Source organism: Colias eurytheme, chromosome 4, assembly GCF_061535395.1.
Source record: "Colias eurytheme isolate Ceu_HAF_F1 chromosome 4, ilColEury1 Martin Lab GWU primary, whole genome shotgun sequence".
Taxonomy (NCBI): domain Eukaryota; kingdom Metazoa; phylum Arthropoda; class Insecta; order Lepidoptera; family Pieridae; genus Colias; species Colias eurytheme.
The window spans coordinates 7,866,391-8,010,569 of NC_142983.1; the positions used below are offsets into that span (position 1 = coordinate 7,866,391).

The 144,179-nt window shown below is 32.5% G+C and overlaps 6 protein-coding genes across 7 annotated transcripts; 3 read left to right on the plus strand and 3 right to left on the minus strand.

Annotated features, from left to right (window-relative positions):
* The first annotated feature begins 25,460 nt into the window (after nt 1-25,460).
* LOC149909093 (uncharacterized) lies at nt 25,461-26,852 on the plus strand. Its single transcript, XM_090101521.1, has one exon. The coding sequence runs from the start codon at nt 25,461-25,463 to the stop codon at nt 26,850-26,852; it is 1,392 nt and encodes a 463-aa protein (XP_089957647.1).
* A 16,362-nt stretch (nt 26,853-43,214) lies between these two features.
* Ask1 (apoptotic signal-regulating kinase 1) lies at nt 43,215-67,504 on the minus strand. 2 transcript variants are annotated; one of them, XM_090120695.1, is made up of 25 exons: nt 67,333-67,504; nt 67,046-67,251; nt 66,575-66,769; nt 58,674-58,843; nt 56,786-57,064; nt 56,444-56,614; nt 56,107-56,219; nt 55,514-55,715; nt 55,146-55,257; nt 54,540-54,709; nt 54,065-54,245; nt 53,455-53,655; nt 52,723-52,873; nt 52,237-52,451; nt 51,792-51,887; nt 51,426-51,565; nt 50,723-50,872; nt 49,532-49,627; nt 48,654-48,747; nt 48,036-48,218; nt 47,454-47,718; nt 46,825-46,960; nt 46,290-46,406; nt 45,835-46,011; nt 43,215-45,083 (listed from the first exon to the last, which is right to left on the minus strand). In XM_090120695.1, the coding sequence occupies exons 1-25, from the start codon at nt 67,376-67,378 to the stop codon at nt 44,822-44,824; spliced, it is 4,128 nt and encodes a 1,375-aa protein (XP_089976821.1). In that variant the 5' UTR covers nt 67,379-67,504; the 3' UTR covers nt 43,215-44,821. The 2 variants fall into 2 exon arrangements, with proteins under 2 accessions (XP_089976821.1, XP_089976822.1); XM_090120696.1 differs by lacking the exon at nt 49,532-49,627.
* Nucleotides 67,505-70,833: 3,329 nt separating this feature from the next.
* LOC149909095 (muscle-specific protein 20-like) lies at nt 70,834-85,776 on the minus strand. Its single transcript, XM_090120698.1, has 4 exons — nt 85,642-85,776; nt 72,229-72,440; nt 71,826-71,946; nt 70,834-71,477 (listed from the first exon to the last, which is right to left on the minus strand). Exons 1-4 carry the CDS (start codon nt 85,663-85,665, stop codon nt 71,286-71,288), a joined length of 549 nt encoding a protein of 182 aa, XP_089976824.1. The 5' UTR covers nt 85,666-85,776; the 3' UTR covers nt 70,834-71,285.
* On the plus strand, nt 74,544-76,141 carry LOC149909096 (myophilin). Its single transcript, XM_090120226.1, has 4 exons — nt 74,544-74,697; nt 75,171-75,370; nt 75,449-75,569; nt 75,650-76,141. Exons 1-4 carry the CDS (start codon nt 74,692-74,694, stop codon nt 75,830-75,832), a joined length of 510 nt encoding a protein of 169 aa, XP_089976352.1. The 5' UTR covers nt 74,544-74,691; the 3' UTR covers nt 75,833-76,141.
* Nucleotides 82,138-85,339, plus strand: LOC149909097 (protein takeout-like). Its single transcript, XM_090120697.1, has 6 exons — nt 82,138-82,298; nt 82,628-82,720; nt 83,659-83,806; nt 84,095-84,228; nt 84,322-84,471; nt 84,831-85,339. Exons 1-6 carry the CDS (start codon nt 82,232-82,234, stop codon nt 85,022-85,024), a joined length of 786 nt encoding a protein of 261 aa, XP_089976823.1. The 5' UTR covers nt 82,138-82,231; the 3' UTR covers nt 85,025-85,339.
* Nucleotides 85,777-93,397: 7,621 nt separating the features above from the next.
* LOC149909098 (uncharacterized) lies at nt 93,398-94,533 on the minus strand. The gene has a single exon (XM_090120228.1). It carries the CDS (start codon nt 94,531-94,533, stop codon nt 93,427-93,429), a length of 1,107 nt encoding a protein of 368 aa, XP_089976354.1. The 3' UTR covers nt 93,398-93,426.
* Between the last annotated feature and the right edge of the window lie 49,646 nt (nt 94,534-144,179).

Below are 144,179 nucleotides of genomic sequence, written 5' to 3' on the forward strand. Positions count from 1 at the left end.
TTACTTCCGAATTGTATAGAACCCGTGGGCGCACTTATTTGCAGGTACCTACCTAAAACTAATTGAAGCTTGCAATAGAGATTAGAAATCAAATTGGTATTAGTTCCTGGTGATTGCAAAGGTTAAAAACAGTTACAAGCTGAAATTATGTTTTGACTTTTGTTAAGTATCTTTTAGTTTTATGTCTGTCAGCTTTCATAGCTTGATATCGTCTTCTGCACTAAAAGAAAATCTATCAAGTTTGATCATCGATGACTACTAGGAATTAGGATTGAGATTTCTCAGAAATTATAAGTCTAATACACCAACAAACTTTCCATGTAAAACTGCTAAATGAATAAGCCATTCACGGGGTACACGGAAATAATTTAGTTGTAACATAACACCAGCGGCGCACAGAATCGTGTTAGTCAACTAGAGATCACATTACACTAATAAATTAATAATGTTACCGAAGCGTGCTCCGATCTGATATCGAGAGACATGATGACCACCAAGCAAATAAGTACAAATTAATTCATCACTTTAGTAAACTTTTTTTTTGTTAGACCGTATAGGCTACGGATACAAGTATTTAATTTATTTAATGTAAGGCCTGCAAAAGTACAAGGTAAAATTTTTACTCCTATTATCTAACTAGCTGCGCTCCGCGGTTTCACCCGCGTGGCTCCCCTCCTGTTGGTCTTAGCGGTATAGCCTAAAGCCTTCCTCGATAAATGGGCATTCTAACACCGAAATATTTTTTTAAATCGGACCAGTAGTTCCTGAGATTAGCGCGTTCAAACAAACAAACTCTTCAGCTTTATAATATTAGTATAGATTATAATATGTATCTATGTATTTATTTACCTGTTTATTTAGCTTATTTGATAAGTCATTAAATAGTCTATTAGTGACTTCATCTAACAGCAAGTACTGAAACTGGATTTTCTGAATCTGTCGTTCTTTATAAGTTAAAAACAAAATAAAATTAAAATATGTTATCTTTTTATAATACTTATAAGCATGAATATAGATAAAATCTGTTTAATATTCATTCTCCTTTCCTCACTTCAATAACCTTAATTTTTTATCGATACTCTGTAACTATTATTTTATGCAGATGAATGAATAGTGAAAAGTTTGAATAACTTTGTATACAATATTAGCGATGCTAATTAATGCGATTCGAGTCAATAGATCGAAAATAAATTAGCTATAAACAAAGTTAATCATGTGTAAAAATGGTTGATAGCTCTATCGGCGGCCGATCGGACCCTAATATCAAATATCTCTAGAAAAACGTTACATAATGATTGATTATCTCAAACAACAATTTAAGACATCGTAAATATTTAAGGTTAAATTGCTAGTTCGCTATACGCACATCGAAACCTCATGATTATGTTTTTACTATTTCATATTTGTTCATGCAAAAACAATGTTATTGAGAAGCGTTCGTGATGTTATTATGTTTTTCATAGCCCATATGTCAGTCGTCAAGAAATAAGAATAGAAAATTAGTTTAGCTTAATTATAGGTTTGTTAACGAGAATAAGCTAATGATAGGGTTAGCCGTGCTATACATTGTTCAAGGAACTATGACGGGTTCAAGGTTAGCCGGTTACAATCGATGCTAGTAAATATCATATTTGTAGCACATTAAACTAGTCAGATATATTTTTTAATTATAGGTGCTAATTGCGCTTTTTTCACAATACTTTGCTTCGCAATGGCTCATTCTTAATTTTCATCTAATTTCGATTCCAAAATATTTATTTTGGAATAACTTAAAATAAAACTTAAAATACCTACATAAAATATATTTTATTTTATGTAGGTATTTTAATAGAATAAGGTACAACTTAAAACTTATATAAAACGTTGAATTCGAATTTACAGTTTTATAATTTAACAATGAATGAAGCGTGACAAAATAACCAAGTATTTGTATACAAAATCTGCAAAAGGATTAAAGGAGACTCTACCCATTATGATAGAAGCTGATACTTGTATTCATTGGAACTTAAAGGGAACTAACTGCACTTGAAATTGTACTAGTAGATAGTCTTGTGGCGTCACTATAGTAACTCGAATTAAAAATAACAAACATTGTTTTAACAATAATTCGTACGAACTATCCTAACTATAGAATATACCTACATGAGACATTTTTGTAGATAGGTTGTCAATATTGTTTTCGAACAGCACATCCATACCTACAAAATTGATAGAAGTATTAAAATTGATATAAATAAAATTAAATGTTATTATTTTTACACTCTACGTAGTAAAGAAAGAAGCTTCTCGTTGTGTATATTATCTTAATGTTTTTAAATGACCCGTTGCTTTACCTATAGATAGTGTTATTTAAGAGCAAATTGTAGGTGTATCTACTACATATTTCATCTACCTATATCTATATGTATTTTTTTATTGTATTACAATATTTTTAAACAAAATACATTCAGTACAAAACCGGTAGTTCCCACATGCAATTCGTCTAGATGTCCTCAACCATATTAATATATATAGTTTGCGTCTTTCTAGTTTTCGACTCACTCTCTTGACTACAATCGAGATTCCATAGTTATAAAATAAAGCGAATACGAATTCGCTGTAATTAAATTGTAGGAATTGTTGTTGTGGCGATTATCTAGCGCTGCAGCGCTTAACTGTCGTCTTATTGCATGTTCAGTGCATTCCTATAGCCGCTAGAGGACACCCCAACACGAAATTCTGTTAATAGCTATTTCACTACCAACAAAAGTTATAGTTACCGATAAAAGCGGTTTTATTCGTTTTTTTAGTACAGCGCTTTCCGTATAATTATTGTACAGAGCATTAATAGTACCTTTGGGATCTTTTTATACGTTTATGTTTGTTTAATTTGACAGTAGACGTAACAATTTGTATGTAATGAAAAAGGAACTTTTCAAAAATTATTTCGTTTTGGTAACTCAAATGTTAAAACTATGTTTTCAGTAAAAAATATTGTTTAAAATTATACACAACATTAAACTATAATAAACTTATAATATAATTTATGATGGAGACATTTTAAGCACCAAATAATTTCAAGGAAAATTACCTGATTTTTCTTTCATTTTTATGACTCAAATAAAAGTCGATCCCTAACGAAAACGTGATCAATCAATCGGTAAAACGAGACGGTTTGGTCTAACCTAAGTATAATTAAGTTTAAGGTATATTGAACAAAGCTTTTATACTTAATGACATACTTTGTGATGAACCAGACGTGCAAGCTATAACTTGAAGTGAAAATTGTAAAAATTATCGTATAAGAAATACATATAAGTATTTATCATTAGTTATAAAATTAATTCAAAATTTAATATATTTTGAACAACATAAAAAGCGTGTCTTCAAGCAGTACTCAGAGGAAGACCACCAATCTATTCCAAAAATAAAAATTGATAAGAGAAAGATGCGAAATGCATCTATATATAGATACCCTAATATACCTATTACCTACCCTTTATTTTATCGAATATCAATTGTTTTAATTAATATTTCAATTGTTTTAGTTAATTCTTGTAACATAATATTATTCTGTTTTAAATTAAATAATGTGTTAAAATAGCAACCTAGAGGTAGAGAACTAAGCCATTTAATTTGACAAAGGCTGAAGGGGTAAACCGAAATGAGAGATAGGAACTTATTTAGCTTCCTGAACTAAATATTTATTTAGCTTAGGTTGAGTCCCTATTTGTCTGGACTATTTGGCAACCACCGAAGTTACTCAGCAAGTACAGTCAGCAGCAAAAGTTATACACCAACCAAAGCAATTTATTACAATTGTTAATTCGAAATATTAGCATAGATATATACAAGTAAAGGTTTTCTATATTATTTTACTCAGCTTATGATAAAAAAGAATAATCATCGAGTAATGATGATTTCGGTTGTTCAATGTGCTGAGCTATTTCCATGAAATAGACGGCGGGTAATGTAGAGACTAAATTGTAATCCGTTAGAACTATTATTTCTAAAGTAAAATGAATTATGGCGTAAAACGAAAATAAAGTTGATTCAAAAAGCCAACATTTAAAATCCCTCAAATTCTGAACCAACCTCCGTTGCTGACTCTACAGTGATTATTAAACGCTACGCAAACCTAAAACAATAATCCTTAATGCGAAGTTATCACATAATAAAGCAGTTCACTTAACGATTTATGCCCGTGTGTGACGCTGTTTGCAAAGGTGTTTAAACTGCAGTCTAGACTAGACTTTACGGACATTTTAATGCCGTAACTTGTGACGTAGACTTCATACGGCACTGGGCGTGACTTTATAGAGGGGCTGCAATTTATGAGATGATAATGTAAGCTTAATATAACTGCTCGAAGAAAACTCCCACGTTATAAGAGCTTTAGTGATAGCTTTCCTAGGAAAGTTTTATCCAATACGATGATCTACATCTATTTCAATAGTTCATACGATGAGTACATAAAATAAATATTATTTGAAAGTAATTTTAGTAGATTGACTAAAAAATTAGTGAAAAATAATTGTCAGTAGGTAGGTGAATTGAAATAAAAATTAAACTCATCTAGATTCTAATTCAGGGTGAAAAGATGCAAACACAATATAATAAAAAAAACTATGTAGAGAAATACGCTATTCTGTACTTTCAATTTCAAACACGAAACACCAATAATATATTTATGTGAATTAAATAAAGTAAAATGTAAATTTTAGCTTTAATTTAATTTAAATAATGCCAGTTATTAATAAAAACAGAAACTATCTTGAAAGGTTGCGGCTCACGTCTGAGGGTAGGTCGTAAAAATAATTTAATGCAACGCGGCGTCATTAGCGTCGCGCCATCTGCCGAGCTCGCACGTAATGAAGTTAAGGGAAACATTGTATTTTCTTTATTTTATAATGAACTTTCAAGTCGCTTATGATTTTTGATCCCCGGTTATTATAATTATGAAAATTGTGATTATGAAGTGTCTGGTCTATGAAAGGGGTTTTGTTAATGATTGTTCTTATTCTTAATTCATCCTCTCTACCTATATAATATGTATTGTATGTGATTGTATGCATAACTATAATACTTCCTAAAAGAGTTTTTTCTACGATAACAATCGTAATGTCGTTGCATCCTTCTCATCATTTTCAAGAAAATATAATGAAATTACACAAACTTAACTTCACATGTTTTAAGTCATATGAATTAAAAAAAAAAAGAATTTATCTGTAAAAAATTCAGTCAAAAAATCTAGAAATTAAGAAAGAAAATTACCTTACAAATAATATCTGTGAAAGAACAAACGAACGACACTGTTAATATCAAAGAATCACAGCAAAACTAGTACAATACTCATAAGCTAGCGAAATAGTCTCATTCAAGACAGAGAGTGGTCACGAAGGTGTCATTAATATCAACAGTGACCATTAATGTACAGAAGGTTGAAATCCTTATTGCGAATTTCGCTAACTCCGGGATAAGGGCGATCGCTTATCACCCTTAAGCGTTATATTTATCTAAGAACACCTGAATTAAGCTCACTGTTATACATAAATAAGGCGTAATCTGCTTTAGTACTTAATTTAGGCACCTTATTTCATCTCTTGGATTGAAAAAGTATATATCTCTTGGATTGAAATAGATAGTGTAATAAAATAAATATAGATAACTATATTAAAATGTGTAATACTGTGAAAAAAATCTTTATTTCGATGATTTGTATGAGTAACTTCACGCAAAATATAGTGCATATATTAATAAAAAAGACATATTTATTTTCTTTTGGCTATAACTTTTAATGAAAATTTGCTTAAACATTATAAACACACAATGAAAACAATTAAACAAATCAATCTAAATAAAGTATTCGACTAAATGAAAAAGCTCGTGAAGTACGAGAACTTTGCAATTCTGCGGTTGTATCTTATGAAACTGTTGGTTTGGTTTGTGTCCATTGTCTCACCTGGCTGTTCTTTATTATTATTATTAAATACAATTGACGCTTAAAAATATAGTTTGATAATACAGCGTTTTATAAGGGTATTTTTGTTTTGTTTTACATAGCTCTATCTTTTATCATTTTAATATTTTTATACACCTCGTTTTATTTTAAAAGAAAATTATTTGGGCGATTGGCGGTGCCTGAGGATCCAGATCATTTTTGCATTTATTGTAGATTGTATTGATATGTATCTACTTACGATATAAGGTATGTAGCGCTCACTTGTTTATATGCAACTAAAAAAAATGTTTACAAAAGTATTTATCAGTACGCAAACAACATTGTCATTGTTATTGTGCAAAGGAAACACGCACAAAGGCTCTTCTCCGTTAATAACACAGTTTACGACAAAGTGACGTCCGCTATTAGTTTTATACTGTACGTTTAAGGTTTATTAGTGGTATACAGCTCCCCAGGTTATTTCACACATGGCCAAGTCTAGACGCTAGAATATGTCTTTGCATTAAGAAAATTCGCTTCACGTTAATACCTCCCTTTATTACACACACAAAATGCACAACCCGTTTCAATTTTACCAAAACAATTCCCTAAAAAATGGAGATTAGCCAGTAAATACCACTTTTATTATCGAAGTACCTGATCTCAAATTGCTAACAAGGATGTAATAAAAGAAGTTTATACTTACGAACAATAACCAATTTGTGCGGAAAAACACCGCTTCAGGATATAGCCATTGACATAAATAAATCATTATTTTTTCTTAGGGAGGCTTAACGTAACATCAAATTTCAAAATGAATTTTCATTGTAATGCGCCACAAAAGAAAAACGCGAGTCTATTTACGGTGCTTTGTTAAAAATTAATTTGATACTTTTATCTCGGATTTCTTAAAACATTCTTATTATGTAGGTACTGGTAAAATAGCCACTCAAATTTCTTCATTATGTATTGATATTTTTTGCTTGTTTAAAACACTCGTCCAACCATAGACAAATGTTGAAGGGAGAGTTAAGTGGAAAATTATCGATCAATTTATTCAATACGTATCGCTAATTGGACACGTCATTGTTAGTTACAATTTTAATTACTTAAAACAGATGAGGGTAATAGCAGGCGCTCCTATGAATGTAAATTAAGTTGAATCAATTCCAAAAAAAGAACATAACTTTTTAAGAAGCGAGAGAGTTTTAAGCTTGTAAAATTGCGTAACGAATATCACACATAATAAACCTGTAACATTTTAAGATTTTAAAACCTGATAGGCAAACATTATAAACCCCAAAACCTCTAGCCTCAAGCGTGAAAGTTAATAAAATCTACAAGCTTCACGTTCAATTATCGACTGAACAAATTCGAACATCGATTAATTCGTATAAAATCTCTCATAGATGGTACGATAAGCAGATAATTACTCTGATATCGACTTATAACCGTATAAATGGTTATTTCACGTGACTCCATCTCACGAGTCTTATAAGTAATGTTATTTGAGAACATTGTTACAGCGAGTTCAATTTGAAGCTTATCAAAGGAATTATCCGCCGCTGATTAAATCGATTATTTACCTATTTCATACGAAGCGGATACACTATTATGTTAATGCTGAGATTTACACAGTTAATAAAATCGTTTTATTCGTCATTTAGTGACATATCACACTAGCGGATTGCGAGCGGTTTCAAAGCGGAGCGGGTGCGCAACGAATACGTTGCGGTTGCGCAGCGAATTCGTTGCGGACGCGTGGCAGATGCGCAACGTTTACGTCGCAGTCATGTACACTCATTAACAAAATGGAATCCGTGCTGGTTGTTACTTATAACTTGTGATAGTATAATAATTATGAGATCATTATTTTTTACGAGTTTCATAACATGTTAATGTTTAGGGTATTGTTTTATCTATTAAATCTTGGTCGAAATGCAATCAGATAACTTAATTGCTCATTAAGAAAGTTCATTAGTGAAATAAATGTTAAAGCTCCTTAACTAAAACAGGGCTATCTTATTATTAGATAAATAGCAGTGAATAGAAAATTTTATCAAGCAACCAGCAACTCACTATCACTTTGCTCATAATTAGGTTCACAAAATCTCTTTATAACATACGTTGCTATGGGAGAGATTATACTGGTCAGTCGTTACATACTTTTGGAATGTATGGTACATTCTAAAAGTCCTAGTAATTCAATTTTATAGCACCTTTTTTTAACAACACTCCAGTTGTTATTACATCTTTAGTTAACTGTTAAGTAAGTGCATTTCCACAGTACGGTTAAAAAATTGAGTGCTACAGAAACGATGGAAATATTGAATGGAAGTTAGGCAAGGCGGAAGGGCTGGCTTTTGTGCGAGAGTATACAAAATGACGCGTCCGCAACGAATTCGCTGCGCAACCGCGGCGTGTTCGTTGCGCGCCCGCAACGTATTCGTTGCGCACCCGCTCCGCTTTGAAACCGCTCGCAATCCGCTAGTGTGATATGTCACTAAGATGTTAATGTTATTAAAAAAGCTGATATTTTTCAGCTAATTGAATGCTACGGGCATTCAAGTTTTACAGTTAAACTATTTTAATATATGTTGACTGTTGTTCTTTTGCGCATACCTAATAGGCGTTCTTTATCGTTAAAGAATTGGAGATTATATTGGGGGAATTCCCTCTTCAGTTTAATTTTTTTGCAATCGTAATAATAACTCTATTTTTTTTTTTTGGTATACATACGTATACGTGCTTAGTTAAAGTCACAAGCCTATTTTTGAATAATATCATCAAGTTTTATCCTTTTATGAATAATTATTTAAACAGACCACTTGTTTTTAAGATACATTGAGATGACCGTCTTTACAAATGCATATTTGATATTTTTGATATTTTTCTTAAATAACCTGTAACCAACTGCTATAACCAAATTGTAAAATAAAACGTGTTCACAATTGAGATACTGCATCCCTGACTTAGAGCATTATTCACGAACCCTTGCAGGCTCAGGTGGAGCTGGCAGCTGTCCGGAAACGGAAAACCTTAACTAATTATTTTTTTCAATACACCACCCGACGCTGCGCCATCTTGACGGAAATACGATGCATCTATTTAGTCTTATTTTAAAGGTTATTAAATTATTGCAATGAGAGTAAATAGGCAAGTAACAATATATTTATGGCGACTTATGACTTGGGCGGTATATTCGCCTTATTTTACTAGTTTTTTTTTAAACTGGAGATTGCATTGGTATTTAAATATACGTATGAAAATGGAATGATTGTTTAATTTATTATCCTGTTAACATTTTAAGAATCAATAACACAAAACAATTTAACAATCCCGTTGAAAGCTTCCTAAATCTTAACTCAAGACATTTTGGACTTTGATTTATTACATTTTAACAATAAGGCAGCAACAGAGAATCTTAAAATAGTCCAAATATAGACGAAAACATTCAAATAGAATCATAACACACAATAAATTAGTTGTCTTCATAATTCGTTCCCATTTCTATCTAAACTCGCATAAAGTACAACTTATAGTGTATAAAAATAACATGGCTTGTTATTTATGAATTCGTTAGAAAGCCATTTATGTTCAGCGAGGCACAGCAACACTGATAACACGTTATTTATACACTTTAAAAGCCCGAGGCTCCGGTGATAAGGAATTTATTTGTATCGTCTCCATAGTGAAGTAGAAATTGAAAACAGGGCAATTAATTGAACTTACACTTGTATAACATATTCTTTATCTTTAAAATTCTATTAGATTGTGTTACTACATGTATTGGTACATTTTCCGTATAATTACGAGACGCTTTTTTTTCAACGTAATCTTAATGTATGAACAATAGGTACTTGCTACGGCATTGACTAATAATATCATGTATAAACCTTGACCTATAAATCTATTTAAAAAAAAGTAAGAACTCCCTTGTTGTGCGAGTTTCATGGTAAATATTATGCAGACTTACTTGCCTTTATACAGTTTGGGTGTTTCGTATAAAACCAAATAACATATTTTAACACATGTCAAACTTATAAATTTATATCAAACTTATTATTACTCCCAGGAAATAATGAAATAAATAATGTTTCATTTATTTAAACAACTACTATTTTCTTTAATATTCTGATTGTTATCTTAACATGAGTGATATCAGATATCGAGCTAATAATAAACAATACGTAAAATTTAAACTTATTTGTGTATCACGCCAAACTTTTCACCTGTAACAGATTATAGATATACCAAGAGCCAAGGAACGTATTTCATATAGCCAGACGTTTAATACCTTAACTATTAAGCTAGTAACAGTTTGAGCGATATTACACCGGACAATGGTTAGTCGAGAGCAGAGCAAACACAATATCCCCTATGATACAGGGATTATACGGTTTGAGTAGACGCCTGTATTAGCTACGAACTTACGTACAATATTTGATACTTTAAATCCGTTTTGAAAATTGCGACGTTGTAAAGTTTTTGGTGACAGTTTAGCTGGAATTTTAGTTTTTGTACCCTCTGTTTGAATGTTAAATTAAATTTAACTACTTAATTGAAGTTGTATTTACAGAGTTTGCATGAACTTGAACATGAACTTTTATGTCTTCTTATAAAGTATAGGCACAGTATTAAAATATCTATAGGAAATAATATTGTAATACTGTGGTATAGGTATCTATCTTAATAATAAAATATCTCAATCATCTAAAGAGATAATTGACTGGATTTTATATTTCAATCGGAGTCATAATCTTCATATTAACATATTCTTATTAATTTGACTACATTTACAAATAATAATCATTCCATTTCAAACAATTAATATTCCCTTGATAACACGTTCAACTCAAAAACAACTTCAATCAAATGAAATTCAACAATATAAGCGTTCAAAATCTCCAGGCTGCTAGATAGTGGACGTCAGTTTTGGGTTTCATTGTTTCAAAGTTCCGACGGCTGCATCACAACACATCATATCGCTGCGTCACATGGGTATCAGCGCCGGCGCCGGTGCTCTATTACCACATCGTGCGATATATTGGCGTGCGATAGCATTCGAAATTTATAGCAAGTAATTTCGTAGAACAAGGCTTTTGGTTATCTGTCAATGAAGTAAGATTGATGTCTGCGTTATGGTTGAAGAACTGTAAATTGGTTTCGTAATAATATTCTACATGCTATTTTCTTAAAGCTCTGTTTCATATACCACTCCATAACATATATAATTGAGTGACAATACGGCCATTGTTAAACAAGCAAACTGAGATGGCCAACACCTGACTCATCACAAGAAATTCAACTATAGGAAATGTTAAAGTTAAACTTTCAAACCTACACCTGAAACTAACAAGAAGTTTCATCATATCGTACGACTTCGTCTTTCATAATACTCCACCGTTTTCCATGCGGAAATTGAGTGCGGTCGGCGTCTGTATTATTGTATATTTTATGTTATACATAGGCGTCATGTGCCGTCGGGTGACTGCCGCTAAATAAACTACTGCACTTGAAATGTATGTTTGGCTAAATTAAATTAGCGGGGTCTTAGGAAATTCGCCTTTTGGAAGTGGTTATTTGATTAAAGACTTCGTGTTGAATGATACATTATTAAAATTCTATTTGTTTCTATTTTCAGTGTTTTTCTTAACGTAGATTCTATACATTCTTTGCTATGGAAAAGGTAGTGTCAAATATGATATGAAGTTAGTCTCAAATTAACAAGAACAACAAAATAAGAAGTTTGCTTCATAATCCTTGAACATATCATAATATCTATGACAACTTGATGCGATTAATATAAGGAAGGATTTATGAATAGGCTGATTAGTTTCGGGTGTCTCAATTAGTGGTATGCGGAAATTAAAGATTATTGCAACTAATAATAATTCAATACCATTCTATTCTTACACACAATCAAGCGTTTCCCCACCGGACAGACATAGTGAAACAAATAATGAAAGTAACATTGAGTATGAAATTTTGATAATATCAGTAGGCAATAAGGAAAAGAATACATTGATCCCACAGTATTCCTTAAAGGTTACCTTAACGACCAAAAACAGATTAGTCGCACAGCTTTTAACCATACTCAATTAAATTAGACATTCCACAGATTACATCGTTAACGAGTTATTGCTTGTTAACTAATCCTTCAAAAAGCGGTCAATAACGATACAAAGTCACGTTAGATGTAATAGACTTAATAGATTAAGCACGGATATGACAAGGATACGACCACGGCTATAAAACTTTCCCTGCGTGAAAAGTGAGTTTGGTCACGAAGAGGTCATTAATTTCATATAACCTGGCCAATGTTTCTACGCTTGTAAACCGAAGATCGGGTGGACGCGAACGGGGTTCGTGATTGCTGTTCGAGCTTTCGATTTTGATAATAATAAACAACACATTGCGACTGTTTATAAAAATACTACATTAAATTATGTAACAGATAACAGTAGAACATGTTCTTTATACATTTTGTTGTGTCTATACATTTGATAGAAGTCTGTAGACAAAATCTCTTATGCCCTATTGCTGAACCACGTCTTAAACAATATACACCTAGTGCTATATCGGAATTCGCACCTATAACCAAATACAGCGGAAAGAGCAGACTGTGTTTTTTCATCAACAGTAACAAGTACCTACTCGTTTACTAGCCGGCACATACAAAATATTTTGCAAACAAACTAGAAAAGTACAATATTCTATTTGGAAATTTTGTGAAACAAAATTAAAATTCTGCGAGTCACATGCGAAACAAACATTTTCATTCATAAATATTGAACAAAGCATTTGTTATTCTCCACATCAGTGAAACGACAAAACAAAAAGCCAGGTTCTTCTATTGCATTAAAATATATTGCAGCCGCTAACGTCGTATAAAGAGCTAATACGTGAGCTAGGGCCTGTTTGGAAGCTGTGACAAGTTTTTGAGCGTTTATGAATAAATAAGCAGACCCCGTCTGCCGCATCAATACCGCTGTGGCTGGATGCCAAATTCTGTTCGTGACACTTAGCACTTTCGCCCTTTTTTCGTACACACGGTGAATATTTTGTGCGACTAATTTCCAAACCGAGTAAAGCGACTCTTTCATTCGACCTTTGCAACGTTTCAATTCAGAGCGCCATTTTTTCACCGCTGATGAAATTGCAATCTTCATTAGCTTGCAATTTATGTCCATTTTAGGTGGTTTTTGTGTCGTCCGTTATTTTGATGTCTCCATGCCGTTTCATTTACGCAAGTAGGTACATACAATTCTGGATTCAGTGAAAAGAAACTTCGAAGAAATATTTATAGAATTTCCACAACAATAAGTTCACACGTAGTACCGCGACAGCACAAAGCTCGCAAGGCACTTTGTAGTCAACGTTAAATCAGACGCAAAAAGCAGTTGACATTTGAAATTTCCAAAGCGACGGTGTTTGGGGAAGGTGAGGCCATTACCCGAACCGATACTGACTACACCCCGCTTGTCTGCAGTTCAACGTCATTAAGGTAATCTACATGCTCCGGCCGAAATGTACAAAGCATTTCGAAGACGGCTTACGAAACTCGAGACCTTCAACTATTTGTAAGAATTAGATACTTAATTATATTGTTTTGTAAAGGTAAAATATCCAGCTCAAATATCTGATATGTCTATTCTAATTATCCTCTATCTATGAATTATCCTTCCAGAAACATAGACGGAACTTAAAAATATCTCAATGTGAGCCAGCAGGTACTGTTTGTAGATGGGACATACAACACGTGTTTGCGTATTGCACGCCTCATAAGCGAAGCGTTGAGGTGGGTACTACTGTCACTTCGCGCAAAACATCTGATTTTTCAAACTTAAAATGTCTTTATGTATCATACATTGCACTTGTAAGATAATACATACACACACATATTAAGAAAAAACACTATTTTTAACATTCATGATATTTTTGATGTCATTTTTGTTATTTAAACTAGTTAAAAAACAGTTTAAAAAAGTTCTGTCTTGGACGTCCGTGTGTCTGTATGTGCGGATCCTTTTTCTTGTTAACACGATAGCGACCGAAATACTTTACTAATCGAGTCTTTTTTTTTCTCTTACGCTTGAGTATGCTCAGGAATAGAACCCTTTCATTTTTCAGGGTCTGATTCGATGTGGTTTAATTGTTATTAAATAAACAAAAATAATAATTTATAAATAATTATTAAAAAACACATTATGAGGCGTGCACTTTTGGATTTTCCAAACTATTTATACCTACGGTTACAGATACAAAAGATCATGTTAAACTGTATGTAGGTACGGTCTACCTTCTGCTGTTCATATGTTACTTCTCAAGTTAGTGTTTCACATTGAAGTTGAATCTAGGCATTATAAAATATAATGAAAAATGTTGATTTCGCAATAAAATCAAAAGAAAATTTATATATCGAATTCATAATAGACATTAAATAAATTACGCCGATCCGTAAATGCCAGTAACATAAAGGTTTATTCGTTTTAAACCCAATTATTCTGGGGATATCAATTGAGAATTGGATTCTGAATTAGAATTTGATTTCAATTTCGAGGCTTTAAACCATTGAGGTGGATAAAATAAAAGATTTTAGGTGTATGAAATATGCAGTACATTTATTGTGTTGATCGAGTAAGATTTAAATTTAGGAATATTAATAATTTGAAACTAGTTATCCTAGTTATCCTAGTTAGTCCTATTATCTAAAATTGGATTGATTCCATATTGCCTGAAATTGGGGGAATATCACGTATTAGATACCTACGTACTATTTACGCGGTAAGTTGTACGAATTGACTAACAACAGAAGTTAATAACTCCTCCAAAGTACAATGTCTATACAAAATAATTTATGACATACACAATTATAGAAGACCTAACAAACAAACTAAGGTAAATATATTACGAAGGAAATTTACCGTAAGGCAATGAACAGCATAAGTTAGCAAAGGTCAACATAAAACTGGACGTAAATAGCATCATACGCGCTGAAAGCAAATCGAAGTTTTCCCATTTTCAACAGCAGTTAGACGAGTTTAAATTAGGTTATTGCTTATTGTTCACTGGCTGAGATTTACGATCGACGACAGACAGCAAAACAAGCATTGTCCGACAAACAATGTATGAGATGTCACGACGCTCAGCAGTTTGTACCTTCATCGCTTAACATGTTAACAAAATTTATTTTCAGACAGAATAGTCTTCGTTTTAATGGATGAATTAGTTAATACTGACTAAACTGGCTGACTGATAGCTCTGAAAATTCATACACATTTAGGTGTGTGTTTGTACTTTTGCTATTTTTTAAGTTACAATATTTCGTTGTCTCATAGTTTTTAATTAGATATAAAATTGTATCCAAAACAGGCAAGGCTAAAAAGTAAAGTAAAATCTCACACAATATTTAATTTCAATAAAATGGGTCTTTGATAAACATCTTTTTCAATACGAATTTATTAAAGTGAGTAACTTAATTGGACTTATATTAATAAAACCATTGTTAACTTTCAAAATTATTTTTGCTTCTTCGAAATGAATAAAGTAAATAAATGAACAACAATACATTCTGCACGAGTAAAGTTAATTATAATTCAAAACCCATTAAAGAAATGTAAAGATATTATCGTAATAGCAACAAAAGGTTGGTATTACAAAAACTTTCAGGGATGGTTCTAATTATGGAGTCGGGCTCACGCTTTGTAGTACCTACCTACGTTATTACAAAGAAATACAGAATATAAATTTCTTTCACCGATTTATTTCTAAAGAATCACGTTCGTGACTGCAACGAACGAAAAGCATCAAATTAAAATAGCACAGCCAGTAATTCACCTTCAATTTCGTTATTTTTATGATCATGCCAGACTTTCGTGGAAACTCCTAGGTTATAAGTATTTTCTAGATTAGGACTGTGCCACGGTCACCAGCACACTTCGAAATCAGTTATCACGGAAATGCTTAATCTGTTTCCAGAATGTGTAATCTGTAATGAACAAAATTAGCGAGAAATTACGTGTTGATTGTGATAGCCCAAATTATTATATAAATAAATATTATAGGAAATTATTACACAAATATATTGCTCATAGAATGAAAAAAATGCTATATAGACAAGATTGTGTTTCAAAATTAGTCTGTTACTTTAAATATCGTGAAACAGGCATATTCCTAAAACAAATTTAGCTAAATTTTGCACAAGCTAAACAACTCGTTAACGTTCATCATTATGTCTTTTTCGTCAATTTCTACCCTCGAACTTTTCAGTCGGAGCACACTTTGCCGACGTTAAATGTTTTCTTTTTACCCAAACGTCTAAAGGGAGCCTAATAGAGGTCGTCAGTAGACGGAATTATGCACAGAATTAGGGGTTGCCTCTTGATGGAGTAGTACTCCAGTCTTGCTTTACGACTATTGGCATCGTTATGTTTGCACTGAATAGATGGAAATACGGTGGAAAATTTTATATTAATTCCTTTTGGCGCGGAACGGGCTTGACGTGATGGGAACTTTAATATTGAGTTTTGTTTTACTTGTAGCACTGGAGGGTACTGATAATTTAAATTTTAAGGTCTACCATTATTTTATCCATCGCTTTGTTAATGGGAAGATGCCGTGTTCATGTTTTACAAAAATCATCTAAAATTAATGAGCTTGTCCATTCATTTTACTTGTTTATTATTGTATTCACAATTGTTTTATGGTGCTTAAATCAACACAGTATGCAGTATATATTCAAAACGATCAATTAATTATTCTTATTGTCAACACCGTTTAACAACAATTGTATGCAAACTAATAAACAAATGAAGAACCATGCAAATAAAATAATTGATATTACCTACTTCAAATGATAAAATGTAATAAAGATTTGTTATTTTTCAATCTTCTTCCAAGTTATATGCGCAGCGTTCATAAAGTGTAATGAAAAACATCACATGTTATTTACAACAATACAAAACGTACTCTTTAATACCATAATGCTACTATTACAGAAAGAAAATATGGTAGCTCGGCGCGTAACTGCAGAGATATTTTTCACTTTTTCCATTTTTCTTTGTACACACACTTACATTAAGCGGGAGTTGTTGAGAACATGCTGTTATGTTACTGGTAAACATTTTTATAAAATACACAAGAAATTGTATGTTTCAAGTTATTTAAGTTGAATTCTTATGTGTGTTTAATTTAGAGCGCTGAGTAACTAGGAATTTAATATACAAAATTATTATTTCTTGTTTCCTTTCTAATGCCGATGTTTAAAAGTGCGAGCATTTCTTTGTTAAAATTTGCAAGACTAATTTTTAAATATGACATAATTTTTAAATATTTTTATTAGTTTTTTATCGAATATTTTTATTAGGTACCTACCTTTTATGCGGAATATACATTTTATTGTTTTGTTGTACCATACTTCGTTTATATGACAAGGTATATCTCAACTTTAATGGCAATTCTTAACAAAAATAAAATTGAATTGTTAAAAAATTTGTCGAACAACAGTCCAATTCTTTCACGAAAGACAAGCACTTATAGATCATTCCAACTTACAATATATTATAGATTTTGTATCATTTCAAACAATTGCCCTTTACGGTATTTCACAAAGCTGCTCAGTGAATCCCGTGTGATTTATCTACGTCCGGAATATTTATCGGAGCGATCGATCGGTATAATCTACCGGACCGCAGACGTGCTGAAGGAACGGTATGTCAAGCAGTTGGCCGAAGATTTCAGACGCATTGTTCCAGCTATTCCAAGCTCTTCGTGGTGAGCGTTGACGCGATTGAATGCTTTTCACAGTTTATGTACCTATAAATGGTATGGCTAGTTGAGGGTATTTTCTTATAAGCTCGTAATAAATTATACACTTAGGTGGGTTTTGGACCATAATTTCAAGTACTTAGAGAGCGTGGCGTGTTTTAGTTATATTCGATCGCAAATCAGAACAAACACTAAATGATACTGTATGACATTGACGAATAAATGATACGATACGAAAATACGATTAACGAATATAAGGATTTAATTTGTCCCTAGCTTATATAAAACCAAAAATAAATGGCAATTGGTATGTAGAATTCGATGTTTTCAGTATAATACTTTTTATATTATTATGCTCTTATGCAATGCGAAAATGCACGTTTTGAAACTCCACAACAAACATTTGCATCAAGGTTGCAGCCACAATAACATCGTTCTATTTCTAGACCTTTTAATAATATTATGACGAAACCCACACGCGACAAACCTACACACTGCAGCTTGGGTTAGGTCAGTTTTCTTTTCCCTTTTAATTACACATTTCCATATCTTTATTTTTGCATTACGGCGATGACTCAAGCCGTAACAGGCGACCTCGCTCGCGTGATTCACCGAATGAATCAGTCAACAAAGAAAGCGAAATTTCTATACTAATATACATTTAGTTACGACTTTATTACATTTGTTTTAGCGTCTGACGCTAATGTTTATTCTAGACCATATAGAAACGCGTGGGTGGCATTTTGAGTACTCGTTGCGATGTTGATATTTTTGTTGAGATAGAAACGCGATTTGCAATAAATAAAAGTTGTTAAACCCACAGAAAGCTCACTATCACTTCCGAGTTTTTGCAATCTGTGAAGTTACACATCCATTATATTACGAGCTTAGCTATAATCTTCTCTTCGATTAGTTACAACTTCAATACGGCTACTTATTTCATAATATCATAACCGACAAGAACAAGCGAGCAATTTCCTAACGTTATTTTGAACATGATTGTTATAATAATCATAATCGAAACCTTCTCTTTACACATTACAATGTAAATTCGTAAATGCTTGACTTTCTATTAAGCATTTGAATTTTGAATAGAATTTGTATAACATCTAAGATATATCATGCAATATTACGTCGTCCGCACATCAGCAAAGTTAATATCGCAAGAAGAAACGTTCTGGACCGCAATCATGTAGCTGTATTAACGTTATAAATTAGGACGTTACGCTGTCAGCCCACTCAAATAATCGTAAAGAAAAGATACTGGTCATTCCAAGCACTTGTGGCGCTCGTTTCGTCTGTTTCATTTCGGTGTGTGTAGGAAAAGTTCGAAATACGACCATTTCCAAATTTTGGCACGTACTTTGTGGGTACAAGTGTGCCCATTATTCTTTTGGTATTCATAATTGTACAAGTGTCAAGATGCGTTTTGTTTCAATTGATACAATTGGATTTTGAAAACAAATATCTATGCATTGATAAATATGATTCATCTTATATAATAAATTTCGTGTCACAATGTTTGTCCTCAATGGACTCCTAAACCACATAACCGATTATAATAAAATTCGCACACCATGTGCAGTTCGATCCAACGTGAGAGATAGGATAGTTTAAACATGTAGGTACCACGGGCGAAGCCGGGGCGGACCGCTAGTATTCATATAGTTATAGAGCTCTACCTTGATAGAGCACACCACTGACCACAAATCTATTAAAGCTACTAATTTAAGATTAATACATAATATTAAACTTACGAATTAAGTGCGAGGGTCTTATGTTATATGTATCTTTTGTTTATAAATATGTATACCTACATATTACAGAAAAATAACTACAAACCAAAATCTACAATAACACTCAACCAAAAACCTCCTCATACCGTTAAAATTTTCACAATTCGTACGTTGTGGTGCTGAAAACCCGCAGTAATGGTATTGAAGGCCAGACATCTCTAGACAGCATCACATCGACTTCCACGTGATGCATACGTATTGCTCGATTTTCCGCAACGTAGTTTCAATTGTACCAAGCCATTAGTGGTATTCGGTTGACTCTTTTCGATTGAACTTGATAGAAATCTCTAATGACCACTTTATATACAGGTATGGTTTGTAGGTATCGAGATTATATTTTAATATTAAATTTAGTGGGTGTAGTTTTTAAAGTAATTATAAATTATTTGAAATATAGGTACAGTTAAAGAGTTATGTAATAGAAAATGTTAATAACAATAATATTTCTGATGATGTTGTGAATATAAGTTTATTAATTAGTATGCAGCTATTATTATGTTTCTTTATTAAACTGAGATTTCGAAATATGTCATGAACAAAAGTACATCCAATTAGCCATACAAATAATACTTTAAACTCCAAAAAGGGAAATAAGAAGATATTCATCCAAGCATTTCAATGAAGCATTTTCCGCATCCGCTTTATAAAGGTATTTTATTACTAATTGACAGCAAAACAAGTGTTAACTCTAAACTGAATTAGACACGCAAATATTTATTTCAATTAACAAGCCCCTTCTAAAGAACCTGCGATTGACACGAAAGAAGAGCTGTGACATCTGAGAAAAAGGGTTCTTTCTTAAACGAAAAGGAATTTTGATTGAGAGCGTACTTAAGCCTTTTACAGCATACTAATTAACTGCGTAGTCGACTAATTGAGTATTTATACACGATATTAAAGAATGCTTTGTGAAATATATGTCACGATGAAATTTGGGGTGATGTTGCTTCTTATTTTGTATCAAACTTCACATTTTTAGATGTAGGTTTTTAAGTTATAATGAATTTAGAGCCTATGTCTTACAAATTTTCGAAGATTTTTTTAAAGCCACTAAGATATCATCATACGAAATCACTGACAATTTTTATAAGGATTATACCAGTATGACCAATTCCACATTAAGTTCAATATCATAAGTCTTAAGTTTCTACTGTAGAAGCCACTTGTATACAAAATAAATTGAAATCGTCCCTCGATTAATAACATGTACATTTATGTAAACATCGGTGATACAAAATTTACGATAGAAGAATGACGCCACAGAATAAGGGAGAAACGCAATAAAAGATAGGTAATACATTTTCTTTGTACATTTTTCGCTTGACCACACATGGAATATTTAAAAGTGGCTGGCTTCGGACCTTTCGATCGAATTGAATAACCATCCATGTGTATAAGGTTTCACTACATTTACATATCCCAAGTATTTCTTATTTATAAATATTATTCTTGCACAACATGTTTTATTTACAAATATACAGCTAGAGCTACAGACTAATCCTTCTATATACTCTTTTCCACCTCCGTTAACAAAACTGCAAGCCATTTGACGTTCCGCAAAGCCTGTTATATCCAGAAACGTCCATAAACAATACAAATAATTGTCCTCCATTAAGTTCATACGCAATTACAATCACGCGCACCAGATTGCATTACCTCCGACCAAATCCTTTACGACCTATACAAATGGCTGCCAATTTGATTAAAGTAGTCAACCGCATGCGAAGCGGCGTGGAGTCCTGCCAAAGCTTCACGGGTAACGTTTTAATACGCAGCGTCTAGTTTGTTTAAATTAGCAGTTAGGGAAAGGGTATTTTTCTTAATCCAGGAGGTGGTTCTTGAAGTAATTTCGTCTTGAGTGAGAGTAAACAGGCTGAAAACGAGAGGAGTGGCTCCCCGTTAATTAGACGGGGTTAAAGAGCGGACGGTATGGCCCCTTGAATCGTTAATCGCAACCCTTATTATGTCACAGTTTTTGTGAAACGAAGACCGTCAAGACGGTGTGACTAATTTGGAGCGAATGTTTGAACTTCATCCTGTCTTGGAACTCTTTACGAATACTTTTAAATTACGCTTTGAGTACTAAAAGGTAGTAAATTTATCGGGATTATTTTTGCGCACTAAATATTTGATGTTCTCAATAATTATTTAAGGGCACGAAAACTGAATTACGTGTTACAGTTACAGTGTTTTTTATCTGTGCGTATTATAGATAATTTTATATTATTATTATGACTGAATGTTTCCTATGAGATGTCCATGACAATATGTTAGGCATCTGGAAATTTGGCCAACAGTTAATTGATAAACGTATTACTTAAAATAAATGTAAAGCTAAGATAATTTTCGACGAAAAGCAGCCACGCTTATATACTTAGTTATTTTAACTTCGAATATAATCAAGACTTTTCAGGTATGCAATCTTATACCATTTTATAAATTTAAACTTTGAACCTTAAGCTTGCTTTTAAATTTCTATATAATTGACGCCTAAATATTTCACAACATTTATTAGTTTAGAGTGTAACAAACTTGCAATATTAAAAGTTTTAATTTACTACAAATTTTCGTTTTAACAACAACCGAATTAAAACCTGTTTAAGTCAAACGCCAAAAGGTATAACTTTTAACAGCCAGACCTCTTAAATTTTATGTAAAACGAAACGTTTGACAAAATTCATAGAATACTATAACGATACTATAAAGGGGTTTTAAATTCAATATCGGAGCAAATCCCTTTCGATATAGAAGTGTTTTTATTTAGCTTTTTATCGTGTGGATTGGAGCTTATTACCTCGGATTGGGGAACGAAGTCGCTCATAGACGATTATTGTTCAATTTCCGTGAGGGTGTAGTTGATGCGTTTTATGCGTTCACATATCAGTTATTTTATAAAAAAGATATTAATACTTCATTCTAACCGCACCTACGATTTAAATATTTTTATCTGGTTTAAATTTTAATAAGTAGGTATTCAAAGATACATATAGTTCACTAAACGGAAAAACCATTATTAATTTTGTTCTACTTGAGTAGTAAAGAGAATACAATAACAATCCACAAAACAAACGCAATTGCGTGATGCCCTTACAGAAACCTTACAGGTTTGTCAACCAACATATTATTCTATCACTTATCAAAGGTCATATTTCCTTAACAACTGATCACATACACAAATTCGGAAGGAATTTCATTTAACCCCTAACAAGGGAGGAGTGAACCAAACAAATGACCCTCGTTTCCGTGTAGACACAGCGGTCAAGGATTTGAACCGAGTCACTTATTCCTCGCTATCCTCAAGAATAATTGGTCCGTCTTGCCGTCTGCGGTTGGCGACCAAACTGATATTAATTAGTTTGCCTTGAATTATTTAATACCGCAGTTATACTTACGAGTCTCGTGAGGGATGGTTAATGAATTTAGTGTGCGTCTCGATATGGTCAGCATTTACGATTTATAAACGCTTCCATCTGAAGAACTAAATCTCAACCTAAAATAGAAGGTCAGCTGCGAAAATCAATGACAATCTATAATACTTATTATATATTACTACATAAAGCTCGCGCTTTCAGTCGCGAATAAAAAGCTCATATTATGTGATATACTACAAAGTTTAGCTTCTATCTCTTCTATCTAAGTACTAACTAACGATAATAGTATAATACCCATTCATTTAATCTAACATATTTAAAGCAAATCTTTTAAATAATGTATTATACAGCTTACACAAAGTCGCGAATCTTCTAATAAAATTAACAGTAATTTCAAATAAAACAAATCCATTAATTTCCCATACATTTACATAATCGCTGCAGGCTGATTAAATTTGTACAAAGTAACTGTAAAATCGCTTGCTCTACAAATTCTTGGCTATTATTTATTTAGTAAACAATTGGGAGAAATTACATTGAATCTCTCATTTACATTTACTTTTGCATACATTTAAATAAATTACAACGTTAAATAATCGGCTGTAAAGTCTATAAAGGAGTTTCTTGCAAATACAAAACACCAGTTTTATAATAATGTAAATGTAATGCTATTTCCCTTATAATGACCATTTAAAAAATTACACGCAACTAGCATGTAAGTATTTACTTCCCCAAAATTATTAATCTAACTTAGTGTATAATGTTATTATAAAAAAATTACAAACTTTTTTAATTTATTTAGACACTTATTATTTAAATCTCATAGATTAAGTAGTTCGAATATAAAAATCGCTTTGATTAAGTCGTAGACAACTTTAAAAAATCGATATAACCAATTTAATAAGTATTTGAATTTAAAGTGGTTTGAAGCAATCGACTATCGGACAAGTTTTTATTAGTTGCCCATAAAATAGACGTGCAACTTGTTACAAGGTAAGCTTTGGTCGCGAACCGTTCAACTTATTGAAAGTTTTCAGTCATAATAACCCCAGGAGAAACGGTTTTCTTTATAAGACGAAATCAAAACACGTCGGCGAAATAACATTCAGTGTACGTTAACAACAAATTTTTAACTGAATATTTTTGTTCGTCCACTTTATTTATGTAGTTACAAATTATACATACAAACTAATTTTAATTCTCAATATAATTAAGTCTCATAGAAAACGAGAGTTCCCTTCATATTCACATACAAAACTCTACGTAACGTAAACTTACGACTTTTTTGTAAATAATTTGTAATGATCGTAACACGAGCTTTAGTATACAGCAATAAGAGTCACATTTGAGCCTCATATTTTAACTATACAATTTTTAAATAAATATCTTATACATTGAAAAGCTCAAGTGTAAAATTGTCCAAGATTTGTATGGGAAGTGCATGGAAATGGCATTCATTTAAAGAGGCATGTTTGCTAATTCATTACGTCTAGGACGGGGGCGTGAAGGCGACATATTGAAGTTACGAAGGCTTAGAATTAAAGCCGGTTAATTAACAAATGCGTCCTCTTAGCCGATGTTTTGTTCCGTGAAAAGGCATTTGTGTCTCGCAAGATTCTGTTACAGAATGTGAAAGCTGAGCGATTTTAAAAACGTTGGGGATTTATTAGGAAGTCTCCGGCATGGTATTAAATTATAATATGCCTGATTTTATTGAATTATATTTCTGAGTAATTTCAATATACGAAGGTATTATTATTATATAGAAAAGTTAAACTACAATTATTGTCTGTCTGTCTACAATTATTGACATCATAAGTAATTAGTTTTTAAAAAGTAAATCGAGTACAAAATGTATTTAATATTATACACACAATGAATCACATTGTTAACAATCTGAGTGCACCACGACACATTACCATAAAAACTACAACTCAACTACCACTTGCAAGCCAGCAAAACGCGTTCAGTTCATAAATTAAGCAAGACGTGTCAAATACAACACATTATAGTGGTCAGTAAGGAGCAGCCCCGGGCAATGCGGTCTGGAGGCGCGTCATTTTGACGGACAGTTCAACAAATCCCCTGAGGTCCGAGCATTGTTGATTTCAAGTGGGAAGCTCTCATGAATATTTCGAGGGAGGTAACACCGTTTCAAACTTCAGTAAATTATATGGAGTAGTTATTGGTAATTAATTATTTAGGTATATAGATGTTGGATGATTAGAATGACTAGGTAAATTGTGGTAAGAAATAGTTACGATTGATCTTAGACCAAATGTTGAATTCACAGAACAGGTTGAATGGGGTACAATTCTTAAAGAGTTCCCACTGATAGGTGAAAATATATCCGGAATAAAATCTTTTTCAACATGCATAAAATAATGACACTGACAAGTTGAAACTTCCATATTTATTGTATAAATAATATACCTAAATGTTTTTGTAATTTGTGCATTCCTTATGTGAATTATTGAATTTTTATGACGGAGAATCACAATAGTTTAATAAGTATGAACTAAGCTTTAAAGACTTCAGCTACTACAATATCATTACCGTCATTACAATATGGGTGAATTAAAACTTTTTTTTTGTTTCAGTACTATGTCCAAACTATTAGGAAATAAGGAACTTAATAGAAGTAAGTTAGATAAAGGCAAGGATTCTGTAGGTGGATATATGAAAGAAAATAAGAAATTCAATATTATGGAGCCATCCTTACAAATAGATAGAAATCCATTTGATATACCCTGGCATAAGCGCGTGTTTACCAAATGCTCTAAAATGAAAAAAATGAAGCCCGAACCATTTATAATGGATGAACCTAAGTCTATATGTGATGTAGATAATGAATTTTATAAAATTATCGAAGGGCGTCCCATTAGATCATTTATAGATATAAAAGTATACATGAAGACTATAAGAGATATTCTTCTAACTCGAGCCAACATATGCTATCAAACATCAGACTTAATTATCCAAATGGATAATGCGACAACTGAAGAATTAGAAGAATACAATAAGGTTGCAAAACTATACGCTCACGTTAAAACTAGCTTCATATATTTCGCACAAGAAAGTTATGATACCGCTAAACAGTGCCAAAGACTAGCCCAGGAAAAAGCTAATTTAGTAGACATTGCTATAGAAAAACTGAATGATTACTGTTTTGTGGGCAATCGTTTAAGAAATGAAATCGAAAACTTAATTGCAATACTAAAAATGTTGTCTCAGTATGGTCAGTTTTTATACACCATAGCACCCGTTCCCTGGAAAGAATTGCATCACCGCAAATTTTTAAGGACCAGATCTGTATCGACGAAACTATTTGCAACTGATATGTCTACACCATCATTTGAACTTGACTATCAATTATTTATTCCGTTACTAAAAAATGACGAGCCTGAAATATATTTCAAAAAGCCAAAGGAAATTATTGACGTTTTTGATGAAATGAGTAAACAATGCCTTAATTACATGGAAATGGATGTCTTCACTTCAAATATACTACGTAAAGTGTGTAGTCGAAGAGAATATTTAAAAGCCATTGTTAAATATGAAACTGATGAAATGGAAGCGATTATAGAAATGAATAAAAAACAAATTCATTGGTTAGAGCTCAAAGCAGCAGAATACAAAGAAAAATTTTATCGTATTTTAATGAATGAGTTTCAGGATTTATTTGCATCATACAAAGTGACAAAACTATTTACGTGCTTACAATATGTTCATACACAGATATTTGCAACTCCAGAAGACCCAAAAGATAGTATTTCTACATTAGCTTATAACTTGGAAATTATTTATCTCAATCTTACTTCTAAACTGGATGATTTGGATCAAACAGTTGTCAAGGAAGCAAAGCGTGAGTTGTTCGCAGAAGACATAAAAATGATGAAACAAGCCCGGCTTGCTCAGAGAACTTTAAAGGAGTGTGATATTTTGACTAAGAATCTGTACACCAGTTTTGAACCATCAAGACGTAGGCGTAAATAAGTTACTAACTAGTATTTAAAATATTTAAGTATCACCCCTAAGAGAAGACTAATTACTTAATATTTCTTATGAATCTCTCAAGTTAAATATTCATATTTATTGTTATGCTGTTGTTTTGCCTAAGGCGGATTATTCTAGCAAATAATTACCATAAGTTAACTCTCACACAGACAATTCCGCGTTGCCTCGCAAGCATCTGCTTACATTTCACGCCCTCTGGGACAAAACATTTGCGTTCATGAATACCTTTCCATAATAGAAGCCAGAAACCAACACTATAAAAGCAACAATGTAAATTTTACCTTTATTTCATTTTAAGTAACGCGAATTTTTGTTTGTTATTTTTTTGTCCGCAGAAATTGAATTTGCATGTTCTGTCATATCTTTATTGATAACCGAGGAAGGTGTATTTTATTTAACGTTTAACGATTTATAACTAGATATTTTGTTGCAAATTGAATAATCTCGTTTTTGATTAAGCTTCGGAGCGGGGACAAAAAGTTCATATTGTGTCAATTTAACTTCTAATCACTTTTTAAATACGTTAGCAGCGAGACGCTCGTCCGATCAACGAATAAATTTGAATGTATTAACCAACTGATTCAGACTCCGCCCCGTTTGCTGACAACTCGAGGGGAACGTAATTGATTTTTTTTTATTTATTCCTTTCTTTGCACATCTTAGTTAAGTTGTAATTATGTCGCCATGTCAAATAAAACCACATTACTCTTGTGTTGTATAAATGAAATTCGCATTGGATATAAAGTAATAATATTATAACAAATAAAGGCTTTTTAATCCTCATTTTTGTGTGTAAGAATTAAATGAATTCCAACTTTTCACTGCTCATAGTAATCTAGACAATATATTAGGTTATATTGCCGAGCCAGCAATTATAAGTATGAAATATGAGTACTTTGCATCCCACACAGTTCAACGAATATGAAAAACTTGGAGCTATTAAGACAATGCAGACTATTCTATTTCTAATATGCGAGGCATTCAGTAGAGAGTAAAAATATTTAATACGCATTTAGGAGCCTGGTCTTTGATGATTCTCAGTTTATAGAAATCCAATTTATTATTTAAACAAAAGTACCGTGAAATGCCAGAGGTTTAATGCACGCATTCCTCTGTTATTAAACCGGCCCGCTAGATGGAACAAAGGAAGCAGTGGAGCGTCGATTGATAATTAATATTGTTTTATTATAAGCTTCGTATCTCGTAGGAACAACAGCGCTCGCAAATCCGTACTCAGCCATGCGTTATAATGCATTTATATTATGCTTAGGCAAATTGGTGGAAGATGTTTATAAAATTTGATCCTTGATTCTTCAATATTCAAAGAGAGAATTTTGATTAATATCTTTAGAATGTTGCTTTCAAACGTGTTTAGTTTCTGTCTGAAAAAAATTTAGCAATAAAAAACCAAAGGCTTTAGTAGAACTTAGAAGGTAAGTAAAAAGCTTTTACCGTTTGTTTACTAAAATGTAAAATAAACCGAAAGATGTTACTCTTCATGACATTATCGCAGCATTAGCATACCAGCGCATCAATCTTGGCATTTTCATTTTCGGCGGGCGAAATGAAAATGACAATTATATCCAAATATGCTAAATAAGTTCAACGGCTTGTCTTATAATGGAATAGTAATGGATATGCCATTTATGCATCGTCTAATCGACGCCAGACCTTCGTCAGACAGACGTGGTGGTGAGTCTAGATAAATTGAACTTTTATTTTTAGACCTTTATTGTTTAATTATGTAAGAGTTTGGAATAATAGATTCTTATCTATTAATGACGGGATGCTGTTTAATTGGTTGTGGATTAGAAGATGTCTCGCAGATTCTAGTTTTAAATCTTAGTTGGGTTTAATTGCGTTAAATACTATAGTTGTATATATACGTATAGTAGAGCTAGCTTATAATATGGAATCTAGAACATATGTATGTATGTATGTATGTATAGTTTGGTGTGAAAAAGCATTGCGTGATACTTACATCTTTCAATTATTGTAGTTATTGAACGATATCTCGTATTTCTTTTTGAAGTAAGTTATGATCACTTTTTGTTCAATTATTATATATCAGTAATTACAGCAGTTCTTGCAAGAAAGAAACAAGCAATGCAAAGCATCACGTAGATCATACTTTTTTGTTTCAATTTACAATTTCATTTTCCACTCAATAGATCTGCGTAATATTATTAGAAATCGAAATCCGATTACAACTTTAAACGATGTATTTACGAGTACCTTCGTATCCAATAACACGTAAGGTTAATTTAGTCACAACATTTACATACTTAAAAATTCAGCAGTGTGAATTTCGGCGCCAAGATTCATATATTATGCTTACCCAGCGTTCGGGTCGACCGAGTGTGATTGATCGCCGAGATCTCACCCCTGGAACTAACTAATTGGAATTTTAGCTCTAATTGCAGCCATAACTCCATAACAATGTGACTTGACCGTTTTAATCTTAACAATGACGCTTAAGCTGAAATTATGATGGTTTATTGTTTGACTATCTTATCTTTATCTAATTATAATAACACGGTAATATTATAATAGTAAATTAGCATGATGTTAATAATTATGATGTTAGACTTAAACGCCATTTATTTAATTTCGTCTCAAGAGCTTTTATATTTGCGGATACCATAAGCTGTGTCTAAGTGAACGTAAAATATATAGAGACACTAGCTGCTCCGCGCGGTTTCACCTCCGTGGCTCCACTCCTGTTGGTCGTAGCGTGATGATATACCTATAGCCTATATATAACCTTCCTCGATGAATGATATATCTAACACCGAAAGAATTTTTCAAATCGGACCAGTAGTTCCCGAGATTAGCGCGTTCAAACAAACAAACTCTTCAGCTTTATAATCTTATATGTATATAAAATTCTCGTGTCACAATGTTAGTCTGCATACTCCTCCGAAACGGGTGGACCGATTCTCATGAAATTTTCTGTGCATATCGGGTAAGTCTGAGAATCGGCCAACATCTATTTTTCATATGTACCACGGGCGAAGCCGGGGCGGACCGCTAGTATTAGTATAGATATTGAAATAATCTTTATAAAATTGGAAATCCAATGTCTACTAGAAGCTCGATTTTCACAACAGTCATGTTCCTTATGTTTCCATCTCTATTGACCCTTATTTGTGTTTGATTCTACCGGAAATTACAACGCATACTCCAATCATTGTACCAAAGAGGATTTTTTTAACGAATACGTTAAGCGACAAAAAGCGCGTCTTTGTATAACTACTTAATAATTTATAAACCCTATTGCATTCTGAACATAGCATACGCAATCAATTTAATACGTATAGTGATTTTAAATGAACATATATATACCGAATGATTGAAGGCACCATTGTATACAGCTTAAAAAGCACTAAACGATATCGAAATGAAGTTCGCGGGGCGCGATTCCAAACAAATTTGAAGCACGCATGTCTGATACTAACGACACAATGATGCATCTCGACCCTTTGACGTCATTTTTTGCAAGGGTTGAGTCTCCATTAATCTCGAGACCCAACACAATTAGGTAAAAAAATTGAATATTAAGCTATAGCCATTAGGCCACGCATGTTGCAAGATAAATGACTCAAGGTGCTGATATATGCAACACGGGTTTATTGAAAAAATGATTGATACAGTTAACCTGAGATTAATGCTTTGATAAGCGTATTTGAGACGAAGCCCTTTGCATAATGATGAATGTTCAGATCTCCTGTGATAAATACAAAAATTTGGCCCGAATAAATATTTTAAATCTAAAATTATATACTCTATATAATCTAATAATATATAATCTTCGTTTTAATAATGTTTTGAGTTGGTCGATGACGATGTGTCTCTTGGCTTCCGAATAATATCATTTTTATGGAACTATTAACGGCATTAACCTAATTTTTTTTCCAGTCAAGTTTTATGTCTGAAATCTCCTACTGTAAAAATCAGTTTTTTATAATTATTTCAACACATCTTTAGGGAGCCCTTCACAGTGCCTTTACTATCAAGTGAAGAGATTTCTCACTCAATCAGTCAGACACTTTTTCGTGAATCTCCAGCGGGTATCGAACTCAGAATGTCTCCATTGTAAGACTTGCTCATTAACTTCTGTACCAATGAGCAGCTCAAGAGAATTTGAGTGCTCTTAGCTCACCTAAATTTATTTAATGTTGTACTTGTAACCTCTACTGCTAAATTTTTGAACTGAAAATTAAACAATTCCTGAATGCATGAAAACTGCACGCGTTAAGATTTATAGTATTTAGTTTAAAATAAATAAATTTTGAAGAATACACGAAAACGCTCATCTTGCGAAATATAAAGCATTATCTCTATTGTTTTTATATTAGGGCAATAAGAAGGGCAAACCTAACAAATTACGTAAATATGGCCCTCGTATGTGATATTAATCTTTCGTACAATGATAAATTATCAGTGTATCCATTCATCAGGGCTAAGTATAAATTCGTGTCAATATTACGACTAATAAATATAAGAGAATTACATAGAAGAAATATTCAATTATCGAAATACCGAACAAGTAACACAAATAAAATAAACTACGAATATTACAATTTACAATAATACAAGTGTAGAATAGTGTAGAATCTAGCTGACCCGACAAACGCGGTTCGTGCAAATTGATAAACCCGTGAAGTTTAAATAGTCCTTACATTTTCGATTTTTTTTAGTTTTTAGGAGCATTTCTTGAAATTATCTTTCATAAGATCCTTCTGTTGACAATAACGAACACATCAAAATAAGAATTATCGAAATCCGCGGTCCATTCCTTTACGCATAATGCCGTCACCAAGTGAAATAGGGATTAATTATTAATTCCAATACATAGTTATAACATCGTTCTGTATTTGCTTGCATCTTATAAAATAATATGCTTAGAATAATCATATTTATAAGGCGATGAGAAGACAGGTGGCATTGCTCTTAAATTTGCTTACGCGAATTGTGATCTGGTTTAATTTACCCGTAATGGGTTTGCAACGAGCCGCGAGTGTTCGCACTGATTGCCAGACTCCCTCGAGGCGCTAGTTATACGTAATACATGGATTTAAAATACTTTATCATACTTAAGAGTGTTTCGGTTCGAGAATATATTTAGATTAAGCTAGAATTTATTTGTTTACAGATATAAACATGAGTTGTTTTATCGTTACATTGCATTAATTTTAAGTCAACCTTGTTGAGTTGTAATTATATTAGACGTTATAATATGATTTGTTGTATATTAATTTTTAGAGATTACTTTTAGTTTGATAAACCTAATATCAGAAATTATAAAAGTATTATCAAAACAATATTACTTTAATTGACCTATTTAAAACTTACTAAATCGAAATGTTTACCGACTAAAATTCATGTATTTATTTATCTACTGTCCACATTTACAGACAATTACAAAATAAATTAATCATTTAAATAAATTTATAAACAGACCGATATCAATATTCAATCCAATCAATGTTTTTAAGCCAACAATCATATCAATTTTCCACATGCAGTACGACTTACGAGCTGGACTGTTCAAACGCAAAAAACCACCACGAACATTTCCAATTTCCATCTTTTGTTCTATGAAATCCTTTGCAAAGCTCAAGTCTATTTTAAATCCAGCTATATAAGGCCCTATGGCTATAAAGAATAGACTATAGAACATTCTAGATTGTCTCGCGGAGATGTCTTTGGGAGATAGTAAAATGCAAATGCTCATGTATTTCCAATTAGCATCCATTCCGCTCGTCTGTCATGTAATAACTTAATCATAACGTCTCGAGAGTAAAACCATTAGCTCGTATCTAAAATGTATATAAGAAAACGCTACGCGAAATGTTATTTGTTCAAGTAAGTTATATTGAAGATGGATAGAATTTGGGGGTTTGTTTATCGCTGATTATATTTTATTGCCGAAATAATATTAGGAAAAAGGACATTTTTTTACATAATATCTTACATATCTACACGTACACACGTAGTGCTTAAACATTTTATAATCATGAAAAAATGATAAAGCCAACTATGGTCTAAAGTTTAGTAGCGTCTTTTATAGATAGGTATTCTATAAGTACTAATAGACCTACCTTTTATATTCATTCTTTTAAATGTTATTGACACAATAAATTCTCCAAATACAAAGAAATATATTCAAATACAAAAGCACAACTACGTATTTTTCATAAAATATTTTACTGAGGTAATGCTTCATTGCTGCTTGACACCCACTTGCGATCTTATAATTAAATTATCGCAAAATTATTCTTGACAGTGATATTGTATTTTCAGTAAACAAAGCTTATCTTATTCTGTTACATGAGATAGGAATTATTAAATTACAATTTACCTGTTTATTTTGAAATGAATAATTCTATTGTTACTTGTAAGGCATTGAGATAGCTGAATATTTCATGTTATTTTAAACTAGTCAACTGAATTCGTACAATGATCCTAATGTCTCACCCACTTTTCAGAGGTTATAGGTTCGACAGTTAATTTTAAGAAGTTTCTTAGAGTAGTAGGTAAAGTCAAACTTACAATTTAAAATATTTTAAACTCTACTTCTTATAAATACTTATGTAGCTAACTAAAATAACAACGTTCATATTATTTTGTGACACGTAAAAAATTGGCTAAGGTAGGTGTAGATACCCAAAAACGCAATCTAATCCCGAATTTGCTAGTTTTCCAATTCAGAAACAAATACTAATAAGCACTAAAGAGTACGAACAAGAGTCTCTAAATTTAATAGCAATTTTATAAAGTGCAATGCTATCGCCATAATATGGCAGTATCTATTACGGGCGCAATGCCTAAGAAGTAGCCTGTCGCAGGCATGTCTGCGAACGTCTAGCGTTTATAAATAAAACATTTTGATCCCGAGAGAAGCCTGAGACATCGTTGAAACCTAACACCTGGGCGGTTTTGAAAATTTTAATATCGCTTCGAGCTTTCAGATGTTTGCCAACTACAAAGAAACAGAATTTTAAGTACATTTCAAATATCTTTATTGCGAAAACAACCTTTTATTTTTCTGATATTTCAAAAGTGTTTTCTGCGCTATACGAAATAATTAAAACTGTAGAATATTAAAAGTAAATTAAAATGTTCGTTGAAGCATTATTTATAGAAGTAGATATGGCCATTTTCTGCGAAATAATTGAACATTAATTATTCCATTATTGATATTGATTTAACAAATAATAAGATAAACGTTCTCAGAGCTTCGTCCTTGCGGTATCTAATTAAAAATGTCAATGCCTCTAAGTTCTATTGTTCGTTTTGGAAAATTCAGTTGATGGCGATAGGACGAAAGAAATAATGTTTTATATTTTATTCAGCTTGTAATAGAGTACAACATATATATAAGATAATTATATTATAGTTCATAGTAATTTGTAAAATATACATTCTGAATTTTTCGTAACATATTGTTTATTGTTCGAGACAAATTAATTCCATGCAGTAATTTATTTTAAAACGTTGTTTCTTCCAACACCAACAACACAAATACGATTTATTTACTTAACTTTCTAATTTTCATATCTCAAGACTAACAGCAGTTTCGAATATTAATAAAAGCCATCTTTAATTTAATTTAAACCTAAAAGAACGAGTTAGCAATATCATTTTCATATAAAGCCCATATCTACTAATAAAAAATTTACATATCTTTCCATTCTCGTTTCAACCGTTTATATTAAACGTTAGCTACTTTAATGAAAACGTACGAATAAAAAGCACTTATGAAATATTAAGCAAAGAAAAAAGTGGTTTTCTTTTAGCAGTCTCTAGACAGTTCTACCTGTTGCTGCCCACTAAGTCGACGTCTAAGTTAAAGCCGAGAGGAAATATTTGTGAACACGCAAATCTTAAGCCTTAATAAACAACTTGCTGGGTTTATGATCCTTCTTATAAGAGAAGAGAGTATTTTCACGAAGATGCTTTATTTTTGAGGAGCTTTCACGTGTTAACGTCATAATATGTAAATTCTAAGCTTAATTATTTAATATTAGAGAAAAATAAGCCCCAGAAGGTCAAAAAATTGTTGTTTTTAAATGCAATTAATATTTGTTCGTATTAAATATGCTGCTCTACTATTTTAAAACCACCAGCATCTTTATAAAGTTAACAAGCTGAAAAGTAACGATAGAAGCCACAATATTTCGTAAAAACATATTTTTTCCGCAGTAAATCCTAGTAAATAAATATACTACGTTCATACTATTTCATGTAGGAATGCAGTGTGCACTCCTGAAATACCACGTACCTACCTATCTCCCAACGCCCATCCGAACTACAACGCTATTATTCCAGCAATTTCGCCATTTACTCCCTGAAATATAAATCTTGAATATATATTATGTGGACGCAGATATTCGGCGGACAAACACTTAACCTGATTGACCCTCGGATGGTATTTTTATTGCTTCTCAGTCGGTGTTTTGCCCCGTCGAGTACGCGCGCTCAGATCTTTGGGATAGCGGGAATTTTTCACGAAATAAACAACTTTTTATTTGATTCGATAGTGCTTTTGAATACACCTTTTGGATATACAAGTTAACTGCTTGTATTATGTTTGTCATTATTATTTTACGTAATTATATAAATAGGTTTACTGCAAAACACAGTATGGGAAATAAAATTTATACATAAAATTATTGAATCAATTTTACCGTCGCAATAAATCCGTTTCAACTTCGACTAACAATTGCAGCAAATCGCAAGAACAATAACTAACATCGAACACAATTTTCTATCAACGTCCACGCTTTCTAAATCAGGGTTCACTTCAATACCTCCACAACAAATTTTAAGTTCAGCTGGCTCACAAATTGAGACAATAAATTGAACAGAAACAGCATCATGTGGGCGACACCCGGCCCCATACAATCACGCCCCGGCACATTACGCCAAAATTAAGACAGCTTGTAGCTACCAATATGCAAATCCCGCCGTTTCAAACCTCGTATGAGATAAACAAATATTGTTTAATAACAGAGACACTTTGCCTTTCATAAATGACGCTCACTATAGGTACTGTGATGTGTGCATGCTAATATTTAGGGATTATAGACGCGGCGCAAACTAATTATTTTCATGTTCAAACGGTTGTTATTACAAAATATTATCGTGTTCTTTATTATAAGCGAGCCAGTTAACTGGCACTGCGACTGTTGCCATAAGAAGCTTTATATAATCACAGCTCTCCCGGCGTATTACCATAAACATAAATATACTTAGCATTTCACGTCGTATAGAATGAAGGCAACTATTTTGTTCCCTTTGTTGCCTTGAAGGAATATCCCTTTGAATTGCTTCGCTTGGTAAAATAAAAGCGGTTTGCATTTCCGCAACGCATTTGTTGTTCGTTTGTTCAAACAAACAGAAGAATCCCTAAGTTCCTTTCCATTCACGATAAAATATCACAAGGCAGTTGGAGCGCATTCTTACGATTCCACTAGTAGGGCCACCGGTATGGAAACATCTTTTATGTTATACTAATACATTTCTTCCTCTATATACAAGCCCTACAATAAATAACTCGTCGACAACATAAACTTACGAGCCGGATAAAAATTCATACGATCAAATGTCGATACAGTGTTGTAAACTTTTAATAAAACCGAGTCCCGCAAGATTTCTCGCAAACCCAGAGCGTGCCGTAGCAATTTTCCAATACAGCCATCAGAGGTCTGGAATATCCGAGAGGTAGTCATTTTACAAGCTGAATTGATACTTCAGACACGCCGTGAAGCGCTATTCTCTTGAAAGCTTTTATATTATATTATCTAAGACCTTTCAACACGCGGCAAAACCGTCTGTCGATGCGATCAATCGATTTCGATTCCCGTCTCTTGGGTACGAGTCGTAACGCCGCTACATGAACGAGATGCTTGTCACCTGATGAACTCGTAAAAGATCCATTTATTTTACTTGCAGAGTAAAATCAAATAAACTTTCCATTTCGTCCTTTTACTTTGAACAGATCTCATAATCTGAAAGCTAACACTGGTATAAAAATCGTGTCCATTTCAATAATAAAGGTAGCTGTTTATTTTTTTATTTTATTGAAATGTTATACAAATGTGTACAAATCACTAAAGACTTTCTTACTATAAATGAAACGTTGCGCTGCTATAAATAGACAAAGAATTTAATTGTAAGTAATTAATAGTCGGCTATATTTTGAAAATTTGCTATATGCCAACCTTTTTTGCTTTCGCTGTATATTTTTGGGATTAACTACCGTGCATGTAGGCACACAAAACAGAGAGAGCTAATACATTTAAACTGTGATTTAAACAATATTTTAATTCGAGATCTAAATCTATGATCACTCTAATTATCTAGCAGCTAGATAATTAATTAGAGTGATCATATATTTAGAGAGCTAGATTCTAGCTAATAGAGAGCTAGATTCTAGCTAATAGATTATTACCTAAATTATTTTTATTTAAAAATAATTCACAATAAACAAGCAACCACTACATAAATCGTAACGAACGACACGACATTTTTATGTGAAGACAACGAATCTCGCCCGTTATCAGGGACGTTGTTGCGCATCACTTGTGTGCAAATTGCTCAGGGCTCAGACTTTAAGGTTCCGCTTTAGTGATCTCGCGCTTGATATAAATCCACATTATGCAAGTAACAACGTTTTGGTTCACTGCCAGCAGACTCCTGTATACACATATGTATATGCCTTGACTAATTCTGCGGTTTGAAATTCATAACATACTGTCATTTGTGTAGCTATAACTTCAATTTTGGACCTTTCACGATTGGTATCAATGAATATAAATATTGAATATTGTGTAATTAATATAATGTATCGAATTTTTTCCATAAATAGGTACGTTTAAAGAAGATAGAGCTGTCTAAAATTCTCAAATTAAATTTTAATGATATAACTTTAGTTAACTTAAGTTCGTCTTTCAATAATATCAATAACGAATGAATCCATACGATTCAATTACTTATACTAATCATAATTTATTCGCAATCTAATATCGACCAAATTAAAATCCACACTAACGAGATAAAGCTCGATTTACATTAAAAAGCTCCGGCATGTAATAAAATTAACAATTCTTTCGTCTGACACCAGATTCGGTCCTCGATTGAAATTCAAATCCGATGTCTCAAGCATATCTAATATAATTAAGACGGTCAGTAATTGAGTAGACATTCACCCTCAGCTTTGGAAGTCGGCTCGGCTAACTTTTTGGTATTTTGTTGTATTGAATTGAAGAAATTCTAATTTATCTGATAAGTCGGGGCTAATTACTAGACTGAGATATTGAGATATTGCTTTCTGGAGGATAGGAGCGTTTTGTTAAAGTTTTGTTTCAAGCTGAAGTGTGCGTTAGCTAAATCAATTTTATTATGGAAATACAACATATATAACAAAATATAAGAGGTTTTGTAGAAACAATAATTATATGATCTACCTATATTATCAGGTAAAAATGCTATAAAATATTACTATATACTTTCGTGGTTCCTGTAGCCTTGGCTGATATCAAATTCTATATTGCATAGTTATTAGATTCCCCTAATAAAATTTAGTCCTCTAGCTCTACAATTTCAGTGTATGAACTGAAATTATACTTATTATAATTTATTTACTAATTTCACATAGCAAGGGAAAATTTCTTAAGAAATACAAACCTACTTATACTAGTCCATTGAATAAAAATTTCTAGAGTGCGTGAGTTAGTAACGAAAGATGTTTCTTCGGAAACATGTCAAAAGTCCCTAGGTAATAAACATACTAAAACCCCGGGACACTAGGAGGAGCCCCGGAAGGGGGGAAATGGGTCCATTTTTTCATTTTTCGCTTAAATCTCAAAAACGGTACATGTTAGAGAAAAACTTTCAAGGAAAAGTTGAAAGGTCATAAAATTATCTACAAGTTGTACCTAAATCATTTTTTCCTATATCCTACCGTTTCTGAGTTATACGCAGTAAAAAATGATTTTGGCTCAAACAATTTCCCCATACTACACATCAATCGATCAAAAAATATTTATTTCTTCCAAAAAACTCAAATGTGCAACTTGTAACCGGTACTGATAGATTGCTCTTAATTAGGTCTATAATTGGTAAAATAAACACATTCCTCCATGGAAGCCTTTAGGAGGAATCGATTGTCAAAATGTTATATTAGGGCAGTTTGAGTTACTGAACTTGATCTTTTTATTTTTTTCTTCCAAAAAAACTCAAAAGTACAACTTGTGACCGGTACAGATAGATTGTTCATAATGAGGTCTATCATTGATAAAAATACCAGTTTCCACCGCGGAGGCGTTTACGGGTAATTGAATTTTATTAGGGTAGTTACGATACTTGAACTTTTTATTTTTTTTCTTCCAAAAAACTCAAAAGTGCAACTTGTGACCGGTACTATTAGATTGCTCTTAATTAGGTCTATAATTGGTAAAATAAACACATTCCTCCATGGAAGCCTTTAGGAGGAATCGATTGTCAAAATATTATATTAGGGTAGTTTGAGTTACTGAACTTGATCTTTTTATTTTTTTCTTCCAAAAAACTCAAAAGTGCAACTTGTGACCGGTACTGATAGATTGCTCTTAATTAGGTCTATAATTGGTAAAATAAACACATTGCTCCATGGAAGCCTTTAGGAGGAATCGATTGTCAAATATTATATTAGGGTAGTTTGAGTTACTGAACTTGAACTTTTTATTTTTTTTCTTCCAAAAAACTCAAAAGTGCAACTTGTGACCGATACAGATAGATTGCTCATAATTAGGTCTATCATTGATAAAAATGCTAGATTCCACCACGGAGGCGTTTACGGGGAATTGAATTTTATTAGGACAGTTAGTTAAAAAGTTCAAGTATCGTAACTACCCTAATAAAATTCAATACCTCCTAAACGCCTCCATGGTGGAATCTGGTATTTTTATCAATGATAGACCTAATTATGAGCCTATCGGTACCGGTCACAAGTTGCACTTTTGAGTTTTTTGAAAGAAAAAAAATAAAAAGTTCAAGTATCGTAACTACCCTAATAAAATTCAATTCCCCGTAAACGCCTCCGTGGTGGAATCTAGTATTTTTATCAATGATAGACCTAATTATGAGCAATCTATCTGTACCGGTCACAAGTTGCACTTTTGAGTTTTTTGGAAGAAAAAAATAAAAAGATCAAGTTCAGTAACTCAAACTGCCCTCATATAATATTTTGACAATCGATTCCTCCTAAAGGCTTCCATGGAGGAATGTGTTTATTTTACCAATTATAGACCTAATTAAGAGCAATCTATCAGTACCGGTCACAAGTTGCACATTTGAGTTTTTTGGAAGAAATAAATATTTTTTGATCGATTGATGTGTAGTATGGGGAAATTGTTTGAGCCAAAATCATTTTTTACTGCCTATAACTCAGAAACGGTAGGATATAGGAAAAAAATATTTAGGTACAACTTGTAGATAACTTTATGGCCTTTCAACTTTTCCTTGAAAGTTTTTCTCTAACATGTACCGTTTTTGAGATTTAAGCGAAAAATGAAAAAATGGACTCATTTCCCCCCTCCCCCCACTCCGGGGCTCCTCCTAGTGTCCCGGGGTTTTAGTATGTTTATTACCTAGGGACTCGACTTGACATGTTTCCGAAGAAACATCTTACGTTACTAACTCACGCACTCTAGACCCCCCTTAGAGGGACTCATTCAATGGACTATACGTAGATACACTTCTTTCAAATTCAACCCTTTCTCCGTCGCACCTACTTCATAGGTACACAAAACACATGTATATGGTAATAAGAATGCTATTAGGGGTACCTAACGTAAGTTAATACATTTCACGGAATATGTAAATTAAGCAGACTTTATCCCGCAAACATTGGGTGAATTAATGTATTATACGTCTTGCCGGCGCCCCGAGGGAGTTGAGAACTTAAATTGTAACAATATCGAATCGTACCTACGCGTCTCGCTAATAACGTATTTAAATTACTTGTAAGACATACTCGTACATATTGACAAGAAATTCTACATCTAATTAAAGCGTTTCAGTTTCGAGCTTGTTATTTCGTTGTAATAGAATTGGTAATTCTTTAAAACGATTTTGTGTAAGACGAAATTATCAACGTGTATTATTGTATTAATTTAATATTATTTTGTTTTTCTAATGGTAGGTAGGTACCTATTTTTCGGATTTGATGTTTTCATTGCCAGCTTTATCTTAAGGTTTGGTTAATTATATTCAATGTAAGGTAACCTTCTGCTTTTCCTTTTCTAGATTTATTCAAAGGCATATTTGGAATAGTTATTTTAACTTGAATGCGTCGAAGTATCAAAACATTGTAGATTTTTAGGGAAATAATAAAAATACCATATAAATTATAAACTATGTTATGTATTTGTACTTCACAATATTATTGAGTATTAGAATAGTGCTATATTGCTACAATAAGTGTAATCTTATACAAAATAAGTCATTGTTACAAACAACAATATTAATCTATTATTATCTTTTAAAATATATAATTAACAAGCTTATAGATATGTTATTAAAGTAAATTTTAATCGCATGGAAGCCCTGCTTCTTTGTATTCAAAGGGCTATTTCCTTATTTTTTTAACGTTCGCGATGATTTGAGGTAATATTACAGTGGTTTTAGAAGCATTAAGTGATCTAATAATTTCTTTTGTATAACAAGAAAACTGTTTGAGAAATTCATATCAAAGTTATATGAATAATAAATTTAAACAAAACAAATAATAGTACAAAGTAATTCTCAAAACAAATAGTAATAAAATTTTTAGATAACTAAAGAGCAATCGATTTGATATCAAAAAACTTACTCGGCGAAATTCTTATGTGAACCACAGAATAAAAATGTCTACACTACGGTTGTCAATATAAGATATTTTAAAAGACTATAAAGTTTTAATAAACTACACTTGCAGGTGTTTATTTATGTAATATTACGTTGAACAACAATCCTTTTTAATTACATTGAAAATATGATGTATCTATTTAGGAGACTCAGTGCGGGAAAGGACACAACAAAATGTGTTAAATAGCTTAGTGACGAATAAAACAAATATATTTTCTAAGCAATATAAACTAGATAATTATAATTATTAAGAATCATATTCATTATTGCCTTAAAAAGCAACGTTTTATTAAATTCTCGATATATAACAATTGCTTTCGTATTCTTTTCGTTATTGCCTCATTCGTATAGCTGATGCTTATATAAAATCGATGTATCGTATTATAAAAATAATCTAAGTTATATAAATATAAAAATAAGTTTTGTATGTATGGCACGAAAATATGAAAAATACAAAATAAAATATTTAATTCAACCACGATTTGATCGAAGCTTTTTGAAATAATAACAAAAAATTAAACCTTATATTCATCGGAAGAGCGTATACAACACTGATATTTTAATGAGCCTTATTACTATATTATATTTAATAATTTTTCACTTACAACATTTATAAACTCCTTAGTTAAGCGAATTAAAAATTCATTTTAACAATAGTTATTCGGGGACGATTAACTTTTCGATACTAAAGCATATTATAAAGGCACTTCACATCATAATGTTAGCACCATATCATAAAGCAACGATAAGCCGGTGTGAAGCGACACTTATTCGCTTTTATTATGCGTTTATTTACAATAGACTAGTAAATATATAACGATATATAGAATTTTCATTTCATATTCGTGCTTATAATAGATTGATACGGTTTAAAGTCGTGTAAAGAAATATATTCATTCGATTATTCATGTAGAGCCTAGGTAAAAGGTTATTTTGGCGATCCTATCAAATTGCAGGAAAACCTTCAAATGAAAGGTAAAAAAAAACTAAATATATGTAACAATCTGTGGACAATTTTTGTCAGTGAACGTACATGTTTTTATTGTATTCATAATGCCCAAATTAAAAATTAATTAACAATTTCTCTATGGCCGCACAGTCTACTTTAATATATAAGTAAATCAAAAATTCCTACTGGCCAAAATAACCTAGTCGCCAGTTTTACTGTTTTAAAAAAACTGACATAAAAATACCCACATGACACCAAAATAACACTTCAGAAGTTTTTTTATTGGCTATTCATAAAGTTGTTCACATTTCAACGCCTCATTATTATAAATTCTATTATTTCTAACGTATACGCTGTCTAGATCAATAAACTTAACAATACTAAACATTGATATAGACTATAATAACATTTGCGTAAACAATAATAGCGTAAGTAGGATTATTATTATTTTATGATTTTACTATAGTTTATTTGTACATGTTTATATATGTTTATAAATACGATTGGATTGCTGTGAGCAAGATCTGAGTAAATCTTTTATTCTTTATAATATATGAAGAACTATATAATAGTTTGTGTTCGATAACTATGTGCATTTTTTGAAATTCAAGGTGTAATTGATAAAATTTCGATACATTTTTATAATGCTTCGAATATTCAATCGAGCCAACGCTCTACTCGTACTATCAAAAGAGTGCCATCTAATTTCTTAAACACACATGATAAATTTGAACCATAGATTAAATAGGAAAAATAATCTGATAAATATTTTTATATTTTTTGTATATATCTTGACTGGGCAAGCTGAGCCCTTGACAGCTTATGAAAAACTTCCGTGTATATTTTTAAAACTATGGTTCTATGTTTTTATTTAAGTTCTTGATAAGTGAGATTTATATAGCATTCCATTTATATAGTAAGCTTATTCGTTCCTTATTTTTATTACGACACTTAGTTCTATTAAATTATATATATAGATATTCTATGAAGAACGAAATAGTGGTCATCTTTAATATTCCTACAAACATTAATATAAAATACGTAAAATAAATATGGGTGGACACACTCATTAATTCATTAATTATTATTTGAAGCGACGTAAGCGGTTATTATACAACTCATTTATTATAAAGGCCCATTTACACAATGCAAATTTCTTGCCTGTTACAATTAAATTCAATAATTGACTTGAGTTGTTGAAAACGTAACTTTATCGATTTGTTGACATGATTTTAAAAGAGAAAATACGGACTTTCTTCCCGATTCTTCTCGGTAGAAACTGCTGACAGTAGAACTATGTCAGTATCGTTATAACGATTCAAAAGTGCTTCTAGAAGAAGTCTAATTGAATAAATGCATGTTTGAGTTTGAGTTTTGATTTACAAATTTTCATGATATTTTTATTCCATTTTCTTACTTATGCGTTAAACAGTTGCTTACAATTATTAAAAATTAATTATTGCACCTAAAGTATTTCATTCAATTATTACCCTTGAATGTACAAGAAAATGGCATCATGTAAATGGGGCTTTAGTGTTAATTTAGCATAAGTTTAGTGCCTAATTAATAACCTACAAAGCTATTGCTCAATCTTTATTGCGTTAATTTTATTTACATCACATGTATTTGAGAAAAAATGTGCTATAGATTTCTTGTGTAAACTATGAAAATTATGAAAAACTTACATTATTATTATGAATTTGTATATTGGTAAATGGCACAACTGTATATAAACTAAAATTAATATAACTGTATGTTTATAGATATTTTTAGAAGTGAGAAAATAAATATTGTAAACTTAACATACCTACTTTATGAAGGCACTATTTTAACTCTGAAAATCTTACAAGAAATCCACACATTCGGTTAGGGCTGTCACAATTGAGAACGAACATTTGATTAGGGCTGTCACAATTGAGAACGAACATTCGATTAGGGCTGTCACAATTGAGAACGAACATTCGATATAGCTGTCACAATTGAGAACGAACATTCGATATAGCTGTCACAATTGAGAACGAACATTCGATTAGGGCTGTCACAATCGACAATCCTAGAATTATCTTAACGTCGCTTATTGTAGAGTGCACCACCCTCGCAATAGTCAAATATCGACTCCGCCATTGCCTGAAAAGTATTCATTTGTATCGCTGCCATTAACTTGATCTCGTATGACTATAGTAGGGTTGGCACTACACGAGTTATTAGATAATGTACGTGCAGTTTTACACTTCTGACACTCGACTACGACTATGGAGTTTGTGTCCATGTCTGTTTCAGTACTGCTAGTACGGCGTAATATATTGTTGTTTGTTTGCAATCGATGTTCTAGGATTGCCCGCCATATACGAAGCTCGACGCCACCTCTGTGAAATAATATTTAGAATTAAATATATTTCTTATTAATAGTGATTGTATAATTCCCACATATATATCACATTTCTGACGTCAAAGTTTACATATTCAAATGACTGTTTTTGAAATACTATGCATTATAAAATATAAATAATTAAGTAAAACTTTATTTTTCTCTCTGTGCGTGTACAAACTTATGAGAAGTGATGACACGCCAACCTTCTAGAACCTTCTTCGGGCCATTCAAGTCGCTATACTAATTCAAATTGTATCAAAGGATCGAAAACGATCTTATTACTACTCAATTAAGATTCAATTTAGCTATATCCTCTGTTTGTGCGTGTACCATCAGGTCGACCAATGAGAAACCCTGATACGCCAACGCTCTAGAGTCTAGAAGCTTCTACGTAGCTATACTAAATAAAATGTGGTTAAACGATATTCTATCTTATTCCTACTCATTTAAGGTTCAATTTAGCTATATCCTCCCTCTGTGCGTGCACCAACAAATCGGCCAATGAGAAGCCCTAACAAGCTAATGCTCTAGAAGTTTCTTCGTAGCTATACTAAATAAAATGTGGTTAAACGATATTCTACCGTATTTCAACTCACTTAAGGTTCAATTTAGCTATATCCTCCCTCTGTGCATGTACCAACAGATCGCCTAATGAGAAGCCCTGACAAGCTATTTCTCTAGAAGTTTCTTCGTAGCTATACTAAACAAAATGCAGTCAAACGATATTCTATCTTATTACTACTCACTTAAGGTTCAATTTAGCTATATCCTCCCTCTGTGCATGTACCAACAGATCGCCTAATGAGAAGCCTTGACAAGCTAATGCTCTAGAAGCTTCTTCGGGCACGCCGCGTGACGTCATCCATTCTTTTATCACCTCGTATTGTTCTTCGTCGTAATCGTCTTCTCTTGTACTGTGTATTCTGTGAATATTGTTTGTTTATTAGTACAAGAGAAAATGATCCATTTGAAAAGCTTTGGGAATCAAATGCAAGTTTAATTTGAAACATCAAACTAATAGTGAAAAATACTGACAAAAAAAAATATACCGGCCGAATTGATAACCTCCTCATTTTTTTGAAGTCGGTTAAAAATATGTTCGTATGTGAATTTTTTGCACGTGTTTAATCAAATTAAATTTATAATTTGTAATTTTCTTATCTTTTAAGATATTTTGAAGAAAAAAATACATATAAATTACCTGGGCCGTTTCTCAACAAATTCTCTTATAATTTGTGTCTGCGCCTTTTGTTCTTCCAACATAAGCCGGAGCAATGATTGGTATTGTTGATAGCTGTCCATTAATTCCTGCTGTAATCTATAAAATAGTATTTCTTTTAGTAAACGAAATATAAAGATTTTATTATAAGTACGAAATAATTTAAGACTCATACAATTTATATAACTTATATTTGCGTTATTTACTTGTCATATGCAAGAAGTTTAAGAAGTGGAATTTATTATCTACATTGGCTTATAAGCTTCGATAGACACGTTTTTAGCAATTCTTTAAGTATAAGAGTAAACGAAGCAATATTTAATAACTTTTTTATGATAGCAAACCCGGCGAACTCCGTTTCGCCACCAGAGACACCTTTTCTTTGCTATAAACCTCACGGAGCCCGAGACATTTCCAACGAATGCAAAACCGTGGAAATCGGTTCGTGCGTTCTGGAGTTACAGCATCAGGAAGGAAAACCTGACTTATTTTTATATAGTAGATGTTATATTCTTACTTATGATTCTCATGTCTTAGTTGGTGTAACTGATGTTCTCGTGTAGAAGTAGCTGTGGATAATGCAGAAGGAGTTGCCCCTTCGTTGCTACCGCGTTCCCGGCGCCCATCTTGACCCGCTAGATTTGCGCCTAATTCTGTAAACAAGGAATTTTTGGAAATTAATAGAGAAAATAATAAAATTTGTTAGTGTAACACAATTTAGAAGAACCTTATAACATAAAAATTTTGCACTATACTTACATCTTATTACAAAAAAAATGTACACTATAGGAAATACAGATTATCGAACTTTTAAATGTTTACCTGTTGTTATATTACACTTTATTAAATGTGAAAATAATGAGAACACTAGTATTAGTGTTCTCATTATTTTTCTTGTCTCTGTTCTCATTATTACAGTTACATTTAATCTGTATAGATTAAATGGAACTATAACAGCGAATGGTTGTCCAAAAATTAAAATATAAGTGAAAATTCTTCAGATGCTGCCTATGAATATTTTCACTAACAAGACCAAATATTGTTCGACAGTGTTTTAGTTATGAGCGAATAAACCTAATATCGTTATGGTAATGCAAAATTATCTAACAACCACCTAAAAATATACCAAATTCCTTAGTTACATACCTGGTGACAAAACAGTAATGGCCGCTTGTACAGCGTTTCTAACCAGATTATCCAAAGCAAACATCCAATGTGGTTTGATACTATGCATTCTCAACACAACGTTAACTGCCTCTTGGAACATATATATTGCTGAATGTAGCTCGTTTATAGCATTGGAGTCGAAGTCCAAATCCTCCTTGAGGGTAGTTATAGCTTGCTCTATGACAGCTCTGTTTTGATCCATTATGTATTCTTTGAGCGCGCATCGCAGAGTTTCTAGATGACTCTGTGGAAGAATAATGCGTTGTATTATGTTGGATTTATAAAAGTATTTTATTAAAAATAAGAATCTACAGCATTGCAAAATGCAAATAAATTAAAAATAAGAATATACTGAAAATACAAATTAAATGCAAATATTCAGAATTCTGATAGCTCCAATCTTATTCATAATAATTTTTTGTGCAGTTTTTTACGTTGGCAACTTAACGGTATAGTTTCGTATAACAACTTTATGGAAATTGATCACAGCAAATTGATCACACAATTTTTTATTATCTTTCCTCACCTTAAAGAAAACAAATAACCTAAAAAATGACCTACCATAGTCAACACAGTATTTCCAAAGTCCTGTTGTATACTAGTCATCCATTTTGAGCAGATCTTCTCGCTGTCCTGCTCTAACACACGCGAGAGAGTGAGACGGCGCTGTGAATCTTTCTTTAGGAGATAAAATCCATCGTGCTCTATGTCTATTGATGATCGGGGCACGTTTGTCATATCGACCTAAGAAATAATGAACAATTAATATCACGGCATGATTACAAAAATTTTATTGACTTCTTTTATTAAAAAATAATTATGGTTCATAAAGTCTAGGAGGAAATGAAAAAAATCCTCCTTTTTTGAAGTTAGTTTGCAATTAACAACATGAAAGCTTACATGTTATTTTAAATTTTCTGACTATTGTAAGAGAAAAATGTAGGAAAGCCAAGTGTGTCTTTAAATTTCTTTTAGGGCCGATTTTTCAATGCTTGGATAAAACTTATCCGTCCAACAAAGTATTATACGATAATATTAAAATGTCACGTAAACTGTCAAATACGGGCAATTAGAATACGTTTTTAAAATGGTAGTTTTATACATTATTCGACGAATAAGTTTTAACCAAGGATTGAAAAATCAGCCCTTATGGGAATTTTTGTGTAATTTTTTTCATACCTCTGGTGATAGGAGTCCACCGGAAGAACTACGCCTATTCAATATAGTGTCATTGTTATCCATGTCGTCCGTAGATGGAGTGTTCGGCAATGTACTAAAAGATAAGAGTAAATATAAAAGGATATTATAATTCTTATAAAATATGTCATATGTTCTAATTTGGACTTTAAATCATGCTTAGAATGAAGTATCATATACTTTACAAGGTTGCAGATAGTTTTAGTAAGTGTTAATAATATTACGATTTAATGTCAATGTTATAAATGTAATGACATGCAATTGAACTGGATTTGTAAGTGTATTAATAATGTTATTTAATTAGATTTATTAGCATGTTCATGTGGGTGGGAAATACATAATTTTTCTTATGAATAAGATAAAGCAATGACAATGCAATGATTGGATGAGAGATGCAAAACATGTTAATTATTAGGGACCATTTCTTTACATGTTTTACATAACTCAAAACAGCAATGAATAAAGCTTTGAATTATGAATAGAAAAGTACTAAGTTACTACTTTCAACTATTCTACATCTACTTTCAACGTGTCCACTAAAAATAAGACAAAATAAATTCTACAACTACGGCTAATTTTAGTAACGATTTTAAGTTCTAACAAACATAAAACAAAATTTAGATAATCAGACAGATTCAAATATTATCCGACATTTCGGAAGTAACATAATTAACACTTTAATTAAAACTATCAGAAATGTATAAATATATAATCCTAATTTATAGATTGAGCAAACCAACTACAAGTTTTGCTAAAATCATTTAATGACATGAATCGTATTTTTTTCTTTTTTGTTTACTCCCCCTACCTAGCAACCAAGTCAAGTGCAAACATGAAGTGTGCTATAAACAATATGTTACCTGCTATTCGACAAGTCCGGTGGGTATATCAATATCGGTGACAGCATTGACGACGCCGTCCTAGTGATTGTCGGGTTAGACCGGACCGTTTTAACCCTTTTGTGGGAAAACAAACAACACTTAGTGGCACACGTGGCATTTCCATGTTAGGGGTTACGTGAATCGGCTATGCTTTGTATGTATTCCAATTTCGAAATCGAGTAACAATTTTTTTATAACGGAAATTTGGTGAAAGTGCTACACTCACGACACTTTCTTAAGTGTTTAGTGCAAAGCCTATGAAATTGATGTAATATAATTATATGGATCGCTTGATAATTTACTATTTCGTTACTTAAGGGCATTTCTTGACACACAAAGGAGCACACACAAAATCAAAACTCATACGCTTGAAATTTCATGGGTTATGATAAATTTAAAATTAATTGCTGAAAAGCAGCAAGATACCAATATGTAATCCAAAAATATTTTAGTATAGTAATTAAACACTCCATTGATTAGAACAAGCAAAAATATTTAATTATGGATCATGGTTTTGTATTGGTGATACTGCAAACCGTACACTCGTTTATAAATGGAGTTCAGTTCATTAAAACCCATAGACAAAGCGAACAAATACATTTAATATATGTATTAGACACAAACTATATCGATGTCCGAATATTCACCTTATGTATGAGGATTGAAGGTCGTTTATGTATCTCTATGGATGAACAAATGACTTGATCAAAGCTCACCTTTCGCCAAATTCGATATATTACATATTATATTCAAACAAAAATTGAACTTAAAACCGTTGTTACCTTGTTACATGCAGGTTGCTAATATTGTAGGAATTGGCAATATCATGCGTAAATTATTTGGGTTTGTTATTCATCAGAGCGGAGATAAAGTATATTTAATGTTCAATTAGTTTATCATTCAGAAAAAAATACAAACAAATGTGTTGTGTGAAAGAATCATTTTTTTAGAGTTATTTTGGAAGAGTGCAATATTATACCTTATATGTATGTGTAATAAGAACCAATATCGTGTGACTTCTGTGTTTCTTTAGCGTATATGCAAATACAAACATGCAAGTTTGAACAATTTTCTATTGCTGTACTCAAAATAAAATCCAATGCACATCTTTCTACCTTATCCCCGCTTTTCATGAATGGGCCAAAATTACTAGAATATTCTAGAACTTACTCGATTTCTGGTGAGCTAGGCAAGTTTCCAGGTAGACTAGGTTCCGATATCTTCTTTTGAGCTACAGCCGATCTAGCTTTGTCAGCGGGAACTGATATACTGCGACTGTAGTCCACGTTGTTACCGAGACGACTGCTCGCTTTTTTCTTCCTGAATGTTATTATTTATTTGTAAATAACGATAGATAAAAACTACTGCATAACACTTATTATGGATAAGAATTATGAATACCTAATTTTATTAAAAAAGGCTTTTCTAAGTACATACTACAGCACTGTACTCCAACTTCTACAGCGAAAATCGCACACAATCGAATAACATACGATGTACATTAATTACATTCTCATAACAACTTACTCAAGCATTTATTTATTTTATGTCCTTTTTTATATTACTTCATGAAAAATTAGTTTCGTACCTTATTTTATCATCAACTAGCTTTCCGCCTGCGGCTTCGCCCGCGTTTTCTAAGAAAAACCCGCAAAGTTCCCGTTCCCGTGGGATTTCCGGGATAAAACCTAGCCTATGTTACTCGTGGCTAATGTAGCTTTCGAATGGTGAAAGAATTTTTAAAATCGGTCCAGTAGTTTATGAGCCTATTCATTACAATCAAACAAACAAACAAACAAACAAACAAACAAATTTTTCCTCTTTATAATATTAGTGTAGATGTAGATAAATAAGTATATAAAACATAACTTACTCGCATAAAAACGGATCTTCTAACAACTCAGCGGCTGTGGCTCGCTTTTCTGGGTCCGGTATGAAACATCGCAAGATGAAATTCTTCGCTTTCTGCGTTAACTCACTTGGGATTTCGGGATGCATTTTGTAATAGCCCACCTATAATTTCATGATATAGGTTATTTAAGTAATACATCAAATTAGTAAGGCAAACTCCAATTATAAGATTTAATCAAACCAGCCATGGCTATTGCCGTTCATAATATGAAATTGCCAGTCAGTTCAATTCACGGCGTAAACTGTCTGGAAATAAGAGTTCATAATACGGCCCCTGAGATAAAGAAATCCTTTGAAATTGAGTGGTTAAAATGAGAAAAATAGAAACCTTAAACAAAGCTGCCTGCGGCGAACCTAATTCCATAAATGGCGGATTTCCCGTAGCCATCTCCACTACAGTACAACCTAATGACCAAATGTCAGCCTGAAATATTTATAAATTATTAATAATAAATTAAATTAATTTAAATAGCCTTTACACATTGAATCTATTGTCAAAAGTCATTAATTTATAGAACATTAAATTTCGAAGATCATTCCTTTTTTTTTGCAACAAGAAAGAATCAAAAAAAATGACGTTCAATAAGTATATACGTAACTATAAACCATAAACAGACTTACAAATTAATTTTTAATCAAGTCATAAGCTATTTTATTCAAATTAATACAATATTTTAATTTTTACACAAACCCAAAACTATTTACTCAAGTTCATAAGCACAGATAATACAAACATTATTTTTTTTAGAACAGATTGTTAAAAATACACATACCGGAGCACCATAACCCCTCTGTCCCTTATCAATAACTTCAGGCGCCATATATTGCAAAGTACCCGCAAACGTTTCAGTCGACGGGCACAAACCAGCCAATCGCTTGGAAGTACCAAAATCTGATATTTTAACAACTCCACTGTATGTATTCACTAGTACGTTGTCGCCTTTTATATCGCGATGAACTATTTTTTGGTCGTGAAGGTATTTGAGCCCTGAAATTTATGCAAAATTGATCATTAAATCCAGTGTTTTAACGTTGAAAATAGTATTGTATAAGAGTCAATATAAAAATTTTGTCCTATCACGTTGCGTAAAGTATAACACATATTCAAATACACTTTGAAATCATGTTGTTGTATAGGATTAAAGATTTCCATAATAACATTACTATATACCATTGAAGCTATAGAAAATTGCGTTCGTAAATGAAAATTTCTATATTTTATAATTTCGCTAAAATTGAAAATGTTTTGTTCATTTTACCTTCTAAAATTTGTTTAGTATAATACGCAATAGTGGCTTCGTTTTCCTTTAGAGGTCCCCATTTTGACCGCAACAGAGCTGACAGCGAACCTCCCGGAACTTGCTCCATGAATATCTTGAAGTAATTGTCTTCTGATATTGAACCTAAGTACTAAAAACATAAGAGTTATATTTAATTTTAGATATGTGTGTGATAAAATATTAAGTATTAATACCGTCTTTTCCTAATTTAGAAGTTTTAGATATAACAACTTATTTATAACGCTATGTCGTTATCGTATGTAGTTATATATAAGTCTCAACATTTCGACAAATAAGTAAATTTTAAAATTTTAATAATTTCATCAATAATACAAAAAATGGAGTTCTAAATATGATTAATTATTATTAGCATATTTCACAAATGTAACTTGTTATACATTCTGTTAATCTGCTCTGGACCTATAAAGTGGATTGTAACCTGAATACTCGCAGAAAACAAGGGCTGATATCATAATAAGTTTCTATTGTCAAATAGTTAAGTGGTTTTCATGATTACAAAAAAAAAATATCTTATTAAGCTATTGTATAGCTTCTATCGCGGGCCTTGAGCGCAGGGACCGAATCCAGAAATTCCGTAACGAAAATACCTCACGCTCCCCACTCCGACGGGCGCGGAGTGTGGCTTGAAGGCATAGCATGCAATAGCTTTACCGCGGCAGTCCCCGAGTGCCACATGCATTTTTTTATTACCTGCACAATATTCCGATGCCTCAACTGCGAATGCAACAGTATCTCCTCGTGCAACGGCTGCACATCGCCCAGATTCTTCTCCGGTATCTCCTTAACCGCGATACGCACTTGCGTGTTCAGATCTCTCGCTGCGTACACCACGCCGTACGTGCCTTTACCGAGTACTACACGCTTGTTGCAATCGTCTAGCTCGTATTCGAACTGAAAATGTATGATAGTTTTTATTTTTAGGTCGCGTCATGGCAACACCGTCACGTCATGGAGTAAGGCGACGATTTTGGTATCTTTGAATCTTGCCAAAGAAGTTTCATTTCTGACATGTGTTCTCGGCAAACACGCTCTTTTTAATTTATATCAGAAAAGAAGGACTGGGTATTGGACAAAATTTAAATGAATTAATTTCTTAAGTCATGTTAAATTACAACAAAGCAAATTAATGCAAAAGGCTAAGATATATTTTAGTATATGTGTGCTAAAACAAGTCAACCCAGTCCAGTATTTTTAAGTGAAATCTTTAACAAAAATATTAAAAATAAAAACAAGTAAATATTATAATAACGAACGATTATGACATGTTTAATATTAAACATGTCATTAACAATTTTCTTACCTTCAATTGATCCTGCATAACACTAGTATCCAAATCTGCTACTTTCTCATGGTCAGCCGTGAGTTCTCCCAAAAATTCATACAAGCGCTGCCGGAACATTTGCGACGGCAGAAATATTTGAAAATCGTCTGAATTCTCACTCACGTATAGGAAGAGACATCTGTCGTCTCGTTTGTATAAACTGAAAGGAAATTTGAATAATTATAGATATTGATTAGGCTTATTTGTTACCGGAAATTCATAACTATTTATCCTATGACCCGAGTTCAATTAAACCACATTACACGCAAAGATATCGAATTATTATTTTTGCTGAAACGTGTTTACGTAGAAATTAACAACAGATTTTAACGTCAATTAAATCGAAATAGGAATCAACTTTTGATTGTCCATTAATACAACGCTTCATAACAATAACTATTGTTTAAGTAATTTGGGAAATTTTTGTTACAATTATAGGACAACTCCAGCTTACCTATACGTCCTTATCATATCCGATGTAAAGAGCCATCTATGAACCTGTCTACATTCCCCTCTCATATATTTGAGACAAAGGTTCAATATCTCTACAGATTTCTGTTCCGCTCCCATATTCACATTTACATATGACGGCATGTACTCCTTCGTTGTTTCTAGAATTACTACCTGTAGAAGTAAAATTAAACTATGTTATAGGGTACTAGCTTTCCGCCCGCGGCTTCGCCCGCGTTTTCAAAGAAAAACCCGTTCCCGTAGGATTTCCGGGATAAAACCTATCCTATGTCCTTTCTCGGGTATTAAAATATCTCTATACCAAATTTCATGCAAATTGGTTCAGTAGTTAAGGCGTGATTGAGTAACAGACAGACAGACAGAGTTACTTTCGCATTTATAATATTAGTATGGATGAAATAGACACAAATTAAAATATAATCAAAGAAGTAATAGCTCAATGTTCTTATATTTTGCTTAAAATATCAATTAAAACTAAGGCAAGTCTGTGAAGCATAAAAATTTGTGAGTAAAATAAAGTGATCAAATCTCCATAAAATGATTAAAACAATAGTAATAACGTTTTCAAAATTCAATTGAAAAAACTTACAGGGAATCTAATAATATTATCGCAGCTGCTTTTAGTCGCCTCGACGAAAAATTCCATCCAAAACGAGAAGACTTGTTGTTCAGGCGACGTGTCTTCATTCTTTTTTCTAAATCTGTGACCATTATTTCACAATATTAGTATAAACTACTATAATTTATATTGAAAAGCTTTTGTAACATAGATTTACAAATACATTTACAGTAATCCCATATCCCAAAGATAGTTTAACTTGTATTACTATTAATTTTGCTGTCAATAGATAATCTGAACAAAATTTGATTTGTTACAACGTAAATAAATGTTAAATACCCAGGGCAACACAAGGAAAAGAAAAAATATCAGTACAAACAAAAATAATCTTTCATCACCTGTCAATAAGTTCTATATTTCCAATAGTGGATTTCAGGTACCAATTCGGCGGTTTCAACTTAAACATACACTCAGCGGCCTGTATCGCCTTCACGTAGTCCTGAGCAAGAACTGAGATCTCGAAGAATGTCGCCACATCCCAATACTCCTTGAGAGACGATAAGCTGCCCTTTTTACCTATTAAATGATTTAATATTCGACCTGGAAGAGAAATAATTAACATATGAAGTTAAAAAAGATCTTGTGTGAGCACACGTGTCCGAAGTGAAAATTCTTTGGCCAGATTCAAAGATACCAAAATCGTCGCCTTCCTTCATGACGCGACCTTGAAATTTTACTCTCAACGCGCCTTAAGAAGTTTCACATCAAAAAACTAAATAAATTATTGTATTGTCACCGATCCTTAAGTGTAAAAATTTAGAATTAAATCTGTCCGTTTAAAATATAAAAAATTAAGGCTAATAAAAGCGTGATAAGAAAACATATTTGAGATTATATGAGATATCTAAATTCAGCGCGACCAACCATTTCTATGTATATTTATACCGATAAATTACTATATAATTTCTTAAATTATAATGTTATATATTACCTATATGCTGTAGTTCCTGGGAATCTTTGAAATCGTTCCCAGCAATGACTAGAAGTGTTGCCAAATTAATTCCGGCGTATTCGTTTGGCTGGACCTCGAATCCTTGTCTATACCTACAATTGTAATACAAGTATAAAGAAATATAGACCATAATTTATTAAAATAAAGGTCCCTTTTTACGTTTCCTTTATAGTAACAAAACTTTACAAGGTATCTTTAACACAAGTAGTTGAAAAACCAACAATGTGTTAGAGTATGTTACTAAAATCAAGTAAGTACTTGAAAACATTTTTTTTGGCCAACAAATTATAATTATTTTTAATAAAATAATCCTTACCAATGGATTGCGTTAGTTAAACTTTCCATATCAGTATGCTCAGATTCTACAAATTTGTCCTTATAAATGCGCCCACAGAGACACAACATGTCAGGAAATCTATTTTCCTTCTTTTCCAATGCTTTTACACATACTTTTAAAGCGTTTTCCCTATCACCTTCCTTGTTTCTCCTGAAAATGTATAAATTATCTATACATATAAGACTTTGACTAAGTTAAATAAAGATTATCCCGATTTGAAAGTGACAAGATAAAATTTCTTATATAACTTTTGGAAATATCCCATTTATTTTGCAATTATCAGTCTACCTTTGTTATTAGAATCATGGACCTTTATCTTACCTATTCATAGCGAACGCGTACATGAACCTAATAATCGGCATATTGACATAGTTCTTCCTATTCATAATGGTCTTGAGATCGTCCACAATATGTACGATCGCGTCATAATCCTGTATTTCTCTATACGATATCAACAAGTTTAATATCGTATCTCCCGATAGTACGCCTGGGTCATCGAGTCTTCGACGCATTGCGTGCAAATAATTTGATAATTCCAAACCCGTGTATGTTTCCCGCGCTTTACGCAAATCTGAAAGGAATTTCTCTTGTAGATGCGCTCTGTGGACAAGGTTAGAGAATTTTATTGCTGGTGTATATTCAAAAAAAGATGTCAGTAAATAGTCTATAATAAAAGTAAATATATCTATATATTTGGTAGGTCAGGAATAAATTAAAGTATAGGAAATATCCGTTCAACATGTTTCTAGACAGTTGAGCCGTTTTATAGCGTAGCGTCAAAATTTTGCTTTATCCTAAGCCAACGCTACGTTACACATTAATTAAATAATATTTTAATGTGTTTTCCAATTCTTTTGTATCCATATTATTTCCTTTTCCTTATTCAATAGAAAGTACGAGATCATTAATTACCAATAATATTTACAAGTTGCATGCTTAAGTATATTACTTTCATGATACTCAATAAATTTCAATATTTAACTGTGACCTTTATATAACAATGCTGACAAGTACGACTTCATAATTTTCAGTCAAATATAAAAATTAAAGTAATTAGTTGATGTAACTAACGACTGCATGCAACACCATTAATTGTACTAATTAAGATAAGAAAGTGCGTAAGATAAAACGAAAACTACATTTACTAATTTGTCCGCTCTCAGCACTTATTTACTAGTTGCATGCAGCATATTATTCAACATATAAGTGAAGTGAAGGCAAAATCCTACTGATCATATTATAAATGCGAAAGTTTGTGAGAATGTATGTTTGTTACTCTTTCACGCAAATATTAACGAACCGATTACTATGAAATTTGGTACGTAGGTAGTTGAAGACACAGAATTAAACATGGGCTACTTTTTATCCTGAAAGTCCTGGGAACTATGCGGGTTTTTCATTGAAAACGCGGGCAAAGCCACGGCGGAAATCTGGTATTAAATAATGAATGGTTAAATTGACATCTGCAATAATCGCCAATTAAAGCATAAGTTAATTGCGTCTTATTTATAAGATGCATGAGTAAACCCAACCAAGTTGTCTGTGTGGGACTAAATGTGCATTTAATATGCAAATATACGAAACATTTACAGTCCTTGTTTCCTTGAATGAACATTTATGAATCAAATCTTGACGGTCGGCTTATATTATCAGAGCAAACCTACATGTATTTATTACTATTGTTTAATTTAATGTTAAGTCATATAAGTAAATGTTTCACGCATTAGTAATACGAAAATAATAATATTTCCATTTTTAATTTGTATAAAAAGATTCCCAAAATGTCTCCGATTAAAGATAATGTTTTAAAAAATTAAGATCCTATAAAACCAAGATGTTCCTTGCTATCTCGTTTAGTATTTTATTACAAGCTTAAGTAACGACAATTCACTTTGCATACGACGAATTAATCATCTTTATGAAATGAACGTTTTCACGATCGAATATAAACATGCTACATCCAATTTATCTCCCCTTGAATAGAGTACGTATAATATTATAACTGTTATAGAGATGATTTTGTTCTAGTGTTTGATAGTGTGTATGTCGCAGTCATCTAGTTGAATTTGCTATTTGATTGAATGACTAGCGCCTTCATTGAATGACGACGTTTAAAGAAGAACAGTACCATGTAATATATAATAGTGTGTAATATATAATAGTACCACCCTGTATAAGTAAAAGATAACGAAGTTCCAACAATACTCACTTCGTTTGTACCTCGACATCTTGCAATATATTCTTCAATCTAAGTGTCAAATGTTGTTTAGGATCAGCTGTTTCCTCCCCCTTGAACTTAGTAGCCGCTGGGTTCGTAGTAACACAAGTCCCGGCATCAGTTAGTTTGTAAGAGACAAACAGGAAATTCGGCAGCGATATCTGCAAAAATAAATGCATGCTGGAAAAACCCATGTCTACAACGCGCTTAAATATATATTAGCATGCAAATGTGTATGTAATTGTGAGCGTATTGTTTCACTGGCGTGTACAGTTAACCTTTTATGCATGTCGTTATATTTCGTTGACAGAAATTTATTATAATAATTAGAGGGTAGGTGTAAAGGCAGAGAGTAGAGTAGGTGAAATATTAAACACTTGACCGTAATTTGAAGCTTACTTCATTGAGAAGGCACCTAGCTTTTTCCGCCTATTTTGCCCTCTCTTTCCGTTGTATATATGCTATCTCTCTCGCACACCTCTCCACCAGGTGGCGGGGCGCACGATAATGTGCGGGCGCTGGATGTTTTTTCATTGGCGTCTAGCTTCCGCCGCGAGAAGGTTGTCTACAAGACTACAACCTTGGTGCTATTAAGTATTAAGTATTGCTTAAAGCAAGTGTTAAAAAGTGTATCCCGTCGGATCGGTACAGTGAGTTATTTTTACATCTATTCTAATAATATTTTACTTAAAAATGAGTAAAAATCTTTAAAGTCAACGGTATAATCGTTGGACTTTATTTAAAATGCTGAGGTTTTTAATGAATCCTTCAGCAATAGTTTATTTTTCAATATGCTTAAATACTTAATAGCATGAATAAAGATATTTAAAATTAACGATACAACCGTTACATTTTACTTGAAATAGTAACTTTTCTTTTGAAATATTTCATTATGCAATATGTACTAATTAATATTTGAATTTTTAATACTGTGAGTAAAGCTATTTTAACGGTGTTACCGTTCGGCTTTACTCGAATCGTTAATATTACTTTTGTGATTATTTGATATTACTAGATATATCAAATACCCTCTCTTGTATATTGATATTTTTAATTATTTATTTCATTTTTAATAATGTGTTTTTATTACAAGGTTACAAGTGAATTTTTCTTGGAAAAATTACAATTAATACCTACTTAGTATGGATATGAGCCAACTCAAAGCTTTACAGGCATACAATCCATTGCTACGACTTTATTACATTGTCGTTATCGCTAGGAACGGTTCGGAATTCCTATAATAGTTTATTACTAAAAATTATCGAACGAGATGAGTCAGCTCCAAGAAGTCACGACATGTCAGAACATGTTGTGATATTATTTTATAAATCGTACGGGAGTTACCGCTCAACTGAATAATGATGGAATTCGCTCATGTATAGTAGATACGTACCATGAATGTACCTGCACACATTCAAAACTATCCGTAGTCTATACGTGTCCTTTTATGAGTATTATTCTGATCCGTTTTTATGTGAAAATAGACATATTACACACGGCTAATTTGATTGAAAATTACGTTTCCTATGTTTCAAATGATGAAACTTTTTTGTTTAAACGAGTAAGTACCAAAATTTTACAATTAAATTCTTTGGTTTACTGAACTTGTGCTGAAAGGGTTATCGTATAATAATTATCGAGATACCTTAATATAAATTAGATTTAGATACATTTATTTCAAAGGATTTACAATTCACTTCTAACGTTTTAGAATAATATTATAAACTTGTACACCTTGACAAAAAGTAAAAAATTGCGGGTGAGTGGAGATTATTTTGTTCAATTAAATATAACGTCCTACGACGGTATGGTTGCGTTCGTAAGGAATGTTAACGGATATAAAGCAACTAAATGTTACATCGATTGCATGAACAAAAATAAATATGAATCGAAGTTCATTTTAAAATTTAGTGAATTGATTTGAATTATGAATTTATTAAATAGTTAGTTCTTTTTTATATAAACATAGTAATTAATTACCATAGTCAAATCAATTCTTATTAATTCATCCTGGACAGTTGTCGCTAACATTGGAAAATAAGTTAAAGGTCCTTGTTAATTGCTATATTATTTAAATGATTATTACTGCTAATTTTATATTAGCACTAAGGTGTATCCTTGCTTGAAGCAGAATACATAAATGTGGCCACTACTCCTCGCAGGGGTTAGCCAGGTCAAATCCACCCTCGCAAGGTGTCTCTTAAGCATTTTTTGGCAGGCCCTACTTATTTCTAGTTACAAACATCCCTCGCGCAGCTGTCGCTCGCAGGGAAATGGTGCAAATATATATCGGCCCTCGCGGGGCTTTGATTACAACCGTCCCTCACGGAAAAGATGGTGCAAATATATATCAGCCCTCGCGGGGCTTTGATTACAACCGTCCCTCACGGAGAAATGGTGCAAATATATATCAGCCCTCGCGGGGCTTTGATTACAACAGTACCTCACGGAGACATGGTGCAAATATATATCAGCCCTCGCGGGGCTTTGATGGCGATTGGTGCAAATATACAAAGGATTGATCATTAAAATGATCATAGATATTTGCTTTCGTCAACGAGGACCCACGAAAGAAGTTTTGGATATGACCGTATCGGATCTTCACTCTTCTAAGGTAGGTAGAAAAAGGTTTTGAAATCTTCTTCACAGTGGGCAGTATAGTAATATGACCTAATAAATACAATAAAGGTTAGAGACGTCAAATAATGGGCGCATGAAATTGATACTTCGTATCCTAAAAGTTTACGCTTCAGGAATCAGGAAACCACCATTAGTTTACCAATTATGGAAATTGGAATTGAACAAATCGTATTTACCAATGTAAAGCCTATTCACAACAAAGGAAGGCGAGTCGGATCAAATATCATCTCGCAGATGATTTGTGGCGGTGGTTTCGAGGATTGTCACCAAGCCTTGTGTCAACGGTATGTTTGGTATCGTCATTCAATGGCACTAGCCGACCAATTTTCATATAAAAACATCGGAAGAGATTTTTTAATCGCAAAGCGATTGAATGTAACAAATGACGATTGATTCAAAATCAAATTTCAAACGATTGATTACGTATATTTGACCTCTCATAGGCCTATTTTAGTTGCCCGGTCTTGTAGGCAATTTATTTGACTCGTTTTTCAACCCATTTGACCTCACTATTGCACCCATGAGATTTTTCTTCAGGGCCCAAACAATAAATCGCTGAGGGATTAGGATAATCGTTTGTTAGACAAGTTTCTTGTCATCCCACCAGGATTATTATATTGTATAATAAAGTTATATACAACTATTTACGTAAAACGTTTAAGTACTCAACGAATACTGAGAATACTGACTGTTGAGTTACATAGGATAGAGGATAAATAACGGAAAGTCAATCTATCCAAACAAAAGCCTCTTATTATTAGATATTACTTGGAACCCCTACCCTAACGAGAAAGCTCTGCCAAATGACTGTTCATTTCTTTGCTTTGAGGGGGGGGGGGGGCAATAAATGAAATGCAGTAGGTACAGACTATACGGCTTTTAAAATATAAGTCTGGTAAGCGAACTAAACTTTGCTAGTTTAGTTCTTGCTATATCGCTGTCCGTGGCTGCCTCGCGTGTTTACGGATGAATAAAGTAATGTCCTGTCTTCGCATCCACAGCTAACTGTCCTATACTGTCATAATCTTAACAGATTCATTGGACATAGCTCCCCACGAGCTCTGTTCTTCATTTTTGCACTCGCACAACTGTGGACAACACGAGAGCAATGCCTGCATTGGTAGCAGTTACAATCAAGGGCTAGCAAGGTAGGCTAGCCATATTACGGATGTTGGAACAACCGACTATATTTAGGGCAATTTTCTTTGTCCAGTGTAACGTTTAGACTGTCGTAGCATTCCTACGGAACAAAGATGGGATCAGATCTGCATCCTTAATGAAGTTAATCGAAAGGAGATACTTTCAGACGACGATAGTATTCAAAATCCACCATATTCCTGAGCATAATAATGCATAGTTAAGCTTATAATCTCTCTTGCCATTATCCTGCAGCAGAATTCCTTGGCGATAATTTGTTCTCGTAATGCTGGGGCCACACTAACGTCTAACGTCTAATGCCCTTTATCGCGATAATTATTCCGATAATTTTTAAGGCGTTAAGTGGGTGGCTACACTTGAACGGTCAACGTGAATGCCGATTGTTGGCGATAATAACGGCGTTAATTTTACTAAAATTCTAGCAAGATGGTGATTCGCCTCGCCAAACGGCAATGTTAATGCCGTTGTTAAATAATACTGGCTACACCTAAAGTTAACGTCCATTATCGCGTTAATTAATGGCATTTCCCGTTAGTGTGGCCCCAGCATTAGAACGAGCGAGGTTGTTACGATAATATGAGAAATCCTGTCAGTTAGAGACCTGAACGACGCGATAGAGTACCGCTATTTCAGTAGTAGTAGCACCTAGAAGGGTGAAGGTATTCTGGAAAGCGGAACTGAAGGCCCGGTCAGCAGCACCAGCCACCTAATAGACAGTGTTCAGTGCTGCACCACTATAATCTGCAAAATGACTCTGACGGTATGAAAATGTGGAGTACATTTTCAAAATATCAAATGATATAGTTGGAATAAAAATCCTATTTGCCTCCGTCTACCCAAAAGACGTACGGAGTAGCTAGTAGTAGTTGGTTGAATTATAATAAGTATAGTTAAAATCCTTTATTACTGACTGGATAAATTTGGCTCTTTTCCTATCTGACGTTCATATAGCCGTTGACTGCCTAGTGTTATGCACAAACACTATTATAAATAAGTCACGTTATGTAGTCCCGAGACTTTCGGTATATAAGTTCTGATGTAAATCATAATTATATCTTAAAACTGAATTGATTAAAAGTAACGTACTTAGCTGTAGTAATTGCAGTTTTGGGACACAGATAAGCTCTTTATCATTTTAGTCTCTTGAGTTCAGTATATTTGTTTCCAGTACAGAGTTTATGACCTATCAGTTTTAAATAAATAATTCATGCATTGTACTGAAAGTACCAGCCATGTTTAGATTATGATTGCGACGTTGGCTCTAAACATTAAAAGATACCGCACGGTTTAGTTGGATGTTAAAAATCTGTATTATAATTTAAACCATTTACCTGTTTTGTTATTTTATTGCCTTATTCAAGGGGTGACCTTTTAAATTTACTTCTGACCCCAAAAGTAAGGACCAAGGTCTCTTCTTGTCCGCTTGTAGCAGGTTGGGTTAAAACTGTGTGAGTTGAGACATTTGGTAATTGTTAAGATGATTCAATGATGCTTCTGCAGAGTTCTAATTGAATAAATAAAGGTTTGAGTTTGAGGTATTTTTGCCTCGTCGGGATCAGCTGTTGCTTCATTTTGTAAGTAACATCTAAATGCGTAATTGAAAGTCGTTACTGGCGCTTTCGCAGATTTACGCTAAAGATAGTGGAAATTGTAGTAACTTTAACTTTTCAAGCCCAAAAGGTTAACTAAGGTACGCTTGAACCAATCTCATAAGTTCTAATACTTTTAATCATTATGATTAACTTTTTGGTTCTTATTTGATTAACTTTTCATCTGGGATTGTTAATATATTATATAATATAAAAATTTGTGTGATTTATTGGTAGGTATACTATCTGCACACCTTACTCTTTCAAATAAAGAAATAAGTAATTACTTATGTATTCAAATTCACATTGGCGTCACATTGTACACCAGGTGGGTAACAAGCAGGTCTCAATGAAGTAAGCTTCAAATTACGGTCAAGTGTTTAATAGCTGTGTTTTACCTGAAAATAAAACACATATTAAATACTTACCTATATTTGAAGCTTACACTTAACGTCCACCTGTTGTGGATTTCGACTCAATGAAAAAACATCCAGCGCCCGCACATTATCGTGCGCCCCGCCACCTGGTGGAGAGGTGTGCGAGAGAGATAGCATATATACAACGGAAAGAGAGGGCAAAATAGGCGGAAAAAGCTAGGTGCCTTCTCAATGAAGTAAGCTTCAAATATAGGTAAGTATTTAATATGTGTTTTATTTTCAGGTAAAACACAGCTATTACTTAAATTAAACATAACAATTAACAAATAAAATACCGAACTTAACTATAAGGTAAATAAATCATCATGTTAAAACTATTATCGTCAGGTAATGCAATATACATTCTAGTTAGTCAATAATATTAACCTAAAATTGTCCATCATACATTATTATTGTCGTGGGTAAATTCACGTCTACATCAATACATTATTGCCCTTGACATGTTCACAATACCTAGGTAATCAATGTAAATCTAGGAGATGATTGAGGCACTGGTATTAATTCAATGAACTCCCAGGTTAGGGTCATGTCACATAGATTGGATGGTTTAAAGACTACTTCAGTATAATAGTAGCCTGTTTCATGTAGAAATTGAACTTTATACTTTTGAACTTAGCATATTTGTACATGCTTTTAATATGTAACATTATTAGGAAAATAATTCTTGTAAATATTTCATTATGAAAAAAAAATTAATTACCTACCCTCAATCAATAAAAAGTGTTTTATTTTCCCTTCAATTGAAATTCACTTGACTACTAGACTAAGATAATATTGATTTTATGGTGTTATGCATAAAAAATTATAACAAAAAAAACAATGTTTGATCACTATTCATAGCAATTATAACTCATTTTCTGTGTGTATTCCACATTAAAATAAAAAATCGTTATATAAAATTTAGTATTCAAATACCAACAAAGCAATCCAATGTATATGAAACCACCAGCGCAAGCAAATTATTGTTACACTCGGCAATTGTAGAATTGAATGTAATAACTATTGAGACATTATCATTCAAGGTTTGACAACTGTGCATGTTATGAAGTACATAGAATATAGATGTACATTGAAAGTGCATTATATACAATATACAAATATGTCTGCACTAGCTATGCCACACGGTTTTTTTTTTTTTTTTTTTTTATGTAAGAGCAGGTAACTGAGCAGGTGGATCACCTAATGAAGTGACACCACCGCCCATGAGCACTGACAAAGTTACCTTTGTGAGGCTGTTACCGGCTGTCGAAGATGGATGTAGGCTCTCTTTTTAAAGGAATTTAAGTCATATACGTGCGGGAATACAGAAGAGGGTAGACTGTTCCACAAGGTGGTAGTGCGGGGTAAAAAGTGTCGCGAGAAGCGTAGGGTACTCGTTCGCCAGCGGTCCAAATGGTGTGGATGGAAGTATGCTTTGTGACGGGCGGAGCGGTGGTGAAATTCCGCTGCAGGTATGAGCTCGAAGGTATGAGCAGGTATGAGGTTTTATTTGCGCGCAAACCGCAAAATCATTTGGGCAAAATCAAGTTATTTAATAAGCTTAGGTATTCTGGTACATAAGCTATATCACTGTCAAGTATCATCAAAATCCATACAGTGGTGTTTTATAAACATTCAATTAATTGAATGTAACATTCAATTAAAAATGAATTAAAGTTTATTATTTCTCACATTTATTACAATATTTTGTAGATGTAGAAATTAATTCTGATATTTATTATATTTTCTATTTATATTATCTCAAGGAAGTACTAGGAGAAGGTTTGCTTATGTTTAATCAGTTCAATCCGTAAACAGCTGACCGGACACATCATAATAGTCTGTACAAAATTCATGACAGACAAACAAATGGAACTACTGGTCACACAGCTATGGAAAACCGAGATGTGAAAATGTGTACAAAACAATAATTGAAAGCATAATAAATATTAATATTAGAAGTTACTAGCTGCCAAAAATTACAATTTTCAGATATGCTACGCTATGGGTAATATGTATATACTGCAACACTTGGAAAATAAATATATTTAAAGCCCACAGTTAATTTAAATATTAATATATAACAAACCTTAAGCCGCAGTGTAGCATCTGGGTCCACATCATTATAGAGCAGGACATTCTCTTTCATATCAAAACTCTCTCTAACACCAAGATGGTAGAGTAGAGAACTCTGCTGCACTTGTACACTGAGGTCCACGAGAGCCACATCTGCATTGTAGAATGTGTCGAGTACACTCGTCTCTCCAAAATCAAGTTTTTCAAACTAAAAGTTGGTAATTTTGAGTTTTATGTATATTGTGTAATTGGTTATTCTCTAGGAGAATAATACAGACATACTAAACAACGGAATAAGCATTTATCTAAATTTTGTGTCACTAAAACCTTCATAATTTACATATTCAATAGATTTGTAACAAATTTTAATACTACAATTATTTAAGTCAATATCATTTTTAAATTTAGAAATACCTCGCAAATATAAGTAGGTGGAATACAAAATTGTAGAATTCATAACAGAATTAAGCCCACAAATACTCACATGTATATGATGTAAATTTGCATTTACAAGATCCGAGGCCAATCTTACTTCCTCTAATGCTCTTTTTCTGTGAGCCAAATTTAATGTTTGGGATACGTCCAAAACACATGCTATGTCCATTCTGGGCCTTTGGTTTGAAGCCCCGGCCTGAACGGTGGCGTTCGACCCATCACTACAAACACTTTCGCAAATACTTCTCACTTCACCTAAAACAATGTTAAATTAATAGTCGATAGCAAAAATAGTTCGACTTCGACGCACAACATAAAAAATCACAAGATTCTTACCAGACTCCTCGGCGTTTGAAGTGTTCGGATTACCGAATGTTATCATTTTATTGCTTGGTTGCGATTCATTTGTACAGTTTTTTTATAAACCACGCCGCGATAATCACAAATAAATATTCAAAGAAAACCACAACAAGTATTTATTTCAACCAGCTTGTTATTTAACAATAGTGTTGTAGTGACAGCTGACTGCTAGTGCTGAGCGTTGACATTCCATTCGATCCTGTAATCGATAATTGAATATTGATTTAATCGATTTCCTAAGCATGACATTTATTTTTTACTTATCTCGTATGATAAATCATGAAATTTATTGAATTGAAACTTCTTTAGGCCCTTTGAGTGTAACAAGGTCACGTTATTTTTCCCCAAGGATCTGTCCTGTCTGCAACGCTGTTTCTGCTGCACATAAATGATATGCTTAAGCATAACATTTTTGGGTATGCAGATGACAGCACCGTTGTAGAACGGTACTTATCTGATGCTACTGCAACAAAGGACAAAATTAAAATGGAAAGAGAGGCCATGGTCGAACGTGTGAATAGGACACTCAGAGAGGTCTCCGATTGGGGCGACTCCAATCTTGTCCAATTCAATGCCAATAAAACTCAGGCCTGCCTTTTCACTGCCAAAAAGTGTAGTTTTGAGCTGACGCCTTCTTTTCAGAATGTAGCGATTACAGTAGCTGATCACCTTGAGCTACTAGGAGTAACTCTCTCATCTGATCTTAACTTCGGTGCTTTCATCGAATCCAAGGCTCGAATGGCTGCCAAAAAACTTGGCATATTATCGAAGGTCAGGCAGTACTTCACACCAAAACAGCTTCTAAATATATATCAAGCACAAATTCGTTCGTGTGTGGAGTACTGCAGCCATTTATGGGCTGGAGCTGCAAAAACACATCTAGGAGCATTGGATTCGATTGAGAGACGTGCTGTAAGGATTATAGATGACCAGAATCTGACCAAGAGTAGACTGCTAAGTCTTGAACATAGACTTAAAGTCGCATGCCTATCAGTTTTTTACCGCTTGCACTTCGGGGAATGTGCAACGGAGCTGCATAATCTCATTCCACCCTCCCCTTTCCCCCACAGAACATCTCGACGCGCGCTTGGCTTCCATCCCTTCGTAGTTGATGTACCTTTTTTGCGCACAAAACGGTTTCAGAACTCTTTTAAAAACCGAACAGCGAGGGACTGGAACGCCTTGCTCGCGTCTGTCTTTCCAGAAACCTATAATCCGGATCTGTTCAGGGTAAAAGTGAATAGGCTCTTTCTAGGCAGGCATGCTCATTCATAGACTGCATCACTACTTACCATCAGGTAGGATGCAGTCAAATGCCTGGCTATTGTTAATAAAAAAAAAAAAAAAAAAAACGTTATGGCAATACCGTAACGTCCGCGTCATGCATTATGGCGACGATTTTAGTATCTTTGAATCTTGCCAAAGAAGTTTCACTTCTGACACAACAGTGTGCTCGGCATGCACGCTCTTTTTTATTAAGAAATATCGTAAAAATTACATTACCTATATATAAAAAAATGTTCCGAGCCCTAGTGCTACGCACTATGGCAAAACTGTCGTGAAGAGGAGGTGGTTTTAGCTCCCCTTTAGCCAGCATACCGCGCGCTAAGGAACTTCGTTCCGATAACCAATTACCACGCGATTTTGAGAATGGTTCTGGCTTTCAAGTCTCGTATGTTTTTCTTCGAATTATTATTGTAATTTGTACAATTAAAAAAATTAAACAATTAAAACGTGTCGCAATTTATAATCGATGAAATCGATTTCGAGATCGAATAGACGTTGATGTCGAATCGATTTTATAACTGGCCTTGCAGAATGCGATACTGCTTTGTGCTGCCATCTAGCCATAAACATGCGCAATTTTTGGTACGTACATGACAGATTAGGTACTTCTTCCAATTATTGCTCTCTTTGCTAAATTTAACTATAGATGTCACTAATAATAAATTTTAACCAGATTTATTTTTAACTACAATAATTCAATTTCAAAGCATCATCAATTTAAATTTAACTGTGAGTTGGTGCATTTCAGGAGGACTGAACTTCATAGCCTTGAGAAACATCTTTACTAATATTATAAAGCTGAAGAGTTTGTTTGTTTGTTTGAACGCGCTAATCTCGGGTACTACTGCAACTGGTCCGATTTGAAAAATTCTTTCGGTGTTGCGGTGAAGGCTATAAGCACAGGCTATAAGGCTATATTATTATATCATCACGCTACGACCAACAGGAGTGGAGCCACGGGGGACAGCGCGGAGCAGCTAGTTTTAGGTAAATGTTTTGGTTTCGTATACCTAATATGTATAATATCTAACTACTAAGTTTTCATATTTTAAAACCCATGCGTTGCAATAATTAAATAATAATATAAGTACCTAATATATTATTATAACTTTGATTTACAGGCGATTGAATTTATATTTTTGGTTTTATGGCATTCAAATGCTATATAAATATAAATTTATAAAGAATAGAATGGCGCGAAAGGATGCGGGTTCGAGTCCCGCCTCGTGATCGAATTTTTTCTATTCTTTATAAATTTATATTTATCTACAGGCGATTATTTAGTTTTGGGAGATATTAATTAATAATAATTATTGCAATCGTAACTATACCACAGATAAATAAAATACTATTATACTTAATATACCTACCTAACTACATCAAGATAATATACATTTTTAAATAAATTTTCGTCTCGTGATTGAATTTTTCTATTCTCTAAAATAATATAAATCCAAAACATCAAATTCAATTGCAATCTTGTTAGGGGAATCACCTCCGCCATTCCATTAGGTAAATTAGGTAAATATTTAATTACCAATTTTATTTTATACCTATCTGAAGAAATAGAGAAACCTGCATGCAGAATACAGATATTCCATACTTACAATGTAGATAATATTACACTGTAGGGATAATGTGAGGAGGTCTCTGAAATCAGTTTTTATTGTATTCTATTACTTTATCTAGCAACACAGTTATTCCATTTATAAACCTAGCTAAGTATATTTTCAGCAAAATAAAACGCTTCAAGTAACAAAGTTATTTTTATTAGATACAATTTGAATGCACTTTTCCATAATATTATGTGGTGTATGTAATTACAATTATTTTCCGTTTGATTATCTACTATATAAAAATAAGTCGGGTTTTCCTTCCTGATGCTATAACTCCAGAACGCACGAACCGATTTCCACGGTTTTGCATTCGTTGGAAAGGTCTCGGGCTCCGTGAGGTTTATAGCAAAGAAAAGGTGGCGAAACGGAGTTCGTCGGGTTTGCTAGTTATTTATAAATATTTGACAAACCGTTTATAACATTTTACAATAATAATATGTAACAATACGTATTGAAACAAAGTAACAAGAAGGGATAATCCGAGTTATATTTAATCGGTAAGCATAAATGAAATAATATTGTAATACTGTGCATAAATATTAAATACTATTACATTTATAATATTTATTTTAACTACGAAAACTGATAATAGGTAACAAAAAGAGTAGTTCTAACACTAGAGTATTATTTTAACACTAATTTAGAAATTTCTTATTCTTTGGTACATAATATTTGGCTTAACATTACAATAATAAATACTACAACGATAATGATGTACCTATTGTATCCTTTTAAATAATTAATTCGTTATAAACGGAGATGCAGCCTAAATTAATAATTTAGGTATTCAATAATGTTACCATATTACAAAATAAACACTGAGTTTAATTTAATCATAATAATTATTATACTAATCATAACAGTACATAATATTATATTCTATTAATAGTTTCTACTTAATAATATATATTTTATGATAAGGTTATCATATAGACCACAGACTAACCATACATATAACATTATATTATAACTATAGCGTATCATAAGCTTAGTCTAATCTCTTGAACGTTCTGCGATCCTAGTACTTCACTTGCCAAGGATGATTTTGCGGGAAGCGCCAAAGTTTTGTCCGGATTGTGACGCCAGCTTATTGGTACCGGCTTGTAATCCAATAACAGATTGACCAGCACGCAAAACGTCTTCGCTGAAATCACGACGGTTTTCTTCAGCTGGTTTGGGTCCGAGGAAGGGGCCGCGCCATTCAGGGTGTTTGTGTGCCTGTAAAATTAACGTTATGAAATTAATTATGCTATGACTACTTAATTAACAAATTTTCTTTCTGAGCCTTCATTCTATTTTTCTTTTGTAATCTGATTACTGTGTTTTGTTAATGTTATAAAACTATAGGTACCAATAATATACCTACTGTTCTTTTTAGCAAATCGATAATATTAAATTATATTGTATGCGTATCATCGCATTATTTCATTTTACATGACATTCATCTCAAAGCATTTCGAAGCTTTTCTCTGATATTATACTTGTGTTTATTTACTATATGGTTGGGAAAGGCGAATCTATACTTAATTTTTGAATAATTAAATCAAATGAAGTAAATGAACTTACTGTTCTGCCAACAGCGTAAATGGTTTGTGTGACAAGAGCGATGTTCTTCTGGTCCCAGAGATCAGTCGTTTGGAAGAGATCTACATCAGGCACTCCATATTTCACACAAGCTTTTTGGAACCTGTAATGATAGAATTATGGATCAAAATTTATATACCTAGAGCATAAAATCATATGACTATAAAATACAAGTATTAAATTAAGAATTTCTTAATTTAAATGTAGATACAACTTCAATGGTATTGTTGGTTTCAGGCTTTCGTTGGTTTCTTCTTATATATTTAATTTCGTTTGCAGTGCAATGTAGAGTTTAGAATATCTTAAATCATCGAAGTGACCAAAATGTATGAAAAACTAAGAAAACATTCCATTTACAAGATAAATGTCTAAGAGAAGAACTCACTGGCTAATGTTATCCATGAATTTGTAGTCACCACCCGACACGTTGACTTTAGAGATGATGCCAGGTTGGAGTCTGTTCATCAGCTTGCAGAGGATGATGCCGTCACGCAGCGCCAGCTCGTAGGGCAGGTCTGAAGGGAACCTTTCGCCGATAACCGCTTCTATCCATCTTTGAGCTTCTTGCTCCTTTTCTGGCTCACGCTTGCCGGCACACTGAAATTGGTGATTGATATGGTTTTAGAACAAACGGTAGAAATTGATAATTTCGGCAGTTTAGAAACGTTTCAATAAAATAGAATTTACTGGAATATATGATAGCCTTAAAGAGTTGATTATTAAAGGAGACTAGCTTCGATCATTTAACATCAAACAATGTTGTTATGATCGAAGGAGAATACGAAGAAAGTAGTGAATATTAAAATAAATATTAATCATATGGACATATTTTATATTTGCCATTTTCTTTTACGAGTTAGCTGAAGAGTTGAATTTTTAATCATATTCGCATTATCGTATAACTCATTTTGTAGTCACTGTGTATACAAATTTTATTCAGTGTATATCGGTTGAATAATATGAATTCATTTAGATGCAGAGAGCAAAATATATCATATTTTTTGCGGAGTGCACCTGCAGGAATTTATATTTATGAATCCAATATTAATAATTGAAGATTAAAGCCAAAATCCACAATAAGTGGACACTATTATATGTCACCTCGTATATATTTACTGCGCACTGACATTGATTAGTAAGAAACGGACATTATATTATTATGGTTGGTTGAATTTAAACCTTGGTTTCTTAGAAGTAATAAAAGAGACACAAATGATTATGCCTGTCCGTGTTTTATCATTTATATAATGAACCTCAAAATATAGTACCGAGGTACACGAGGTACCTACCACTAAAATATAATTAGGTCTCAAGTATCTAGTTTTAAAATGCAACTTAGGTATAATTAAAGGAAATTGTGAAATTTTTTGATGAGTGTTATTTATCATCTATTCTTAGTTTACCAGAACGACGGACGTTCACGAATGTAACACTGAATACATTTTTACAGCTGTTTTGTATATATGTATAATCCTATTTTATAGTCATTCGGATGACACCAATAATTTGTTGCGGGCGAAATGAAAGGCGTTTATAATTATCTTACGTTTAAAGAATGCACTAGTTTTGATTTGCCAAACCATTAAGAGTTTAGATGATATAAAATATAAATATATTAATATAATTATTATAAATATTTTCATATACTACGAAACCAAGATAACTCAATTACCATATTTAAATTGTGCAACAGGTTTTAGGTTCAGCTTTAGTACAAGTTTTTATAGCTTCGTATGTTTTGGATGAAAGGCAATAAATATTTTTAGCGCCGGCACTAATTTCGTACATATAAAATATATAGCAGGAAATATCAATTAATTTCCATATAATGTCATATTCATAATTTTTTGGGAAAAAAATAACAACATCAATAGCGATTGGTGTTATCTTTTAATTTGAATCTAATAGCTTAATCTTTTTTAGAATAAAATAAAATAGGCAATGAGAACAAAATAAAATAAACTTAGTTATGATTTATGTGCCAATTGATATTTAGTCAAGTTTCTCCTTTTGGATTTTAACAATTTTTACTGAGTAGAGAAACATGCATTTGCATTAAGTAATTAAAATTTAACTTTCAGTAGATGGGAATATAACATTTTATATTAAGCTTATGTTAGTTTTATTATTTATAACTTTGAAACTATTCCGAGACCGCATTATTTTTCTATAGAAATGAATAGCCGGAAATTGCATTACGATGGATTTCAGTCCAAAAATAATATCAAAATTAGGACAGCTTCTGGAAGAACGAATAAAACATTTTGTTACTAAAATACATCATAAATGAGATCATGAATGAAATGAAAATTGCAAAAGAAGTGACGTTTGTTTATTTGTTTCTTGAAATTGTGGAAAGGAAAATTTCTGATGTATTTTTACATAAGTTGTGGGAAAGGATAATTAATTTGAAAAAAAAAAACAGAACTATAATTCCTCATCATAGTATGTAATTTATTTCATTGGTATTACGAGCAAGATCCTGATAATATCTGCTATCAAGTAATTTAAAATCATGTTGAAGATGTATATTACCTACATCTATTGATATTCTTAAAAAAATACTCGCAAAAAGCTTTCAAAAAATCAATAGAAAGATGTTTATTTATGTACATCCAGTTAGCAATGAAATATTACATCCGGAATCGACGATCATGCCATCGTAAACTGAAAAGCAATGTCGTAATGACTATAATTACGTACTCCTACTTGTATGTGCAAAAGTTTGAAGTAAGGCGGGTTGACGTACACGCGGTAGAGCTGGGCGGGCGGCGAACGCAGTTCACTTCTTGATACCGCTCTGAAAACTCGTTTCAAGTGTTCTCCAGCAAACTTTGTGACTTACAAAATGCCTGTAAGATTTCTGTCGTGCCACTTCTTAGTTCTTTACTGCTTTTATAAACTTTCCACATTGATTTAACATTGTAGTTTTAATTCTTGTTTGTTTTGGCGGTGATTTGAAGTTTGTTTATATTTTGTATTTATTTACCGTTATCTGTATTTAATGATTTAGAGAAAAAAGTTTTTTTGATGCTATTAACAGTCATACGTTGTCATAGATTAATGTTTGAAAGTAATGCCGTTTGAGCGTTACAATAGTTAATGATACGCAGCTGTGGTGTTCTCTCGATCCTTTAATCTCGAAAGCTTTCCAGACATCCATCTTCACGAGATAGGAGATGTATGTTTTCGTTACGAAATGTTATTTTCGGAGATGATTCTGGAATCCGCTCGTTTACCATCAAACGACTTGGCACTGGAGTATATATTTTATGGCCAGTGTTCAAAATTGTTTTATTTACGTTTCTATAAACATTGTGTTTACAGGCCAGGAACAAGGAACAGGAACAAGAGGTCCTTACTTGGATCGCCGCCGTGATTGGCGAGCCACTTCCCAATGGAGCTTATGAGGACATCCTTAAAGACGGAGTTATCCTCTGCAAACTGGCTAACAAACTGTCACCTGGATCCGTGAAGAAAATCCAGGAGAAGGGTACCAACTTCCAGCTCATGGAAAACATTCAAAGGTAGTGCCAAATCTATACAATAATAACAAAAATTTATAGCGCAAACGAAATGAAGACTAAATATAATTATATTCACAGATTCCAGGCCGCTATCAAAAAGTACGGAGTGCCAGAAGAAGAAATTTTCCAAACAGCTGATTTGTTCGAGAGGCGTAACATTCCACAAGTGACATTGTGCCTGTATGCATTGGGCAGAATTGTAAGAATTTTTCCCATAGATTTATTGATATAAACAATCTACTTTCAGATTAATTTAATGTGATAATTGTTTATTTATAGACGCAAAAGCACCCAGAATGGACTGGGCCTCAATTAGGTCCTAAAATGGCGGACAAGAATGAACGCACATTCACTGAGGAACAGCTTCGTGCTCACAACGCAGAGCTCAATCTGCAGATGGGGTACAACAAGGGTGCCTCCCAGGCCGGTCTCGGCTCCTTTGGCAACACCCGCCACATGTAATCTCTTGTCAACAAGTCACCAAAGCTATGTCGACATTTTCTAAAGATCAGTATTTTTTGAGAAATTCTATTCAATTTGTATTTGTCTGTCAACGGCGAAGCGAATGCTTCTAGTTTCTCTATTAATTTTAATTTATTTTGCTTACGAACGTGTATGTTTGTTATCGCTTGTTCTGTTATAATGGGGAAAGTAGTAGAAGTTTAAAGGAATTAGATTTATCTAACGAGTACCTTGACTAAGACTTTTTATCTAATTGTATTTTGTAAATATTTTTTTTTAATATTAAATATTATAACAAACTTTTTTAAATGCTGTTTTTCATTTCACAATACCCACAATAAAACTACTGGTTAGGGAGCCAGGTGCAAATTTGGTTAACTATTTCCTCTCAAGAGATAATTCGTCAGACGCATGAGAGTATAGTATTATAAAGCCTCGTGAACGTCAGCTAGCGCTCGGTTGGGGGGGTGAGCGGTTGTAGCCTCCCACGCACATAGGAAAAAAAATACATCCATTCATTCATTTCCTCTCAGCTAAAAATTTGTCAAATTGTAGCTAACCCAATATCTCAACGGAAAAAAATAGTCAGCTGGTTACAACATGGTGTATTAAACGTCAGCTGGTGTCTCGAACATGAAAGTTAAATTTATAGAAAAATTTATTTTCCGTTATTTCCTCTCAAACAAAAATTTACCTGATGATCGCTTATATGTAACTGTGGATAAATATATATGTCAGCTGGCTGTATCTTGGTGGAAAAAACGTCAGCTGATACGGGAGGCTACAGCCGCTCTTCCCCCCAACCGAGCTCCAGCTGACGTTCACGAGGCTTCATAATACTATACTTTGATGCATTTTACTAATTACCGCTTGAGAGGAACTTGGTCATAAAATCTGCTGCTGGCTCCCGGACCATACACAACTATGCAACAACGTTAAAAATAAATAATCATTGTATGAATTTTACTGTGATGTTTTACATTGTAGATTTCAACATAAACTTTGTGTTTGTTGCGCGTTTTCTGGCGTCGATCTATAAATAAATACTATGATTAGTGTTCGCTCAAGTGATGCCAAATACTAAATTATAAAATTTGGAGTGCTTTATTATAAATGACGTCCCTTGGCCTGATTAGAAACTGTTATGCATTCAAGAGCGCGGAAATAGAGTGAACGCTTCATTGAAATTGCTACTTGTAATAATTAATGTAATATTAAACACCCACACTTCTATTTTCATTTATGTTTAAACTAGATTTCCGCCCGCGGCTTCGCCCGCGTTTTCAATGGAAAACCCGCATAGTTCCCGTTCCCGTGGGATTTCCGGGATAAAACCTAGCCTATGTGTTAATCCAAGTTACCCTCTATATGTGTGCTAAATTTCATTGTAATCGGTTCAGTAGTTTTTACGTGAAAGAGTAGCAAACATCCATCATATTAAAATAAATATTAGAATATTAGATTCTGGAGCATAAGATGACATTACAAAGATAAAATTATATGAGAAAAGATCGGTGGTGACGACTCTACAATATTTGGTAACAGGTATAATTTAACCATTAATTACGAGTTAAGATCCATTAACAGGCAACCTGATATTATATACTTTATGAAATTTATCTTATATCAGGTTGCATATCTAATATGTCCAGTAATAACATCTATGCATTCCGATTTTTTGAAATTTTCATGCTTTTCTCCCTCTATTTTTTATATTGTCTTTCGACTATAAGCTTTAATTACGAAAATATTATCAGTTAAAAATAAATATTCGTTGTTTATTAATACGAGACTTTTTTTTACAAAAATTAAACTTTTTAACGAGTTCATTCATAGGTTTTTCACACAATAACGATAGAGCTAACATATTAATGTTGTCTTCACACAATTTATGACATTTACGATCTCTGCTGTGATGCTGTTAGAGATAAATATAATAACGTATTTTAATAATTTACATCGTAATATAAACGCTTAAGAATTTTTGTATGGAAACTTTTAAAGCTTAATGTGCTGTTAAATATTCAGGTAATACATTCGATTAGGTATGACATAAAATTGCGTTAATACAGAATATCTAGTAGATCCAAGTTACAACGAAGTTGATTTATATTATGAAATCTTATGATATTTCGTTAATCTTGTGTTGATTTAACATAACAAATAATTGTTAAATGAATGTTTAATGAATTGTTTTTGGTTTTGAGAAAAATGCCATTGTAGAGCCTAAGGTAGAGCCTAATAAGTCGAGAGATTATGCTGTAGCATTCCGTTCATTTAAAACTTCTTAAATAATTCAATGATATCGTTGTAATACTCTCTTTCAATTGCTTTAATTAAATATAGAAATAAAAATATACCGGTAGTATTCATAACCTCCTCCTTTTTTTGAAGTCGGTTAAAAACAGTATATTCAACAAACAAAATTAATATTTTACACATTGACAAGAGCTAGGAACCATCCAACTGCAATTATTTATTAGTCTATTTTAAGACCTTTCATCGTTTAATTGTTCTTAATATATAATATCACTTTAAATTCCCACAGCAAATTAGTCATGTAATGACACCTGGCTATGACTCAATAGGTACGTGTGACAGTATCGTCAATCAACACTGAGATATAAGCTATTTTGGATGCGGGGGTCGTTAAACTAAATCATTAGGGTATCTATAAATGGACATACACTTTACTCAAAGGGATAGAAGGGAAAATAGATATGATCATAATTGTCTTTTTTGAATAAAATTTAAAAAAAATGTAATTTTCGAAGTTTGTCAATAAGATTTTTTTTTTACAAAAAATGGAACTTTGGTCTCTCTCTATTTATTTAGCTGTACTGCAGTATCTATTTTGAAACATATACGTGACGAAGTATTTTTTATTTTATCCGTCCATGGTAAGTTTATTTTTGTAAAGATGCGCTAGGGCTAATGCAATTTTCAAAAATAAAATCAAGCTTTTTCCTAATTTACAACAAAACAAATGAACAAATACCCGAACACATTATTTGAAAAAAAAAATCACATCGAATTTTGATACGCTTCTCACCAATAGTAGCTAGTAATTATTCTGTGCCAATAGGTGAAATTAACAAGTAGGAGTTATGGTTAACGAATGTTACACAATTAAAATTGCCATAAATCTATACTAATATTATAAAGAGGAAAGGTTTGTATGTATGTAAGTATGTATGTATGTATGGTTTTCACGCATAAACTACTGGACCGATTTTGATGAAATTTGGCACAGAAAATCTTTAGACCCTGAGAAAGAACATAGGCTACCTTTTATTGCGAAATATGTACCACGGGCGAAGCCGGGGCGGACCGCTAGTAAGTAATATATACAGTATGTAAGTATTAAAGATTGAAGGAAAGATTTTACTAGTTCAAACTGCTTGAAGCCAAACCAGCGAGTAGGTATCTATGAATGAGGTTCAGTCTGTAGAGTACGAAAATAAACAGTTTTATGATCTGACTGGTTGTAATGTGGTATCTGGCTTTAGACAAACCTAATAAATTAAAATATTTTGTGGTATTTTGCGCTTTATTTGAAAACCGCATTCGTGGAATCGTCTTTTTGTCTATTCAATTTCGTATTTATGCAAAAGTTAATTTATCTCTGTCCGTCTGTCCGTTTTCATGCCTTTGACACTACTGGGATTTGGAAATAGATGGATATTGTTAAAATCGATAATTGACATCTAGGAAAATTAGATTAGAATTTATCAACGATAAAAAAATAAAATAATCGAATAAAAGTTGAATGCTTGAAAACGGCAATACAAAATTTAAAATGTACCGGTGCGCGATTAAGCTTTTTTTAATGAAATTATCATTATTCATTAAAAAATTTAAATACTGTATAAGGAATACATAAATAGGAGTTAGTTTTATCCAGAATTACGTTAATTTCTCGTTCCAGAAAGAGCGGCTGCGCGTGGGTCTGCAGGCACGATCCATGTTTTGTTTATCTTGACCAGGCGCCAAGAAAAGAGCACAGTTGAATTTATACTAAAACATGACATAAGCCTTGACATACGAACATTTGTTAACTAATTGCAGCCATTCATCGCCCTAAATACTTTTCAAGGTCTTGAATAGGACTCCTAATTTGATGCAGATGCAATTCTAAGTGTCTGTTTAACATAATTGACTAGCGATTAGAATGTATTTATTTGTGATTAATCTGTGCAATTAAACAAGATTAGTGTGGCTTTTTCAATGTTTAAATTAACGGTTTTTATTTAGTCTATATTAATGTACGTATGTCGTATAAGCTATATGAACAAATATAATTCTTATGCAGTCCTTTTATTTGGTTCGATTAATCCTTGAATAGCTATAGCTGTTTTGATAGTATATTCATTTATTGACATCTATTTCATTTCATTTTCATTCATTCTATCTGAGCAGAGCTGGGGCAAACAGTAGTAGTATAAAACTGAAGCGATTGTTTACTTGATCGCGCTAATGTTAGAGAGACGAGATAAAAAATCTATTTACAATAGCTTGCCTAAAGCTATTAAAGAATCCTCATCGATTACTATTTTAAAAAATAAATTAAAGACATACTTAACTAATTTCGATAGCTGATTGTGTTATACTAACTGCAAAATTGTTATTTCTCATATGTGTAAAAGATCATATTGTATTGTTTTTGTTTATGAGATAAATAAAGTTCTTTAAACCGATTTAAACTATTTAAAAGCAATCGCACAACACTACAGGCTATATTATAACATCATGCTACCACCAAGGAGCTTCAATGAAAATTGTTTCAAATTATTCGGCAAAATCCGCGCGTCTTATCAAATTCGATGTGAAAGAAGAGGTCGGGGGAAAATCTAGTTTACTAGTACCTAAATGTATTGATTCCCATTCTTTTTTTACAGCTATAAATTGAGTTAAACACGAATCTAAAACTGTTTCTATGTGGCTTGAAATCTGCCTACAACAGCGTTTCAAGAACTTGTCAGATTTTAGGGTCATTTTACCACATATTTGGAAGTTGCTACGATTGCCAACAAGTAACATTGCCATCATAATAAACATCTTCGAATGGAATCATTTAACAAACAAAATATAAGCAAATATGAATTAACATAACCAGCATTGTTGCAAGACAGATTTGCATCTCTGTCCTTTACCCTTTGTAGACTTTCGTAAGAGACGCGACAGCATTCACCGCTCAAGGCCGCTCACTTGCAGGCATTCTCCGCTACCCTCTCCATAGAAACTTGGGTATGCAAAACTATGATATTAGAATAGAAGAACAATAGAACTGCAATTAATAGACGCAGGAAATGTATATCAGGCTAGCAGTAGGTAATTGCGCAGTTGCTACGCGAATAAAAATATCATCTGATACTGAATTTTTCTGAAATTCTGGCGCATAATGTAAAGATATTTTTCTTGAACATACAAACGAAACAGATTATACACTATCTTGTTTATTGATAGTTACGTTGACTGTCTTCATAATACCACATAATACAAGAAAAACTAACGATGCGACAGACGTGGAAAAATGTGAGTAAATTGTCGGTACAGTTTGTTTTAACTTCATTGTGAGAGCATTACATAAGGGCATATACACTTATAGTTATAAAATGAAATCCATTTGCGACATCTACCCGCGTTCAAGGAATTGATGATACGGAACGAACGTAACAATTTAATACGGTTTGTGGGTTTACATTACGATTGCACTACTTAGATAGACCAGTTTAACTTGATATACAGGAATTGTGCGTTTGGCTACCGTTTCGGGCCAAGTCCTTTTAAAGGTTCTTCCAGTGTATAGAAAATGATATCTGCATATTGCATAGGTACTGTTAGTAAGGTGATTGGGACATCAATGCAGCTGTTATGGAAAATATGCAGCCGTTTCAGCATTTCAAAATTCAAAATATTTGGCTGGGCCAAACTACCGAGACTAGGATTTTTTTGGCAATTTTATCATATAGAGCTACATTACAGAATCGCTCTACCTTTTAGAATCACGTTTTATAATCAGGATGCTATTAAATAACATGACCAGAAAGGTGTTTACTGGTATAGTTCAAAGTTGTACTTGAGAATGATGACAAAGTATTTTTCATCATAACAACAAAATCCCTGTAATGCTTGATAATTCAACAAACCTACTCATTCAATCAATATAATTATAACGCCCATTATTTCGCAGTCACATACGAAATGTCTACCATAAGAATACCTTGTCACAAATAGCAAGAGGACAAAGTTTAAGTTTTGTTTACGAAGCCAACAATTGCATGGCCCCACTCCACAGAGCGTTGCAGTAACTTTACAAGTCGCTGATTTAGTCTCAAACCACCACCTCGGGCAGCTAGCTCGAGGTTCTCTCACATAACAGTACTTTACCAACAAATCATGAAGATAATAATACTTTTAGTTTCAGTGCTCTATAGTTCTACCGCAGAACATTATAAAACGAAGCGTAAGTACACATTGTTTTGCATTTACGCCATTTCGACCCACTTGTACCAAAATAAACAAATGACCGGCATTTTGGATTTCTTAACCACATTGTATATAATATAATTTACACCATATTTATTTAAAGTCCTTGTGTCCTTGTTATTAGATGATGTATGCACTCAAAATGATTTCAGCCTTCGGAATCATTCCAATAAATTGTTTATTCGTTATCTATCCATGTTCGGATAGCATACATTTCATGAATTTCATTGTTATCCATCTATCAACCAATTCTAATCTCTTAATTTATTGAATTTGTGGCTGAAACTATTTTTATTTTGCTTATAGCGAGCTTCGTGAAAACATGTTCATTAAGTGACCCAGACTTTGACGATTGTTCCCAAGAGGCCGTGCAATCACTCTTCAATGCTTTAGGACCTGGTAAGCGATTTTTCTTCTGGGTTATGCGAATATGTAATACGGCAATTTATGTTATTAGTGACTAATAGTTATACGTAAGTAGGTGCAACATTACTTGGTCAGCACAGTAGGTATTACACAAGTTAAACGTGTTTGTTGGTTTAACCTCCTCATGCTTGCTGTGCTCCTATTACCTTTTAATTTAAACAAATTTATTTATTAAGTTTTTTTAATACATAAAATATACATAAATGTTATTAGACAAATAACCAAACAATTTTGATCTTTCCAGGAAAATATTTTAATTTAATTGTCATTTAAGTAATCAATATTAGTGATGTCCATACTTGAATTGTCAATATTATTTTTTATCAATTAATAATGGCTTGGACCAATCTTACTAATCCATTGAATTAATTAAACACGGTAAGATTGACGACAATTCGAAATTATCGTGTAAATTAGTAGAGAAGAGAAAAAATAATTTCTGCTTGGCCAAGCAAATATTATAATAATTAATCCTTTTATGATTAAGTAATATGTACTTATAAAGTTGTTTTTATAAACTAATACGTAAATAAAGGAAACAATCTGAAAATGCTTAATTTTACCGTACTAGTTACTAACCACGTAGCCTCAATTACGAAACAAGCATAAACCTGCGGAAAGCGAAAGTTCTATTCCTTACAAGAATTTATATTTTATCAATATTATTAATTTATAATTTGTTAATTCAGTCAAATAACATAATAAATTCTTTGTGACATAGAGGGCTAGGACTCGTATAAAAACAATTAAAAAATTTTCAAGCGCTGGACCTACCCTTATTTGTTTTTTTTACTGTTGTTTCTTGACTGTTTCTGTTTTGTGTTTATTTTTGTTTTTACCACATGTTTTTCCTGTTATTTTCAACGATGTGACACATAACAATGACTAAACGATGTGTAAACTCATTACAGGCCTGCCAGAAATCGACCTACCTTCATTAGATCCTCTAAAAATACCGAAAATTAGGATTTTACAGGGAGAAGGCCCAGTTAACGTGAATGCTGCTCTTGATGATGTTATAGTTACGGGTTTCGGCAAGACCATCGTGCTATTGAGTCGGTGAGTAAAGTTGTTCATATCTATGCGACCCTGGTACTCAGGCAACTGTTTGATCGACTGACGCGGATAGATCGCAATCTGTGTTCCACAAACAATCTATCCGTTCGTTACCGACGCTACCTATCTATCCACCGATTCTCTTACCATATAAAATAAAATGAAATCATGTTCCAATAAACAAAAAGAGTATTTCTTTGAAATTATAGACAGAATTCTATTATTTTATTATATTGTGAGTTTTTAAACGTAATTACTGAGGAAAATATTATTTTTTATTTATTATTTCAGAGTTGACAGCAAGACGTACGACTTTTACACGAAAGTAAGAGTTCCAAAAATAAGAATACAAGGCACATACGACTTAAAAGGAAAGATTTTGTTAATACCATTGGTCGGTAGGGGCAAATGTTGGTTTGAGCCGAGTACGTACTTAATTTAGATAATAAGACAATAAAAATCCATTACGATATTTTTTTTTCACGTTGGATTAACTGGTTTCATAATTTATGTTTCAGGTAACATGACAATAGACATAGTAAGCGATGTAAAGTTATACGATAAAGGCGGATTTACTTTTTTTAATGTAACTCAAGTTCATGTTAAATATAATATTGGGCTGTTAAAACTATACATGCACAACTTATTTGATGGAATCTCTTCTCTCGGTAAGTCGGGACAATAATATGACTGGAGCGCCATCTAGTGGATAAGAGATGCATTAATACAAATAAAAGTATCATCCTCGCACGCGGCATTCATGTTTTAATTTTACTATTCTCCAATAGATGTCAGCACAATAGAAGCATCTTTTGTTGTTCATGTAATCCTGGTACTAGTATGTTACAAATTGCAACGATTGAGACCGACCTTTCCAAAGTTGCAAATTTTTTATTTAATAATTAAAAATATACACTACTAACAAAAGGAATTTTATTACGAATATGATTGTTTAAAATCTTAACAGTGGACAGTACAAAATGTTGTTATACATATATTTATTTTTTTATTGATTTTTCTTTTTCAGAGGAAAGCACGAACGCCTATTTAAATGCCAATTGGAGGCCCGTGTCGGAGTCACTGAGACCAATTCTAACAAAAACAATTGAAGACATTTTACTTGGCTTTATGCAGCAAATATTCCACAATTTACCGGCTAAATTCATGATTGAAGATATTAAAAGTAATAATTTATTCAGCAAAAAGGATGAAAAAGAATAATTAACAAAGTATTTTAGTCAAATTAGTAATTTACTTCATTGTCACAATACTTTCTTGTCTTCTGCATTTTCTCGTATTCAAGAATAAAATGACGTTCAAAAATATTATTAAAATTGCAAATGTACCTATTTGTAACTCGTACTTGACTGCTATAGATGTAAGATTTATTTTTAAGGTTATAGTATATGCCTACTTTTGTAAATAATACGCTGTAGTTATAATCTCTCTTTGTATAATTTAATTTCAATAATAGTATTATCTAATTTAATATATTTAATGTAAAACGACTAAATAAAGAGTTTCTAATTTCTAAAATTATTTCAAACGTCCCGATTTTACGACTACACGTGCTGTTTATACCTGAAGCTTTCAGGTAAACATGCCAAGGTCACAAAAATTACTCATCCAGTTTATTTACTTTCAAAAATAGACTGAACATATTATATTTCTCCCCTTAATTAATATAAATAAACCACATTTATCTATTATTTGAGTATTTATGAGAAAAATATTTTTTGAAATTGACTTTTTAAATAATTCAGTTTAATTATTTTCTTTACACACTTATGGATGCTACTATAATAAATTGGTAAATAATACATAATTTATGCATTTACCTGCCAAATAGGACGACCAGGCATTTTTAGGATTTTTTCTCTGAAACACTAGCACTCACAAAACACACGCGCGCGTTTTGGCACGTCAACCACTAGATGGCTCTCTTGCAAAAGTGAAGAACAAAATAAGCTTTACTGAGTCATCTAACCTGTTTTATATGGGGCCGCAAAGCGCCTATAGATGTTGAATACTGGTGAGAACGGACATTACGCAGAAACAGGCAAACGATACCCAAAATATCTCTTTACGTAGAAAGCCCGTATTGATGGAATAAACTGTTATGGAAATTACTCAACGTATACCAAATAACACAACATAACTGAATGGCATACGATAACATCGGCCCAAAATTTTCATAATGGTACATGCCTAGGATAACATGTAGGTAACACTTTACAATTAATATAGTAGAAACTTACTGTGTACCTACATCCTATCGCCCATCAGAGGTATGATTTTGCTTTCAAAATTTAATTCCAATAGGTACTATTTACTAAAGAAGATTCAGATTCTGAAGCAGTACAATTGAGATACCATTTTTCATGAGATGTAATGAAATAAAAAATCATAGTTAAAACTCAATGGTAATCAGTAATCACAAATGCCTATTATTAGCTACCGGTAAATTTATAGCAGCAGCTTTTCTATAATTGAGTTAGCAAAATGCAACAGATGTTCAACCGTTGAAATCGGCGGAATATAAATAATTATATCAAAGATTTGCCCTAGGTATTCGATAATTTCTATTTATAAGAAGGATTGACCTCTGAAAATAGAACAAGGTTGTAATTTACAAGTTTAATTTTGTGTTATTTCTATTGTGGTGTTATAAAAAATTATTTTGTTCACATTATTAGATAGTGAAACATGATAATTAATCTCAGTGATATACTTTAAGTCTAGGAAAGGAATTAATACTAATTATTATTAGGTTAATAGAAGTTCTTTTGGGTACAATATTATGAAAAAAGTAGTCTATCTCATCATTTTTTTGTGTGCGAATTTCTAATTCACCTTTGGAAAATCTAGTCAAAGAAATAATCAAGTAGCAAAAATTAAAAAAATTTGAAACAGTTATGTTCCATCTTAGGTCACTGTTTAAAACTAAATAAATGAAAATGGGTATACATAAATTGTTAATATTAGAAACAAATACATAAACATCTACCAACTATGGGCTAAGAGCATTAATGGGTGGTGCTCCATTGATGTCTTAACGCAGAACTAATTCTATTGTGGAAAAATATAGAGTTATAAAGGTTTTTCAGCGTCATCACTGTAACTTTCCTTAGTAATTTCCTTTTAATTGCTTAGTATATTATCCTGATTTTGTCAAACTTTGTGTGTGCAATAAAGAGTATCTAATAATAATAACTTTCCCCTGGTATATTTTGTACATATATCTGCCTTATAATAAAGTACTATATACGAAATAGGAGGAAAAACGTATTGTTATTTTCTTCTGGCATCACATGCCCACAATTTCACAATATCACGATCAAATCGTGTGCCAATTCGAAACGACTAATTAAATTAACAAATTACATTAATCTCATGTATTATCATTAATTTATTAATTCATAAACTTTAAATCCTATTTAAAACACAGAAATACACAATGTTTACATTGTAAAGTACCGATATAATAATTATAGGTTACATAGATTTCGACCACAACCTTTCAATAATGCCAACGTACGTCATTAATAATAGCCGACCACGACTTATCGCTCCGTTACGAAATGCAACAGGTTTTGTATGCAGAATAATTGCATCAGATCACTCCTACATTCTCTGCGATCCTTGTCCAACAAGTTCCTGGTAAGGTAGACATTCAAGACAAAGAAAATTATTTTACTAGTGAAAAGTTTTCCTTGACGATTAATTTATTTATTTAGTTCGTCCATTAATTTGAGAAAATTATTTTGATATTGTTAAAATCCTTATGATTTACAGATAATAAGTTATGAAACGAAACATTTATAATATTATTTTGATTATAAACTAACCCAAAAATAAAATAATTGTAAACTGCAAGTCTGTACTTTAATTTATGGGACATATTCTCCACCTACAATTAAATGTCGAAGACGATTTTTCCTAATAATAACAGTTCGCAGCAACCATAGAGAGAGGTTAGAGTGTAAACTGTTACAATCAAGACCACCAGGCTACTGACCGAGTGACGAGCGATGACCCAGAGAAGGGTGCTCCGAAGGGGATAGGGCCCCTTTGGTGTCGTTCACAAAAGGAACATTAACTAGGACTGCATAAATGTTAAGAGATTGTGGTGCATACATGCACTTTGCACCGAATGTGCGTGACGTCACCCAGTTCTCATTGTATTGTTTGATAGAGCACTTTTCAAGTATTTCTGTTCAATTTGTTTTGCTCACGCCGCATAACACGTCTGTTAACATGATAAATCTTATGTCACTCATGTTTCTTTATTATATATCTAGTTTCGAAAAATTTTCGTATCATTATATTTTTTTTCTAGACTTGTGGAGTGAAACCGTGTACATGCCTAGATTTTTTACACATCATGTGTAATTGTTATTGTTATCGTACATGGCACGTTGTTTCATTCAATTAAGATAAAACGATAAAAACAATTTGACGACGTGATTTAAATCTAAATTATCACTAATTGTACTTTGTCTATTTTATTAAAATAAAACGAGAAGCAAAACTCGTAGAAGATTGAAGAATTAATGAAAGATTGAATTAAAGATGTAGAAGTATTCGATTAAATTAACAAAGGAATTAAAAGCCAGTAACAGGAGAAGAAAATGTAAATTTGCTTCACCTCATTTTTTTATGAAACTCATATAAGTTTACACAACATCCACTATATTAGTCAGACGCGTCTATTTTTGCCACCATCCTCAACTATGTGTAACGCGGGCGAAGTAACGGCCGTTATAGCGGATTCCGTTATTAAAAATAGGCTTTGAAAATGTTTTTGCAACGCCTCCCACAAACGGCTGAAAATAGATTTTCGGTGTACCTGGCAACTAAAACTGGCAAAAGTAAGCGTTGAATCACTATTTGGAAAATTCCAGAAGGAATTTTTGAATATTTTACGGTGATTGGTGAAAGATTGACGTGTCTCCAGAATGTTCTGTAGGTACCATCAACCTCGTGGAGCAAGTACTTTATGTTTCAGTTCAAGATTGTTACGAGAATAGCCCTCTGAATGTGATGCTTAAAATAACTGGTCGTATTCACGTATGCTTTGACAGATTAGTCATCCGTCAAACATGCTAGTTAACGAATTATCCAAAATGTATTTGAATGTTAAATTGCACGAGATAAGTAGGTCTTTATTAGAAAAATCAGGAAAATGATACGTACGACACGATACACTTTTTAAATAACTACAAGAAGAAAAAAACTCAAGAGTAGTATATTTTTCCCCATTTCCCCACATTTAGCTTGTATCTGAAAAATGCTAATAATTTATAAACACAGTCATGATAAATATTGAAATACCCTTAAAACTATTTTTATAACAATAAATTTAAGATATTAAGCCTGTGTATGCGAAGGATATAAGTAATTAAGTATATAAGAATATAAGATATAAGTATACATATATAAGAAGGAGTAAAAGCATTTATGATTACTAAAAGGGTACTACAAAAGTAAAAGAGCGGAGAAGCGACAAACAGAAGACAAGCAAAAATGTCTTAAATTTCTTGGTGTTTAAAATGTTGTAACATCCTAGCAGTAGATGATATACCTAAATGAAACACAAAAAATAAATTACTAGGGAAGATATTATTATGTTTGCTCAATATTTAAAATTAGCATTCCTAGAAGTAGATACATAAAAAATAAATTAGCAAGTTTTTTTTAAATAGTGAAAAATCCATCCATCAAAGTTCCTTGGATTGCCGTTGTTTCTTTTGAATTTATATCGGCATGCTTGGAACGTGGGCGTCCGTAAGTGGAGAATCTGGAGCAGGCAGTTACGATCGCCGCGTACTAGGATATCATAAACTTGAAGTGGCTAAATACATGACAGTGATAATAAACACACTATCTAGCGCCTAATGGAAGTATTACGATTTTTTGTTATTGTTGCTAGTCGACACAAGATGGCGTTATTATTAAAAATAATGTAGAATCAGCGCCATCTATAATAAGGTAGACAAGGTTTTTAATAAAAAAGTTTTATAGCGGCATCATTAATAATTCTTAGGTTTCATTAAATATTAATCATACTATCAATAATTTGTAGTCTATCATTTCTTTGTAATATTTTATAGTAAAAACGAAACTTGAATCTGAAATAATTGGAAAAAAAATTCAAGCTAAATTCTTCGATTCCATAATAATAATTAAAACCAATGATATTATATATAGAAACAAGAGGTAGATACGTCATCAACGCACCAAAACTGATTCCGTGAATTGGTCCTATTTGGGACCAATGCAATCAGTCATATTGTCACCGGTCCCAGTGAGCGCATGTGCCGATAGGTACATTAAAGTTGTCGAAAATGCCTTCCTGTGTGTTCAGAAAGTGCACGTATTCGTGCAAAAAAATAAAAAAAGATAAAGGAATATCATATCACAGCAAAATATATTAAATTATTACAGTTTAAGAGTAAAAATAACAATTTACAATTCTTTATTAATGACACTTGCTTGACACGTGTATTGAAATAATGAAAGGGATAAAACATTGCTTCAATCACTAGTGTGACAAAGCTAGCGTACACTGTGTTCAAAGATTATCATGTAGATACTATTATTGAAAATAGAACGGTTATTTTATTAATTTCGATTTGGGTAAATACTTGATTAATTTTATATTTAAATCCACACAGTGCATATAATTAACAAATATATCTATTTATTATATACAATGAAATCGTGATGGCAAAAATGTTTGTTTGCAAAAATGATGTTGAATATACGTTTACATTGAAGAAAAGATTATCGCTACTGACGAAAAAGGCTATTTGCTTTTCTGTAAATAGCTATTGAACATAAATTTTATTTGTGTTTTAGATAAAAAAGGCTTATACTTCATCCTTTCTTTTATTTCATCCTTTTTTTTCATCTAGGCACCACTATTATTATAATTATCCTACAAGTTGGAGTGATGACCTTGTACGGGTTTCGGGAACTGCCTTGAAACGAATAGCGTAAGATCGGTCCTTATGGAGTTCTATAAGGAGGACTATATATGCAGTATGCTCAGCAGTGGGTGATTATCGGGTGAAATGATGATAACCGAAAACGAACACCACAGCTAGTAATAAATACTTAATACAGTTATATCTCCAAAAAAGTTTTTTTATTTTTTTTTTCATTTTAATACGACATCATAATAATCATAAATTAATAGTAAATGAAATTGTCACATTTATTTACTTGTGCAGGAAACCTAACATCTAACATTGAACCTTCTGTGTCGTTTATCTATGCCAATTACCATGGCAACTATTTGTTTATTTATATTTAATTGGTGAATTCTTATGACTTTTGCTTACACCTACGCGGAAGTGACAAACTATCTTTGTCTTTTTTATTTATATCATTTTATTAGAGCCATCTCTCTTATACAGTCTGTCAATATAATAAATTAAGTAAAATGAAAATTGTATTTGTGTGTGCCTGACACTGCATATGAACATTGAGATAATATTAATATGGAGACGACACCGCCTACATCACTTATGTTCCACTCAACATACGCCATGTGACGTATGTTGAGCGGTATTTTTTAATGGTTTTAAAGTGAAACGCATCAAATATGCCTTCGTGTGTGTTACGATATTGCACAAATAATACAAATAATACGGAAAAGTGCAAAGGAATAACTTTCATCGTTAAGTACCTAACTAGATAATCATTTTTAAAACTTAGTTAGAGCAAAAAAATGGCGCACAGATTTTGTTCGTGGTGTCTCCTCCATACGTAGTAATATTATCTCAATGCATATGAAGCATTTTTTTTGGATATATTGTGAGTATATAACGTATCTATACATAAAATATCATTGATTAAAACAGATTTTATTGATACAATATATAGAATAAGCGTTTCTAGACTTTATATATTAGATCTAGCCGCGTTCTTTAACCGTATGATTACAGAAATGGAATCTTTCCTCATTCAACTTCTGATTGAGTGACGTCACATTCTAATTTCTAATACAATAAATTTTTTTGGCAATAGAAAATTTCAATAGTAGTAGGTCATCATTAAAGGGGCTCGAAGCAACACAGTAGGGTTTAAAGTCGGTATAAGATTTCCCAACAAAAATTTATAAGATTTTGTCTGCTGGAAATTATAATATGTATTGGGAAATAAAACGAGATCTTGTCTAAGACAGTGAATTTATTCGCTATCAATAAAATGACGATACTATGTACATGTACATTATTGCTTACAGCCAAATTAATAACTCAGAAGAAGTGCTTACTGCTTATTTTAATATATTAAGTAAATACTACGTTGGTACATAATACTGATAATAATAAATAATAGACATTGCTTACAAATAACACTATTTTAAGTAAATGTAATTTTAAAGCATATTTACTCAATGACTACGTTTATAATTCACAAATATTTACTGGAATTATTTAAATCATACGATTTGCATTATTTTTAATAACATAATAAATAGTTAAAATTTATATTATTGCTTCCAACACGTATTGTTAAATGTTATGTACAGATTTATTTCCTAATTATTTAAAATATAGTAGAAACAGCATGATATACTAAAACTTATTTTACATTTGGAATGATTGATATTATGACTAGTGTACAAGACTAGAACAATGTATTATAGACCGGGAGATACTGACACAAAATTTCGAGTCATTTGTAACAGGACGGCGGTTCTACAGGGGTCTTAGTACGCAATGACAAAAAGGAAAATGATGGTGTGAACGCTGGTACCGGTGGCTTAGTCGCGTGGGCGTTAGTCGAACTCGTCGGAAAAATAGCGAAAGTCAAACGATTTGTAACACAAAAATGTTAGAATTTACCGATAGCCCATAAAAAAGAAGTAGGCGGTAGTGTCATGCCATACTTTTCCGGTGTGACTTACAGCCCGCCATACCGACGCGAATGTGTTGATTTAAATAAAACAATTATTCAACCATTTGTACCAAGCTAACTTTTGCACAGGTAACCATCGTCGTGCAGCCATTTACGAAAATCGCCATGCCATACTTTTCGGACGATTCCAAATGGTCGCCATACCGCCGAAAATCTGCAAAAAAATTTATTTCGCCAAATTTTTTGTACCAGTATTGCATTTGGATTTTTGGAGAGTATTTGATAAAATGTGACCATTGTTATATTTACCATACTTCTAGTAGGGGGAAAAAGTGCTGTCATACTTAAAAAAATAATTAATTATTAATTTATATAAGTGAAAATTTCCAACACCTAGATCTTTGAAATTTTGTATTTATATTCGTTGATCCTCAAACTTACAGGAAAAATAAGTGCCATACTGTTACAAATCGTTTGACTTTCGCTATTTTCCGACGAGTTCGACTAACGCCCACGCGACTAAGCCACCGGTACCAGCGTTCACACCATCATTTTCCTTTTTGTCATTGCGTACTAAGACCCCTGTAGAACCGGCATCCTGTTACAAATGACTCGAAATTTTGTGTCAGTATCTCCCGGTCTATTAGGTACTCTACATGTAGGCCGATATAAAAGAAAATAAATATTTATTTACAAATAAAAAAGTTCGTAATAATAATAATACACAATATTTTTTCATCGATTCGTCTTTATAATTATACAAGTTCGTCATAGCTCCCGTGGAATTCTTGAGCTAAATCATCATTTTCAAATGTTTCCTTTTGGCAAATTATCTCTTTTTGTGCAAGCAGTCGATCACAATCGTTCAAGCGTCCAAGCAAAACTTCATAAACACGTGTCATTGATACAACTTTTTCCTTGCACGAAGGGTCTCTTTCAATGGCGAAAAGGCGTGAATCAAGCAATTTTATCGCGGCTACGATGTAGTTTCTGAGCGTTTTTGTTTTATGCTCGCTGCTTATGCGCTCGAGGAAAGCACAAACTTGTCTCTCTCCACACAGGAGGACATCAACATCATACGCTAGTGGTGAGTGCTGTCGATGTAAGAACGCGATCAATCGTTTTGCGTATCGCCGGTATGTTCTGTAGATTTTTCGTTTCCTTGTTCCTAGCGTTCGACCCATGGCCATCGTCTTCTTCATATCATCAATGACCGCTTTGTAACCTGCGTCAATTTTAGAATCAAATATGTCTTGTAACCGTGTTTCTACTGGTTGTAATTCATATGGAGCTGGCGATGGTGGCAGTGACGGTGACGACGGTGGAGGTGATAGAGGCAATGAACTGCGAGCACTGTCTTCACCCTCGCTTGATTCACTGGACACGCGACTTTCAATAGAACTGGTTTCAGGCACAGTGTACGGTCTAGCTCTGGTTCTTGTTCTTTGAACACGCGCTGGTCTCGGAGCCGTTCTTGCATTATAAGCTGTTAGAACATTCGCATCTTGCTCTGTTAGGGGACGACTGCGTTGAGTAGCAGCTAAAGGTATGATTCTTATTTTCACTAGGGCATAACTTTGATGTATTTTTGCTCTGATCCGTGGATCGTCGTAATCGGACCCCCAAAGATCTCTAATAGCTGATTCTTTCAAAAAGCGAACTTGGCAAAGTTCACCGTTGAAGAATCGTTTACGTTGTTGTTCATTGAGAGCGTCTCGTTCGGCTCCAGTCAGTCCATGTATTTTGGTGAGATGATCAGGTAATTTTCCATATGTGAAGCGAGCGCAATCTTCAATGGGACAAGGTATGTTGGCGTGGTTTTGTTTCTTGGTACGAGCACCGGCGGTTGTCGGCGCGCTCATCTTTTATGATCTGTAACAAAAGTTAAGTTATTTAAGTGTTTAAGTATAATCTAATTTATAGTAATAATTCTCCTGCCCCCTTGCTTCGTGATATTATTATATTATTAAATGTAAGATAATAAATGAATAAAATATCCAAGTTTATGCCCAAAACTGTTATTACAATAAACATTTCTATATTAGAGACGAGTTAATTTATTTAGAGTATGTTTATCAACAAGGGTGGCTGTCCGAGTATAATAATTGTGTTGACGGAGGCCGCCGGCTGTTTGCGGAGCTGGCCCTTGTCCTACGTTTAATTTATTGAAAACAATACACCTTCTTCCTTTTCAGATCTTGTCTTTCGCTTATCTTCAAGCTTTTGTAATATAAAGTGTATATAGAGATGGTATTATACTATTTTCGATTTTTTTTAAAGGTATATGCCTATAGTTAGACTAAATACTTAGAAAACAATTTAATTAAGTAATCTTTGGATAAATGGATTGATTTTCTTTAGCAACAATTTATATTGAAGAGACGATAGGTGTTTGACAAGGTTTTTAATGCATTTTCATATTTTATATTCTACATAGTTTGATTAAATCTAAATATATTTTTATTTCCTTAAATTTGAATTGATCCGTAAGCCTTCACAAACCTGAAATAAAATTATGGTTATTTGAAGACAGAATGGGGTTATTATAATAAGTTAGAGAAGCTAAGGCGGAGCAACAATGACTGTAATATTACAGTCCATTCGAAGCGGTTTGATTGAGCCAATATTTATTTTTGAAATTAGCTTGTTCCGACATCTTGGGCCGGCGAAATTATAAATAATCTAAATGAAACGATTCTCAAGGGAGACCGCCCACGATATCTTGCTATTGTTTAATATTCTTCAATTAATAATTTTGATTAGCTCGGCTATTGCCGCCTTTAGATGAATATCAAAAATTTGTAACCTTTTAAAAACTAATTATAACTTTATTAATTTAATGTTGTATGAATAAAAATTTAATATAATATGTAATTTCGTAATCTTAATATACTATTATAAAGGCGAAAGTTTGTAAGTATGGATGTATGGATGTATGGATGTATGGATGTATGGATGTTTGTTACTCTTTCACGTAAAAACTACTGAACCGATTACAATGAAATTTAGCACATATATAGAGGGTAACTTGGATTAACACATAGGATAGGTTTTATCCCGGAAATCCCACGGGAACGGGAACTACGCGGGTTTTCCTTTGAAAACGCGGGCGAAGCCGCGGGCGGAAATCTAGTTATTCATAATTGGGTAAAAATAGTTATATCTGTGTACTTTATAGGCAAGCGATCAGCGATGGTGTTCATAGTTATTTTTTAAATGGTGTTAGGTACATATGTTGTGTTATTTAAATTATACTGAAATGAACCTTTCATTCATTTTTTTAATAGATACAACTTACAAGAGATATCTTGAATTTCAAATTAAAATTGAATTGAAACGTGACACTTTCCCACAAATCACTTCCACAAAGTGGTTTTACATGACACAGTGTCACGAATTCGCATTAGAAAGTTTTCATAAAGAGCTCCCCTTTAAGTGAGACTTGAATAAATAACTAATTTACATATTTAATACAGGTATCGTGCTCAGATTCAATTGTTTAAATCTCTGAATTATTAAACCACGCCGCGGTTAGCTTATTACCCTCTGGTAACAATCAAATATTCAGATCAGCTTTTCTTTAATTAGTCATGTTTTGTGATGAATATTTTATTTTTTGAATTAATGTAATTAATTAGAAATAAGAAGAAATATTTGAAGTCTTGCGGTAGTGGCTAATTAAGGCGTTTTAAAATGACTCTCGCCGATTTTTTATACTAGCCTCTAGAACTCTATTTGGAGATATTAACTGGATAAGTATAATATAATTTATACTTCGTATTGTTATTTCTTCATGGAACTGCATTTTGTAGTACTATATAGAAACACACACTTTACTAGTTCCACTTTATTTATATTTTTATTACAATAAACTACAACCGGTTTCGGAACATCTTCGTCAGGTGTAAGTAAAACTCTTACTAGTTAAACTTATTGTTAAATCACTTATTGTTTAATATCTTCAAAATAATAGAATAGTAATATGGTATGTAGATTGTAGGTATAAGAAGGTTCTTTCAAGATTCTATCAATGCTTTTTAAGATTGTTAGGTGTAGAGTTTTTATTAGGTATCTATCTTGCGTCTTTGGTATTAACGTTGAATAAACATTCAATTCATTCAAACAGACAAACGTAATGCTAAAGATTATGACTTTATACAATTGGTAGGTATTTGTGAAATTATAAAACTATGTTATCAATAAATTGAATCTTTATAAGTAACAATAAATTCTTACTCATCCATTTAGCTACTTTAGATCCATAATTATTTTAAAATAGTAAAATATTTTTTGAGTTTATTATAATAACAATATTTATACATCAATGTATTATTGCAATAAAAAATACCAAACTTTTCATTTTATCATAGCAAACACGTTTAAGATATTTTACAAAAACGTGTCTTCAAAGGTGCATAGCGATGCAGGGAGGGAGGTAAACAGTAAACAGAGGGGAGACGTAAACAAGGGTGCCCTCGATACAATAAACAATTAGTTTAATCGATATATATGTAGGAGAAACTTTTACCGCGTTTATCTAAATGTTTAGTTGTTAGTGCAATAAAATTGGAATAAGTTGTCTTATACAGGGTGTCCCAATGTTGGTATACTAAGCTCAAAGGAGCTTATAGTTTTGCATACGCTGACTACGTAAAAAATATTAATAAAATTCCAGACACAGTTTTTTTTCAAATAGATGAATTCTTAAAACTCTATGTGTACACCCCTAACAAGCAACCCACCCTGCTTTGCTACCAGCACGTGACCTATCGTTTAAGATTATGTTTTCATAGACAAAATGCTCACAATAGCGAAGCGGTATTTACCGGCTGCGCGAAGCTAGAGGAGAAAACATGGATTTTCAGGAAAAATTCAGCAAAACTTTTTTAATGTAATTTCGTTGTTTTAGTATTTTTTTCGTGATCAGTGTATGCAAAACTACAAGTTCCTTCGTGCTTAGTATACCAATAGTGGGACACCCTGTATATAAATAATGTTATCAAAATACGTGTCTATTCAGTTGAATAGATTGTTTGCAATTTATATTTATTTTTCATTTTTCATTGAGAATGATTAATGTTATTAAAATTCAGGTAGGTATCCGGGCCGCGAAATGATTTGCAACCGTTGTACCTATAAAAGCTTTCGGCTCTATAATTTTTCAAAGATTAAAATAATAGTTTAACTGTATATATATGTACTGTTCATAATATATTTTATAGATAGATAGATAGAGTTTAAATATGAGTTTAATAAGAGAATGGAAAAATATCGTGGTGGTGATTGATGATAATTTTTCACCACTGCTCATATACCTAGTCACGCCGTCTTTTAAGATGGAGGTGGGATCGTAAACGATATGAATATTAAAATTATTTTATAGATTGACCAATATTAGTTGCTTACGTGTTCATAAATTAATAAATAGTTTAATGTTTCTGTAAATTTGTAATCTGCTTTAGATAAATCTACAAAAAAATAAAATTAGTACCTATGAAAAATAACAACAGGTGTAGGTACAGTAAAAAATATAAATCTTGATCAATCATGAAATTCTCTTTTTTAAATGAACGTTTCATTTAATTTTTTAGAAATTATTTTGCATTGCAAAAGAGGTAAAGTTATTTGTTCTATACTTATATCTAATATTTTAAATCATTACTTTGCTTCAGTATACATAAATAATAACCAATCAATACATAGAAATATTTAATAATATTTTAGTATGCAAAATTAATACGCATTCATAAAAAAACAATATAAAAATAACAATAGTATCGCACAGTTCACAAAAAATAATACCATTCCAAAATCTTACCTGAAATCGACAATCAATCTCAAAAACCGCCCAAGTAACTTGTTTACGTCTGTCAACACGTTGTTGTTGTTTATTGTGTACCGGTAAAACAATAGAAACGTGCTCCCTGCACCACGGTCTACACTCAACTGACGTTACGTAACAGATCCTGGAAAATTCCTTCACTCATCCCTCAATTTTCATGCATTTTCTCCCACAGCTCTACCATTTTACATAGACCTCCCACTCCCCTTGCTGCGGGCGTAACATGTATTAGAATACTGGTTGTAGTATGAAGCGGGGGAGGTCTTGGAATACTGGTTTTCATTTCAGTGTGATAGAACTCGGTCGTGTTCGGAAAACTTCGGGAGGAAAATCGGGGTTAGACTCCGCCTTCCAGACTTAGTGCAGTGGTGAAGAAAGAGGCAGTGTCAAAAGTTTATAATAAGTGAAGCATTGTGAATGTGAATAAGGACGGTTTTAAGGGTGTATTCATACATTTATAGAATTTAAAAGTGTTTGGCAGGTTATATATTTTTTGTTATAAAATAAATGACGGTTTAAAATTATCAAAAAAGATAAAAAAGTAGAGTCAAATTGAAAAACCTACATAATCTACTAAATCGAATATTGTGTATTTGTTCGGAAAAGCGTAATTTTGTGAAAATTTCGATATGCATATTAGCCCATATATAATTAATATCTAGCATTCAGAAAATCGTAATGTATCATTTTTTTTCCAATCTTTAATAAACATGCAATGTCTAGAGATTATATGATGTAAAAAATAAAATGGACGTCGACAAAATGAAATTGTTTAAAATGTTCCACTCTTTTCAGGCAGGATTTTTCAGAAATCATTCAGATTACGTTTGCTCAATTTTCAGAACACAATTAAATTTTCGGTTTGTAAAAATGATATCGTCTATAATATAATTATCCTTCAGTATGCTATTATATAATATTTTATAGACTGAAATATTATTGTAAGGAACGCCCATCCAATGGGCGTGGTCTAAAAGGAACACGCCCAAAACCGTCTTCATTGCTGAAAGCCGAGATTCCGCGAAGCGAGACAATTCATTGTAACACGTCCAAATTCAGGATATCGAGTTTAAAGAGAAGATCTTTACAAAAAAGTAATATTTCATTTGGCCGGATTACAATGGGTAATATGGCAAATCATATTGATCGGTCTAACTTTCTAGACGATTGATAAATACCAATGGGGTGAGATTTAATCGCACATACGAGAATTTAATCATGGTTATAATATAACGAAGATGGCTTATTAAACTTGAAGTTTTTTGTTACAAATATTTAATACTTCATAATTAAAATTAAACAACAATGAATATTATCTGGATTGGTAGGTATAATTATTTCATAAGAATATTTACATTGTTACTTCACATAATATTATTATCATTGAATTGATTTTTTATAAAACACGATTAGCATATGCTTCAGAACATTCAAATGATTATAATTTATTTTATCTCGGCACGAATTAGGTTAAAACTAGGTAATATTTATAATCTTAATTCAGGCTCTGTAACGATTAAACCTAAAAAAGATAGGCAATAGCTGAGAAGGTTCAAGGTAGCACTTTATAATTATTTAATATGTGTTTCACTTTTTGGTGCCTGTTGTTGATTTTGAATACGTTTTATTTTTAACATTATTATTTTAATCCAAGCGGACACCTTATTAAACTCAAAACTAAAATCTGTTCAGTTTCTTTTAATCATACATGTATAAAATAATATATAAGAAATATAGAAGTGCCTTACCTCTTAGAAAAAGTTATCATGAGAATTTTCAGTTGATTTGTAAAGATGGAAGACCTAGAACATCTTATCTGAAGTTTTAAGACCCACCTATAATATTATAATTATTGCATAGGACCGACGTCTTAGCATACCTATGTTGTTCAGTATAGTAACTATTAGCTTTTTATCGAAGATATAGAACAGGGACTACGGAATACGAAACCGGAAGACGCAAAATGTAGCACACAAGTAATATAAGGACTGAAACTTATTGATTTCATGATTTAAAAACGATAAAAATAAAATACAAAGGTCCGTTAATAACGTATTCGAATAAATAGAAATTAAATGGAAAGTGATGATTGTCAATTATTACCATCATTACTAATGGTACGGGAGCTATTAACGTTAAAAAAAAAGTCATTTTAGTATAGTTGGTTTTTTGATATACTGTTCCTCTTGCTATTTCGGTTAGAGTCCGGGCTGTCTGGCTGGTCGCAGTGGTTGCGTTTTTTAGTGCGCATCTTATCTGCACAGGATAATTTCCTTAATTTTAAGTCATTTTTTAACGCGTAATTTTTAATATTTTGCCTTTAGATAGATCCATCAGACATAATTTTTTTATTGCAAGACGTTTTTTTCGTTGTTAAATAGGTGCCAGACGCAATGTTTTATTTCGTTTTTATAAAAAATTCAAATTATTTTAGAATGTCTGTAAATTTCATATTATGTTCTTCAAACATAATATAATCTAAAATTAATTAGCCAGACGCTAATTCGATTGTTAAGTATTAAATATGTATAAATAAACACGTAGTGAAAGTAGGTAAGTATAACAATTTGATGATTGTGTATATGGAGAGATAGTTTAAAGTGCAAGAGAGATAGAAAGGGTCGGCCGCGAAAATTAAATAACAATAAAAAATAACTTTTTTTTTTTCGAAAATATACGATGCATAGAAATTCAATTGTTCCTACTCTAGGATTCCCTGTGTTGTGGGAACAAGTACCTTCTATTGGTACATTTTATTCCTTAGGCTAAAAAATAAACTATTAGGGTACATCAAGAATCTTCTATACAAAACAATTTTTTTTATAACTAACTAGCGCCCCGCCTGGCCCTGGCTTCGCACGGGTGCAACAATCAACATGCTGATACTAAATACACTACAGAAAAACTGTGAACGTTGAATATAAATACATAGCGGCCCGCTCCGGCTTCTCACGGGTATAAAATATATAGCCGGGCGGCCGGCCGGTACCGCCGCAAACGCTACGTCCCGCAATTTTTAAATCTGTAATATCTTCGAAAATATTCACTTAAATCATACGGTGTAAAGGGCCATATAGATCTATATTAAATGAACAATGTATTCAAGGTCTTTAATTGGTTAAGGATTAATGCTGTACCTATTGGTTAAAATCGCTTCGAAAATTAGCCATTATTATTTGTCGTAAAAAGTAAATGACAAAAAAAAGTTATTGTGGGTTATCCATAAGAGATAGACATATACCATCACGGACTTTTCTGTAGACCTTTTCAATGTGTACTATTATAGTTAGTACATTATTTTGATAAAACTCGTAGGGTTCAGCCTGCGTTTGCACTGTATGTGGAAAAAATGTAATTATTTACGACATCACATTAGAAACCTCAAAAATAACAGTACTTTTCCACTATTTAATGGGTGTTATTATACATATAAACCTTCCTCTTGAATCACTCTATCTATTAAAAAAACCGCATCAAAATCCGTTGCGTAGTTTCAAAGATTTAAAGGGACATAGGGACAGAGAAAGCGACTTTGTTTTATACCATGTAGTGATGATGATAACAATATTAATTCATTAATCTTAATATATATACACATAAATCTCGTGTCATAATGTTTGTCCTCAATGGACTCCTAAACCACTTAACCGATTATAATAAAATTCGCACACCATGTGCAGTTCGATCCAACTTGAGAGATAGGTAGTTTAAACATGTAGGTACCACGGGCGAAGCCGGGGCGGACCGCTAGTATACTAGCTATATAAATTCATGCTAACTACTTTAGTTAAATTCAATACAAACTTAAACATGCGAGTGTATGTGTGTTCACGTGTGTGTGTCGTGTGTGGTGTGGTGTGTGATGATGATGATGATTATGAAGATGGCTTTTTAAATTTAACAATGTAATTGTTTAACCTTCATTGATATAGATTTTATTCTATTTTCAATGTATGGTAACTTTAATATTTTATTTTTCACTTTTATGGTTTTTTTTTTCATTTTAGATTTATTTATAAGAACAAGTACATATAAATAATATTGTATTCTTGCAATTATTTCCTGTCGCATAATTAAAATACACTAGCTGATGAGCTGCATGCTTCATTACTTTTTTTTATTTATACACATTATTTAATACTTAACAATCGAATTAGCGTCTGGTTAATTAATTTTAGATTATATTATGTTTGAAGAACATAATATGAAATTTACAGACATTCTAAAATAATTTGAATTTTTTATAAAAACGAAATAAAACATTGCGTCTGGCACCTATTTAACAACGAAAAAAACGTCTTGCAATAAAAAAACTATGTCTGATGAATCTATCTAAAGGCAAAATATTAAAAATTACGCGTTAAAAAATGACTTAAAATTAAGGAAATTATCCTGTACAGATAAGATGCGCACTACTAAACGCAACCACTGCGACCAGCCAGACAGCCCGGACTCTTACCGAAATAGCAAGAGGAACAGTATATCAAAGAACCAACTATACTAAAATTCTCACTTGTCAACGTCGGTAGCTCCTATACGATAAGGTAAGTTCGAATATGTTAATAATAATCAGATGAAATGACTGATTTAATTTTTATGATTTTACTATGCCCATAATCTTACATTACATAAAGAAACACAATTAAAAATAATAGTTACCTTAGTTAAAGCCACTTAGCTCTATCATGGCTAGAGTTAATAACTATGTTAGTAATTAATATTGCCCAGATCGTGAAATGATTTATTTATTTCCTTACCTTATTGCGCCGATAAATTAATTAAACAATACAAACAAAAATAATTCTAAAAGAAATACAGCACAGAAAGCGGCATTATCACTGAAAGTGATCTCTTCCAGAAAGTGACAGTGAAGTGACTGAAAGAACGATACAAAAATCTAGAAAAAGTCATAAGTATACGCAATTATATTGTATATCTATAATTCATGTCTATGGCTATAATAGTTCAGTTGTTTTGCACATTATAATATTATTAATTCTTTTATAATATTTTGGAAAAATTTGCAGTTGTTTTTATGAGATCTTGAGTAGGTGACTGTGGAATCATTAATCAGGCAATAATATGCATCGCGCGTTAAAAACACCGCGGGACGGAATCAAAATACGCGAACCGAAAGATTATTATGGATGAAACCGCGTTTAAAAAAACATAATTTGTGTAAATGGTAGAGTTTAATAATTTAGTGACTTTAATTTTATGTATTTTAAAAATGGGCGTAGACCTATCAACCGTTTATCAATAGTAGATAGGTATTAATTTATACTTGTGTTTATTATGCTTAGTATTATGCACTAGATTAGCATATTTTAATTAGAAGTTATACAAAAAGTATGGTGTAAATTTTCAAGCTCTAAACAGATAAATTTATAATTTGTATGGATAAATAAATCGTACTATTATTATTAAAACTAAATACAGATAATATTTTAAAATATAATATTCCATAGTTATGTATGTTTAAACTAACTTTTTATAATTAGTAAGCACTTAAGCTTCCAGATAACCGTTTATACCCACTAAATTCGAGTAATGTCCACCATTAGTTAACAATTTTTTTGACATAATGATGATAAAAATATGATGTCGAGCTCCCCTCCGGATATCCGATGGATATTGTGTTATCCGGCTTCACAATAAGACGCTCGTGATAAATTTGTACCGGGAATGCTCCTTGATTGATAATCTTGCGGTTACAGAAAAACACTTCGTGTGAGAATTAAATGGGACCTTATTTGTGTGGAGGAGGTAAAACAAATGTGGGCTTGTGGACACATAGACGGTCTAGATTCTAGAATACAGGTTTATCTAATTAGCGGTTCTGTTAAAGTTTGGATAAACAAAATGTGAAGTTTTATCGGCTAAGAATGTCTTGTGGTCTCAGGCGACAATAGTGGCAAATTTTAAGCGACGGCGTGCAAACTGCAAACCAAATTGTTGTGAAAAAGCCATCAAAATCAACAACATATTTTAATTTATACAGAATATCAGCTAGAATGAAAAATTTTGGTTAAATGAGATAAACGCTAACGTTTTCCGTTAAATTTTCTTGGTAGCCGAATAAAAATATTTTGCACATAAAATGTTATGCAGCGTAAATCATAGGGCGGCGTGCATAATAATATAATAAAATAGGGCCCCGATACTTTGTTTATTGTTTTGATGAGTTAGCGAGTTTTCCCCCATGCGACGGGAACGGGTATGCTCTGCCCGCATATGCTCAAGAAAAATTATCAGGAAAAATTCCCAAAGATATTTGCTTTGCGAGGATACCCTAATTGAATTGGGGATCAGTCGTGTCCAATAACAGTTGTGCGGAAAAAATATTAATTTTAACAAAATTTTAAGTAGGTAATGTGCGGATAGCAGTAAATTTGCTAAGCCATTTTAATATTTAATGTATCTATAATAAGTGATAAGTGAAACGCAAGATTTTTCTTAAATATTTCAACTAAATTTTACCACAATATTGTCTACCATATAATAAATTGCACATTATTTTAGATTTTTTTGAAAACATATTTTCTAGATTGCATATTTTCTATATTACGTTATTTTAAAAAATTGCTCAACCCCAAACTTATTCTGTTTGCTAGAACAATCCCAAAATAAGTGTGCAAAGTTAAATGAGTTCAGTAAAAGAAAGACAAACACGAGTCTAGACATCAGTTATTCTTTAAAAAGGTTATTTGCTCGAATGTTTCACAAATGAGCCGGATAAATTGCGAACTATCATGGTTTCGCAAATCGAATGGAGTTTGTTTGGTCACCGTTGCGATTAAGTCACTGAATTTTTTATACAGCAGATCGTCGAGGAACAACAGCGGAATGTTTTTACTTCGTTTTTCGGAAATTCACGTGATTGTCGACTGAATAATGTAGCCCGCTGATCGTAGTTCGAGGCAGCGATTTTTCAATTACATCACAATGGGATTGTTTACGTTGCAAATAAAAGAAATTGATATGAAGTTTTCGTTCATACGCGAATAATATTTTAATGAATTTTAAAACCGTGTAAACAGAGTACAAAAAAGATGCAGTTGTAGGTACTAATCGATATTTTTTACAGGTCAGGGTGTGATCCGCCTTCTCTACATTGCTTACCCACCTAAGGCTAGTATCCTCGCTTGTTGGTAATGCCCCTGATTACCTATTTGGATTTTTTTTGCATAAGTACATTATATTATGCACACATTACATTTACATACTTTATAATATGAATTTTCAATGAAAAGTTCTGAAAAGGCGCCAAGATTTATCTTCACTAGCATTTAGAACCTGTCGATTAGTAGCAGAATCGTTCAACACCAATACTCTATAGTAGCTTTTAATTCAGTTTTACACCGCAAAATGCTTACGAGAGCTCCGTCAGCCATTTCGGGAGCTGATGGGCTGTCACCGCGAAGTGTTCGATAAATGAGAGGTCGTTTTTTGTCCTCAAACTAGCAACGGTCACCGATAGTATCGGCAGCCGACGCTCCGTAATGTCCGCGAGGATTATTACGATATAAATTGTTCACAGTTGCCTTTGTTTATGGTTGTCACTTTTGAACAGTGTGTGCAAATAATTTTTTTATTTATTTTTTATTTATTTTCGAGTACTTACATGTGCTTATCTACATGATGGTACTGACTTTTATGTAGCTTTTGGATAGAAAATAAAAAAATGGTTGTTTGTAAAGTAGGTTTACGATCGAGATGTTTACGTGATAACGTCTTGTTGGTGGCAGCGCTCGAGATGAGACGGGAGATCGGTCCGTCTCTCTCTCGTTATACCTGCGATCGCGCTCGTGAGGTTTTGGTGTGACACAAGTTTCTGAACATGTCACCCGACTAAAACGATTTTAAAAACGTTATCACGTTAAAAAGAATATTTAATTATAATGGTTTTAAGTTATTTTGACAGGTAGGTTCTTAAGACTTTGCGGTAGCTTCTAATACTAAAGTTATACATGAAACATCTCTATTAATAAATCTGCAACTTAACAATCTTCGATATGACCCAACTTCTGTTTATTGACTCTCTAAATTATTTAGGGTAAATCAAAGTAAATAACATGTTATGTATTAAAAATTAAACTCGATAATATAAGTGTACATATACCTACGTTTATTTCCTTGTGACAGCCCTACCATTTCTCTTATTTTCCGCATTGACCAGTCACTCCCCGAAGGAACATTTAACGATATTAGGGCTTTATTTTTTATAGTTCGGCACAAAGAACTGCGCGTTATGTGTGACAAACTGGCCACTATAAGTTGTGGATATTCACTTTATGGACCATTGGGTATTAGCTATTACTGAGATATTAGTTTTTGCGTATTTTATTGTATTTGTTTGGGTTCTAAAGGTAAGCGGTTTAATTTATTGCTTATTTTGAGCTTTGTTAAATGGTTTTGTTTGCTTTGAAGAATTAAATTATTAATGTTTTTTTTTTAAATAAGCTTATTCTGTTACGGTACAAACTTATTGTTACTAAATGTAATTTTGCTTCAATGAAATTACACGTAATATTATGTACTTAGTACGAAAATAACTATATTAAAAATTTACAGAGCTTGTCATTTAATAATTATTCTTATACAAATATTACTAAACACTGCAGCAGTTCAGCCTATAAATAAAAAATATCATTTTACGCCAGCTATTTCACATCCAAATACTTTCAGGTGATATCAAAAGTTGCAACAAAGCCCTTGAAAAAAGCCCATTGTTATCGAGGGTATAATTTATTAGGGGCCCAGCTCACTGGGACCTTTTTTTATATATCATCGCATTATCCCCACTTGGCAAGTTACAACTTCTTAAAGAAAATCAGGGGAAATTAATTTAAGCATTTAAAACTGTCCTAAACAACGTCCTGACTTTATGGTGTTTTTGATAAATGTCAGTTTGTAGGGCTTTTTTGTTCAACTTATGAATCAATAGTATGAATAGTATCTTCTCCTAATTTTTATAAAGAACTGCATACCTAATACGTATTTCAAGAATTGTATCTACACCATATTATTATTTAGATAATATAACAAAGTTAACGTAACTGATAACAACAGCTATAAAATAGAGTTCAAAATAATACTTACATCGCTACGTAGTAACTAAACATTAAACAATCTAACAGTAATTATGAAACCAAACCTTCTTGGCATAAATTACCCAAAACAAAATATCAACAGCGGTGTATATCATGCTTAGCAGAATAGAAATTAAATTTCATAAAATTAAATCCGTAAAGTAAGGGTACTTTGTTCATCCGTAGCCGATTAAATGTGTCCCTAATATTTTTATCTCACATAAATACGCGGTAATGAGAGGAATTCTCGGACCACGGTCAAATTTATTCAAGTCGGGGTACGCATTCAAGTGCGTGCATTGATATAAAAGTAATTTATTTGATAAATGTGTTTTTATAAAATAAAAAAATTCAAATATTATAAATGCGAAAGTAACTCAGTATGCTTATTCTTAACGTGCAACCACTAAATCGATTTGGATGCAATTTGCTACAGATAATAATTATAGCTTGAGACCTGAGAAAGGATCTAGGATAGGTTTTATCCAGGAAATCTCACAACGGAACTATGCGGGTTTTTCTTTGACTACGCGGGCCAAGCTAGTGTGTAATATTTCTCTGTTTTATATTGAAGATTACACGATAAAATTGCTATATGTATAATCTTCGATATGTATTGAGAAGGGAGTGAAACACGAAAGCCGATTCGCCCAGGAAATTAAACGATTCGCACTGTTTCCTATTGCATGAGAAAACATAGTTTATTTTATTCTTACTGAGATGTTTGTTCACATGTAGATTGAATTGTGTATCAGAAGAGAGATACGTGGTTTATTGTGCTGTTTTTACATTTAAATATCAACGAAAATAATGATTGTATCATTCTTAAGTATTTTATTTACACAATAAATTATACAATTAAATGACACGAAATGATATTTATAACATAAGAAAAATATTTATGATATTGTTTAATTTAGATACTTTCTGAAAACAACAGCAACTGATTCTGCTTAAAATCTAGCTGTAAATTTCACTAAATAAAACAGTATTAAGAAGGCGAACAACACTGCTAATGGACCCATGATAGCGGCTGAGGACTCCTGATTTATGGTCGCCCGGTTACTCACCGTGAATAATTTTAAGGAAAATTTATTAACCTATCCTATTTTTTATGAGCAGATTATATCATAAGTTTAGTATTCAGTAAACTAACATTTTTAAATTCCATTGCACAAACAATTTGTATGACATTCACTAAAGCTAATTCAATTTCTCTGTTATTTGCCGTGGCACTTTCTCTCCATTTACTGGTAAAAATTGTAAGCCCATTTTTCACGCGTAGAGCGTTTGTCAACAGCAAAATATGTTTTCCAAAACACTAGTCGAGTCGTTACACCGAAAACAAGCCGCTCAAACGTTGTTCACATTGTATATGTCGTTGAGTATCTCAATTGTCCTTTCAACTTAAACATCGGGCCTATTGTTTACGTCCGTGCCAATCAACTGGCTCGCTAACAAAACCAATCAACTTCGTCTCGCCTCTATTTGCTTAAAAGGCCGCTTTTTCCTTTTAGTTTTACATTGTCGCTGTGACCCTTTCGTCCGTCACCCGTTCCGGATATATTTGATTAAAAAATAACGTCGTCAGAAAGCGGAATTGCAGCGTGTGCGAATATCTACGGGGAGGCAAAAGGAGTAAAACATATCTTGCAGCTTAGCTGTCAATTGTCACGTTCGTACCGCACGTCTGAGTCACAGTGTATGTTTTGCACTATCTGTGGAAACTGAGGCCGAGACCAATAGAATGGGCTAGGAAGATATATTATGGGCAATGGAAATCGCTTTTCAATAGCCAATCGATTTTCCGCTGACTAAAGTTGGCAGCCGCCGTTCATAATTACGTTCGTCGAGTCAGACTTTAATGCATTGTTAACTTTTTCATGAGTTTAATAATGCATGGAAGGGAATTTCTACACAGTCTACATCAATACATCGGTACCCAATTATTACATGGACTGTTCTGAGTGGTTTTTCTTTTCTTATATCAATAAATTTCTTATCAATGCATATAATATAACAGATTTGACGTATTTTTAGGATTTATAGAAATAAATTAATAGAACGGAATTTCGGAATCTATGATACAAGCGTATCAAAAAATGTAAGCCTGTTTTTTTCCTTTCCTATGTTAAGGTCTATTCTTGTGACCATTTTCCATTTGGCAGGCTGTTTTATTAATGTCCATTTTAGTGTTCTGCCAGAGCCCTTTTACACAAGCGTAGATAGTGGTCCCAAGAACAATGGAAAACGATTAGTCCAGCGTTGACTCACTTAGCTATTCTTTTAATTGGTTTCCAATTTTCACTCTTCTATCTTTCTAGTATGCTGGTACATCTATGTCCATACTTTTCGCCATTATTTCAGGTAGGTAAGATAAATTTTATGTTTCCTCAACGCAAACACATAAATTCGAAAACAGCTCGTTCTAATTGCCTAACTCTCTTCCGATTTTCTTACCTAACAATTAATCACGTAATTTATTTGTTTTGCTCGAAGAAAATAAGTTTTCTCGAGGGTAAGAATCATTTTATATTTCCTTTAGTTAATTTATTATGATACTAATTAAAGATTTCTAATTAATTATTTTTAATGAAATAAATGGTATCAATGCATTATCAAAAATTGATCCAATAAAAATTAATACTAAAATAAAATTAGAATTTTATGCGTGTTTAGATTAAACGCAGAGTGAAATTAAAATTAATACTGTCTTAAGTCATACTAGAATGCCAAATGAAATCTTATAAAGGGTTGCAAGGATAGGCGGGTAACTTTTAAACGCGGATGCGAGGTTTTACGATAACGATCGTAATAAAATATGGAACTTTGTTGTTACACGTTTATACTAAACGGTTTATTATGAATTTGGCGCCTTTTTACATGGGGGACGGCTTGTAAGAATGCCGAGACTTAGGAAAATGTTTTACATCTAGCTTTTTTGGAGATTGCTTGTAAGTAGTTTTTGACGTGTTAATTAGTTTGGCAGCATATAGGTAAATAAAGGTAACAGACCTTTAGTGATATAATTTTTTTAAAGTTTGTACTTGCTATAATGGCATCTGCAGTTATTTGACGGAGATTGTGTTTAAAACTAGATACGATTACCAAATTAAAACTTCACAAAAAATGCAATTTTTGATTACTTCTTCTTATCATAACAGATATATCCGTATTTATCCGTATAATAATTCCTAACACCACTTACACATTACAGTAAATGCCATGGAAATTTTGTTATCGGCCAAACAAAGCGGCGCGGTTTTCTTAAACTGTAATAGAGAAAGTTGATTCCAGTTTTATCTGTAAAGTCGCCCTCGAGGATCAATTAAAAGTCGGCTACGCGCCGCACTTGACAATTATTGTTGTAATAAGAACGAAGAACATTTTCCTAAAGTATTTACAAGACGCGTAAACGTCTGTGGCATTTTGTAAGTTGGCAACGTTTGGAATTTTACTCTATTTTACTAAGGTTTTACTCTACTTTGAGAGACGCCTGACGCGAGTGTACTTTATTATATTATAAAGACGATTTAAGATTTGTATGTAGGTAAATTAGATCGAGATCGATAGAAACAGTGAATTAAATCATTTATTATTTTAGTGTATATATATATTATATTGGAGCACTGGTTATTTTAAATTTGCTTATCAAAAGCATTTATTTTTCTTTAGTTTCTCTTGTAGTAGAATTAAATAGACCTGGCGATAAAAAATACTAAAAAAAACTAAATAAATGAGAATAACAATGCTCGTTAAAATCTTAAGTCATCATTTATAACGCTGTAAAGCAGTAAAAATACTAATGTCCCCTTTGAGATGGAATTGATGGTACTTACAATAGAACTTTTAATTATTATAATCACTGTTCGCGAACAAAAGACATTAATGAGTATAAAAGAATGATTATGGTGTTGTGATAACAAATTAAGTTCGTTGACTCACAGCAGCGATATTAAAACTATAACATTTTCCTTCTTCATTCATTTCAAATCGAAATTTGAAATAATAATTATATTGCACGCCTCATAAGCGAAGCGTTGAGGTGGGTACTACTGTCACTTCGCGCAAAACATCTGATTTTTCAAACTTAAAATGTCTTTATGTATCATACATTGCACTTGTAAGATAATACATACACACACATATTAAGAAAAAACACTATTTTTAACGTTCATGATATTTTTGATGTCATTTTTGTTATTTAAACTAGTTAAAAAACAGTTTAAAAAAGTTCTGTCTTGGACGTCCGTGTGTCTGTATGTGCGGATCCTTTTTCTTGTTAACACGATAGCGACCGAAATACTTTACTAATCGAGTTTTTTTTTTTCTCTTACGCTTGAGTATGCTCAGGAATAGAACCCTTTCATTTTTCAGGGTCTGATTCGATGTGGTTTAATTGTTATTAAATAAACAAAAATAATAATTAATAAATATTTATTAAAAAAAATTATGAGGCGTGCACTTTTGGATTTTCCAAATTATATTTTAAATATATTTTAGATCATCTCGACCTACCGTGAATTCTATTCATACAAGTGAAATGAGGTGAAATATTTAAAAAAATGAGTTTGAATATGATATTGCCATGTCAGCTTCTGTATTTAAAAATATTGATTGATTAGCTATTTTTAATAGATTACCTATAGTTAAGATATCTTGACAAATAAATACTGCTAAATGTCTACAAACCAAATAAAAAACATTTAAGGTTATATAATCTTTATTCAGTACGATTTTTCTTGTCCATTTACTACAAAGTTACCTTGACATTAAGACACCGATCGTTAAGTTTCTGCAAACGTGTCACAGCCATTGCGAGGTACGTGCTAAATGGGAACAGCTTTTTCCAAACTCCTTGATACTTTGTTATCCTGTTACGTTTACATGTTTAATCGTTCCCAGGGGACGTAGGGACGGTTGAACTCAATTTGAGATGGTACAGGTAAGAGACAAAGAATCGTTTATGGATATAGAGTCATTTAAAAATGCATTAAGTTTTAGTTATTACTTATTAATACAGATTAATATGAATGAAAGCTATTTAAAGACGTGAATATGTGACGATACACATGGACTAAAATTTAATTTTTAATTAAATAGAAATGTCGGTGATAATAGTTTCAATTAAAAGGCCCTTTATTATTGAATAAAAAATAAAAGCTAAGAAAATAAGAATGCTACCTATCTTATATTATAGTGATCTTTATACAAAACATACTAACAATAACTTTTTAGTCAACAAATTGAAATATAACCGAAGTTTCAGCTAGTAAAGTGTACAGCGAATTGCGATAAAACTTAATCTACGTTTTGAAGATAAATTTAATGTAAAACAAGTGCAATTTAATCCACAAACCACAGTAATTGTCAGCAATAAAATCATTAATTCTGAACCGAACAACGCATTAAATGTAACAGCTTGCACTCACAGCGAGACGGGATTGAAGACGTTAAATTATATTCCTCTTATAAGATACAATTTTGTATTTTACTACTTCTATTTCTGTAGGTATCTATAATTCTACTTCTATTTTGGTACATTTTCAGAGGGAATTGTTATGTGGACTGCCATTATTTCCTAAACAAGTCATATTTTGAAGTAATTAGAATTCTTTGAGATTATTAAATAATTACAGACAAAGAATTAGTGGATTTTCATTCAAAGATAGCTGGCTAGACAGTCATATATTTATAGTTAGGAGTCATCAAGACAGTCAGTAGCCATGACTCATACACATACTTAGGAAATGTTTAAAACCGTTAGTTAATTTTGTTTTATGATAATAATTGTTAAATATCTTCTCCGAAACTATCAATACAAAATATAAACGACATTGTTCTACCAATACAAAAGCCATGCTTAAAGGGAAAATGAGGCATAATTTTGACCTTCCTAACGGCAGGTAATTCCGATGGTGTTCCGAGCAGCCATATTCTTATAAATTAATTACTTGTAATCTACTCTTGAAACGAGACTTACCAAAATGAAGTTACAACACAGAGTAATACCGTGAATCTACGATGTACGAAATGTGGATGTGCTCATTTTGGAAATACACTTGTGCATATAAATTTCTATTTATTTATCTGTAGCAATTATATGTAAAGCAGTTTGTAATAATATTGTAAAAGTAAATGTAAATAGTAGATGCGTGAAAAACTTTTGGTCGAACGCCAAATGTTTATCATGTTTTGAAATTAGAATATCCTTATAAAAAGAAATTCGGACAAAACAGCTACCGGACTAATTATAGTATAGCATCATAGAAATCTAAATAACAATATTTTTATATTTTTAAATAAACAATATAACACTGCTATATTATTCACATGTTTTAAATTGTTTTAATTATTAAGGGCCGATTTTTCAAAGCTTGGATAAAACTTATTCGTCGAATAATGTATAAAACTACCATTTTAAAAACGTATTCTAATTGCCCGTATTTGACAGTTTACGTGACATTTTAATATTATCGTGTAATACTTTATTGAACGGATAAGTTTTATCCAAGCATTGAAAAATCGGCCCTTAAACAAGTATTTATAAGTGCATGTTTTTATTCTTGTGTTGTTATGTATGTTTTTATTATTGTTTTTCCAATGTATTTAGTTTTCTTACTCCATGTTTCATAGCAACTTAAAGGCTCTGCTACGACTTAACGGCGGCAACGACACTGAATTAGAAATGAACCCTTGCTCAAGTACCTGGTTAATAAGACACATATGTTGTGATTTTAGACACATTACAGAAAGTCATGTGAGATGAAATTATTTAATGAATTTCTGGTTGAATTTCTTATCCAAATAATATTTTATGCATTGATATTTAAGATATTTCATAGTACTGTGAATAGTAATTCTATAGCAAATCTAAATAACTGCTTTGCAAAGAACAATTACAAAAGATAAACTTATAAAATGAACATGTTAAATAAAATATACGCAATGACATATTATCTAAGTATCATTACCAAGCAAAGCAAATAATTTATAATGACTTATTCACAATCAGATGATATTTTACCTGACTTATTTCTAAACAACCGTTTCTACATACCTCTACAAATACGTAAACAGCTACGTAAATTTCTTTCTTACCAGTTAAAGTGAAAGAAATGAGTATAATATACCTATAAAAGTATTTTTTTAAGATTCAAAAACCTACGCTATTCAAATCTAGCTAGCCCTATATAGTGTTTCGAGTAGGTACACTATAACAAGATGCTAATCCATCCACTACAATATTAATATCTTTGATCGCAGTATATTAAAAAGCGACACACTGTAAAAAGGTATTAATTTTTCCCGAGGGTGTCCCCGTGATCGCGTCTTATCCACTACGCAAACATTCTTTACAGGTCCCTTTCATTCACTGAAGGTTATCTTTTATTATTTTCGCTGCATCCTCTTTTTATTGCCACTCATATTGAGTTTATACGAGTCGAATAAATACATTTTAATTTTCTCTCGCGTCAGCAGTCTATTGTTCGCCGTCTGGGAATTAACGCGCTTGAGGTGTCGTAAAGTTTTTTCGAAGTGTTGATGCGGGAATCTTTGTGTCAGCTAATAGGGATGATTTTGGTAAAAAGCTGTTTCAAATGCATTGTGTAAAGAAAATGCGTTCTATAACTAGACTAGGTAATTTGGATAGTACTGTTTAGTACATATTTAACTACATTAAAAATGGCCATGATTATTTTATGAACAAGATTGCACATTTGAAAAATTATCAATAAACTTTGGAATTAGAAGCTTTTAAGTAAAATACTTATTTAATTAAATATTAAGTATCATTTTCAAGCAATGCATACAATTTATAATTACTATTCCCCAATTAGATCTTATTTACTGACTCTACATATCTCTACAAATACGTAAACAGAATATCTTCGTCTTACCAGTTAAAGTGAGAGAAATAAATATAACCAGTAAGCTCTAACACAAACATTATCGAGGGATTGAAAAGTTCTTCCATCGGCTTAGAAAAACAAAGATAAATCCAACTTAAGGAGCCGGCCAAGTGCGCTTAGATTTCTTCTGACTTCGCGTGATTGTAACCAATTATGATATTAGATTTAAAAGTAAATGTACTGGGAAAGAAATAATGTTATGGTGTATTGTGATTATAAATTGTATAACACGGTAGCAATGGTTAGTTTGATGACACCTAGGCGGTAGATGAAATTTGGTCGTCTTATTGTAACGACTATAACTTGCGTTCTACTATTTGGGGATAAAACATACATTTTCGAAAAATATACATTTTAAAAGAAAAACAAAATTATGTATCTATTATAAGAGAGGTCGAGAGGTGGAGGTGAATATGTATCTACTTAAATTATATTTTATTTATTTGATAAATTAAAGATTTACAGCTCTCTTTGTCTATCTATCTTTAGATATATCTATTATTTTAAATTAAGAGTTACCCATGCAGAATTAATTTTCGTGACCAAAATTATATTTATTACGTGATGAATGAATACTTTATATTATTATATGCCTGTCCTGTTATTGTAAGGCAAATAAAACATATTTTTCATTCATAAATACTTTTGTTTTTCTTGTAGCAAAGTTTATGTATCAATATGAATGTCATGTTTGAATAACCGCTTTGCAGCTTGGTCGGAGTAAACAATGTAGCAATACCAGTATTGTTATTGGTAACATATGCTTTTAGAACAAATTATTTTTTTTACACTCATAAGTTCAGAAAACTAATTAATTTTTATGTTATGAAGTTCGATTCCTAATCAATAACCATACCCATATTATTATGATTTTCATTCTTTTGGTTATTAATGTATGTATAAAAAAAATTATTTGTTTTATTTCAATATTTGATTTTTTTGGAAAACAAACAATTCTTTTTTTGCATCCCACGTCTTTTTTGAACGTAGATATAAACATTTCCACATGAGCGACCGTTATGAATAGAAAACAATATCGGAACCCTAATATGAAATCAATATTATTAGATGTCCGAAGACGGACGATAATATCCTCGAAGAAAGGAAGGACCGCGATATAAAACACACTTGCGCGCATAATATACGTTTTATTAATAAAAAAGCTCCCGTGAATCACCCATAAATAGCCGTAATGGCCACTACTGAGCCGTCGATTTTTTCGATACATAGCGACGCATTTGTTTGACAAATCCCCCGGGAAAGACACTATCTCGCATTATCCGAGCTTGAAGAATGTGGGGTCATTCGGGAGGTGATGAAAACCGTATCGCTAGCTGTCTAACGACACCTGTAAATCATTCAGACAGGTACCTCTATTTGACATCGGCTTTTGTGGGTTATTGCACGCCTCATAAGCGAAGCGTTGAGGTGGGTACTACTGTCACTTCGCGCAAAACATCTGATTTTTCAAACTTAAAATGTCTTTATGTATCATACATTGCACTTGTAAGATAATACATACACACACATATTAAGAAAAAACACTATTTTTAACGTTCATGATATTTTTGATGTCATTTTTGTTATTTAAACTAGTTAAAAAACAGTTTAAAAAAGTTCTGTCTTGGACGTCCGTGTGTCTGTATGTGCGGATCCTTTTTCTTGTTAACACGATAGCGACCGAAATACTTTACTAATCGAGTCTTTTTTTTTCTCTTACGCTTGAGTATGCTCAGGAATAGAACCCTTTCATTTTTCAGGGTCTGATTTGATGTGGTTTAATTGTTATTAAATAAACAAAACTAATAATTAATAAATATTTATTAAAAAAAAATTATGAGGCGTGCACTTTTGGATTTTCCAAATTATTTTTTGTTATTACTTCGCTACATGACAAATAAAGCGCCATTCACAGTAAAGTATATCGAGCACACAATTGATCAGTACGCAGTCAGCGTTGTGCATAAGCCGATTTGAAAGCGGGAGCGTTAAAAGAAAATTTATCGCATTGAAAAGTCGCAATTAATAAGACATTTGAAGTTGCGTGAAAATGTAATTTAGATTGTTTTCCGTAGACGAGGGTAGCGCCGCTTCCTGTCTCCGAAATCGAGGAGTCTTCACAAAGGCGGCTTATTTATATATGGCCGCTTTATATTAGCGTCTTTAAGAAACCAGGGGGGCATAATAAAAAAAGAATCAGCATCAATGTCTTAGGCGTCTTCCGGCATTCCTACCGCCCTACCGCAAAATGGCGATCCACACTCGAATAAATTATACCTCCCCTGAATCGAATCGAAACGATTGTTCGATTCTTTTGAGTCGGCTCCCGTTTAAAGTAGAACCTTTATTAGTGTAAGCCAGACGATTATACTAAGCCGCCATTACATATTCAAATTGGAGTCATTTCGCTTTTACGCGAAATAAAACGGAGCCTACACCAATTTTGTCTTGTAATGGTGCCGATGTGATTTCTGAGAGCCATATTATTGCTTTGTCAATTATTATTATTGACCGCAAGTATAGCATTTAATTACGTAGTTATAATAAAATTTGATAGCAAAAACAAAACGGACTTAGCTCTAACATCATATCTATTAAATAACTGAAAATTATCATACTATTTTAAAATGTAGAAATTATGATAAATATTCACGTGATAACATAAATGTAGAGCCAATCCATACTAATATTATAAATGCGAAAGTAACTCTGTCTGTCTGTCTGTTACTCAATCACGCCTAAACTACTGAACCAATTTTCATGAAATTTGGTATGGAGATATTTTGATACCCAAGAAAGGACATAGGCTTCTTTTTATCCCGTGAAAATGACGCAATCCCGGAAATCCCACGGGAACGGAACTATGCGGGTTTTTCTTTGACTGCGCGGGCGAAGCCGCGGGCGGAAACCTAGTCTGTTATAATTAAGATATACATACTCTAACCACCTCTTACTATTTAATATGATATTAATTTTGATTGATAAAAATTAAAAACATTAATTGCACGAACTAATATTAATAAAAATAAATAAAAATAAAAAGTTCATTTATTATCGTCATTGTACTTACCAGTAGATATAATCACAAAATAACTATTTCATAATTTTGTCCATAATCTTATATGCTAACTCATATCCATATAATCATATACTACATATTCACATGTAAAATTAATGAAGCCAGTGTGATTTCCGACCCAGTAACTTTTCGGTGGACGTCCGAAAAACATAATTTTTGCGTCACTGGCCAAAGATTAACATTTAGATACCGCAAGCTTTTTGTTCAAACGGATACTGTTCTTTGTCGCGCCCGTATTTCAAAATTAATCGGAAAAGAAAGGAAGTCTAATATTTTTGGGCTGTGGAAATGAAAAGAGCAATTTATTGTTGTATTCAATTTGTACGTGTTTTAAGTCTTGGTAGATTTAACCCAGCGAGTTATCTTCCTTCCTTAGTTAATATATAAATTAAAACTAATTTTATTTTATGCACAATATACATACATACATTCAATCATGATCATAATATCCGCGTATTTCCAAACTATACATAGCCAGAACGCAACCATAGGAAACTGCTCGTGTATACTTTGTAATGCTGTTTTTAAGTTTGTTATTACAAAATATATACGAATTTTGCGTACTGATCGTGTATACTTTGTAAAGCGGATGCTTGCTTCTTCTTTCCAAACTATACACGATCAGTACGCAAAATATGTATAACTAAATATAGCTAACACCACTTACGCTTGAGCGAAATAATAAATATATAGGAAATCAAAGACTTGTACAGCTATATCTATCTACTTTTATTCTTCTTGATTGATTCAGTAAAATATGGAATAAAAATATTATTAGGTAAGCTTAGAAAAATAAATAGGTAACAGATATAAGGGTTACCTATGGGTTAGGTTAGGTTCGTGTTTTTTTTAACTACACAAAAATAGGAGCCCCGTGAAGCGGGACTCCGTCGCCTCGCAACCGTCTTCTTCTGGACTTATTAGATTCTTACATTTTAGCACTATTGTCAATTGTAAGTCGTGCAGTATAGTCGGGAACGAAGACACAAGCATCCTCGATACAAAAAATATACGATCAGTACGCATTTTAATAATAGATTTCAAAACAATGGAGAGACGCCGCGCTTACTCCGAAACATACACGATTAGTCCGCATGCGTACTGGCGCTGTATGTTTGGAGCGCTATTCTTACTTACTTCACTACAAAGTATACGCGAGTATTTGCAAGTATTTGCGTACTGCTGTTGTATAGATTGGAAGAACTTTGTAAAAAAGTTATTTCCAAACTATACGTGATTAGTTTCACACCGTTGCGTACTGGCCTTGTATAGTTTGGAAAGACGCATAATATCCACCTTATTTTTAAGTCTAAAAAAACATTAATTAAAAATTGAACATTACCGCAATAACTGAATCTCCACCAAAAGAAACTCGAGCAAATTGATATTTTGAATAATAAAAGGTACCCTGAATTATTATGAGTAACACAAACATAAGTCAATAGCCTGCCGGGGTGGTCAATATTGGATTAGCCGCCAAAAGGAGGCAAAAGGCAACGTATACAAAAACCTTTTACAGCGGTTACAGCTACGGAAAAATATTTATAAAACGCTTCAGTTATAAGGAGCGTGTTTTCATATTCTTTGTGAGTTATGTTATTTGAATGGTGTATTAAATTGTACATTTGATGGTAGGATATACATATTACTGTTATTAAAAACACGTATAATAAGGTATTTGTTTATTTAGATAAAAATCAAAAGACTCATATTTTGCTTTCCAAATAATAATTCAGTTTCGTTTGCAGCTTGTAAGCTGTTGTGTTATGTTTTGGTATCCTTAAAATGTAAATTATGCGTACCTACTTATTTGTTTTTTTAATATATTGTCAAAATATACGAAGACAATGAAACATTATGCAACTTAACGCTTTATAAATGGCTTTACATTGTCAGTCTGTAGTCGTGACTTACTACAATGATTTTAAACAGTTTAATTAATTTTATGTAATCAAGGATAAATCCAACACTAAAATGAAATTGTTATTCCAAATAATAGTTCCGTTTCCATATTTACCAACCCAACTGGTCGGGTAATAGTGCAAAAGGGTTGCGAGCCATTGTTTATCCAAAGTATGAAATAATATAATCAGAAGTGAAGAAATAGGAATCCGACGAAAAACCAACAGAGGCGAGAATTTGCTTAGGCCAGCGGAATAAGTGGCTGGAACCCAGACTAGGGATACCCATTGTCCATACTTCATATTATTATCCTGCTTGTCTGTTTAAATGAATCCCAAATTTCCATTTGTTTAAAATGTTTAACGTTATACGAGGAGATTTAATTGATTTCTTGATTGTGATACATAGTTATATACATAAGCACAATACATAATATTCAGCATACGTTGAAGTATTTTGAGAAATTTTTAAAGAATAGAAAAAATTCGTGCCTCCTCTTTCGCCAAAAGACGAAGGAAAGACGCGGGTTCCAATCCCGCCCCGTGATCGATTTTTTTTTATTTTATAAAAGTTTCTCATTCATAAATTAATTTACCTTTAATAATAATACAATTTTGACAAAGTATCGAATGGTGTACTGCCAAAATAAACACCGCACGAAAAACAACACTACACCCTCGCCAATAAGACAAACAGTTTTAATTTTAAGCCGAATCAATCACACTTGTAGTAAGCATCACAATCAACAAAGGAAACAATTTTTCCAATTCACAAAGTCAGTTTACCTTTTCTCATTTGTTTGAGCAGCTGTCGCCGGACTTATTAAGTCGCACCTGTCAATCTTCACGATTCCAAATTTTTATTCCCAAAAGCCCTTCATTTCGATAGCTTCGAGTGTTATTAGTAAATGACTTGTTCTGTTGTGACGCAATTTGCCACGCTAAAAATACAGACGGCAATCAACGGGGAACTGAATTAAAATTTAGGCTTAGTAGTTATCGGTTAGTCAGAATTAAGAGATGCTTGGGAAAGGATTGTTATGAGATATCGACACTAGGAAAATAAGGTTGCGTTACTTCTTGAAGTATCAAAGGTAAATAAAATAAAATAAAATAGGTACTGATGTCATTACGTATTTAATATAACAATATTATAATATAGTTAAACAAGTATACTAGAATATTGTAAAATATAATACAAAATAAATTTAAATCTAACTTCTATAGTACTTGAACTACTGAGGCGAGGTACCTACATTATTACGAGTACATGCAAATTCATTTAAAAATCCTACACAATCGCAGACCCACGCTATGTACGTACGCTAGACGCTACATAGCACTTGCAAAAACAAGAGGCGAATAGGCTATTGGAAGACCAATCCTAAGTAAACAGAATTTCGAATTGCGACGAGGGTGTCCACACTTCGATCTTCGATTTTCCCCACTACATTAATTCGGGTGTTCATTATAAATGCCATCAAGTCCACCGTTAACGAAGTGGTGCGCAATTAAAGTCGCCGCTGACGTCACACCCTCTGCTTGAGGAGTCCTCGAGAGTCTCAAACGGGAGGACACCTTGAGAATTGAAAAATTGAGCCGTGATCACTGATGCGGAATTATCTTCGTCATCGTTAATGGAATAGAGCTCTTGATGCGACCGCTCCCACTTTAGCGATGGAGTGGTCAAGAATCAAGCTCTTTTGCATAGTTTAAGAAACACCATGAAAAAGCTCATAGCAAAGTCATTTCTACTAAATTATTCATGCTACTTTATCGATTGATTTCGTTTAGGTAATTTGGTATTTAAACTAGCGAAGGAGTGATTATATATGGAATGGCTGTTTTTCTGACGATGAAGATTGTTATGATGTTTTTTAGATGTAGGTATGTCTCATTTGATTAAATGTTTTAAATATGTGTACATCATATCAACTTTTCCTGCTCTTGTTTTAAAACGATAACTAATAATAAATGAGTTTAGTTTTCGTTACTGAAAAGTATAATTACGAAATTTAAAATCTCTCCATAAATACTTTAGCTATCGCCTTATTTACGTATACCGTGTCGTATCCAGATTACCATAATCTTCTTTTATTAACGTGTCAAAATCTTATTATTGTCGCCCGCATAAAGACATTAGGGGATGGAGATAAAACAGGCGCCCATTAGTGAAGAATCGATGGTATCGCTTGAGATGTGCCACTCTATTTTTTTTCTGTTTAAACGAGACCAGATGCAATTTCCAAAGGGACTAACGCTGATTAACTTTTTACTGAAGTTCCTGAGTCGCAGGCAATTCCTTACGCACTGCGGTTTCTTGATCGATGGCTGGGAACGATAAATATCACATCAATGAGATTTATGTGATATCCATTTTTGATAAGGGTGCAGTGACAATATAACATGTTTTGTGATATGTTCTTTTATTTGGTGTTTAAGATGATTTGTATAAATTGTATAAACGGTACGTGAAATTGACCTTTGTGTAATTCAAAAATTAATTTTATGATTCATTTAAATAACAACGGCGCGGGCACCTTACCAACTCCTATTCTAATAACTTAAATTATACCCATTATACTTAAATTATACCTGAAAAAATACATACATTATATCCATCTTTTGCCCACAGATATCATTCATATTATAAACATAAAGTGCACACCAATTTAATACAAAGCAATTTAATTTTTCACTACATAAAATGATAAACGTTATCCGCTCTCTACTTTTACTTACTCGAGTTAATTCAACTTTTTTGCATCTCTTTGAAATAAAGTGTTTTGTCAGGCGTTAGAGAGGGTGGGTCGCGAATCGCGAAGGTGTCTCAATCAGCATAAAACAAAAGAAATCAATAGCTTCCCCTGCGCGGCTGACAAAGAGCAAAGATTTCTTTTCACAATTAAACACCCTTGGGTGTTGGGTGACGATAACCGTTAGCTTAACTACGGTTTACTTCACATTCTTTAATGTCACCGCAATGGATGATACATTTACATGTATAGTGGTAAAAATAAGTTACACTTTAATGAAGGCAGAATAGATTTTTAGATCTTCTTGGGATTGATTATAATATTTTATTTACCTATGATACTATTTAATGAAAACATCATCAAAGAAAAAGAACCTAAATTGAATTGCAGCAATATATTTAAATGAGTCTCTACAATTTCAAGTTTTGGTAAAAATAATCGCTATCTTATGAAGATTCCATAAATAACAAGACAATTATTCTTATCCAAAACACATTGACACACACACAGATAATAATTATTATAGTCGTTTATAATAATTTTGCTGCTGTATTGAACAAATGGCGCACTAATAAAACTAACAAATAAAAAACAGCTATGTATAACATAACAGCGAGAAATTTAGTCCCCATGTTTACACGTCATATAAAGCAAAGTGCTCTGTCGAAGTCTTGTTTCTTTTTTAGTCCATTCGGTGCTAATCCTACAATTTCGCGGAGTTTACACCCGGATCAGTCGCTAATGCAGGTGTGGTGGACATTTCGTGCTGCTGAATACTAAACAAAGTGAGAAATTGAATCGGAGTATAAGTCTGAATAAGGTTTGTTGCACTTGAAGCGAAGCTATTATCAATACTAATTTGATTTTTAATCTCATCATTTGCTATTGTTACTTGTTAAAACAATTATATTTTTTACAATGAACTAAACAATTAGTTATTCTGTGTCGTTGGCTTAGATTCATATTTTATGAAAATGTGGTAATAATAATTACTGTAGAAGTAGTAGAAGTGTACTAATTACTCCGTATCGTTTACTGTAAAATTGTGATAAAAATATCTCAGGTATATGAGATGAATTAACTTTGCTTTAATTGAAAGAAACCCATATCCAAATAGCGCAATTTAATACTTCTGTAGCTTTTTTATGAAAAGTAAAAAGGGCATTGCTATAATATTATAGATTCTAGATGGTCCACAAGCCTTACTATAAACGACGGAACCGTTGATTGAAACGAATCCAGTTATAATAGATCCTTATTAAAACAAGATTGTCTTTATTCTCTTATCTTGGATTTCCACAGTTGTCTAGGACCAGCTTTATCCGAACACTGTTTCAATATTTAATAATCCCTCAGTAACGAGGTATGGGCGGAACAGTTAGAAAAGTTTAAATGGGCAAGCAAATCCAAATACGGCAAACGAGTTAATACTCGTTAATACGTCAGCTTAATATGTGGACGATCTGAAGTTGTTACAGGATTGTTGAATTTTAATTAATGATTATAATAATTAATAAACAATGTTAATAAAATTAAATTAAATATTAAAAAAATATTATTATAAAAATATTATATTAATTATACATGGAATATAGTTTATATGTAATTTTTATTCACCAGTTGTAAACATATTAGTTGGTTAAGTAATCATTAAAATGCAATTTAGAATAAAAAGCACCGTATTATAGTAGTAATTGATGCTTTTAATATTATTTAGTATCAAACTTTTATTGTCTTTTTAATAAGTTTCAATTTGATGCGTATTTTATTGACAAAAGTTAATCCAAGAAACACGTGAACTTATAATTTTTATTCCAGAAGTATAATATAAAACGTAAATAGCCACATATTGTAAACATATTTGCGCATAACAAAAGGAAGATTTAAAAGTGTGCTTATGAGGGAGGAAAGGATGTCCTACATTAAATGAAGAGCTTAAATGCTGCACAGACACAGAGGGGTCAAGCAAATTTGATGAGAGATTATTATAACTGAAGGCACGTTGTTTGTCTTTCGTCTAATGGACTGAGGTCCTGCATATACGGCCTTAATTAATATGGTATGGATGATAAATAAATTCAATTTCAGTTATTTTTCTTTGAGTTACTGAGAATACGATTTAAATTTCAGATTACCAATCAAACCATCGACCAATTTGGCTATGTTAAAAAAAAAACAATGGTTATCAAATAGGTATCGACAGCTACAATTAGGAGCGCAGAGGCAGACAGAGGTCAGCAATAAAGTGACCTTCGTCAAGCCTCGTCACGTCTGACCGCGGCCGGCGGACGGCCGCGGCGGTGAGCGGCGATCGTGACACCCTCGTTTTGCTCGCGCCGCGAATATGTTTTATTGACTCTTGCGGTCTCTGCGCGCCTAGTGGCATTTTGTGTAATCGAAAGTGAAAATGAAACAAGTCGATTGACGGACGTAATTTGTTTTCTGTTTACGTCACGTGTGACGACATAACTGGGACGTCATAATATTTGAGGTCACTGAAGCTCAGATGCGTTGTGCGAATCTGTGATTTTAAATTCATAGTTGTTATGCACACCGTTCTGGGAAAACGTTTTTATTTTTTTAACTTTTATTTTTTTTTCTTATTGAATTATTTCAATTCTTGCTTCCGAATGCTCTACCGGCTTCTAACAAATGATGCATGCAAATTACTCAAAGAAGTTAATACCGAGGCATGAATTTCGCATAGGAGGACTAATATCCTTCATATTTCAAAGTCGTTTGCATCTGGACACCGGCTACTGAGACAGGGGTTGATGTACTTCACAAATAATTGTAAAGGGATGATGGCTATTACTTGTCTCATAATGGCCACTCGTTTTAACTTGTTCTATAATAAATTACATATAATCAATATTATCAACATGCCCACCCTGGACATGGAATCCTAATGCATTTAAAGTTGGCATTATTATCAACAATGTTTAAACATTAATTTATCTACAAAATAAACTGCTAATTTAATAAAAATTCTAATCACCACATTGGAAATAAATTTGTACTGAATTGTCACACTCTCTCAGCTGCGACAGGCTATAAAACGCAAATTCGGCAATAAAAAGAAGCGCCCTGACAAAACATCCTTCCTGGACACTGCTTCAATACAATGCCCGCCACTCACAGCGGATTATTGTATTCTTCCTGCACTCGAAATATTTAAGAAAACGACTAACGAGCCGAAAGTCTTGTCAAAGAAAATTGAACCTTAGCAACCAATGGTTCGGGACTGATCTGCTTTCAATGTTGAAAACTTTAAAATGCAAGATTCGGTTAACAAAGAAAGCCCTAATTAGCTGTCAGGGCTGTAGACTTGCCCGTTTGTCTATCCCAGAAATGGAAATTATTCAAGGGACGTCTCCAGTGATTTCTTTCGAGAAGGGCTGGCAGTGTTTGAAAAAATTGTTGATGTATTCTTTCCATTGTTACGTGATAAAAGCGTTAATTTCGTGGGTTTCAAAACGAATTCCTGATTTTTCGCTAACTTCTGTTATGGTAAATGTAACATGTCGCTAATAACAACAATAAATCACCAAAATTTCAACTACGCATTCAAAAACAATTACGAGGGCGCGAGTTGGGTGCCTGCCTAATTGGTATGAGATTTGCAAAGTGTTTCTAATTGCGTTGAAATTTGCGAATCCAAGGCGATCAGTCACTGCACCATCAGGTTAATTAAACCGTTTGTCTGGCAATAAAAGGAATTGCAATTTACAGCTGAGAATCCTAACAAAAATATTTATGATGTTCACGAATGTGATTTTTTGTTATCATTAAGTTTTTGTAATTAATGAATATTTGGATTGCAGGTTTTGTTTTATAAACTTTTAAGAACGATTTAAGTATCCAAAAATAAAATGGAGCAATTCAAGGAACAACTACTACTTATATATGACGTACTACGTATGTCTTATGATCGCGTATTTATTAAAAAGACTCAGATAGAAAGAAACCGTATAAAAATTGAAACGGTAAACAAGATTTTGAATGGGTACAGCAAAAAAGTAAGGTTCGTATAATTCGCAATATTCATACGGGCGATAATCAAATGACACCATTTCGTGGTTCTTTTTCAAAAGGTTCATTTTCATTAACGCCATCGGCTCACATATTTGTCATAACCTGTCCCCTGCTCGAAATGTTTCTTTTTTGGGACATTTTTAATTTCCAACGTTATGGTTTTGTTCCTTGGCGCGTTCCTTTCTCCCGGAATTTTCCGGCTTTAGAATTAGCTGTGAAAAATTAATCGCTGTTAACAGAATTTTCACGTGACATATTTCATTGTTTTTATTATTTCTTATTATTAATATATTGGATTTCATTTCGAAATATGGACAAGTAAGTTAAAAGTAGCAAATAAAGATAAGAGAAAAAACTATACTTGCCAATGCACTCCCAAAATTATTAGTTTACTAGCGGTCCGCCCCGGCTTCGCCCGTGGTACATATGAAAAATAGATGTTGGCCGATTCTCAGACTTACCCGATATGCACAGAAAATTTCATGAGAATCGGTCCACCCGTTTCGGAGGAGTATGCAGACTGACATTGTGACACGAGAATTTTATATATAAGATTTACATTAGGTTTTTATATATTATCCAATCATTCAATCTGTTAAATTCAAATACATACATATTATTCGAGGTATATTTCAAATCAACTATTCTTATCCAATCGCATGAAATTCGAGGTCTAATCGAGACTACTTTTAAAACCTATGAACACTGCTGCCTTCACCATTTGGTCTTTTAGCATTATCAAATATTCGCCTCTCAATAGAGGATTCGTGTCTAGACAGTGTGGATGTACGAGACTAACCAGTTACATAATTAAAAACCCATAGCTTCATAACTACGTTTCATTTTTATAATTGCTCAGTTTAAACAGGGTTGGAGTTTTTGATGCAATAATGAAAATTGGCTAGAAATTTGGATGGTTTCTCATATTTTTTCTTGTGTTTATGATAATTTAATTGTTATTTAATTATAACTTAAATAGAATAACACTTAAAATTCAAATGTTAATAAAACACGTACATAATTAACACGGGGATGTCCATTATTTTTAAATTAACGGCTGTCAATCTATTCAATTTTTGATCTATGTCAACAAAAAACAATCATAGTGTATACTTGGTGTAAACAGTCAATAAATTACAAAACCTAAAGGATCTTTAATATGAAACGCAAAATACTAAGTACGCAAATTAATTATCAATTTAATGAAGAAATTTTCTAGATAATGAGGAAGTTGTATCGCCTGTAAACAGCTTTGTTGATTGAATTTATTAACGTTGCTGTGAAATATATTGAGGTGAAGCCTTCATGGAAATTGCATCCAACCATGCATAAATATCTATTAGGCGGCATTGAGAGATTAATATTTTTCAATGGGAGCATTTGTTTAACTGTAAGGGATTGTCTGGTACAAATAGGCGTCTCGGCAAACAGGGGAGCTAGTTACTTGCGAAATACAAATTTTCATTGTTTACATGGTTATTTTGTATTTCGTGAGGAGTCATTAAGTTTTTGTTGTTTGATAAAGTTTGATCTTATTTTATAATATTTTATATTAGTTATATTGCAGAATCCTTGTTAAATAAGGCCAGGATTTCTTTTTCAAATAAATCTGCTCATGGTCTATTAATTTTATATGATAGACTGGCCTTTTAACCCAAATAAAATTATTTTCCATAACTTGATAATGTTTTTTCTCCCCATTCCTCCCTTTTCCGTAAGGTAGGTGCAAAATGATATAGCTTCAGAGGTCCAATGTCAGACAATAGGTAGAATTCATACGGACCGCGCGTTTTGAATACAAACTGCCCAATTATATAACCAAGATGGCGCCGTTTCTTTTACGTTTTTCAGCTCCTCATATTCATGTTTGAATGGCCCTTTTGTGTTAAGTTAATTGTGCGTATAACAAATCTTCTTAGGATGAATTATTATGCCTGAGTAGGTATTGGGCATTCTTTTTATTTTATTTCTAGTAATAATTCTTTATAATTATTGATCATTCAACACTTTCTTGTATTCGATTATGAAATACCTACATACAATTAAAGGTTTAAAATTATCCTTTTTAACTGTGACAAACTTAAATTTCGAAAGTCATATAAATGACTTCTAGGTAAATAAATATTTAAAGTACATAATTGAATTGGGAAAATTCAAATACCTAACACACCGTTATCACAAGGAGTCCCTTGATCAATAAATCGGAAAGTCACATCTTTATCGCGAAGGTAAATACGATTCCGTTTTAAACTTAAGCTACAGTTCGGAAACTTAATGGCGTTTCATTATATCGTTAGATAGGCTTAGACGGTTCCGTAACGTGAATTATGGTTATTTGAATTGTACGAAACAAAATAAATTTAGTGAACGTGCGCTATGCCGTACTGCTCTGCATTTTTGAGTGCTTATTTCGAGTGGGATAAAAGTTTGCGTTATTTATGGGCCGCCGCGAAGATTTAATGTGAAGTCAAACAGCGATAATGTTCCAGACTGAATAATATTGCCGAATTTGATGTTTGTGCTACGTTTGTTAGAGACTACCTCTTTGATATAATATTTTGTGTTATTTGAAGTTTCGGTAACCACATATTACTTTGGAGTGGCAAGTTTTAGGTTAATAGTAAAATAATGAGAGCGCCTCACTTTGGAAATAAAATAAAGACGTATTTTTTCCCGTCTTTTCTTCACGCACGATGAAATTTGTTAGCGATAGCTTGAGAGCTGAAAAAGGACATAGGCTAATAAGAAACTAAGAATTGAAACACAAACATTATCGTTATAATATGGTTATAATATACTTAGTTCAATCATAATATAGCAATACTTAGTTTGATAATATAGTAGTATAACAAGAAGTTATATCGTAACATTTCTCTACCAATTACACTACATAAAATTAGAACTATAACAATATCCGCATACCGTAGCATTGCTTTATCGTCCGTAAGGATCCTCACTATTTCCCCTCCCCGGATTTGATCCCGTTTCGCGAACCATTTAGTGTAATGCGTGGTTTTCCGGGATTGACAGCTGCGATGTAGGTAGGAACTCTGTACTAATGATAGTTTGAAATGTGTGATACTTGTAATGCGATGTTTAATGATACTGGGAATTAGTAGGGATTGATGTATTTTGTTGAAGAACGTTCGTGTTAATATTGTTTGTAATAGGAGAAAAGCTTTTTCTGTAATTTGTTTCAGTTTTTTCTGTGTAATCTGATCGGTAATGTAGAGTTTTTAGTATACGATATTATGATCGTAAAATAGGTGAAATGTGCATTTGTATTTTAATGTAACGGTAATAAATGTACTTGTTAAAGCTTTGTGTAAAGCAATTTCCATTAAAATCAATTTACATATTTTCTTTTATGCGGTAAGTAATTATTTTAATCAAATTAATATGCAGTTTATGCGAATTAAATGTTCAAATCTCTGAATGGTTACAGCGATTAACAAATAAATTAATTGAACGTATAATTCATATGTAAGTTAATCTGACCGGAATAACCTAGATTTATAAGGGATAATAACCTCATAACTGGTAACTGAGAACAAGACATACTTAAGGGTCGTTGTTCACTGGAAAGTGTGTTTGAATTTATACGGTATTATTTTGTCTACAATAAATTTTTAACTCATTTCTGTTTTGTGTGATGATTATAACATTGCGTATAAATACTGACGAACGAATATATATAAGTGTATAACTACGTTCACAGTTCTTATGAAATATTTTCGTCCGTACCATTGATACCCGTATGAGAACTAAAATAACAAATTGTTTTAAAGATTTAAGCAAATAAAAATACTATCAAGTGCATTTTTTGATGTTAAACATATTTACTGCAATATTCATAACTATAAAAAATAGCTATATTTAACGATTATAATACTCCTAATAATATAAATAAAATAATTAAAAACTATCCCTACGTTAATCTGTTTCAGTGTACGCTTAGCATAAGTGTGGGCTGCGAAAAGGTCGGATTAGTTGGCAGTAAAATTTGTTAAAGAGCCAGGATACGGGTGCCTCGCGGCGAACACCGACCATTTTGTGTTGGACCCTCGTTTGTAATGTATATGTTTAATTAATTTAATATTATTACTGTTTATACTTTGTTTTTATTTTTTGTAGAGAATTTGATATGTGTTCATAAGTAAAAATAAGAAACGATTGAGATTAAATTATTTTAGAATAAAAACATCGTTTTGATTAGACTAGAAGGGCAACAAATAAATTGATCTAAAGGCTCTACGTGTGTGTTATAACGCATTTGATCAAGCATTTAAATATTATAATAGAATTGTGATGTGCGTGGTGGATTAGACAGAAACAGTAAATGAAAATTTTGCTTAAATTATATTCCATGTAAAACTATTCATACGAGGGTCTATTTAGGTTGGAAGAAGGAACACGTATTAATACAAGCGGACAGCCAGCCTCAACTATCTCCCACTCGCAGACGAACACTATAATCCCCGATAAAGCCCGCACATTTACATTCAATTCTAATTCGGGACACCCACTACTTGCCTCTGATTGCCTGGTACATGTCAACTTGATTAAAATGGCTACATATCGGAATTAGAAGAATATTTTATGCCTTTATTATGAAATCGTTTAAAAAGTGCGCATTTTTGATTTGAAAACGTTATTTAACTTTTTAAAACTCAATCACATGACTCAATTAATATCTTACCTTAACATCGTCCTTTCGTTAAAATCTAAATAAGGTATTTTTCAATTTCTCATTTCACCACCAAAAACAATGTAGGACCTACACTAGATATCCAAAAATTATATAATTTCATAACAAATTTTGTATTTCTTACTAAGCACAATAAATCCTATATAAGTATTATTTTTATCTGATAATGTGATGCCACGTTCTAAATAATTTTTGGATGAAGTGTTACTAGTTAGAAGACTGCTATTGTTATTTGTGAAAAAGGAATTCTCTATTTTTAAAAATATACAAAAAGTCTTCCAAATTAAACAGTTCAAAGGTAAAGGGCACTTAATTGAGTTTGTTCAGGACAAAACAAAGAAGAAAAACTTTTAAATTGAGTGTCCGTGAAGTGTTGCGACATGTTGATCTTTCGCTAGTCAACTCGCCCAAGTTAATATTTTCTTTGCGAAACAAAGAGTAGATAGAACTAGGTTTTCGTACCTAATTTTGGCTTGAGATCCTGCAGTGCTAGAGAGAACTCAGTGTCAAATTTAACACAGAGTTTGTACAGGAAAGACAAACAATGGAAAATTTTAATTTGATTATTTAAACTATTATGCTTCTTAATTTTCTACTTTGCCACTTAATATAAACGAATCTTTCTTATTTGATTTCTAATTTCTATCTTTATAGTCACATTCGAATAAACAAAATACTTAGTACCTACCTATGTACCTCAGTTACGACCAATTTATTTTCACTCAGCATCATGTTATTTACGTCACACGGCTGAACAACAAATACAAAAACGTTATGAAAAACTTTGTCAACTATGAACAGTGATAGGAACTTTTTTACAACCAATACTACCTACCTATGATATGTGTAGCCCACCGGGAACAAGTATAATTTGTTTCTACTTTATTCTCCAACTTTCGTTATGGCGATACTGAATTATTGAGAAATCCCCTTTGTATCACTTCTATTTTCCGAATACAGGTATTACTCATAAATAGCAGTAATATCATAAACTTGGATGAATTTGTTTTTTTATCAGGAAGGGGCGCGACATTATATTTTATTTATGTCTTATGTACAGACAATATACTTATTTATCTCCAAGTTAATAAGTACTAGTTAAGTAACTAAGTAAACGACATAAACGAGTATACTATTGATTATATTGTATCTATTTTTTTAAATTAGAATAATAATATATCTCTATGGTAGAGCTGTCTAAATGTATCGCTACCTAGTTTGTTAGTCTCCCAAATAGTAAAGCTAAATTAGAAATAATTAATAATAATTGTGAGTATCATATTATCAAATATGATCCACTAACTTCTATTGTGTCCAGATAAAAGGGATTCGAAATATTCCTAGCTTTAATTTTTCATATTAATTATGTTTACGAAGTAAAAATAGCAATAAATTCAGTTAATGGAAAACAAACAATATAATTAATTGATTGCCTTCAGGGCAAAAGAAGTAAAATTGCTAACCCTATTTTACTTTCGCTAACAATAATTAACTTTGAAAGTGAAAAATCTTTCTTAAGTTCGCAACTCTCGGTTCGACGATTACTGTGTTTCTTTAGATTGCCAAAATTTTTCTCGAACAAAACTTTTCGATTTAACCCTTTCTTAGACAAACAATCGACGGTTCTCTACTATGTAGATACGTTTTCAATAGAGATTTTACCTGGTCAATGTGGTTCTAGCAAGTTTTAATACATACAAATATTTTACCGACCACTATTTTTCAAGTATGAATGTTAATTTTTATGACTAGTTTTCAGAGGATATAACCATTTTCAACGTTAAATTCAATATATTATGTAGTTATTAAGAATAAGGTTTCCTTCCTATTTCAAATAAAGGTAATTGTGAATTTATCAGTGTTGTTTTCAATTCAAAATGTCTCCAATATTAGTAATACACTAATACATATTTGATAAGCAATGGAAATACAAAGTTTGTTCTGTCAAAATTTTCAAAAGCATTCACGAAATTGGATCACAACCTACTCTGTGCATATTAAATCGAAGGAAGCTATGGAGGCCGCGGCAAATACAATTAGGTTAATTAATGAATTAAGACCCGGCGAGTTTCTTTATCTCGTTATTAATTTGTCTAAAGCGCAACCCAGACGTCTTACAAACGGGACTACCGCAAATGTTTGCTTGAAGCGATTTATTTAAGTTCGTTGTTTGAATAATGGTAGGAATTATTTTATGTTAGTAACAGACTGTAACAGATATTAAAGAATTTTCCAAATATTTTATTGTGTCTTTAAAAAATATAACGTATTTCGGTCCCTTCAGTTTCCTAATTAGTGTGAGTCTGAATATTTAAAAGGTCGATAATTGAAAGAAACAACTTCAGAAAGCAAAATTGTAAAATATAATATAGAACGTTATTCCCGTCAATTCCACTAGGGACACGGAACAAAATGCCATTCTTGTAAAATTAACAGCATGTTTTCTAACATCAATCATAATAACTTCTGCTATATTCACACAAGTAAAAGACGCCCAAAGATCCTTGAAAACGCGTAAAGAAAACAGCATTAATCAGGGTAAGGAAGCTGTATGATTTGAATATAAAGTGGGACTCATGAGGTGTGACGCGGGGCATGTGAGATGGTCATTAGTCATAAAGGAGAGAGACGTGCTCAGAACTCTGATTCCCTGGTACTTACGAAAATGGGCACAACACCTCCTGATATGACTTTTGTTTTAGTAGAGTGCAACAAATATCCTACTTCCTATATTTCCCTGGTTTTCTCTTCAAAATCTTTATATTTGAATGATAGAAAAGTTTACCACAATAATTTTGGAGCATTATTAAGGGTCCAAGATCCCAGAGCCGTAAGACACAACTTATTTTCTAAAGCATAATATAAGTTTCGGTTCACAGTAGTTTCAATAGTCTACTTTTTAATCTGAATGAATCTGAATGTTTGTGGAGCTCTACCAGTGACACCTGCGCCACCTGAGCCAAAACTTTTATCAGACGCTTTAAAGCTCCAATAACTACTCTATAATTAAAAGATTTCATCTCTCCAGATACTATATTAATTATTATATTTTTTGATATTGAATATACATTTGATTTGTAATATTAAAAAAATTAAAACATATTCAAGAAACGCAATCCAAATTCAAGGGTTACGCATACCGTAATTTAAAAATGCGACGCTCAAATTCAATAAAAAACTTCTACTTGGCACCCTACCCATAACTAGATTATGAAGGTAGGACAGTCGCAATAGAAACGTCCAGTCCCAATTTAAATATATGATCTTTCTGCATCACTGGACCAGCGGATAATACTCAGGGGTGGACGTCGAATTTGTAAGATCGTAATATTATATGACTGCGAACAATCTTCGGACTGCATACTTAATAGATACGGTGAATTGAACGCATTTCAGTATTTTTTTAGGTTTACATATAAAAAAATAGAATAAAAAATAAAATAAAAATTTTCAATTTTGTTACGTATGTTGTAGGTTTATATAAATTTATTGTATTATAAATTTGGTAGATAATGTATGTTAGTTGATTGTTTGTTGAACCTCAGTATATTTATTTGAAAAGTAACTGTTTGATATTTTTTCAGATCTGTAACGTAGGATGAATATAATTTATCAGTAAATTGCATACAAAAATGCTATGTTAAAATACAAATAGGTTCCATAAATTATACTTTTATTTATACAACCATCTTATAGGTAAATGATAATATTACTCCCGAGACCTTAAAATGACGAAGCGCTAACCATTCTAATAAGGGAAGGAAATAAATTACAGCGAGGTATCTCCAACATAAATCAGATACCATTTTGCACGTACGTTTTAGCATTCGCTAGAAGGAGTGAAATCAGTGCGGCGGTAAAAATCAAATTGAGTGGCCGATAAACACGCCGCGACCGAGGGCGGGCAAATTTTGATTACAGCGAAAAGTGTTACTTATTCTCAAATAAAAAATTCCTCAGGAAAAATTTCGCTGATGTCGATATTGTTATGGCGGGTTTATGTCGAAAATTGGGGGTACGGTTATTGCATGTCATTAGGAATTATGGGCTTCCGAGGTACGCGGAGAGAAATTTCGCATCGAGGTGGGACGGTTTTTTTCGATAATGTAATTATTGGAAATTTATTCCGCGCCTAAGTGGCTTGCTTTGTAACCGTCGCGCGTTCACACGCCATATTTCATCGTTCGTTTCTTACTCTCACCTATTTCATACAATTTACAGAAATAGTGTACCGATTTGTTATTTTTTTACGTTTGACACTTATTTATTGAAAAAGGAAAAGCATTTCTAAATGCAACGTTACCATTTATTTTTTTTTAATCATACATACTTTTAATGGGTAAAAACGACTGTAGTAATTCCTTAAATATAAAGTTAATAATCTTAAATATTCAAGCAATATATTCAAATGTCTATATTCAAATGTCTGGAATCACAGATGATATTCATTCAATTATTCTACGCACTGTACTCTAATGCTAAAGTTAAACATAATGACATCTAAGCAAAATAAGTCAAGAAATTATGCCGCGTACGTGCTCTCATGTCCCATAAAATGGCACCGGGACTTATTTCATATAGTTACGGGCCCATAAAGCATAAAAGGCATTCAAATGTGATGTTATTTTGCCGCCAACACGGGGTAATTTATTTTCGTGCGATTCATAATTTTCTTTTATTCACTTTATGTTGATTTTCCTTGGAGAGTAAGTACGTCGTAACGATAATATTATTTCAACAGCCCCATGCATCACGTTTGCTTCGGCCGCTGTTCCTATGTTTTATTTCACTGTTTATGTTACAGAAGAGGCTTCCATCTTTGTTTCATATGAACTCTTAATGGAATTTAATTATACATTCGCTGTTAAATTACTTTTTTTGAAGTGGGCTACGTTATTACATCTTCACGTTATTTTTACTGCAAATTAATGATAATATTTTACTTAATTAGCCACAGGAGTGTAAGGTTTTTAAGGTTAAAGTAGTTCATTATAATTCAATAATGAATATATAATATCTGCTACGTCCAATAACAGATAAAAAGTGATAAAAGGTTTTAAAATAAAAGTCACTATTATACAGCTTCTTCTTTATCTGCAGTAGTTTATATTATATCCATGGAATCTATCCATCAATCATTCAATTAGAACTTAATCTCATAAAGCCTAATTTTAAATCCGGACCCCGAATAAATTTTAAGTTGCCTTTTATGAAGGATTACATATCTGAAATACAAAATACCCATACAAAACATGACTGAAATTTGAAACAAGCTTTGTATGCATTTCCCCAAAGTTCAAGTTCTTTAATATCGCTACATGTGGTACAAGATTCCGCTAAGCCGAATATTATGAGACGATAGCCGACACAGGTGGCGCTAAACATCCAACTTGCAAATACAACGCTTATATAGCCTTCAATATTGCTTCACAATTTTGAATCTTAATTGTAAAGAATAGAGTTGAAAGTGCTTTGTTTCAATTGTTTTTGAAATCATGTCAGTCACGTCTTGAAGGAAGCGGTATTCACATTTCCATCGATCCTTACAGAAAATACACTTATTGCTCCGACCCATTATTATATTTAAAATAGAAATACAATTTAGGTATAATGTAAAATTTCGTGTATTAATTTATTCGAACTTAAGTATTAAATTAATTTCAATGGAGTTTTTTATGCATTTAAAAATTTACTAATCTAAAACAAACACCTAGGTAAAGTATGAAAATTAAAAGTATGTAAAAGAAATTTTAGCAAGTTTCTTCGGTAAACTAAATATAAGTAACTTAGAGCCATCTACCACAATTGTTTAACTATCCACAAAAGCGATGGACAATAGCTATTTGGAAGATAACAGCGCTTCAAAACAGCGTACACAAAGATGACTTATCTGTCAAAGGAGCTGAATGTTTGTTTATCAGATTTACGCCGCTCGCTCAGTTGACCGTCATAATTCGGACGGTGTTGGGACCTGCGTTCATTGATGCATAAATACCTTTCTGACGAGCGATTTGACAATTCCAGCGCTTTACGACATCCGGGCCTTCTAAATAGAGTGAAAAAAAGCGCGTTTACGCTTAAATAGAATGAAGCAGATGAAGTGGAAAGTGCAAACGAAAATACGGGTCATTACACTTTTTGCGTAGCATGTGTGATTCTTAATTTAAATTGTTAAAATATATGTAAATCGTTGTCATATTTAGATAAAAAATTATTCTACAAGTCAATTACATTCTTACTCTAGTGCTTCATTGAAATTAGTTGAATATTTTTGCCATTTAAACAAATGTTCTAAAGTAAGTACATAAATCCATTGTTTGAATAATACCTATTCTTGTGACCATCCGTTGATAGTTTACCCATAAATGACTACCTCCGTTGGCAATAAAACCTCGCTATCAGGCGACTTTTCCGATACACTAGCCAGTGCGGACGTAGCTAACAATTATCTAAATAGCCATCTACATTCTTACCCCTTACGTTTTATTATTACCGGTCAATTTATCCGTTGTTCGCAGATCTCAGCACATCCTCGGACTTCATGTTGCCCTGGTAGATCTGATGATAAGAATAGAAAGTGATCTAGGGGATTTTGTACCGTCGTTAAATAGATTTATAGGCATGGTAAGTGAGTGTTCTAGTAATGGTTCATTTTGTTGCAAATCTGTATACATTTAATACATTTGATGATTTCCAGCAGTGATTATATGCCCTCCAAGGTTTCTGAGTTGGTACAAAGAATCTTCGACAGTGTACCAAAGCCGAAGCCGTGATGCATGGTTAGTGTATTATAAAATGCTCCATTAAATATAAAATTGTTTTTTTAGAAATTAGGGAAACTGCTTAGAAAGACATTATTTTTTACGAATTAAACTACAAAATAAGATAGAAAACTTTTATTGAACATTTAATGACTTATATTTACAATCAATACAATTAAAGCCATCTTTCAATACGTAATTTGAGATACAATAGGTGGCGATTTAAACCCTCCGATTGACAGACCCCGGCTGCGGTCTGTACTTAATGTGCCGGACCTACAAAATTCAGATCCTCGATACTGATTTCGACATAGAGTTAAAATGAAACAGACGAGAAATTATGAACGAGTTAAATTTATTATTTGTTTTTAGTCTTAAAATAATTGCAAGAAATATGCAAGTTTTAACAGGCATTAAAACTTAAAAGCCCAAAATTCCATCCGAAAATTTGTAACCTGTCTTTACACGTAACTATTATTAATTAATTTAACTATTGCATTAACAAGAAATGTGTACCTAATGATTTGCCTTAATTAATCGGGATAAAAAAATATTAAGTGGCAAAGTAACAAGTATTGAAATAAGTATTCTTTATAGTAAATTTTACTACAAATAATTAGCACCACTAACTTACACAACACTTCTCATAAAAAACACCTTTAGAGTCATGTCTAAATCCCACAGCTCTACATTTCCACGATTGCTGACGCGAAGTCCTTTCTTACATTGTCTCGGCTGACCAGGCGGGGGAGACAAAAGAAACACATCACTCAACCGCCCCTACTGGACCTCACAATGATCATACCCGCTATTTATCTTCCGGATTAACTTGCTTATCATGCACTGGTCATGGACGAAAGAAATTGCTTGACTTGAATTGTCTATGGATTGTTAATACGTCATAAATTATGAGGCTCTGTCGTGTTTTGTACAGTTTGTAATATACAGTAAGCAGACCTGAGTCCGCAAGTGCTAAGAGAGAGAATAGAGATGGATTTTTATTTTATTGAATCTAATTTGATATTGCCGCATATACAAATAAAGCTCTTTTTGTTTGTTTGAACTCTATTATAAAGAATATAAAGTAGAATTTACCAATAATTGTTTTTAACTAGCCAAACAGCCAGGTGAGTAAACATTTTAAAAGATGCGATATTTTTGATCAAAATTGTGTGGCACCTTATAAATAAAGAGTCAATAAAAACTTCAATAGGGCAATTAAAGCGTTAATTTATTCAGATGACGGACCCAAGGGTAGAATAATGTCCCTCTTAGCACTTTAATAGTGTGGATTGTTCCCTAACGGACGGTCAAGCTGTGGACAGCCCTAAGGCGTTTCGGAGACATTAATAGCGTCCCGGTCCTCCCCTTGTTTGTTCCCGCAAATTAGCTACCTAAGAAAACTTACACCTTCATTTCGAATCTTTTCCGTGCGACACGCTAAATATTAATATTCGGTACGAAGGGGGTGAATTCTAAATTAACATCGTACCTTGGGTAAACATCGCCAAGACACCGGTTGGTAATACAATGTTTGCTTCCATGTAAGGGCCTTTCGATGAATCTTAATCTTCCTGAGTCAGGGTTACCCTCTAACCCGTATGTGTATAACTTAATTTCCCCCTGTCTCCCCGACTTGCCTCTAATTGTTTGCCTTCGATATTGTCGACGTCCGTTGTACTAAATGTATTCATTATCTGCGATTTACTAAATCATGTTTGATATCCATATTCTGTGGGTGAACATGATTTGCTGTGCTGGCATCTTGGTAGTCAAAATATTGATAGAGCAATGAATTATATAATATTAATGGCTTAAAAATATAATAATTATATCATATCAAAAAACAATGGATTCCTTATTCATAATTAATAAAATACATTCTGGTTTGAATATTACCTAATCAAAAACATGTTCATATTATTAAAATGTAAATTACTTAAGTAATTATAAATGTTTACATTTAAAAAATACGATCGTCGTAGTAAAAAGATATTATTTATTATCAATGACTCTATTATACTAGTAGACGCGGCATACGCCAACATCATTGCACTAAAAAACAGCGTAATTAATACATACCTACTTACTAACGCATTATCACCAATACAGTTGTTCTCTCTTTCACTCTCACGCACGAGACATAATACATGTCTGTCATGTACTTCGTAATAACAACTGCCGATTAAAATATAAAAAAGAACGTCCAGCCACGACGCTGAATGGTGCGTGACTAAGTGAAACTCGGGCACTTAGCTGAGTTTTTTCTTGCCAAAATAGAGAGCGGGTAACGTATCTAGCTTTTTTATATATCATAGTTTATTATACGTAAAACAACTATGCAAGAGTGTGGCCCATTTCACGAGTTTTAAATATTATGTTTATTTCTATTTTTACCGCGCTATCTATGCCAGTACCAATCGCAGAGAATGCGCTCTTCTTATTCCTCCGTCTTTTTATACATATTTAAATGAATATTCAGGCGTTTTGCTGTAACTCTAAGCAATTAGGTTTAATTAAAGCGCGATGTGAATATGTACCCTAGTAGTGAAGAAAGTTAAACGAATTTCCAAGCGTCACCTTTTTATTGCATTGCGTTAAGATGTGCTCTCGTTAGTCCCCTCCCACGTGTTCAATTGTCGTAACGAATTGTACTCATAAAGTCACATACTCCTTATAAACTTGTGTTAATCTTGACTTCATGTTCTTATGAGTTTTACGTTATTGCAGAACTGAAATTGAAGGTTTAATTTGGTTGTTGTACCCATGCCATATATAATTCTAAATCAACAAACGTAATTATTATATTACTTAGGTAAAATTTTATTTGATAGATATATTCATACTAGGTAAGTAGTAGCGGTAATTTAAAAATATTGTTGAACTATAAATACCTTAAAAACTGAAAAAGCTCAATTAGCTTTTAAAAATAAAGTCAGATGTTAATTAACATGAATAATGCGCAAAAATTTTAATTACAATGGTTGCCATAGTTACGTTCTTATATTAGGAGTACGTTTTGATGGACAAGAAATTAAAAAACAAAACGCCGTCGACTACGCCTCTCTGTGGACTGAAAATAAACAGTACACATTCTATGTTTTCTTTTAATTAGCATACCGATGTTGTCTTGTGCGTTCCGTTCGTTACATCATTTCCATATGGAAAAATGATACGAATCCCACCCTAGATCTGATTGTGTACAGCACCAAAGTTCAGGCAATTTTACGTATTAAATTCATGCGATTTTAACCTCTCCGTGCCGCAATTAGGTATCACATTCCCGGTCGTGTTTTTAATATAGACGCGTGGCAGTCTTGCTTGAATATTCAATATGTTGGGATGTCGCAAGAAACCCTCCCACACGCGAAAATTATACGGTTGCGGAACGCATTAATTTGCCATATTAATTTGGCCGTAAAACTCTGTTCGCGACAAGCCACGAGGGAATTGTTCAAGTTTTCAGTCCCGGGCGGCCGCTTGTTCACACAATCGTTACACGGGGCTTTATGAGCCTGTAGCTATTGAAGGAAATTCCTGTCTATGTATAGTATTGCTGTCTATGTATAACACGATAATTATTTTAGAACATGTATCAAATGCTCATAAACAATGCTCTACAATCTCCATCGTATATTATGTGAATTGTGAAGTCAACATTACGTATAAATTTTCTATTTTAGTTTACCTAATAATTAATATCTATCTGTTAATACCCGAGTCTTAATTCTTCAGGAAACTGATAAAAAAAATACAAATACTTTAGTCCACGAACTATCGCAAATGTAGAAAATTCAAGTCCAGATCCATTACTTTGGAACCAGTGGGGTGGCTCATTGAGGTCGACAGATGCATCGCAAGTTCATATTTAACGCCTTTGTTGGACTGTCCAGTAAAACCCTTGGGATTGGTTAATCGAAGTGTTATTTATGATGCTAAACGTTCACGTCATGGGCACATTTTAATGTGGGCGTATTTTTAGAATTTGTTGTACCATATTATCAGTATATAATGCATTTATTATAAATGTTTCCTATAACTATATTGCACTTCTTTGTTTTAAACACAAAGTTACAAGAATTACTGTCTTGTTTTTCATAAATTATATCTCAATTGTAATCTAAATAAAACGTTTCAAAGCCGAAAAAAGAAAAATTATACCGTAAAAGAAGTTATTGTATCCGCGTACCAAAAACTAATTAGTTCCAACGTTAACTCTCGCTATTTAACTCTTTCCTTCATAATATTATGATATTTTCGTTAAAAAAAAAACCATCACATCAATATGTTACACCATATTTCATCTCACGTCTATCCAGAAGATCCAAATTCCGCGATGAGCGTTTTCCCATGACTTGCATATTTGAAGTTTCCCCGTATGACGCTTCAATGAACATTTATCGGTTCTAAATAAATCGGTAATAAATCGGTTTAAAATAAATGTTTTATCTTATGTCAAAACATTGTATGAGATTGATATGATAAACCGATAGAATACTAGTCAGATAATTACAACTTTTTTTATACATACGTAGTTATGTGCATACGATTGCAAAAGCAATAATTTGTATATCTCATTCCTACATATTCTAAAACGTAGGTTATCACAATATGAAGAATTCAAGCCACGAATAAGGGTGCGTGTTGAATAATTTTATTTGTTTATAATTTTAATAACTCCCCCGCCGTATATTACGAGGGGTGTGCATACATTTTTCAACGTGGGTGCAATAAGGAACATTGTCACTTTAAAATTTGCCCTGGCGAAAGTGTCGAGGGCGATATTTATAGATTATCCCGGATTTCCCTGTGAAATATACGTTGTAAGGCCATAAACATATTTCTACGGGGCACATTATTATGTGATCGGATAATAGTTACATTAGTCATTGCCAGTGCTGTTACGTAGTGCGTGGGGCTTTCAAGATTTTGGCACTTAGTTGAGAAACAGAAATAGAAAATTTTAGTTTTTGAAATATATGTTTTTTACAACATACACTCATTGTAATGATAGTGTATTATCATTTTCCGAAATAGAAGGATTAAAATATTGGTGTCTACATGTAAAGTACATTTTGAAGTAAATTTCATAATATTTTTTTTCTTTTACAGGAAAATGGTCATAATGTATCTTGTATTTTCATAAAATCAAGTATCAACCGATTGACGTGAAGGAAAGCCACGCGCGAGATTTGAATACCAAATTCGGGTCGCAGTTATTTTCATTCACCTCTGTTTTCTTTCTTATTGTTTATCTTCTTTCTTTTATTTTGTTATCGGCGACGCCGGTGGATGTTTGTTTATGCATATGAGTCAACCGCCGATTTATTTCTTTTACTTTTGTTGAAGTGAAGCGTTTGACAAATTTTTAGTTTTATGGTTGTATCAAGTTGATTTTAACTCTACAGATAGGATAGGCAA

Bases quoted from the DNA above. Each gene is read 5' to 3' on its own strand.
- LOC149909093 (XM_090101521.1), top strand. From the start codon at position 25,461: ATGTCCAAACTATTAGGAAATAAGGAACTTAATAGAAGTAAGTTAGAT.
- Ask1 (XM_090120695.1), bottom strand. From the start codon at position 67,378: ATGATAACATTCGGTAATCCGAACACTTCAAACGCCGAGGAGTCTG. The intron at 52,452-52,722 runs GTAAAATGAACA...CATAAATTTCAG, and splicing joins TACTAAACAAATTTTAGAAG to GGCTCAAATACCTTCACGAC. The intron at 49,628-50,722 runs GTAAGTTCTAGA...TTCCCACAAAAG, and splicing joins CCTAGCTCACCAGAAATCGA to GGTTAAAACGGTCCGGTCTA.
- LOC149909096 (XM_090120226.1), top strand. The intron at 75,371-75,448 runs GTAGTGCCAAAT...TTATATTCACAG, and splicing joins CTCATGGAAAACATTCAAAG to ATTCCAGGCCGCTATCAAAA. The intron at 75,570-75,649 runs GTAAGAATTTTT...GTTTATTTATAG, and splicing joins TGTATGCATTGGGCAGAATT to ACGCAAAAGCACCCAGAATG.
- LOC149909097 (XM_090120697.1), top strand. From the start codon at position 82,232: ATGAAGATAATAATACTTTTAGTTTCAGTGCTCTATAGTTCTACCGCA. The intron at 82,299-82,627 runs GTAAGTACACAT...TTTTGCTTATAG, and splicing joins AGAACATTATAAAACGAAGC to CGAGCTTCGTGAAAACATGT. The intron at 82,721-83,658 runs GTAAGCGATTTT...AACTCATTACAG, and splicing joins CTTCAATGCTTTAGGACCTG to GCCTGCCAGAAATCGACCTA.
- LOC149909095 (XM_090120698.1), bottom strand. From the start codon at position 85,665: ATGCCTGGTCGTCCTATTTGGCAG. The intron at 71,947-72,228 runs GTGAGTTCTTCT...CTATCATTACAG, and splicing joins TTCATGGATAACATTAGCCA to GTTCCAAAAAGCTTGTGTGA. The intron at 71,478-71,825 runs GTAAGTTCATTT...TTAATTTTACAG, and splicing joins TTTACGCTGTTGGCAGAACA to GCACACAAACACCCTGAATG.
- LOC149909098 (XM_090120228.1), bottom strand. From the start codon at position 94,533: ATGAGCGCGCCGACAACCGCCGGTGCTCGTACCAAGAAACAAAACCAC.